Genomic DNA, 121897 nt, shown 5'->3' with positions numbered 1-121897 from the left:
TCCCTTAAAACTGAGGAACTGATTTTTACCAGCAATTTCTCCAACTTCCATACCACCACTGGTGCTCATTGGCATGTGTGATTCATCTTTCTACCCTCCAATCGAAGAAAGGAATAAACAAAATCCATTAACATTCCTGGCACTTTCTCCTCACGAGTGATTGACCCTGACTTGGAATTTCCACCCTTTCACTCATCTCCACAGACCACCATGCCCGGTAATACTTGGCAGTGTAGGCCTTACACTTTACTTTATTGTCGATGCTGCATTATCCAACTTACTACGGACATTATCTAACAGCAGCACAGCACAAGTAAGCCAATAACTCATTATCAACATACATTCTCATTCCATCAACATCATTTAGGCTTTTGTCTCTCACACTTCGTTCCAGAGTTGCGTCATGCTAGTTAGCTCGTAGGTTTTTTTTCAAGTTCCCCTCTTGCGAAACAAGTAATTTATGAATGAACGCACTGTCCTGGATGATGATCATAACACGTAATGGTCACATAAACGATGATTTAACCCTTTCCGATATTCCCAATAAAAGAATGTGAAATTGCACAACATTATTTTATATTGTTCGTTCACTTTTTTTTTCGATTCAAATAAATTTAGGGAATTTCAACCCTTTATTACATATATAAGATTAGTTCGTACAATGAGAATTCCAAACACAACTATTCAGCTATACGCAGAATACTACTCTCACAAGAAATTAACCTTTGAGATGGAAAGCGAGGCATGTTTTGGGAAAAATCGAAACTAATAAAATCCCCAATGGTTTCACACCCCAATTGAATTAAACATGGAAAACGATTATTTTTCAAAAAAATTGAATTACTAAGCGGGATAAGGTGAAAAATATTGTGAGGGATTAGTTCAAAACTGAGACCAAGTATTTGTACATATTTGCAAAAATTGTCATAAAAAGAAGTACAATAATCTGGTTCATTCTTTAGGAGAATGTTGAAAACATTTTTACGTGCAAAGTTACAAAAATACGAGTCGCTCGAATTTAGGACTTTGCATGCAAATACAACACGAAAAGTTGTCATCTGGATAAACGGATGACGCACACCAATCCCCCCATTTGCAAGAGGCAAATAGAGTAGATGGCGTCCCACCCAACGTTTTGATCCTCTCCAGAGAAAGTTTTCAATTAAGATAGTAATTTCTGTTATAAAAGTTTCCGGGGGGTCAAGAACCTTGAGTACATACCACAGTATTGGGAGAAGGTACGTATTCAAAATTTTAGCCCTCGAAAAAAAACTAACTGCGCAAGTTTTACTGTTATAAAAAGATAACTTCCTACAAAATTTTTCAAACAATAAGGTAAAATTTTGTTCCATGAAACTTGTATTCCCAAAAAATATACCCAGAATTTTTAACCCATCCTTTCTGGTGGAGAAATTGGTCTCTACCCAAGTAGTCCCCCCTAAGAAAAGTAATTCTGACTTACTACTGTTTAGCTTAGAAGCTGAGAATTGAGAGAAGTAGCTATACTCGTTAATTACAATTTGGACTTGTTCCTGACTTGAAAGTAGGGCAGTCGTATCATCCGCGTAGGCAGACAGGTACTTATCAGGTACCCTTGGCCATGCGGCTGGCCCAGACGCCAGGAGACGGCTGTTCAGCTTAAAAAGAAATGGTTCAATTACGAGTACGTACAAGACTGAAGCAATCGGATCTCCCTGTTTTAGACCAACTTTTAGGGGAATCTTTCTAGTAAAAGTGTTACCGACAACAACCGAGATAGAAAAGTCGGTATGCAAGAGTTTAATGTATTTAATAAAATTTGGAGGAAACCCATATTTCTCAAGTATTTTTATCAAATACTCAGAAGACACCCGGTCAAAAGCTGCCTCTTGATCGAGTGAAAAGAGAGCCCCCACCAGCTCATTTGACTGAAAGGCATCACGCATGAAAGTAAGGTTGTCATAAATTGAACGACCCTTAATTCCACACGTTTGCCATGGACCCACCAGTAAGGGTAAAATAGGAAGTAGTCGGGATTTTAAAACGTTGGATAATATTTTGTAGTCCCAGTTAGTCAAGGAAATCGTCCTAAAGTTGGAGAGATCATCCACAGACCCTTTTTTATGAATTAGGCTTGAAATAGCGGTGCGCATGCATAGGGGGAATCTACCACTATTTAAGGAGAATTGTGCAACATTCTCTAAAATAATGGAGAATTGGTCCGAAAATTTCTTGTAAAATTCATGTGTAAGTCCGTCAAGTCCAGGTGCCTTGTCATTTTGTAGCTTGGAAATGCACGCCGCAATTTCTGTGGAACTAATCTTTGCAGCAAGATGCTCTGATTGCTCCCCAGGTACAGTTGGAATTCCTTGCATAAAATTATCGAAGTTGGTAAAGTCCACTGCCTTATATTGAAATTTAGTTTCAAAGAAGTCAGTAATTAAGGACACTTTACTTTCATGGGACATATAAGAAAACGAATTAGAAATTGATACAGGATTATCACGACAATTTATTTTCTTCTTCGGGTAATCCTGACAAACTAAAAAATTAGAAAAAGTATTATCTAAACTATCTATGAAAATTTTAAAAATATCAGCGTTACTAAGATGTTGACTAGAACTAACGAGTTGAATATCCTTTTGTACTTTTTTTACTACATATTTGAATCTACGTTTAAGCGAAATGCCAAACTCCATTGAAACCTGAACTATCTTATTTTTTAAAAAGGTATAACTTTCCTCAGAGTAATCGGATTTTAAAATAAAGTCATTGAGTAAAAAGGAAATTGAAAAATTAAAATCATCAATGTTTAAAAGGTGGTTCGGAAAAATCCATATATTTTTAAAATCAAACGAATGGTCAAATTTGAGAAAGATACTAAAAATCACGTGATCACTAATGAAAGGAAACATTTGACATTTTACAACATTAGGAAACTGACTAGCATTAAGGTAAATTCTATCTAATCTTGCCTCCGAATTGTTTTTTAATTTACTAAAATACGTCATATCACAACCAAAAGGGTTAAGATGACGATACGCATCTGAAAGATTAAAATTTTGGCATATTTTTGAAAATTCTATCACTATCCCTTTGCGACGCTCAACTGATCGTAAACGGTCTAGCGACTCATTGAGAACAAAATTCCAATCACCAGCAAGAAAAACATTATCTTGACTAGGACAAGTACATATGGAAGACTTTAAGATACGCTAATACGCGGTGTTCGTTCACTGACTTCTCATTTTTTGGATTAGTGTTATTAATCGTGTACTGGACTCGTGATATTTATTTGTCCTGAACCCTTACCCACAAGGACAGCATGATAGGAGAATAGCCCAAATATCCCATCCTGCAAGTATTACTGTCGTGTTCCGTCCGTTTGTGTAGCTTTGAACCACCACAGGCTGCACTGGGGACGAAAAATGTAAATAATGTCACACCACAAAGGAAGGACGAGGAATAAAGGGTTTCGAGGTCTCTGGCTGGAGACACCGGAATTTGAAATAATTCGAATCGTGGAATGAATTACTTTAGCCTCACTGGGTAAGAATAGTAGAGAACAAATTGCGGTCAGGATTTTCATTGAAACTCAAATTTTTTCTTCTTGCCCACGCCGGATTTCTCATTCTTTTTAGGCAGAGAGTGGAAATGAAAAAAAGAAGCCCCACTGGGCACACCACAACCAACAACCCTTTTCCACTATAAAGCTACACTCTGCAATTACTAAACTTGTCCAACGAATAATAATACCAAAAATGTGCACTTGTAAAACTTGACGAATCTTATTAAAGCATAATTATATTAAACGTTCCGGTTTACCACGCCAAAAGCTGTTACAAAGTTACACAAATTGGAGATGATCCAATAAATCCAGTGAATGTCATTTTGAAGGGCAAAAATGAAATACAAGTTCTCTTAAGCTTCTTTATCTTTTTGCATAAATTACCAGTAAAAGAACCATACAAAATAATTACATAATCATCTAATATGCAAAAAGGTCCTGCAAAAAAATCTCAAGTTTCTTAATTTCAAATCAGCTCAAAAGTATGAACATTCCAAGTGTAAACATTGCAAGAACAATTTCTGCGAATATTTGTCTAATACTTTTCATATAAGAAAAAGAAAACCCTTGAAAAAATACCTCACATTTCCAACTTCAAAGTGAAAGTTGACCAGCTTTCTAGTCCAAAATGTCCAAATGTGAAAGTGGAAATGCACTCCGTACTCGACTTGAGCTTCTCCTCGCGACATCTTTTCACAAAGTGGAGACCGACACTTTTATACGCGGCAAGTGGCCAAAGGACGTTGGTGGGTTCACAGCAAAAACAACAAACAGAAAACAGTTGACCTGGAAATTCAGTGATTCGCTCTTCTCATCTTCAAAAGTCGGGATCTTTTTCTTCGAAAATACGTTCCCATCAGTAAATTTGAAAGTGATTAATTAATTAAAGTGTAAAAATTAACCGTGGAGTTTGTTTTAAAACCAACGTGATAAAAGATACAGCGTAGTGAGAAGTTGTAAAAATAAGAAATTGTAATAATTTTGAGTTATCGAATTGACCGACATCATGGAGGATGGTAGTGGTGGTGGAGGAGGAGGACAACAATACATTGGAGTTTGGATCCCCCAAGAAGATCAGGCTGTGTCGAATGGTAAAAAAAATTCTATGATAATTAAATAAGAGTGAAGAGTATTTAGCACAGTTTGATAAGTATTTATTATTTTTTAATTCCTAGACAAGTCAACGGTATTGATGACACCGCAATGCTTGAAAGATCTGGCAGGGATTTTGAAACGAAATCCTCGCGCACGTTTCTTGAAATTTTCATCGGAAGCAGAGGCCTGGACGTCGGTAGATGAAAATAATATCAATTTTTCTACTCCACCCCCTTGCACAGCAAAATTGGACGGTCCAGACCATTCTGAAGGTCGAAGTGAGTTGGAACAGGCGAAAAAACGCAAAGGTGATAAAAATGATAGATAGTAAAATTTATTCGTTTATTCATGAGTTCAATTCGATGTTGTATTTCATTTGCCCTGTTATATTATATATATTATAGGACGGATGTCACTTCCTGCAATGAACAGCGTTACCAAGCTATGTGTCGATTTGTCAAAGAAATTAGTAATAGAAGAAAAGGACACTCGATTTCCTACCCCAAAAATTCAAGAACTGACCGCAATGGCGAGGGAAATTAATGCACAAAATAATGATGCTGTGAAGGCTCGTGTGAAGGCTAATCCCAAAATATTGATCAATGATTGTGATCGTCCTACAACCGTTCAAGAAGGTTGTCGCTACAACGCGCTTCATGTCGCGGCCAAATGTGATAACGATAAAATTATATCGTACATTCTTGATAAAGTTGGGAGTGTCAAATTTATGTCGTGGTTATACCCCAACAAGAGTGGGGAAGCTATTGGGTGAGAGATGTGAAAGTATTTAATACAGTTAATTTAATTACATTTATAATAATTAGCTAATGCATTTAAAATTGTTATCACGCACACAGGGAACTAGTTCGATACGCAACAGATGCATACTTGAACGCACCGGACAAGATGTCATATGAAACTCCTTTGCATTTTGCTTCAAAATTTCTTTGTGTGAAAGCAGTCGAAATGTTACTTCAGCATCCTTGGTGTAATGTGAACTCTGTAAATTGTTTTAACCAAACTGCCCTAGATGTGAGATTTATATATTTCTAATAATTTAAATTACCAGTTTATCTTTGTATCCTAGAAACTTCAACTATGTTTTTATTATTCCTTTCATTTTTGTTTGTTGTATAGATCGTAGGAACCCGAGCAGATTCCAAATCCAAAGATTATACAGCTAAAAAGGAGCATACAATCAAACTCTTAACAAGCTTTTACATTGTACCTGTCTGGAGAGATCCTGGTTGCATGCGAATGCCTCAAATTGGACCTGTTGCCCATATTCGTCAGCTTGGAAATCGAATTCCAAAGTGTTTAATGAAGAGCTATCCGGACTTTGATGTATGTATGCTTTCAGTAACTCGTCACAATGATATATGTATATATTGATTACATGTGTGTATCTATGTATTATATTTTTAGATATCTTTGCTTGGCCCCGGTCACAAAGATCAAATTCCAGAAGTTAAGATATCACTCAACTCTTCAGTGCGGCTATTTGAGGAAAGCAATAACTGGAAAATCGAAGGTTTTGCTGGACCAACTACTAAAGAAGCTGCAAATGACCTTTTCACCTTACTTAAACAGGGTAGAAACGGGTTTCTCAACGATAGTGCAAACTTTTTGACTAGTAGCCCGACCGGAAATGGTGGTGGTGGTGATTTGACCCCTAAGACCCCTCCTCGGACTCCCCGTAAAAATCTCTCACTTGGAAATTCTCACACGCGCTCTCCTTTGCTTAAGTACTATGTCCCCGGTACTCCTCCGCGATCACCAGGAATTTCCTCTCCCTCAATGGGAGAAGCCATTAACCGGAGGGTTAAAGATGTTGAGAAAGGCCTTGAAAGATTCGCCATGAAATTATCATATGCTTGTAACATTGAATGGAGAGAAAACTGGAAGTGTCTGGGTTTTTTTGGAGACATTTTGAATGATGATGGGCTGTCTAAATTTAACGATTTGTTAGGCTTACAAGATTTCTGTTCCATAAATCGCTCGTATAGCTTTGTAAGTTTATGTTTTACCTATGTTTAGAATATTTCCAATTTTTTAGTGCCTTTTGTATTACTCATTATTATATAACAATTTCAGCAAGAAGATTACTATCTCGGGGGTAATAGTAACGGCGATCAATCTGTGATTCTGGGTCTTAGTGACTTATCATCTAATTCTGAAGAACTGAGCTTCAATTCAGCAAATAGCCGCAAATCTTCATCATCGTCAAACTCTTCATTCCATAGCGCTGAAACCTTCTTGAGTGATGATGATGATGCCTTCCTTGAGTGTTTGGATAAGCAGTTATATATTGATGGGTAAGTATATCTTTTATAAATTAAGAAACCTTAACTGCTCGTTTTTATCCCATAGCTTATTTATTGACTAAATTAATAAATTACTGTTCGTTTTCTTACAGAAGTACACCCGGGAAGGAGGACTTCCATTTGTTTGATGCTCTAAAAGATTATGAGGACATGATATCAAGCGAACGATTTCCGTATGTTTTCCAATGGATCAACTCAATGAAGTCGTCTGGATTCTCCAATTACGAGGAGAAAAAGTATGTCACCTTTAACTGGTGATGTAAAATAGCAACAAGACGCATTAGTTATACCCCTTTTATTTTTCAGAACCTTTGATATTGGTCGTGGAAAGAGGCATCGTGATTTTCTTTACGTGCCTAATTATCAATCCACTCCTAAGCGATTGAATTTCAACGACTCCCGTCCAATGAACAATGGCAGCCCAGATATTTTAAACTTTTAATCTCGAAACATATGAATGATAATACTAATTTAGTTCTATTTTACTTATCGGTTGAAATTATACATCTGCGAAGAAGGAACCTTTTAGGTTTTTAAGAGTATTACTCTGCTGAGGTGCTATCTGATTTTACCTCTAATTGTCTGGCTTCCATTAATAAATTATTGTCGCATCCAAAGTCCAGTATAAAGTTGATTGTCAGTACAAATCCGAGTCATGTGATGATGTGCTGTAATAATCGCCATGTTATCAATCCACTTACATAATAACCAAAAAGACTGTCGTACCAAGTGCCTTATTGTGTTAAATACATACATATATCACGATTTTACGCTACTCGTCAATATTAATATTTTATCTTGAACTTAGGCGCATTTAATCCGTCTCTCAACTACCAAATAAATTACTCTAGACTTTGTTGTTTAATTAAAATTAAATAATAAAGTTTAATATTTGTTAAATATGTATTGAAAATTTATGAAAATATAAATGAATAAATCACCACTAATCATAACCGATGAAGAAGCGTGATCTAAGTTAACTAGTTACTCTGCGCAAGTTTGCAATTCGAGCTGGTAAAGAAAGTCACATTAACTATTTAGTTCACGAAATAATTCAATTATTCGATAGTAATTCCGACTCGACTAACTACTCAAAGTTTCTAATTTAATTAGGCCTATGACGTCTTTAATAGTCATTTGTACAGTCAGTTTTCCCTCGATTTCCTTATACATATCTTGCAACTCTAAATAGTGACTCTGTTACCATTTTACGAATTATATTAAATTAAGACATTTTGCATTTCTCGACTCTCGCCCACTTCCTACTTATCTTTTCATTAAGAAATTAACCATCGACGTGCATGCAAAATGATGAAAAAGTAGTGAAAAAAAGTAGGTGGATCACACGCATACTTTGAACGCTAAAGTTTACGAGCAATAATTCTAATTGGTAAATAAAATCCACATTCCAAACTTGATCTGAACCTGACTCAGCATCGTCATTCCCAGGAGTTGGAAAATTTGGCATTGAGTTATTAAATGAGGAAGAGACAATTAATGCTACATCAGTTTTGTTTTTACAACGCGTACTTATCATCCTGGTCTTGATCCTCTCCTGCCTGGTCTGTACGTAACTACGTACGTATTTACATGGTGCAATAAGGGCATGATGATGTACACATTATGTGGAAGTAATTGGGCAAATAAAGAGCGATCAAATCGTTTCTTTCACACACGCTGCTGACCTTTAATGGACTTCTCACCATGACCCTGAGATCTGTATTCACTGCGCCAAGTAATCATATACTCACTCAATAGTGATAACAATGGCCACGACTAACTACGTATTAAATACTTGCTGAGACTACGTGATGTTGTCTTTAGTTTACTTACACACACCTTCACTCATTTGTACATATGAGCTATTTATCAACCACTTCTGAGGTTTTATCCAGTCATGGCGTTTTAATGGAACGAAGGCGAGGAAGTCTGAGTCCAAGTTGATGGATGTATTTAAAACAATTATGAGTCGTCTTTGTTAAAATAGGCGAAGCTTGTATGACGAAATATGTCCATACACGCCTAGGATGCAATACTTTTATTATTAGGTTTTATTTCTTGATGCTTAAAATTTCTTTACAATTTCTTCCTTCAACCATGTCATCCGAGAATTCTTCTTTAAAATAAATCATTTCCTTGCTAAATGTGAATCTGTATATTGAATTGTTACCACAAAATATTTTCCGTACTCACCACACTGTTAATGGAATACGTCAGTTTTGGAATTGGAGATCAAAGTGCACGATTTGCATTATTCACATCATGTGTGTAACACAGGGGAGGATATCGCAATAAATTTTAGATGTATGCACCTAAGTTTCCCAACTTTAATCATTTTCCTGGTCTTTTACACAATTTACCTTGATTAAAAATTATTCCTCCCATGAATAAATCTAATTAAGACATGATGCAGGACAAAGTGTGAATGAATAAATTAAGAATACTTTATAAATCACGCACTCTTATTGCTTCCTCCTTTCTTCCTCTCAATCGTGGCGTGTTGGTGATCTTTCATGCCGTATTTGTTTCACGAGTTCAATCAATAATCCTTAGTAGTAGTCGACATTTGAGGAGAATTTATTATTTAGGCCCATGTGGGAGTTGGTGGGATGACTTTCATAAATATCTAATACTGCTAGGCTTAGAATTCCTGTGCCCTTTGTCACTTATTCTTTTCATCCTTGCTGTTTTTATCATCCGAGGTCGTCCCTGTCATATCCATTATAAAATGCATTATAAAATGTGCAATTGTACGAGCAAGAAAATGAACAAAGAATTTGTAGCTGTAGAATTGCATAGTGGTCCTTTGACAATTGAATCACTGTTCTCTACTCGATCGCTCACCCTTCAATCACAGTCTCCACCTCCATCAGTATCATGATTCTTAGTTCCATGCTTAAGTTTTGCAATTAATTACGTCCACATTTGATAAATTTTTGATACGAAAAGAAAGTAATGATTTTTATTTACCAATGTTATGTAAATTTGATTAATCAAAACATGATAATTATTTGACTCCAGTTTGTCGTTAATGTCTGGGTTTTAAACGTTGGCCATACTGTCTGAGAATTTTTTATCCTACTAAAAATATGAATCTAGCCAATTGTTAAATTGAAGTATTAGAATATGATATTTAATTTGAAGTACTCAAAATAACCTTAATTGATAATTTTTCTAAGCTTTATGCCAATTGCTTATCCTACTCAACTCCCTGTGACACTTTGACATCTTCTACGTCAACGTTGTCCGTCTAAAAGTTCTCTCAGGATTAGTAAGTCGTAGTTCTGCCTTTATTAAAGCAATCGACGCCCATAACTTGCTCAGAGCTAGGAGTAGTCCTTCCGAATATTCCTTCAAACATGGATCGTCTGTAAAAATTGAATTATTATTTATTTATATTATGCATATTAAACATATTTTAAGTGATAAGTATTTTACATTAAGTAATTCCAACTAAAAATGATTACCAGATACAGTATCCGCGTAAAGGCGGTCTAATTTTTCATAGCGATCTTCCAAGTTGTCTAACATCAACTCCAATGACCGATTTCCTAATTACATAAAATGATCATTGTAATTATAACTGGTCACATGGAGAAATCATGAAAAGTAGGAAGTAATACAAAGTATCATATACATTTTTAAATATGTTGGAAGAAATTTTATATATTGTAAATAAATATGATATATACTCAAAAATATATACTCGTATTACATTAAATTTGATAATATTGATATACACGATAAGAGAATGGTTAAAAATTACCTTCCGTATTCGACATTGCAAGATGACCCACGGTCTGCACGTAGTAAATTTAGTTAGTAATTATTATAAATTTGGACGAAAGTAAGTAAAACTGCAGAAAGAGAAGCTAGTTCAGTTGAGATTTATTATCTGAGAATTTGCATAGATATTTAGATCTTCTCATTTAGCCTACATATTTTGCAACAGATTGTGCATGCTTGGGTTTCATAAATATGAAAGTCTAGTATGAAAGTCGAGTATCGAAATTGCATTTGATATTTTATTTAATAATTTTAAGAGACTTACTAAGCTGGACCGTGTGTTGATAACGCACATCTTTTTTTGTTTAGAGAATTGGTTGTATGTTTAATAAGAAATAATTCTTGGGTGTGTGATATGGATGAAAACTGGTGAATATTACCTTGAGCAAAGGATTCTTTTTATTTCAAGAAAAATTTTACACCATCGTTACACTAAATACTATTCTTAGAAATAATATAAATACTCATATGCCCTTAAGGCTACTTGAATATACTGAAATAGATTTCCCTTACTAATCCTTTTCTCACATTTTTTCCGTTCGACACAAACATTTCCATAGTTGAACAAAAAAGGTCCGTTGACCCTTCAGTTTAAATATAGATCAAAGTCAAGCATATCTGACTCAAATACAAGAACTATAACCCTACAAATCTATTGAGGGGTTTGTCTTTGTATAAATAATAGTGATAGTTATTATTGACAATGTATTGGATAGTATCATGGTTCCATGATTAAATTTTGCAATTAATTATGTCCACACTTGATTGACACGTAGCTTTAGCTATGCATGTAGAAAATTGAGATTGGTAGAGTCAATTGCATGCTTTAAGCTCATATGCTACGGGTATTTGAACCATATTTGGAATCGAATATGGTGATTTATTAGCTTTTTAACATGCAAATCGCATTAACGAAATATGTATGTTGTATTTCCGATGTGAGAACAAACGCAGTTTGAGAAGCAATAACATAACCAACCAACACCACCAAGAGGGGAGAATAATCTGTATTCTTCATCAATTAAATTCCACTGTGTCTCTGAATTATTTATTGCTTCAAAGCAGTCAAGATTCTCCAAGATTTATTGGATTCTCCACGCACACTCACTGCATTATTGCATATATTCAACAATTAGGCTCAAGTGTTGTGTTTCTATCTCCACTCGAGCAGATCCGCTTAATTCTTTGAAGCCATAAAACAAGTGTCCTCAGGCGTGTATTACAAATATAATCAGATCAACAATATGTACTCTCGCATGTGCAGTGTTTTGTTCGCTGTTGGACATGCAATAAGTCAAATTCGCCGGAAGGATTACTTCTACTATGAACTAACACTTGAGATGAGAGCATACTAATAATAGCACACTTGAATTTTTTTAGGGGACGATGGCACAATTGACTTGAGAGTTAGATTGATACAATGCTTACTAAGATTTTAGTTGAGCCTGCTCATTTATTTGTTTCATCCTTCCTCCATTATTTCTCGTTGACATTGGCATTGAATGGAGATTGAATAATCCAAAATATTATTACAGCTCTGAGGAAGCAATCATCAAATTAATTCAAATTAAGCATAACTGGTAATTGACATAATAATCTCGTAATAATGTCTCAATGAATGTCCGCATTCATCGTCCATCTGTACCGCAATTTATCAATCGTCATCATTTTGTCCAACCATTGTCGTCATACTCTAATAAATGTTAAAATATGCATGCATGCGAAAAATGGCAAGAGTTAAGGTTAAGGTAGGAGGAATTTTAATTGAATATTAAATTATACAATATGGCACTATAGTAATTCATCAGTAGGGAGTCTGTGTAAGGGAAACTGCGAATATTACAATTGGAAATTAATTGAAAATTGTGACGAGGCAATGTTATTGCTGCACTTTCAAATAAATTTGTCAGACCTGTATTGCAATACAATGTGGAGTAATTGTGGAGTAAATTCATGAGAGCGTGAAATCCATGATTGATCGAAAGGTTCAATGTTAAGTTCACTTGCGTGAAATTTCAATTTTTGACGTTATCCCAAAACTGATACTTTTTATTCAATGCAATATTCCTTGATTGATTGATGCATTTTCGATTGTGTGCAAATTTTCGGAATAAATTGCATGCGTTCTTCATTCATGGAATACACATGCATAAAATGCATCGATTCATGCTTAATATTCATGAATTGTATGCGTAAACAATGCTTTTATTCCAAACAAATCCCGGGTTAACTGTTTCATTTGATCTAAAAATAAATCAATGCTTAGTTCAAATAGTATTTATTTATACAACCGCATTTAAATCACAATGCAATCGTGGAATGATTGCGATTCATCAATTATATTCGCTTATTGTGGGAGAGGAGTATTCCAGCAGACATTTGACAAGTCCCTCTACTACACGCCACCCGTATGTATTTATAGGAATTATGTATACTTAACATGGTTATTGATCTGTGTCTAAATTGTATTCAAAATTATTCAAACGGAAAGAAATTAGTAAACTTGAAATTTATTCTATTGTCTGCAACGATGAGATCTCACCTGCACGGGATCTAATTCACTGTCTGCGTACAAATGACATCACGGGTTCATATTTTTTATAACTGAGCCCATTAGTCAAAGGCAATCCATCACCCAACTGGCAATTCCAGAGTCTGCAAAGGCATCCAACTCCCAACTCCTGCGAGATTCATTTTACTTCCATGCAAAACATAGTTTCTTCTCACTGGTGTACAATATTTCTGACTCCAAAATTCCACTCCATCCATGGTCTCATCAAGAGACGACGACGAAAAGGAAGGCATACATAATGTTACTGCCTTTCAATTTGCTATAAATTGATTCATTTGCTCTTGCATTGCATCACTATACGCTGCACTCTGCATGGAAATGGCATTCGTTTTCATTATGCACTGCTATACTTGTAATTCCATTTCATGCGTACTTCATTTGAGCAGAATGCGATACAGTTAATTCATTCAACGCCAATTTGCAATTCATTTCACGTTCTGCTGTTCACTCACATTGGCTGGAGGATCAAATCTGGAATGGAACTTCACAATACGTGCTAAATTGTGTGGGATCAACAACCTGAACCTACTTATTAAGTTGCATTTTGGAATTTCAAATACAGTGCAAATCATATTGGTGCAAATTTTGCCCATACAAAATTGTCGAATAATTCAATTTAAGTTATTTAATACAAAATTAAGGCTGCGTTAATATTACTGGAGAAAAACTTAGTAGAGAGATGAAAGGATAGAAAAAAACGCGGAAGTGTGTTGTTTCTTCACTTCTAGAGCAGTGATACCTAAAATATTACGCTGGCTGGTTAGAGATGATTGCAAACATCTGTATCGTTAAGCAGTTAACAAAAAATAGACGTATGCATAATATTCCCAAAGTTATACGAGAGACAAACACATCGCAAGCGTTTACTATGATCATGCAGGTAATCAGAAGACGGTGATGCTGCGTAGGTTATTATTTATTCATCATCATCTTCCTCGCATGGCACAATGCACCACACGCCTCCCATTGTTATTTCTTATTATTCCATGCACAAAATTTATTTTTAGAGGTCAAATTTGACTGGATCTTATCAAACATTAATTACAAGCATAATGAATGCAAGTAATGGCTGAATAGATTTATTTAAAATTAGAGCTGTTCTAATTCACGATATAAAATATGCGTACGTGTGCCGTTGAGCAAACTTGAAACTGAAAGTAGGTGCATATGTAATTGTCATCGTGTGACACGACTTCTGGTAATTTTCTGAGAGTTGTTAACTCCATTTTTATCTATATGAATGACCCAGCAGATATTATAAGAAATCCGATCTGCTTCTTTATCGTCCAAGAGGAATCGCATCATAATCTCGTGAAGGACACAAATCTTCATGATGGTTGGTGGCGAACGTGTCATCCTCGTCGTATCATTTTCATTCCGACACGATTGCAGTTTGGTCCAGATAAATTTATTTATTTTTCTTCTGCAACTTATCCTCGTCTCATGTTCTTGCCTTGCATCGGTCTGCTGGAGACTGCTGAGGACGAGGCAGGCAAGCGACAATCCCACAATTGCAAAGATGATGAGAGGACAAAACGCTTTTGTTCAGTGGTTGGATTACAGTAACAGCCAGTCGGCTTTTTCTTCGCCCACCAGCAGCAGCAGAAGCAGAAGTGGTTTCCACTTTCCCCATTCATTAACCTCTTCTCTGCTCAAATAATGATGTCGTCCAACTATACCGCAATTAATTGGATGGATGGATATATGTATTTCTCTTTTGCTCTCTGATTATGTCATTTTGTCAAATAGTGAAGGTCCCGCTGGGGGCTTTTATGGCGGAAAATGATGGCAAATTTAGATTTTCTTACAGCGGAGTGCATAAAAGTTTAATTTCTTATTTTAACATCTTTATAACGGAGACGATTCCAGTTCAGTGTGGGCAGCAGGGTTGCAGGCAGCTTTCTATCAATTTGTTGTGTCATGCGGTCTTCTTGGCGAGAAGAACAAATGGACGTCGTTAGTGTGTAATAACATCGTTGGGCAAAATCTCCAGGGGTGGCCTAGCCCAGCCTGGCCGACCTGTTCTTGTTTTTGTCTCTGAATATACATCATCTACTGCTCGAGAGTTTGCTAATTACCAGATTACCACCATATCAGCAAGTTATAAGGAATAGGGGAGGAATTAGAGCAGACATGCTTGCTTTGCAGAAATGACGAAGAGGCCAAAAAAATAGTTGCACTCCCATCTCGTCCTACGTACACATGCTACATACGTAGTACGTACCATTGCTAATGTGAATAGAAATTTGACAGGGACAAGATGCCTAAAGTGAAGATCAATACTGTACGGAAACACGATACGAAATGGCTGTGATGACATTTAAACTCTTTAATTTTGTCACATCCACGAAAATCAATATTTGAGATAGATCCCCGTAAAGTACATACAATAAACCATGAAATATGAGCGCTCCAATGACTTTTACAGTAAATAAGTATTGAAATTCTATTAATGCCTTACAGTCTGAACTTCCTGGGGACTGTTTTCTAGCAAAATGAAAGAGATAAAGGATGTGGAAATCAAATTTCGCACAGCTGCAACTGCGGCAAGCAAAATGCATGCGTGTTCATTTCATGATTTTATTTTCGCTTATGCGGGTCGTTTTTGCTAAATGGCTTTTGACTTGACAAAATAGATTTATTGCAATATTTACCTTCACACCTCTCAGTGAATTTGGACGTCATTACTTTTCACTTCCGCAATTACAAAGTGCAATGCATGTATTATGTACTTTATGAGGTGGCCAGACTACTCATTAATAGAGACCAGAGGCGGTTACAACGTGCACAGTTATCTCCCATTTCTTCTGGAACCGCTTGAATGATATAGTCTATTTTTACACTTTATACCGACTCGTATATTCTTGATCCTGGTTTGATATACGAACAGCATTTGGAAAGTCTGGAAGTCTGATATGCCAACGAACTGGCGAAGAACGTATAACCAAAGAATCAGTGGAAAGTAAAACATTAATCACTTTAGTTAATTCATCCATGATTTAAAGTATGGGTTCCATTTCACCAAAGAAGAATGTTATTACTCTGTTATTTGAGATGGGAGTAGAGTTCGAATCTGCCAAATACCCCAGAAGCCATTCACACCTATGTACAATTTCATAAGCATTTTCAGTCCTTTTCACACACAATTTGTGAGAGTCAACTAGAACTCGTCTCAATTGTCAGTCCTTCATAAAATTTTCGGTATCATGTGTCACTTTCTTTCGGTGGAATCCAATATTTTGACGTCATGCTGAAATGTCATGTCCAAATGTCCACACGTCCGAGGGAGACCTTACACCCATGGAAGCCAGCATCATTTTGACTGATGCTGAACTTCACCTACCAAGCAAAGCAAGTCTGAGAGGTACGGAGAGGCATGTATCATCAGCTTTATGCTGCAGTGGGAACGGGTAAGAAGAAAGGGCACGAATGCGAATCTAGTAATGTTGCAAACCAAACCAAGCAAGTTCGTATATAGCGTTTCTGCGATCGATTCTGTGGCCCGAATAACTTGCTGCCTGCCTGGTCTACTACTATTCCAACTCTCTCTTCTACACTTTTGCCAAAGTCAGCAGGAGAGAGTTCACGGCACAAAACGGCACAAAACGCTGGAGTTTCAGCTCAGTTCTGACTTGGCAATGTGTTTTTTCTCGATTCGCACCATTTATCAGTGGAGCTCCCACTTTTCCTACCGAGCCTCCAAAAAACTGTGTCAGAAATCTTGAACTGTGGTGTCCTGCCACCATCATCAACAAAAGCTTAAAGCACACCGTACCTTCAAACCGAGTAACACGGTGAAAATATCAGTGTGAGACATTACTGACGCAATTTGAGAAACCCGTCCCACTCATTATCGGTTTCAAAAAGGAAAGTAATGAGCCCGATTTGAAAAAAAGAGTCACCTTCATCCTCTCGGAGGGAACAACGCTACCGACCGACTATCCTGGTAAGCTTGACTATTGATCAATAAATATTTACTTGACGTGGTAAAAATAAATGGTAAAAGAACTCTTCACCACCACATCGATGAGTCGATGTGGTGATCCGATGAAGTGGGTGTCCCAGTTAATTACAAGAAATGCTCATTTCCTCGCCAGCACACAAAACAGCGAGTGTGTAAACAAAAGTTCTTTTGCCATTGACTTTGTTTGGTGTAACTCAAACCTATTTGCACACTCTTCCTTCTGCCAGTTGGCTCATTATCTGAACTTGAACCGATGAGCATTGCTAAATTAACAGTATTCTTGATGACAATGAGCCCCATTACTCGAGGAGAAAGTATGTATTGAGTGGCACGTATTTATTTTACTCGTTCCCTTTGACGATTTCATCCCGTTTGAGACATTTGAATATTCATAGTCCTCTAAGTACTTGTTGGTCGTAGGGATCATAGCTTTTATCAGTTTCATTATTTTGGACTTGTGTACACATTGCTACCTGATACCTGTCAGGATCCATTCTATTCACCAACTAAATAAGACGATGATCTCAGACAGACACGTCCAGAATGTCGTAACACGTGTGCAGCTAAGATTACAATGTGAAAAAAGATGCAACCAAGATCACTGTCATTGCCACTGGTTTTATTACATCAAGCAGTTATGTAAGTGAGTGAGTGAGTGAGTGAGTGAGTGAGCGAATGTCTCACATTTTACACAACTATGAAGCATTCTAGTTTGACAAAGCAGATGCAAATTTTGAGCTTGGTTGGGAAGATTAGTAGGCAGGATACAGTAGTAGATTTCATTTCATCTCACCTCCACTCGACAGCCAATACTTTTATCGCATTCCACTTGAAAACACAGCAAAACAAAAACAAGATCATCTTCATCTCTCTAAAGCAGATATGCCAACTGCATAAATCTGGTGTCATCCTTTGTTGATGTTTATGTATAATTTGGATTGACACCAAATAATCCTACACATCTTTCTCGGATCCGATTTAGCCGCTCTCGAACATACATTGTTCTCAGATAAGTGGTGCAAATACCGGTCAGGATAATGGGCCCAACCTGACATATTATTTACGGTTAGCTGGTTTATTCTATACAGTTATAAAATAATGAGCATTGCATTTGATAGGTGAAGCTCGTTTCTGTTGGTCTTGGTGAAACGGAGGAGATTTTAAACAAAAGCTTTTACTGATTTGATGATTCCTCATCCATCCGTTCGTCTCCCATCTTCACAATGGTGCTATTGAGAGATATGGTTTACCTTGCCCGGTAACCTTTTCATGTGTACAGATATGTACATATATGTACATACACAATATCATCCCATCATGATAAATATGATGATACCACAACGCTCAGTCAAACACGCAACGATTTAATATTCTGGACAAACATCAATCACAACACGAATTTGCAATAAGACACAAACATGCATACACAAGTTGGGTGTAGTTGTTGCCGTATGATAAATTACAAAAGTACAAAAATCTGGTAGGTACGCGTATGCACATATTAGGAGGAGGTTTCTGGAAAATATGCTCTGTCTGTATGTATTGAAAGGTAGAATCAAATGTATTGGATCGTAATTATCCCGTGCCTCGGTGGTTGTCATAATTTTCAGTCAAATTTGTGTATAACTAGACTCGTCGGCACACTCTAATAAATTAGTGCCTGAGGAAAGGTTTTAGTCTCAAAGTTTCATTTGCTCCCTCCGACTCCATCGTATTTGAGTCTGCATGGTGGCTAAAGTTTGGTTGAGCTGTGTAGTTATGAAAAGGAGCCAAGTTTATGATGCGAAAAGAACAAGAAGCCAGAGAAGAAGAAGACGAAACTCAATTCCAGACGAAATTTGAAGCAGTCTCATTAAGTTTTCTTGAATAAGGCGACGACTTTGTCTGCTGCTGTTATATAGATTAAGTAAGTTGCGACAAAAAACTTGTGTAGGCTTAAATTCTTTGCTAACTTTATTAAAGTCTGATAGGCTTAAAAAATTAGATTAATTTAATTGATGTATTGTAATATGTAAATTGTGCTGTGAGGATATAATAGGAAAAGTGAAAGGATAAGGGCTCACTTGTAGTATTTGGAGGGGTCCGGATTAGGCCTTTTTTGTCAACGTTTCGACCTCAAAGGGTCTTCTTCAGGACGACGAAGAGGATTGCTTCACATGGTGGTTTGTGGGTAAATGGGGAAAAAAAGAAGGAAAAGAATGAAAAAGTAAAAAAGTATTGTAAGATAGGAGGAAACAACCGTTAAGCGCGTAACGGTTTAGGCTCAGGTACCTCGGGGTCGCCCAGACGCCCGTCGGCAATGCAAACCGCCTTGAGGGTGAAAGAGAAGACTTAAAATTATTTTGGAAGAAAGGAAAAATTAACATTTAAGCCAGGGGGCTTATTAGATTTGAACAGGAAAATAATCTTATTTTCTAAATTTAATCTACTGTTTTCATCGACCGGGGCGTGTAATAATGCAGTAATTTGGATATCATTAGTATTATGGTTTAAAACGAAATGATCAGAGACAGTAGTGTGAGAATCATTACGAATAGATAATAAATGTTCACGAAATCGATCCGAAAGTTTACGACTAGTTTGGCCAATATAAATAGTGTCTGTACATTTTTTGCACGTAATGGCGTAAATTAAGCACGAGCTAACACATGAAAAAGTCGTGTTGATTTTAAAACTGAAATTATTACATTTTAAGATGGGTTGTTGAGTTACAAAGTTACAAGTTTTGCAGCGAGGTCTGAGACAGGGGAAGGTACCAAACTTGGATACCGCATTGGAAGTGGGGTCAGCAATTGGTTTTAATTGAGTTCGGACTAAAAGTTGTTTCAAATTTGGGGCACGGCGATAGCCATACACTGGTTTGTCGAGAAAAGTGGTATTTTTTTTGAGAATTGATTTAAATAAAAATTTAGTTTTATTAATGACGGGATTTACTAAAGGAGAATAACCAACTACAAGGGGCAAAACATTATTTTGGGATTTAACCTTTTGGACAAGTAAAGAAATTCTAGAGATTTCTTTGACTTTACTAAGGGCCTTAAGTAAAAGATTATGTGGATAACCGCGTTTTTGAAAAAAGTGGCACATGGTGGCACTTTGGGAGATAAAATCATCATGATCACTACAAATGCGCTTAAGGCGTAAAAATTCGGAATATGGGATGCTATCAAGCATATGTTTTGGGTGGCAAGAGTCGTATGGAAGGTAAGAATGGGAATCGGTAGGCTTGTAGTAAATTGTGGTACGAAAATGGTCATTGAGAAAAGAAACTTCGACATCAAGAAAAGGCACCGAATTAACGGGATATGGCATTCAAAAAAATGTCAATATTTTCACGAGAGTCAAGGAACAACATAAAAATATCGTCTATAAAGCGTTTATATAGACGGGGTAAGGGGCCAGTATAACTATAAAAAATAATTTTTCTTGGTAAGCAAGAAAGGAACACGCGTAGCTTGGACCGGCTCGAGTACCCATTGCAACACCGGAAATTTGGGAATAAAACTCGGAATTAAAATGGAAGATAGGATGACAGTATATAGCTGATTGACATCGGAAGTGACGAGGAAGATAGGGTTATTAGATGGACTAGTCAAAACAAAATCATTCAGGCAAATTAAAAAATCTGTTGTGTCTTTTAGATAAGAAGGGGTTACGGATACTAAAGGCTGTAGGACTGAGTCGACAAAAGCTGAGATAAGGGATGTGGGACACGAAACTGTGGAAACAATTGGACGACCAGGGTTATCCGGTTTGTGAATTTTAGGTTGTAGATAGAATTGAGAACATCTAGATTTCTCAATTAAACGCTGGGCAAAAACTGGGAGATCACCACTACCAATGAAATTGTTAATCGTTGTGGAGACTAATTTTTGGTAAGAAGGGGTAGGATCATGGTCTAGTTTCAGATAAAATTGAGGGTTATTCAGTTGCGAGAGTGCTTCTGAGACATAAAGGTCACATATCATATTTTTGTAACGTAAACAAGAGGAAAGAAATTTTATGTGAGAAGATAATCGACATTTCTTGAGAAGGAAATTAAAATAGACTTTGGCTAAATTAATGATAGAATGTGGGTAACAATTAATTGAGAGACAGAATTGTCTAAAAATGGAGGACGAGTTGGCCATTGTTCGCAAATTTTGGAAAAAAGGATGCACAGACAAGGGGATATATAATATGTAAATTGTGCTGTGAGGATATAATAGGAAAAGTGAAAGGATAAGGGCTCACTTGTAGTATTTGGAGGGATCCGGATTAGGCCTTTTTTGTCAACGTTTCGACCTCAAAGGGTCTTCTTCAGGACGACGAAGAGGATTGCTTCACATGGTGGTTTGTGGGTAAATGGGGAAAAAAAGAAGGAAAAGAATGAAAAAGTAAAAAAGTATTGTAAGATAGGAGGAAACAACCGTTAAGCGCGTAACGGTTGTTTCCTCCTATGAACTTGTTCTTACCCTTAATGCCTTCCATTTTAATTCCGAGTTTTATTCCCAAATTTCCGGTGTTGCAATGGGTACTCGAGCCGGTCCAAGCTACGCGTGTTCCTTTCTTGCTTACCAAGAAAAATTATTTTTTATAGTTATACTGGCCCCTTACCCCGTCTATATAAACGCTTTATAGACGATATTTTTATGTTGTTCCTTGACTCTCGTGAAAATATTGACATTTTTTTGAATGCCATATCCCGTTAATTCGGTGCCTTTTCTTGATGTCGAAGTTTCTTTTCTCAATGACCATTTTCGTACCACAATTTACTACAAGCCTACCGATTCCCATTCTTACCTTCCATACGACTCTTGCCACCCAAAACATATGCTTGATAGCATCCCATATTCCCAATTTTTACGCCTTAAGCGCATTTGTAGTGATCATGATGATTTTATCTCCCAAAGTGCCACCATGTGCCACTTTTTTCAAAAACGCGGTTATCCACATAATCTTTTACTTAAGGCCCTTAGTAAAGTCAAAGAAATCTCTAGAATTTCTTTACTTGTCCAAAAGGTTAAATCCCAAAATAATGTTTTGCCCCTTGTAGTTGGTTATTCTCCTTTAGTAAATCCCGTCATTAATAAAACTAAATTTTTATTTAAATCAATTCTCAAAAAAAATACCACTTTTCTCGACAAACCAGTGTATGGCTATCGCCGTGCCCCAAATTTGAAACAACTTTTAGTCCGAACTCAATTAAAACCAATTGCTGACCCCACTTCCAATGCGGTATCCAAGTTTGGTACCTTCCCCTGTCTCAGACCTCGCTGCAAAACTTGTAACTTTGTAACTCAACAACCCATCTTAAAATGTAATAATTTCAGTTTTAAAATCAACACGACTTTTTCATGTGTTAGCTCGTGCTTAATTTACGCCATTACGTGCAAAAAATGTACAGACACTATTTATATTGGCCAAACTAGTCGTAAACTTTCGGATCGATTTCGTGAACATTTATTATCTATTCGTAATGATTCTCACACTACTGTCTCTGATCATTTCGTTTTAAACCATAATACTAATGATATCCAAATTACTGCATTATTACACGCCCCGGTCGATGAAAACAGTAGATTAAATTTAGAAAATAAGATTATTTTCCTGTTCAAATCTAATAAGCCCCCTGGCTTAAATGTTAATTTTTCCTTTCTTCCAAAATAATTTTAAGTCTTCTCTTTCACCCTCAAGGCGGTTTGCATTGCCGACGGGCGTCTGGGCGACCCCGAGGTACCTGAGCCTAAACCGTTACGCGCTTAACGGTTGTTTCCTCCTATCTTACAATACTTTTTTACTTTTTCATTCTTTTCCTTCTTTTTTTCCCCATTTACCCACAAACCACCATGTGAAGCAATCCTCTTCGTCGTCCTGAAGAAGACCCTTTGAGGTCGAAACGTTGACAAAAAAGGCCTAATCCGGACCCCTCCAAATACTACAAGTGAGCCCTTATCCTTTCACTTTTCCTATTAATTGATGTATTGGATAATCTCACGAATCTATAAAGCGATCCTTGTACTGCAAGAGAATGGTAACTTGAGAATATGAGCTGATTTCTAGTAGAATTTCGGTTTTAAAAACAACTCTGTCCTTCGTGCTGGAGGACGTGCTCTATTTGACGTGAGTGGAGCATGTTCCAGCGGTGACAGATTGTATCAGATCTGGTCATATCATACGGACGACGCGAGTGATATCGTAAATCTATTTTGGTTCTGTTTGTGTGATAAGTTAAGTTCACGACGTATTATTTTGTGGCGAATCGCCATGAATTTCTAGAACAAGCATTTGCATATTGAATGAGGCAGGAGTTGTGTTCCTTGTGCGTGGAGTGCTATGGGAGCGTAAACCTCATTCTCGTACATATACATCTACGATACGATACATAATATGCAGTCCTCTGCTGCTGCATGGACGACGAAACAAGCTTGGAAACAAGAACTTAAAGCGCAAGGAACTCAAAAGTTGCAATGTGCCACATGTATTATGGAATGGCATAGGTTTGCCATTTTACTTTGCAACCAACCGGCCTCTGGACTACCAATGCTACGCCGTGTGTAGCATTGAATTGCAAATCTCCTCTACGAGCAAACCGATCTATTCATCAATTTTTTGCTGGTTCGATTTCCACTGTTTTCCACTCAAGCCAAATAACCAGCTCTCCACCAACGCTGACTTGACTACATGGGAAGGTAACTCAAGTTAACAAAAAGGCAAACTAGTGTTTCTCCATTCCACATTACATATTTAATCACAAGTCGGCTAGAATGGGTGCATACGTAACTAGAATTCTGCTATACGTGATAGTTGTTCACACTGTCGTTGTAGTATTGCTGGTTGTTGTTGCTTATCCACAATTCAACCCTTTATGACCAATCCTGTCCAGCCAGTCAGTTCAGTTTACATTCTCATGCGAGAAGGAACTGCAGAACCAAGCAACCAAGGTAGAGACCAACCAAATCACTTAATTCCTTTGTTTTGCTGGAAAGAAACTCGACTCGAAAGCAGTTGTTGTGTTTTTGGCTCGCCCATCATTACATGCATACGTACAACACATAATCTTACTGCAGCTTAATTGGTTACGTAAAGAGACCAAGTTGAGGAGAAGGAGAAGAAGTTGTAACAAGTATTTACATACATATGTACATACATACACTGCATTTAATAACGTGATCAACAGTCTGCATGCCCATTACAAAATTCACACACATCTTGGCTTTTTGCCTCCTGGACACCAAGTACTTTTGTGGTGTATGCATTTTTTAAAATCTAAAAGTGAGCTTGCAATGTAACAGTGACACGTGACAGAAAGAAGGAGAAAAACCTGTTATTAGTTATCGCAGTGTTTGTGCTAAAATTTGAGAAAAGAGTTAAATTCATATAAAAATATTTGAACATTTTACTCAAACCGTAAAAAACACACGAAGACAACACGAGGAAACCGAATTGAGGTTGCAGTGTCGTGTTGCTCCGGCAGAATTTAGGTCTTCTTAATAACAAGTAATTGGTTATTGATGGCACTTTAGTTGAGCTTTAATTGGATGATAAATCCTCTGAAATTCATGGACCAAGATCTGCTCAACATTAGACGGCGCAGTTCTACTAATAAATAGCGTACGTACAAGTACAATAACAATGATCAAATTGCAATTCAACAGTACACATCCCTGCTCCAGCGTGTACACACGCACTGTGTTGTGATCATCATAAAGGAACAACATAAACATTTATAAAAAAGCAAACTGCAAACTCCGTACATTCAAAAGCACGAGTAGGTATTAGTACATCTTCGTACTAATAGATAATCCTTCCTGTTCCAAATTTTGGCCTGAAATTAGTGCAGCGTCACAGTTTTGTATTTCCTCTTCCATCCATACAATTACCAATTGAATGCGTCGTGCGTCGTTTCTCTTTTAATTTCATCAATGCGTGAAAGTTAATAATAAAACGTGTTTAATGTGCATGTTTACATGTATTCAATTCTGCTTGTTAGGTTGTGACATTACATGGACCCAGCCCGCAGTTGATAAGATGATCTTTAACCCAGAAATTTTTAACTGGGTGATAAACTGAGCGAAATTGGAATAAACAAACAGACACATGTCTGCCTGACTAGATGCAAATATAAGCTTCCTCTTCTCCTAAGCCCACTATACCGCATCCCATAAAGGGAGAATCCCTGCGTTTTTGCAAAAAGTTCAAATAGTTCAAACCAGAGTTGAAAAATTGTGGGGCGATATATAACACTAAACGCCACGCCCGTCATCCCGAGAGGAAGCTTGCAACTTACTGTGCACATAAAAAAAGTCCAGGCGCAGTATCCACCCGTGAGTAAAAAAAATTCATATCATCTGCAATATTTTGTTTACGAGTTGATGGGTTCATGTAATTGACGCTGTCTGTCTGTCTTACTTCTCCGGCCCGAAACTTTTCATCTAAATGCGAATCAATATAATATTATGGTGAGAGAGTGAGTGAGTGAGAGCCTACTGGGCATTGTGACCCATCATGATTCTCTTATTTTTATTCGTTTTCACTCCCAAACTCCGTATCCACTAATGCGATTAGATATCAATTTAATCATGGGAATTGTGGTGTTTATAATTTGAGCAAGTCGGTTGTTTGTGGCGTTGTTTTCCGTTTTACGATTAATTTCTATTATCCAGAATCTCTGTATTGTAATTCTCGTCTGGCAATAACATGCTCTCGAAATTGATTGCATGAACAAAACTAATATGCTTTACTCGTAAGATTGAGTTTGTAAAGCGGAGCAACTGCTTGTGAAGTATTTGTAATGGAACAGAATCTGGTTCCTTGAAATGGTTTCAATGAATTAAACCACTTTTTCTTGGTGACAATGAGAGAATCATCTCATCGTTACGCTCAAATGAATTTACAGATTACTAATTAATTCCAGAGACAAGTCCAATTAGTGGAATAATGGAAATGGGATGAATTGCATTCTCAGTAATTTTGGGGCATATTTTGAGGATCAATTTAGTTTACTGAGCGATAAAGTTTGGCAAAATTATTATGACAATTTACAAATTGATGTATGTATGTACATAAATAATTTAAATAAACATAAATAAACATAAACATAACATAAATAATACTTGGAGAATGTAATTATTTTTAATAGTCAAAATAACAACTTTTTCGATCAGATCGGATTACGAAATATGTATTCCAAACTTTTCGGTGGAAATATAAGCCTCGTTAAAAACGTAATCCTAGCCAAAGATTATTTTATGTAGACACAATTTTTGTGACGGTATCATTTCCCTCATCAACGTGTTATCTATTAATACCTCTGAAAAGCGACATGCGCCGAGTTTTAGTGAAATTAATTTGGAGCAAGTGGTTATATGCAGACGATGAAGTTTGGAACAAGGTTTAATCAAACATTTGCTATGTTTAGCTGTTTTTAGGCCTCAAGACTGCAACATAATACGCCGTAATTGTTTTACTTTCCATATTCTAAACAATGGCCTGAGAAATTCAGCAAGTTTCCATTTTCGCTTCTAGTAAGTACGACATGAAATACTTAGTGTTATTTCATTTCTAATGAAATTTTGTTGCAGCAATATTACTGCTCAGGGCCTCTTTTCGAAACGGGCATATAATAAAATGAAATGAAATTACAAATGCACAATATACGATGTAATACTTCTCCAAACAAATGTCTGATTTGCTCACTAGTTTCTGCCCTCATCACTTGACGAGGGATACGACGGGCAGAGAGCTATAAAAAGCAGTTTCCCTAATTGCAGATATCATCATAGCTTTTTGTGGTTACTGCAAACAATCTGCAAGCTATTGGAATTGGTCATGTTTTTACAAGGACATCATCGTTGTCTACTTGAACATGAACCTGAAGAGAAATGAAAATTAAGCAAACTATGTAACTCTTGTTGTATTTCACGAGCGTGCAGCTATGATGATGTTCCTCCCAGGAGGTTCTGTGTAGTGCATATCTCGTGCTTACGTATTCGCATATATGTCTACCTGTGTATTAGCAATTTTCCTCGCGTGCACATTCTGGTTAACTGGGGTACCACACTGGAACCAATTCAATCTCATGTATGTCTATTACTCAGATAAAGTGCACTTTGTGCAATCAAATCAAATGAAAACAGAAAGAGGTTACGTACAAAGTTGGACTACTTGGACCACTATATTCCTCCTCAATCCATTAAAATAAAACAATCTGGTTAATTTTGTCACGACGTTATGATGAGGATTCGTTTTGGAGTGGGAGGTTTGCTAAATAACATGGCTTGTTTCATTTACTGACAAGGAGATTCAATTAAATGAACCACAAATGTTTACCGACTTCATAACTTGATGGATCTTGAGTGGTGTCTCGAACACGACACGTTATTTAGCTGTGTCACGTAGACAAAACCAGTAATTAACTGGATATATAAATGCAATCCCACTTGGATTTCCAGTTGACATGCAAAGTTTCTCTCAAGTTGCTGGAGCAATACTTTCCCTGAAAGTAACAGCCTTGGTTTGATGAACAATTTTAATGTCAGTTGAAGTGCTGGAGTCGGCTGCTGGCGTTTGAGTTTTATTTATTTGTATACTGCACAGAAAAGTCAAAAGTTATTTACTTCGTATAAAAGTAGAGGAAAAAATTTAGAACAATTGTGCAGCTCACGACTTTTGGTAGGCCAGAAAAGCAATTGTAAATATAAATACGTACTAATTTGTTTATGAGCATCAGGCAATAAATTGTGACATTTTGTCATTTTGTGGGACAGCCATTTTGCTGGTCATGATGATTGCATTATGTGAAATACAGTACTTGAGTTTGGAATAGTAGTGGTTTTGGAAATTATTTTTGATGGTATTCCATTCAATACTTTTGGAATGACACGTAATTTGCACATGCCCGTTCTAAATATGTAGAATGATCACAGGTTAATCATTTGTACCTACATACAAAAGTTTTACCTTTATTATTTATTTTTAAACATGCATCTTTAAATACAATTAGATGCATTTTTGATGGACTGGTATTCCGCAGCAGATACTTGAAGTTAACATTATGAGAATTGAACACGCATATATCTAGATATCCCATTTACCAATTTAACTCATTTTTTTGCAGTATAATTTGTGGTCAGATGGCTTCTAATGTATGTATCAGTTCCGTCGAATTTAGTTTTCAGTTGTTAGCACAGCTAAGATTCGCTTTGTACATTTCTGCGGTCTCTTTGACTTCCGCTACTCAAGGTAAAGCCAAAAGTAGCTTTAAATCTGCAAAATTTACTGAATCTAGCTCTCAGGATGAGAGAGTAGAACCATCAATTACTTAACATCATCTCGTCGCGTCGTCGTCACTATAGATTTTTCTATTCCCAAAAAGTATTTGTTTTTCAGTTTGACGTCTTCTAACTTATTCACTTTTATGGACCTCCTATGAAAATGTAATTATAATGAAATGAAATAAATACTCAAATACGATGCCAATTTACGTAGGGTTGCCATCCGATCGGATAGGATAGGATAGGATAAAAATAATTTTTATCCGATCGGATAAGTCCACTCTTCGGATAATCCGAGTCGGATAATTTCAGAAATATTATTCTATCCGATATCCGTCGGATATCCGACGGATAGGATAGGATAATCAAATTAATTAGCAAAACAAATACAAAAATTTCAAATAGTATCAACAATTGTCGGGTATTCAATTTACATAAGCTCTTAAAATTATGTCAAGTGCACTGAGCACAGACTGAACTACTAAGGGAGTTGCAGGAATTAGAAGTGATACATATGTATATATTTGACAAACGTCTTTCTATAAGTCTCCACTTTTCTTTATTAGTTTGAATAAGTATGATACGCAGTATGTAGTCAGTTCAATTTATCGTAATGTCAATATTCAAATTAATTACTTTAAAGCACCCGCAGAAATAGATTGATTCTCTAAACAATGGGACAATAACTTTATAAGTATATTACCACAAAGGGAACCGTTTTGTGTCTGGCATGGTAATAATTTTACATCTGCTAACTTTACTAAGATTTGTCTGGAATTACTAATATATATCCATGGATGAAAATGAAATACAATTGGAGATAGAATATTTACTTTACTCTCGCACATACAACGTGTCCAAATTACACTTAACTCGTCATTTTTAAATTATCCGATATCCGTCGGATATCCGACGGACAACATCAGATAATCCGAGTCGGATAATTTGAAAAAATTATCCTATCCGACGGATATCCGAATCGTATTTTTCCTTATCCTATCCGACATTATCCGATCCTATCCGATCGGATAGGATAATCTCGGATAAAAACGGCAACCCTAAATTTACGATAATCCGTGAATAAATTGCTATGTTGAATGTATCGAATTATTAGAACTTCAAGATTTTAGTAATATGCTCAAACTGATGAGGCGACTTTTAGAAGAACAAATTGTCAAACTTTTTCATAGTTCTGAATCTTTTGAGATACACTAACGAGTTCGTATATTTTAAAACTTTTGGTTTTAGAAACATCTCAATTAACGTTAATTGAAGGAAATATCTTGAAGAAGAACAGGTTACACACACATCTCGATTTTTTTTGCAATTTACTTGCTGTAGCACAGCGGATTATATTCAGTATCGACCGTGATGTGTGTGCCTTTATCTGCTTATTTCTTCCTTCCCATAGTTTGCAAGTTGAGGAACCTACCTGAATAAGTACTTTGTATACCAGGAAAATCACTCTGTTGGATAATAGTAATAACAAGAGTTGAAGAGCTCTCAAAGTCCTTGTGAGCTAACCGCAGTTGGAGCAGAATAAGTCGAATACCGTGAAAGCGAATGGAAGAAAAAGCTTTGAGTAATTCTCAGGAGTTGAATGTAAGCGTGCTCAGCAATAAAATTATGAAACCTTTTTTAAACCCAACGAAACATTTCCTTCGTACGTAACGAGAGAAAGTGTAGAATTTCTTGCCGCATTGTGCTCAATGTAAAGTATATTTGTTCTGGGATTGAATGTCAAATTAATATTTGAAAAATAATAGTCTTCGTAGGCTTAAGGTGCCTAATTCAACGGCAACGTTAAACTTTTTCAAGAAATGTTAAAGGAGATAAAACTCCAAACTTTGTGTAAATGGTTGGGTTGCAATGCTATCTGATGCTGTGATACTCGTTGACCTTTGATAAATGCGAAATTGCTTGAGTTTTGCATTATTACGCAAATATTTGACAAACTTTTGGCAAAAACAGTATTTACTGTAAATTTGATTAGCATCAGGGCAAGGGAAAATTTTAACCTTGTTTCTCCACCGGCTTAAAATTTCTGCAAATATGATTTTAGGGGAACAGCTTTTATGAAGTAATTTTGCTTAACCAAATAAATTTAATGGATGAAAGCATTTTTGTCTGCAATAAACGAGAGGGAACAAGACAATCAAGTAGCGTGACTTGACTTGCCGTCATTTACGGGATCGATACCCACCACTTCTCGCATTATGTTATACGTACGTATACTTCTTGTCGCATGGAGGAAAGTACATATTGCTTTGACTTGACTAGTTAATAGTCACTTTAGCTGCCGTAGGTAGTTTGGGTCTGTTGACTTGGTCATAAATCCATCCAGGGTTGGCCTGGCTGCTATTTATTTGATGCCGAATTCCAACAGTGGCACTAGATTAGGCATTAATGGTTCATGCGTGTGTTTGCTTTGCTGAAGGAGTCAGTTACATTAACGGCTATAACAATTCCACTATCGTTTGGCTGGCTAGATTTACTATTATACTTACATTTGGCAATTTTTTTGCATAACCGACTGAAAACCGAGCAGAATCCAGTAATAACTGCAGCAAACGGGCCACTTCAGACGCTATCGGTCTCGCTCCAGTCGCAAAAGAGGAATAAAGACAGGATTGTAATAAATCGAGACTGATCAAATCTAGAATCTCGCACATTATTGAAAATAAATTTTGTTGGTTCGTTGGTAGTTAAGTAAGTGGATATGACTCTTATTCCCATAAAAGCATTCTACCCCTCAGTCAGTTGTTATTCGCGTCATCTTGGCTATTTTTTGTACACAACCACATCCTGGTACAAATGACCTTTGGAGGATGAGTGAATAAACGAAAGAGTTTAATGACAAACAGTTCACTCATTTTCTCCTAATTGAAACTGGAAACTTTATGGCTTCACTCTGACGAAGAAAATTATGGACAATTTTACATATCTTACGAAATCGAGAAAAGTAGTCATATAAATTATCGCAACGGGTGAGAAGTGAGAATTTGAAAGGAGGAAGGTTGTTGTTTGCAAATTTTGTATGTCTAGCTATTCTTGCACCAAAATCAAGTCGTTGTTTAATAAGTGCTTAGGTATCTTGTCGCCACTTTACTCAGGTGGTGGTCCATGTCTTTGAAATTCACAATTACAGACTAAAGAGCTCACCATGGTGCATAATGGACTTTTGCAAATCCGGACGACCGGAAGACTCCAAAGGCTTTCACTCCTTTACTTTTACTTAGTTTGTATCCTCACATTGTCAAATGTGAGTCTCACATCGTCAGCTCAAAGTCCTTTTCTTGGTTGATACTGCCATGCATTATTGTCCAAATCACTGCGGGTTTATGTAAAAAGATGAAGAAACGCCTAATTGTGCAGAGGCTACCAAAGCAGACCTAATGACTGCGAGAAGACTCACGTGAAGAAAATTGCTCAGAGGTTTGCAATCACTGGTGTTGACACAACTCTTATTCTACAAGATTGAAATCTTACGAGATGAAAGACGTTGTTGGCAGGTAGTTGTGAGGAAATGTCAACATTCAGCGTTTTCCGGCTGTTCGGATGTATGTATGTATAATAAAAATAAAAAAGGACATGTGCCATATGACGATCATAAATTTTTATGAGTTGTCGAATGTGTGCGAAATTTGCACTATTGTATTCGCAGCGACTCAGCGTAGCATAAACCTTAGGGCAGCTTCCTGGATAAGAGAAAGCACAGATATTCCTTAATCGGCAGCCTTGGTCTCATCTTTACCATAGTAGAGAAACGGTAATAGTTGTGCAGCAACTTTGCCAGTTAAGGCAATCAGAGCACAATCGTGTCACTAACCTCTTCCAGTTTCATGATTTTCATCAAACGATTTCCGTGGTGGTCCAAACTGTGTAATTTTTAGGTTGTTTTAGGATGCAATGACCCAATAAATTTGGGAAATAAATGAATGAGTAATCAAACGAACGATGATTATGTAGCAACTGTTGGATTTCGAAACATTAATTTAATAGTTTTAGTTAGTTTTTATCAGGATGAAATATTTTGGGCTTATTATAGTTTATTCTGCTCCACCGGCGGCTACAAGGACTCATTTCTAATCTTTAATCACATCCAAGGCCCATTCATCGGATTTCCTGGTTTTCGGGTGTTCTGTTCCCTATTCAGTGTGGAATCCAACACTAGTAGATACTTACATGCCTTTTGAATTCTGCTGCTTTGATTTTGTCATTAATGTCTATTCTCGTTTTCCAATTTGAGACCTTTTCATTTCTTTGCAATCAGAATCATACATGCATCGACAACTTTTTATTATCTGATGTCCATGTGGGTCGAGGTAAGATTGCGTAGGTTGCTTTCTCCAAGACCTGATTATTGAAGCTATGGAAGCGGAATCAGTACATTTCTTGTACATAAAACTGACAATTTCATCCACATAGTAAAGTTATTGAATTTTTGGTCGAATAGCTTTTCGAAACCTCAAATCGATTCGGTTCTTATTTAGTAAAATGTGTGCAATAAACAACCTCCAGATATTTCTGGGAAACAATGAGTACCTCGTGGAATATAATACCTTACCCACTTTTAATCCCAGTATGTACATATCTATCCATATAATGTTTGTCATGAGGTCACAACGTGACTTGGGGAGATTCTTCGTCAAAAAGCCTTTTTGCAATGTGATGGACACAATAATAATGGGAGGATTACGTATGAATTGCTGACAAAAGTGTCCTGACGACACTCCACTTAATCTTGTTTAAGCAGATTTATCTGTGTGGACATGGACACTGATCTCTTTTCCCGAAACAATTTTAGTTTACTTTTGTACACATTTCTTGATCTTTTTAGGTGATTGCTGTAGAATGTAAATCCTCGTGGAATGCTTCTGAATTGTGTTGTTCGTGCCTAGCGATACAAGTTTATACATATTTATTCCCTGTTGTTGCATAACTCGTGGGAATGTTTTAGCACTTTAAATAAAGAAATTTCACATGGATTTAACTGGCCATGGTTACTTCGAACAACCGATGTTTCCAGTCTAGTTAGTGGGGAATGATTTCACACAAACATTCGGCATCCATGCAGAAATGTACGTACTTGGAACAGTCGAGCCAGTGCAATTGATTGTGTAATGATGTAAAGAAAGGGATCGTTGCCAGCAATGTCATCAACAAAACAAATGGGGTGGACAAATTCAATACCAGCAGGTGACCGTACATCGTTCTTTGTACATGTAATAACTAACCCGAACCAAACAGGTCAAAGACATTCGATCAAATTGTTACATATATTCTCCTGGAACAGGTTGAGTTGCAGAGAGTCCATTATTTTCCTATATTTTGTGTTCTGCATGGAATTTTCACAATCTAAGAAAGAGTAAAGATAGTAGAAAGAAGGGAATAAGAAAGGAGTAAGAACAACATCAGGGGAAACACATTTACGTCATGTGGACTTGTTCTCACAATTTTTTTAACCTGATATTTTATGGCACTCGTGGCAGTGGTGGTCATCTATCCGAAGGAAACGAGGAATACCATCTTCCAGGATGATACTTATGTAGCTGTAGGAAAACCTTACTGTTGGTTATATCCAAACGTTTGTAAATAGTGAAATATTGTGACTTGTAAGGGCCAGTTATGTATAGGAAAACAAGTCGTCATATTGGCTGGCATTATATAATAATGATAATAAAATATGTATGATACTGATCTTATCTCGCTGTATGCGGTACAAAAATGCGTGTTACATAAAATAGCTAAAAATAACATTTATTCATTAAGTAAGCAACATACCTGGGTTTGACATCTCTAAGCAATGGTTTCATAACGATTACATATGCATAAAAATTCTAAATTTTATACCTGATGAACAAATGTCGAGTTTACTCAAAAGCGAGGAATATTTCCCAATAATTAGATATTTCATTACCTGGAAATTTTCGTAAGAAGCTTATGTTATTAAGTACTCGATATAAATACCGATATAAATAGACATTCATCCATAATTCCCGACGCAGCTTCCAGTTTCATCGAGTCCTGTTGAAATTTCACATGGAACATGCTGCGCTCAAGGGCGGAGGACATTGCTAAAAAGTTCTCATAACGGACTTTATGATTTGCTCACTCAATGAAAGTGAGTGCCAGCACAGCAGGCGTGAATTTTGCCATGCTCATGTTGCGCAATCAAAATTAAGGAATTACTGAAGCCAGTCACCTTTTGATTTGCAAACTTATGTCAACGGTGGTTATTACATTCGCATGCACCGCAAATGTCTGTAAGTCGCGTTTGACGTGGTTTGGACTGATGCTGAGTATACTTCAAAGAAAGTTTAAGCTTGACGATGTGATAAGCGCATTGTGATTAGGTGGTAATAGAACCCGTGGTGGTAATTAAGTTCGAATGCTGTTCATTCGATCGACAAATTATCTTTTGCGGTTTTGTTAGTCTATGCCATTTGACTGTTGTGGGTCAGAAAGCAAATTCGGGCTCTTGAATTGCGCAATTGGTCGAGTGTGGTCGGATATCAGGACTTCTATAGTATACATTTTACCCACGTATCAAAACACGGGCATTGCCTCACCTTTCTTCTCTCTTACTCAATAATATCCATCTACTTTGCTTTGATTATAAGTATATATACTTGAATGTCTTTTGACACTGGGGTTTAAGTTTACGTCAGTAAGTACTATTCCACAATTTGCATATAGTTGAACGCTTCCATATTTGTCCATTAAATTTGCTCATTCCACTCATTGTAAATACTCACTCACAATTAGTGGGAGCTTATTAGCTTGCACTTACTTGTGCATATCCTTATCGCGTCCTTGAACGAAAGCTTTCTTGGACATAACATTCACACTGATTATTTGAGTGACATGAAAAAATAATGAGCTGTTTGCATTTCAAATAAAAAAACCTCCAGTGTGCAGTACTCATTTAGCCCGAGTCAGGGACATGGTCCGCCTCTAAATTTTTGTCCGAATTGACGAAACTATTACCACCACGAATTTCACTTCAGAAACTTTGATTGCCAACAATTAGCAATCTGTGTGCCAAATTTCTAGGACTATTTTGAAATTTTAGTGCAAGATACCCTATCCATCTACATGACCCCCACCGGTCAACCACTTGACCAATTTCGCTCATCTACAAACTCGTTGCCTAACTTTGTTCAATATGCGTATGGTAAAAATTTCAGTCCATCAGTTCAGCGGTTTTGCCCCTATCGAGTTCACAGACGGATGGACATGACGGTTCCATAAGGCTTTACTCGGGCTAAAAACCTGCAAAAACAGTATATGTATACTTGCACAGAACTGGTTACGTGTTGTGCATGTCCATTGAATTAACAAGCTTTCATTATTTGCAGTTCTAGTCGGGTTACGTGGTCCATAAAGAGCACAGCTCTCTTTGACGTGTTCATCCCACAATAAAAGTGAAAGTCAAATGAACCAAAGGATACTAATCAATTCATGAAATATGATATTAGCAGACGACTCGTATTATATTATTTCATATTTAGTAATGAATTTGCAATTCGTACCACATCCTCTGCAGTGTGGTCTCCTGAGGGAACCAGTATAATCCAGTAATTATCCAGCTTAAAACATGCATTGCACATGTTTCATTGTTAAAATGTGAGTTGTCTATATTCGTAGTTTCCGAATTTGCTCAGTGGAAAATTGTGTTGCATTAAAAATGGACTAAACATTGTATTTCTGCTTTGTTCATTACTAAAGAATTTGTCACGAGCCACATTTTGCTCGATTGTAAGTCATCACTTGAATTTCATAAATCAAATTACGTATCAGGGTTGATCATGACTTTATTCATTGCAACAAATTTATATTTTATGAGTTATTAAAAACATCTGAGTAGGTAACAATCGTACACATGTACATGTTTGGATGAATTAATTTGCAATAAAAAATGTATCCATTAAATAACATATACAGAATGCTATTTAAAGTAATAAAGGTTTATGCTGAGAACATTATACAATTATTGTAACGCAACAACACACGTCCTGTCAAAACAACGCATTGATTTACTAATCCCACTCCATTTACTTGTTCTGTACTAGATTTTGGTCACCAACGCCTGAACCAGCAACCAAGAAACATAACGGACTTAGTTTCCTCTTTCTGGAACGAGTTCTGAAACCGTGGTCACCTGCGCAAGAAGATTTTCAGGTAGTGCCAATTTCATTCCACTCGGGATTTTCTTGCTGAATACACACACACACAAGCTAAACCCCAACGACTACAGCTTCGAAACGGAGCGAAGCATCAAACAAACAAAGTTCACAGTTTCGGAGCAACTCTTATCCCCTTACTTGCTCATCTTTCAAACTTATGCGATCAGTCCCAAGTTGACAAGCGGATCAGCATCACGAAGTCTCCTGAAGTCACGCCGTTGTCCTGAGAATCTTTCACTCCGAATCACTATAAACTGATTGATATTGAGTGGTGGTGTTACCCTCAGTTGTGAAATCCCAGTGATTCGAAGTTCAAATTTTGAACTATAACTAAGAGAATAAACTTCAAGTATTTCAAACATACTCGAGCTCCCCAGTTCAATCAAATACCATGAAATTCTCCTCTCAACTTTTCCAATATTCGTATCCAGTAATTCTCATCGGCAGCTCTGGGGATTCCATTGCTTGAGACGCCTGGCAAATCAGAGACCAAATATCACCTGAAATACATATATCTGAAGTCAAGTATTACTTCGTGTGACCTTCATCATTAAATCCTTTATCCGCGCCCAGTATCAAGATGGAAGTTACTCAAAAGATATTGAAAACAGTCATTATTTTGTTTATGTTGCAACACGATGTGGAATCTGTTGTAGCGTCCGAGTGGTCGTTGGCAGGTCCGGCGGATGAGTATGTGATGGCCGTGATAAATATTACCTATATTAATCCTTTAACTGGAAAGCAGAAGCACCCAGAGTATCAAGGAGCTGAGGTTAGTGATTGCATTTTCATGAAAAATTTTACGGGTATAATCTCACTCTAATATATTTCGCAATTATTGCTTTCTTTTAGATCGGAAAGTTTGGAATGGGGAAAGTCGGTCCGGCCGTTGGCACTGTGGTGCATGTGAGATCTAGACGGACTGCGGATGGCAAAGTCAACCACTACGGATGTGAGCCTTTAGATGGTCCTTTTCCAGATCGACCATGGATCGCTCTGATAAAGAGGGGAAAGTAAGACTCGGTCTTTGATCATCTTTTTGCTAGTTATCTTCCGTGTCTCTTGTGTGCAATGAATTTTTTATTAAATAATTACAGTTGTAACTTTGACCGAAAATTAGAAAATGCTCAAGCTCGCAACGCTGTTGCAATGGTAAGAATTTTTTCACATCTTGTGACTTGCAGAAAAAATGCAATTTAATTTATGAACGTGTATTTTGCAAATAGCTTGTCTACGATCTTGAGGATAGAGACACATTAGAGAAAATGGGTTTGAGCAACTGCAGAAATTGTAAGTTTTTTCGCCGGGGTTGATTTTCTTTGATTTGATTTTTATGGCTCCATAAAAAAACTCCATAATACCACTCTTGAAAATTTCAGGCAGTATTCCTGGAGTTTTTACCTACAAGAGAATTGGAGAGGAAATCGCAAATGTCAGTGACAGCGGAATCCTGGTGGAGATGATTATTACCGTCGGAGAAACCTGTACTCGTCCTTATAGCGGTATTAATCGGTAAGTAAAGTAATCCGGTGAAATTTGCCGAAATGTCATCCTCCCATTTCCCCCCTGGTCCATGATGAGCATAATAAATTACAAGGGAAACTTGTACCATCCAAGAAATCACAGCTACAATAACTTCAAAACTTCTTACGTTCATGATTTCAGAGTTATCAGAATTTATCAACTTTTTTTCCTATCACACAATGATGAATAAGTGATTAGACGGGGCACACACCTAAAGTGGACCACTTGATGGTTTTCTACCTAGCAAGTGCTGAATCTTGCTTTCTCGGAACAGAGCAGAGATGTGAGAATAAGTTGAAAAGTTAGGTTACCTTGTTTCACCACAAGTTATTATTTAGCTGACACAACTTTCCTCCATTTCTCAAAGTTTATTTATTACCCAATTCTTCAAGTTTCACCGTATGTAATGTATAAACAAACAAGCAGCCAAATAAGGGTTGTTAATTTCCTTTTTAGAATTATGAAATTATGTCCCTAGGCAAATTTAGATGGTTTCTGCTTCCAGGACTTGTTTGCTAACTACTTACTCTCCACAAAAAGTTATATAAAAAAAATCATTGTTTCTTTAAACTTTAGTTTACATAGTGGTGTAACGCTATCGCAATCATAATAATAATTAAACATTTGCACTCATTCTCTGCACCAAAATTTATTACTTGCTAAACAAGATTGATCTATGTACATCCTTATTAAACCGATTTAATTGTGGGAAGTCGTGGGAAGTGAGTGTTCCTGAGCAAGGACTGACCTAGACCTCTAGAGATTACAAAAGATGATACGTGTCTGTAAAACGCAAATAACAATTCGGATGCGGTTTTCCTTGACTCATGGGTTCTTTTATGTTGATTGTTAGGAAATAAAACTCGTTATATCGTAATATTGGTGAAAGAATTCGTTCCTCCAATGATAATAATTCATCCTTAAATTTATCTCTTTATGCATCAAAGCCTGGGCAATAGTTGATCTTTTCGCTGGAAGATTAGTGATTTTGTGCTACAAGGCATTCCATCATTTCAGAGAACATTTCATTGATTCCCATGAATCTCGAGTTTTTTGCTTCTACTTGTGCACAATTGTGTGTCTCGCCCGATTGGGGAAAGAATAAACGATACAAATTTCTGCAGTTTATTATCCTTTGTTCGAAAATTCGCTTTTAAGTTCAACAAATTTGATTGTTCTTTTCTCCCATGATTTTAACTTCCCAATAATAACTTGATTTGCAGAAACACGCACTAAACTTCTCAGACAGCACTTCAAAGTGTCCTATTAATTAGGCTCATTCTACTGTAAAACAATGCATTCTATTAATACCGACTCACTTTTCATCGCTTCTTACAATTTGCTTAGCATTGATCATACCCCACAATATTTATGGACATCCCTTGGTCCTTTGTGCTGCTATGCTGCAGTGCAGTAGTAAAATATAGTCATAAAGTCAACCCGACTCCCAAAAGTCCAGTATATACTTTGCCAAAACGCATGCCTTACATAACCACCAGCACAGTCTGACCTGTTCGGGTTGCAGTAGTCGCAGCTTACATATTATTATTGCTCACTGACGGGTGTCGTGTCGTCCTTTGTCATCTCTTCCATTATGATTGCTTGGAAATACAAATTGTGACACGAAACCAGTCCCGACTTGTGCGGATGGAAGAGTATATTACGGCCTAAATTCTTTGTTATTTGATGTACGTTTTAATAGCAAGTTGAAACCGAAGAACGCACGTAGTAATATTGCCACCGGTTGTGCACGTTGTGGTCTGACCCGGTTTCTTCCCCTCTCCATATGTTGTTTGCTTCCTGCTCCTCCTGCTATACCCACACACATAAATTTAATTGTGCGACATGAGTCAAAGTCAACACCATAATCATCAACAACACCAAAAAGTGTGTTATATGCCTCACATGGAGAAAGATGTTGATGATCCTCTGCATATATTCGTCATCGGATCGGTTTGTTTTGGATACCAACCAACTTTAGTTTAGTTTGTGAGTGGCAAGTCTCACTCACACGCTCAGTCTGGTGAAAGCAACTTACTCGTGTGGTGGTCATGCTGCCCTTTTCCCTGTAGTCAATAGTTACAGTAGTCAGTCAGTCAGTCAGGTGGATTTTCAGATAATATTCTCTTGCCATCGATTGATTTGGTCGTGAGAATTGTCGACTTACTTACTCCACCGGTGTAACTGCTCTAACATGGCCAGGGGGTGTAGTGGTGGGGCCGGAAATGAGGGGTTTTACCACCCAGGACACGGTCGTTGGACGTTTCGCTGTAAAAATGTGAAAGTTCCACGAGGGTTTAGTAAATGCAATAATTGCATCAGCAACGGCTCAGAACTGTCGACATGTACTTATGGCACTAACGGGGATGGAACATGTGCCTTGAGTGGGCTTAGCGAGTCAGTCTCAGAAAATCCGTTTTATTTACTGTGTTACATGACACACATGAAGGAAATCTCATTAATTTGAACTTTGTTTAATTTCAGTACATCCGTTCTCTTTGTGTCAATCTCCTTCATCGTTCTGATGATCATTTCGCTCGCGTGGCTAGTCTTTTACTATGTGCAACGGTTCCGATATTTGCATGCGAAGGATCGCCTCGCTGTAAGTTATCCTTTTTTTATTTTTTACCCTATCGATTTTTTAACGTGTTGACTGGGATGGTGTGTTACTACTTTATGTATAATTTACCTTTGCAGCAACGCTTGTGCAATGCGGCGAAGAAGGCTTTAGCGAAAATTCCTACAAGAAACGTAAAACTCACGGACAAGGTCAGTTTGATTACGAGCATAGTTTCTACGTGCGAAATCATATAAGAGCTACCAAATCAATACTTATTATGTCGTTCTGAATGGCTGGTTCCTTGTTGTAGGAAATTGCTGGCGAGGCAGAATGTTGTGCTGTGTGTATTGAATTTTACGCGTCTGGTGATGTGCTAAGAACTCTTCCGTGCCGGTATGGAAAATAAATAATAAGCACCGTGTTGCGATTACGATGTTGATAAAGGTAATGAAACGTTATATAAATTATTGTAGACATGAATTCCACAAAGGCTGTGTCGACCCTTGGTTGCTAGAACATCGTACGTGTCCTATGTGCAAGATGGACATTCTCAAATATTATGGTTTTATTGTAAGCTTGGACTTATCGTGTGTTTGATGTTTATATATTGACAAATAGGATATGTAACTGGACAACTTTTGTACTTTAGTTCACGGGAAGTCAAGAATCCATTCTTCATTTAGACCTTGAAGATGGCAATCTTAATTCGTCGGATTCTCGCGACACGGACACGCCAACTCATAACCATCAAACTCATCAAGTTCGTTACGCCGAGCCGGCTGATACTCGAAACATGAGTGATAATCCACAGTCATCAAACTCGTCGTGCCCTAGTCGTCAGCAGCAACAGAACCAAACAGGTGATGCGGCTATTAGAAAACCTTCCTTGATTTCTTTGGTAAGTGTACATGCATACATAAATATACAAAAAAGCTCATTGGAAACAGACCATATTTTTCTTGCTTATTTCAAATTCTACATTTTAATTAAAGACGGTCGTAGCTACCGAGTGCGACGGACCAATCTCCCCGATCTCTGGGAAAAGCGGGTATGCATATGACTGCAAATGCAGATGTTTGTGCGACAAAGCAACATCCACAAGGCTTTCCGATGTTCAGCACCCGGTATGTTACGTTCATGAAGAAGCTGAAATCGAAAGCCACCACAGTTTGGAAGATTCTTCTTCAGAAATGAGTGGAGTAGCTGCTTCCCACCAACCCCTCATTCACAGAGAAGACTCAGGTCTTGCTCATCAAATTAATGCAAATCCTCATCACCAAGTCGATTCAAACTACAAGTCTCTGTCAACAAACAGTGGGGAAGAATTGCATCATCCAGACTTTATTGCTGCCGACTCTCAAAATTCTGCAAGCCCGGATGAAATGACCACCCCTCCTCCAACCGCTACGCCATAGTACCTAATTAATCAGACGGCGATACTCATCAGTAGAGTTGATTGAGTTATCGACATAACAAAAAAATCCAAGTATATGCATAGTTTAGTCACCACCTGTTAATTATTTTTCCCAGCTAGTTTTGTAATTCGTGGTACATGCTATTTTAAATTTTCTGTTAAAAGTTGTACACGCTACCTGAGAGTCGCTAGAAAAAGTCATAAATATCTAAACTTTACAAATCATTATTGATTCACAAGTTTTAAATACTAGAGCTTGATGTTACACACGAATTTTCGTTAAATGAGTCATTTTCGCTGTAATATAAATGTTGTTATCATCATAATCATAATCATTATCAACGTAATGTCTTATATATCGTACATATATATTTAAATATTTAACGTAAATTTAGAAAAGTCAATTTTTACACGTACGCAATTAACAATATTAATTTCGTCGTAAAAAAAATCATTATTTGTACATATGTAGTTGCTCGTCAACCTTAAAATCATCAAATATTGCTGTGATGTTAAATTTCAGAGTGAGGCTTCATTCGCAGTGAATAACAAAGTATCCGCAACATAACCCATCTAAATGTTTTAAGCAGCTATTATATTAGTCAATATTAATTATGATTTTCTCTCAATAGAGTACTTATTACAACAAAAGCATACATGTGTAGAGCACCTTTTCTCCCGTAATTTCAATCTTCAGTCTAAATGTAGCCGTAGCGTGTATCCGAAATCCGAATGGGTTTTTGTACTGTTTAACAACTTAAAATCTTTTAGCATTCCAAGAAATGAAGGAACGCTAACCGATTCAGTTTTACAAATTTTGCAGTGAAACTTGCTCAAATTCCGGAAGATGCACACTGGATACAGTACACGCATGGATCGTTTATCATTTTTATTATTACTACTACACTATTGTTATTATTTCTCAATTTTTTGTACGCTTATTTTGTTATTGAGTTGATCTAACCTTTAAAATATCGATATATTTTACTTTGTCTGCGAATTATTATTTGCAAATGCGCATATATCTAAATACTACATTCCAGTTTTATTATTTTGCTACAGCCTTTTACAATTTGTTCTGAATGTGTTTGATTTAAAATTCAAATTGAAACTGTCCAGCTTTTTCTCACCTAACTTATATGTGTGCCTATCAGAGATGTCTTTTAGATTATCGAATCAATAGCCTATATATCTATATATGTATCTATATATCAACATAGCAAATCGTGGCCATATTTAAAACTCTGTTAATTCTCTTCATGATTAAATGAGTGTTATGCGAAATGAAAAAAAATGATCATTGGTTATATATTTATGAAATGATGTTGTTTAGCTAGTCAAGATTGACAGTTGTGTAACTTTTACGTTAACTGTTTGCAAATTACAATGCAAATAAAACCATTTATGGGACTCTTAATGCTTGTTGTCTATGCTGATTGCACAAATACAATAAGAATGGATGTTATATTTTCAAAACTAGTGACTCTTTTTCAACAAAAATTCGAGGACGACGACAAATTCTTATTAGTTGTTATAATTTTGTTATATTTGGAATTAAATAAATACATGCGCTAAGATAGTGAGTATTTACTACGTCTACTTCTGCTGCTGCTTATTGTTGGTGAAAGCATTTTGAAGGAGTGAAGAAATTAAGGATTGCTCAAGCTGCTTCCGAACAGCTTCGTTTGCAGCGTCTGAAGAAGTCGTGACAGGTTTGGCATTGGCATTAGGAAGAATTTGGGCAAGGAACGTGTTGGAGGAGTCGGGTCCTCTGGCCAAATTTCGATTTCTGTTGGCGTTGCCACCACTGAGTTGGTTCAGCATTCCTCCGAAAAGTCCACCCAAAGATGCCAAAAGGTTTCCTGGATTAAGGTCGTCGGACTGTGGAGGCTTGGCTACGACTGGCTGGAAAAATCTCACGGATCGATTCTGCTCAACGAGGAGAGTGTGTAAAAAAATTAGTGAGTTAATTAAATAGTTAAGCCCATATCCAAAACCAAAAATCTTAAATCCATTTATTAAATGTAGTGTGAGTTAGTAGTCATTACGGTGTCTATAGTAAGATGTGATAGTGTTTAGTTGCAGGTGATTAAGCTGAATTTTTTTTAGCCAAAAATTTGTAAGCAAAAATTCAAAAATCGTAGCTAGAAACAAAACAAAAAGCAAGCCAATTATAATAAACGATTAACAAGTAGAGTTTTTTTTTCATTTCGCAACGCACATTCGTTTATTTCTCTTATCTTATTTATAATTATCATAATCTCAAGTCCATTATATAAAGCAGATCATATATCACATTACGACGACGACGCAAGCAAAAGTCAGTTCCTTACCATTTATGTCCTTACCATAACGTCTCTTCTCGTGATAATTACGAAATCCGCATAATTATCGGAGCAATTCGTACATTTGGGTAACAACTAGACTATGTGTTTAGTCTAGGCTTAATTTCTCGTAAAAAAACTGTATATTATCGTAAACAGTGTTTACTAAACACTGGGCGAGTGTTATCATAACGTAATTAGAAATTATGCGTCACATTTTCAGAAATATATTGTCGTAGGATAAAACACAGCATTTTAAGTTATATGATAAAATAAATTTCTTAACAATAATATTTACAAACATAAATTGCACAGAATTGCATCACATTTAAGACAAAACAACACAACAATTATTGAGGCGAGAAGCAGTCGATGAAAAATATTTCTCGTCAATTATTTTCATAGTCGTCATATCTGTCACAAATTCACTATTATCCACTGTAAGTCCAAGTTGCAAGTTTCGTCTGTCAAGTTATTACGGTCAACTCGTATTAATACTATTATGGTTTACACGTTTTTGCTTACTAATCCTAATTGTAAGTATGTATGTCATGTCATTTTTTGACATTTAATTGCAAAATTGACAGTGTTCAAGAAATAAAGCTATCCAAGAAGAAGTGTCAAGTATTTCGTAAAATACCACGCGACACGGTACAAATAATTAATCTTACTGCTCATACAAAAATGTCGAAATATAGTATATTGGAGAATTACATGTAACAAGTAAAGTACTCCGTCTTGTCGTTTCTTTTAGTCGCTTCACTAAATAACGTAAAAAGCATGACTATCCATCAGATTAGTAAGTCGTATCATTCCAAAGTTTTGGTAGCTAATCGTCATAAATTTGCATTCAAGTAGTCACGCGTTTGTTGCTAGTAAACGTTCAGTAATTTATGGAGTAGCAGTTTTAGCTGAAGTGGAAACACCTACAGGCGTGGAGCCAGAAGCGGCGGTGTCATCTTTCGCAGGGGCTGGGGTCGAAGCTGCAATTGTTATTCTAAAATTGGGCTCCGAAGCACTCGGATATCCTCCTGAGCCAGAGTGGGAGGAGGAAGATGACTGTGGCAGGTTGAAAAGGGCAGCCAATGGGTTTCCCCCAGAGGAACCACCACCAAAGTTGAGAAGCGGTCTGCCCCCAGTGAACGGGGAGAGGAGACCGTTCAACAAGTTCAGCTTGGTGTTGATGGCCGTTTGTGCAAACTGGAAATGATTTGAGAGCTGGTTACAAAAAAATAAGTGGCGACGAATCCATAATAATTCTGTAAGTACGACCGGATGTTGAGGGTTAGGAGGATACAAGACGGCTTGAGGACGGACTTGAGGAGGAATATCTGGACTGGATGGATAGCGGATGCATTGAGGAATAAGGTTGTTAAAGGATTATGATCATGGTGGAAAGTTAGTAAGGTTATTTGTGGTAGTAGGTTTTATTACAGGATTTGGCTAGGTTATAGGACTTAGCAAGCAGGACATGTTATTATTATTGCATCACTTAATCAGTTCAAGGAGTTCATATAATGTAGGAATTATGGATATTATATGAAGTTGGAAAAGGTAAAAGGTAGAAACATCAGTCACTTATTGCATGACAAACTTAAAATTCAAACCAATTTAAAATACGGATAATATCAAATTTAATTAATACTGTACATTGCCAACTCCTCCCAAGACCGATGCTGGTCCAGAGCCATCCAAACCTCGACCACCGCCACCCGTCAATGCACTAAAGTTCAGGGCGTTGGGTCCATTAAACAAGGCGGAGAAGGTGTTGGTGATCGTTTGGGCCAACTGACTCGCAAAGTTCACGGCAGACTGTAAAAATTAAAATCAGTCAGATTCTAGATAGACGACTTTAAGGAAAAGAAATGAGTTTAGCATTTTTACATCATGTGTGGCATTTACAATGTTTTACGCATTTTAGAGTATTTACAAATGTTCATGTACGTCATAGATTAACAGCGTCTGTTGTGGGAAGGAATTGGCGTTACCCGGCTCAAGGTATGTACGTTCGTAGTAAAGGTCGAATTTTTTCCTGCATCAGATTTCTACAACTTTTGACGAAGATTTTTTTTTCAGAAGCGATATTGTTATGTTCAAATACGTGTAAAGTCAACCTTCAGAGTACAGTGTCACCCGACTGGAGGAACGAATACGAAATTTGTATAAAAATGAAAGCTCAGAGTTACAGCAATTTCAACTATTTCCAATTCTAACAATAAGTAATGTCCAAAACCAGGAAAATAACAGTAATTAAGAAAAGTAAATACAGTTTATAAATATTGAGCGACTTGTTTAAAGATTAGAATTGAATACAACAGTCAAATTGTAGAATCCCTACGGAAGCTCGTTAACTTACTGTTTTTCGTCTCCATCAGTACTTGTCGTCATCCATTTTGTCTTCAGTTTCCGTACACATTTTGTCTAGTCCACGTGTCAACGGGGTATGACCGTCATCTTCCTTGTTGGCGTTTGTCGCCCCATGCGATGTATGAACATGAAAGCTTTGTTCATTGTCTCGTCTTGAGCATGCTACCAATTTTGTAAGTAATTGGTTGTCGCGTAAGTAGATCGAAAATATTTTGTGATTGCCAAGGGAATTATTATAAATGTCCTCATTTTCTGGTTTTCTATAAGACCAGTGAAGTTGCGGGTGAAAGTCCTAACTGCAAACAGCCATTCGTCGATTTATGTATATATGTAGATGCACTTGTAGAAATACAATATGCAAATATGTAAATTTCTGTCGCTCTGTGCTGTCTAGTTATTACTCGATGAAAAATAGGTTCACTATTTTCACTGTCTAACTTGACCAGATAATTGTTAAACATTATTCTCGTGTTAAATTGATTAGTGTTTTTCCAGCAGCCCTATTTGTTACAGCATGTTGTATTAGTTTTGCAGCCCAATTTTCCAGCAGATTCGACGTCATGAAACGAACCTCGTAAACACCTTGAAAGCCTTGGGAGATGGATCCTACACTAATTCGTAATGATTTGGTGCCTGCCTTTAAAATCCGCCCTCCAGAATCTACTGCTTTTGAGGCTACTTGGGTGGTGGCGTTGAAGATTATTGGAACATTATCAGAGACCAAGCGTGTGCCGCCCTAATAAATAATTCATGAACATGACCCATTCTTCGTACTCGTAAGAGCACCCTCCACAAAAACCGTAAATTGTTAAAATACAGATGGAATTAGTTTTTGTAAATTGTGATCATGACCACTCTATGCATGAATTTGTACAATTTCAGTCCTGAAACCGAGTAAGAGTCAGTAAATGTTTCAACAATTCAACATATTCATACTTTTATTTATTGTCACCAGTCGGTCATTTTAAATATCAGTATTTAATTAATTAGTACAAGTCAGCTAAATATCAGTTAGGTCTACATTTTTCATGTCTATTATTACGTTAAGTGTCAAATTACAAATTAATATCATGCACACACACACAAAACGTCTTTCGAGAATTATAAAGGTTTCAATGCCTCTTTTTCATTTTGATACACGTCTTTCGTAATTTTGTAATTTCAGAGTTCATGTTTTAAAATGTCGTCATTCGTAAAAGTACAAAAGTTAATAATTAAATCTATAATATCTCGTTGTACGTACACATAAATTTCGCCTTATTCTTAGTCTAGTCGTCCTGGGGTTTTTGTCATAAAAATATACTGCTACCAGGTATCTATCTATTTAACGGTACAAATATCGTCATAATTAACAATTCACACTACACAACTATTCCCCAATGGTTATCATAATAATAATAGCCCTTAATTATTAGTGACTATTGAACACATTCACTCGTCACCCATGCCGAACATATATTAAAATAACCTCAGTCGTTGAAAAAACCATGCACCCAAAAAACTGAGAAACTCACTAACTACAAAAAAATTGAGCAATTAGCGCACCATGTATCCAGCTCGTTCTAAAAAAACTATTTTCAAATTGAAATCTCAGCTCCACAACAATAAAGAAATTGATCTGGAGATCGATAATTTAATAAAATTATTACGACGACAAACTTCCTGACGATAAAAGTGGTCAAAATCTACGTCATAATATTTTCTTCATTTCAAAAACAAGTTTCGTAGTAAGTCTCAAAATCTCAGAAGCATTCACCACTTAATAATTTTCATTTCTAATTAGTTCATCGTCAATTTGTTTCAAATATTCCTCATCCACTCACGCACTTTCTACCATAATTACTACTGTCGTCTGTATCCACGTATTGACTGACTGACTGAGAAGTTGCCATCCTGAATCTAAATATTCATCCACCATCTAAACTACCTAAGTAATCGTACTACAAACTAATGTAAAATAGTTCTCTACACCTCTCTGAGTTCCATATCGTAATCTATTGTAATTGAGTTGTAGCTTAAGGTTGTCTTGTAACAGTGTTGTCAAGAAACTTAGGCGTAACCCCCAGTCGCCGTGCCTCCACCATGACCACCTGCATTTCCAAGCGCGTTGTTCGCAGTGGCAGCGAAACCTCCTATAGAGTTTGCTACCGCGGCACCAACCTGAGTTCACGATTTGTTAGTTTGGGTCAAGAAAGGTGTCAATCTCATACATAATCCGTGATTTCATAAAGCATTTCCAAAAATATATGTATTTATGAATATATTGCCATCATATTAGCTAACCTGAGTTACGGCTCCAAAGATTCTGGCCTTGGCGGCAAGGACATCACCAGCCGTCCGAGTTACGGATGCCAAAACTGGAGGAGCGGACTGTACAACGGCACCAACGATTTGACCCTTGGCGTTCAAAAGGCTCAATAAGGTGGAAACAGTTCCCTGGAAGATTTCAGCAGAATTTTTAGTTAGTCGTAATTGATGCCGACAAGTTTATTCACTCACTTGAAGAATGTTGGCAGCAACTCCAACCAAACTGTTGAGCAACTGAGTTCCAAAGTTGACAGTGTTGGCAGCAGCTTGAGAAAAGACATTGATAAAGTTGTTTGGAGTTTCAGCCACGGTGTTGGGTCCCTAAAAAGATGAGCCTCGATTAAAATCTGGTGCATCTGGAAGATGCAAATTGATTATCAAATATCCTTTACGCACATAAGATGAGCTTGGATATCCACTGAATCCCGAGGCGGATGACCCTCTCTCGTTCCTCTGAACGGCTTCATTCGTGGAAGAAGCGTCGGCCTGGAGGGAAGAGGGTACTGCACCAGTCAGCCCCTTCAACAAGGTTGTCTTCGTGTCAACGATGGACTTTGTGCCCTGAGTTAAAGTGCTAGCAACTCCCTGTTTCCAAATACAAATTTAATTAGCCAAACGAACATCTCTTAACAATTTCTTAAGAACTATGCAGCCAAGGTAAAAATATGATGGTTTCAAACGTCCTCCATTTCATTTTCATATTGACAAAAGTTTGCAAAATCTGATATCTTCCGTAATGATGACATATTAATTTGACGACATCACATAAGATGACTTTTCATAGAAATTCATGAAAACATAATTGCCAGTTCAGAATATAATGTCCTCCAGTCCGTTCCGTTAATTGAGTGTGTGACTCGTGTGCAGAGTCGCAAAGTGCTGGTTGTCAAACGTTCGTAAATGTGGAAATGTGCTACTTTGAGAAATCGTGTTAGACGAATCACGTCAGTTCGTAAATGAGTACTTAATTTTGTAAAATGTACTTACGTAAAATAGTTTTGTGCTATTACTACTACTACAATTGCAAATAATTGATGACTACTAAAAGCCACGCAGCGAGGGACGTTACACAGTCACACAAATACAAACTAACTAAAAAAATCCACAACGGATCATGTACTACGGACAAAACATTAATAAAAAAAGCACACTAAAAATACTCTACAAAATTGATTTGTTTGTGGGTACAATTCGCGTGCAAATAACCTGCAAGACAATACAATTGGGTGCTAAGTGCTCACATTTGCAATACGAATAGCTTTTCTTGCGCCAGTTTCCGCAGTTTCTGCAGCGGTTTCCGCAATTCCAGTGACGATTCGAGCCCCCGTGCCCAGCGCCTGTTCCGCAGCGACATCCACACCTTCCAGAATTTGAATGGCAGAGTTGCCCAAATTTTTGAAACCGGTTCCAAGTTGTTGAGAAACTTCCTTTATATTTATAGGCAAATATTAAAACTACGTCTACTTTACCACTAGCAGTCGTCTTCGTATTTTACCGTCGTGAGCAGGTCAATAAATATGGTCGGAGTACATAAATAATAAATGGATGAAGCAATACATAGGCAAATAAATACAATAATATTACCAACCAGACCGTAATGGACACTAAAATACCGTCATTTCTGTGCTCCACCCACATTGGTTGAGGTCACTGATGGGTCGTTGAAGTAATACGTACATACATAAGTATCACTTATTTTCAACTAAATTGAAAATCTGAAAATCATTTAACTCACTCGCACACGTTGAGGAAGGCTACTCGTTTTGCTAGTTATACATAAATACTTGGTTAGTGGCGATTGCTTTGCTTGTTAATTTATTCTCGATTTGGTAAATTCGCAATTGTTTCCAATTTTGTAATGCTGCATGGGAAACGTTTGTCATAATCATTTCAAGGATGAGATTCAAACCCAGTAATTGTTTGTTTAAAGAGATATGCTTGGCATTGACTTTTGTTTTACAATAAGAAACGACACGTTTTTTTAGAGCTTTTGCTCGCTTTTTTCACTCTACGGTCTCTCCTCCTACTACCAGTGGTCTGACTTTAATATATTTTTTAAATACAATGAAAAGGCCATTAAGCGGGGTAGGAAAGCGATAAGTAAGCATAAAGCTAGCGAACCATGTGCCAACCAACATGGACAGGGAGTCAAACGTCACACCGTCATTCACAACAAGAATCATTAAGAGCATAAATATCTCATCACACTATTTATAAAAATGTCTGTAATTTCACACCACCACAACCTCCACAATCCCTTATGCTTCGACACAAGATTCTGCAACAAGTCGTATTCACAAAGCGAGCTATAAATAGAATTGCATGCAATTCTTGAAATTGCAAAGATCTTATTTATAATCTTGTGTAATGGAGAAGTCATAAGGGGATTGTGGTATTAAATAAATGCAAATACAGGTGCAATCATCAACAAGTAGTAAGTTTAAACTCCTCTCGAGTCCGATGAGGTCGTGGTTGTCCGAAATCGTCAATCAAAAAGTCGAGTATCGTTTTTGAGTAATGTGACCACCTCTAATGCTTTGGTAATTCTTTGCATGGGTGGCTCTTCGTCCGTGGGCACATATTTTCCAGAGTCCGAGGCAATACTTCGTACAACCTTGGATTGGATACTTTCGGATCCTTGGAGAGGGTCATCTTGATCTTGGTAGTACACCTGAGAAGGGCGAAGAAAATGTTTCGTAAATTTATCACTTGTTCGGTTTTTAGTCAGTTTTAAAGTATTTTATTTTCGTGGGGTCAACGTCGTCATTTTACTTGATAACGTCAATTGTCAACCAGTCGGAGGAATTCTGTTGGATTTTATGTAAATTAATCTAAATGAGTTCATTATCTTGGCAATAATGAAGATGTGTGTAATCCAAACCATAATAAATCTAGTAATTTTCATGTAAATGCATAAAGTTGCAATGGCTAATCCAGGTAGTCCATATGCAGTAGGCTTATGTAAAAATGAGTAAAATAGTACTTTAAGATATCTAAGTCTCGTTCTACTTTTTTTGCCCTCAACTCTTGTTCCACTAGTTAACAAAATTAGATGTTAATGCACATAATCTAGTTGAGTTTGTGCAATGATAAGGGCGCACTACGAAGGCGGAGAAAATTCAAGGCAATGTAAATCAAAATGATTCCTCAATTAATGATTTGTTCATCAAAATTTTAGTTCAAGATTGTTCACACAACTCTCGTTGGGTAAATTAACCAGCGTCTTTGTAAACATTGCATTATATAATGATAAAGCCCAGTGCTATGCTTCGTATAATAATTTATACTTATTTTAACGCATAAAATTACCATTTTCCACACAGAAGGAGCATCGTTTCGTGTAAGTACAGCATACATAATACATATGCACATATGTGTACCTACATATATTGCATGCACTACAAGTTCGCAGCTGAAAGTGCAAGTAACCCACGAAATGCCACATTTTCCAAGTAGAATTATGTACAGCGTCTGTGTCAGAGCACGCTATAATTATGTTGCATTGAGATTTACACAATTATTCAACTTGCTTCTTTTTTCATACGTACGGTTGCATTTTCATCCTTCCCTATCCACTCATTATTCAATTACTTCATACGTATGCAAAAATCAAAAGTTTTCATAAAAGGACTCAATAAAAAGTTCCTTCACTTAAAACAAGTTCGCATATCGTGTGACTTCGTATCGAAAATTGTCGCTCTAGTGTGAACCAGGTTACTCTATTAAGTTCTAGTTTATGTAATACAAGCTCAGCCCCGTGATGATGAATGACGAATTCTGAGAAAAAGTTCTCTGTTGGTTTTTTTAGATAATTGATGCCCTGCTGCTGTCACTTGTCCTTTCCGTCACAAAAGGTGCACAGTACAGTGTTTAGGCTGTAAAGTGCGATGCAACTTTAATTGCAGAAGTGTATTGAAGTGCATATATGTACATGTACGTACATGTAGGTACTCCTACATATGTAGCATAAGGGTTCTATTCATTTCATAAATAGGAGCATTATCACACGTTTTCAATCAACCACACAAAAAACAAAGGATTTGGAAACACAGGTTTGATGAAACCATTTGCGGTGAATTAGCTCTTGTCGTTGGGCATAATTTGTAAACACTAATTTGATTCAGTGTCTAGGTCTTGAGAGATCCCAGATCCCAGCCCAATTAATGGTGATTATGTGTGTAAAGGCAGAAATATGCATAAAAGGGTTGAGTGAGACAGTTGATGACTTTTCTAACAGAAAAACATGTCCATGGCCAATATCATTGCAACATTTCTGAACGATGTTGTTTTATTGGGTTAAGAATGTTCAATCCTTTCGCCGCTCGTTACGCGGATAACAATGTTATTGGCTCATCTCAAAGAATGATATGCCTTCTGGCTAATTTGATTTACAAAAATCATGCTTAATTGACATATTTTTCGAGTGAGGGCTGGGCTCGACTAACACATGATGCCTGGAAGCCAAGTTTAAACGTAATTAAAAAGTGTACCCATGTTGTCGGGTACCTATTGCATTGCACAAATTATGAGATTCGGTAAATCCTACAAATTGTGAGCAACAAAACATGTACATAAGAGTTAGATCCACAAAACTGCAGGTCGTGAGTGTGTCTCATTTCACGACGAGTCGTCAGAGACATCGGCTATGTATCCATATATCCAATGATACTACGAAACGGGCTACGTGAGCACATCAATTGATGCGAAAGTGGTCAATCTTGATCTCATATTCATAACGCTATAGATTCTCAGTACGCACTCAACATTCAAATTTCGTATTGAAAGTTACGCAATTCCGTCGTCACTGTGTTATGTCATAAACAAAGAGTAACTGACTCGCGTTATTCAGGCACTATTTAGCAAACTAACCACCCATGCAGCATATTGTGGTGGTGTGTGCTCTGGTCAAGTAGATATTTAATGAGCAAACGTATATAGTATGAGAAGATATCTTAGGCGTGGTCCTGTAGTACATTATCTATCTTTCGGCATCACATCGACACATTTTTTTGCTTTAAAGGGTATTGTCTCTTGTATCATCAAAATGCAGCCAATTGATAAAAAGTGACTTAATTCGGTCAAATAAAAAATAACTCAGTTCAACACTGAGAAAACGACCCTGATTTTGGGGCTGACTCTCTTAAATACTTGAGCCTTCAATTTAAATAGGCAACAATACGTATGCAAACAATGATGGTATCAACTTTTACTAGAATCAGAGATTGGCCAAATTTCATCGACTAAATTTATCGAGTCATTCCAATGATTGGAGAAATTAGACAAAAGAACAGTGTTACGTTACTTGTCGAGTTATTACAAAACACTCAAGGAAGCCATAGTGCTTGGGAATTTAATCCACTCTATTTTTTAATTATGAAGCTTTCTACATTTTCGCCACTGTTCGAGAATGTGTGAACTACTCAATTGACTGAATTGCTTATGGTTTTATAATATGAACACATAAGCTAATTGTCTTACAAGCCAGACTCTTTATCATCCCAAATTTGAAGGTTGGCTATAAAATGATGAGCATATCCCATTCATGCAAATGACTATTTTGTCATTTTTTCCCTGATCGTTTGAAAAACTCGAGGCGACCTTGTCATTACACTGTTATTCAGCAATTAAAGTAGCTCATTGTACCAGTGTAACATTTCCTAATGCTGACAAGAGTCTGAAAAAGCGGGGGTGGGCGTTGGGTTTCTTTGTGATAAAACGTAAAGTATTTAAATTACGCTCGGATAATTGCGACTCGATAAAGAAAAACTATTCTCTGGTGAGAAATATTGTATTAATACATACGTAAATCACCACATCATGCCATGTGCGTAATTATACAGTAAATAGTTGGGTCATCGCGTATAATTGAAGTAATCAACCTCATTAGTATCAAAGACTAGATATTTACTTGGCCAGCACAAGAACAAAAATTTGCCAGACAATTGTCATCTTCAATCCTGATGATTATAGGAATCCAAGAAAATTAGTATTAACACGCTAACTACTTATCAACCAGGCGAGCAAAATTATTCTGCACAAAATTTGTACAAATTTCACCAATTTTTTTTTCAAATGGGACGGGACATCTTAATTTGTCTTGGACGAAATTCTCCAAACTGTCGCAACACGCGGAACAAAAAACTCTCAGTCCTTCTAATTCTGCTCATGAATGAAAAAGTCAACCCTTCGAGCAACAAGATGAAGAAGAAGATGCTCAAATTGCTCACTAGTTTACCTGTCCCCATGCATCAAGTTGTGCAATCCTTCTTCACTAACATGTACTCACAAATAAGGTGGCTGACTAAGTGTTGTATTAATTACCATTCAGATAAAATTCAAATCCACACGACAAAACTTCATGCTTCATGGACTCACGAGGATCTATTCTCCCCTGCCAATTGAATATTTAGCAAACGTGCTGGCTGCTAAATAAATGAATTGCTATCAACTCAAGAAATGCAGTCATGTAGGCAAACCTATAAATGTTATCGTAATTTTCTCAGCCCAACGACTATCAAATTCCTATTTGAGAATGCAGGTCAACTTTGTTTCCATTCAGGCAATAAACACAACACACTACAAATTTGGCACTTTACTCTCGTTTCCTGTTGTGGTGCAAACTAATCATCCAACAAGTTGCTCCATGTATTTATAGTTTTCGATATTTCTATAATTGCTCGCATTGATCTGATTCACAATAAAAAAAACATGTTTTATTGCTACCTGCACACGCATCGTACATATTTAAATTGCACATTTAGGTTCGAATTAAACTCAATCTGGGTTGATCAGAAATAATTCGTATTACTTGTAACGCTTTAATTCATGAGGAAAACCAAAATTAGGAAAAATATGTTTCACGCTCCGTCAAATCTATGCGTATTACAAAGAAATGTCGTAAAACTATGTTTTTCTCATTTCGTGACAGATTTTACATGTTGACAGAATAATTGCCAATAGCTTAATTGTTATATTATTGTGCGTAAGGTTGGATAAATGATGCAACCGTTTGTATGATATCGAGGAATGATAACTTCTCCTTGTGTTACGTAATGCATTAAATATGAGCATTATGGGAGTCAACTTATCATCTGGCTAAGATGACTTTCCTACATGTAACTTCAACTCTGTGTTGAAGTTTCTTGAGCCAAAATTATTATCTAATTATTCTTATGAACTATAACGAATGAATGTTGTGCGTTTTCAATAGTTGCAGTAAATTGGAGCTGTTGTGGTGATATTATTGTCATTGCACCGACAATACACACATTTTATTACTCACAATGCTTATATCCGTATCCGACGTAAAATTCCCAACAGTGACTCATTAATCGTTATCACTTGTCTAAATTCACTGTTCCTTATCGTATGATAGCTTGGAACAGCTTATACGCAATGCATATCTATCTATACGATGACTTCAGTCTTAACTTAACGTGATGAAGGTGATGTGAGTGAGTTGTGTTCATAATCTTTTTTTTTTCAAAGAATATAGTGACGCTCAACGTAGGTTAGTTCCGCTTCTGTAGTAATTTTAATAAAATGTGTACGATTGTGAGCGTTGCAAAATTGTATAATACTCGCCCATGTCTCGGTCATAACGTACCGCAATTTGAGGCTTTGCCAAACGTCTGAGTGAACTAAATTTTTAAAGTTTGAATACTGACAAACCCCATTCAACGTTTGAAACAATGATAAACTTGGCGAAAGTGATAATTCAGCGAGCATAAAGTGTGCTGTGTGTGAATCTATTTATGCGAATTTGAGCATGAAGAGCACTCCATAAAATAAAACAACACACCTACTGACACTTTGATAGTGCTCAGATGTACAACAGCCGTATGTACGTACAAGTGCATTCGAATGTGGTGGCATTACATGCACTGGTTACACCTCATGACATATGTATGAATACACACATGCAGTTGTGTACCCATAAGAAAAGAGCTTGTCTCTTATATTGTGTGAGTAAGCCAACCTGGCTTAAATAAGATATTAATTATTGCAACTTAAAAAACATCAATAATCCACGTGTACATATTGTCTTGTCTCATGGATGCTTGGTTTAGTTGTTCAAACTGGGCTCAGGAAGTAGGAAGTCTAATCATAGAAATAGCACTGAATGACCATTCCAATCTTATGGTGCAGGTGCAAAAATGATCAAAAAACCTACTGCCATAGTAAATATGTATGTGTAAGTGAGTTCAACCACGATTTTATGCATTAACAAGCAAAAAATTCCACTTTGTTGGGATTACATAAACAAGATTGGATTCATTTCTGCGCTCTTGTGTACAAAAATAAATACCTACCGAACTGAAAATTTTGGCGTTGGTACATCCTTCATAATAAGGTTGATGCATATGCACTAATTTGTATAAGAAGGCATGTTTACACATGAAACCTTCTGCTCTTTTTAGTAACATTCCTCAATTTGATCTCATTTTTTTATTGACCAATCCATGTCAGTATTTAGTGCACTTGTAACAATAAAAAAATGATTACCAAGTAAATTATTATTAGCCGCGTATTACTTATTTGTTATGGTCAGGATTCACCAGACCATGGATGATTGAGAGATATGCACTTGTCCCGTGTGCTAATTACATTATTGCGAATAACGCAATATTTGCTACAAATTTTATAATTTGATCTTATAATTTAAGCTAATTTGTGAATCAAATGCGTAATTTTGATTGAATAATAACAATTCATTTTTCTATCGGAATATGAATATCGTATGTTTACACATCGGAAACCGGAACCGGACTTACGGAAGATTCCTTAGCTTCATCCGACGATTTGACAGCTGCCGTGGAAGATGTGTCCTCAGGAACTGGAAGTGCAGTGCTGACCGCAATGACAAGAGCTAAGGATACGATACTTAAGTACTTCATTCTGAAATTGAGATTAATCAACATAAATTAATTGCAATTTGTTATTGTTACTTATTTTAATGAGAGTAAAGTGTGTGCTAATTTATGTTACCAATTAGTTATCCAAATCATTTAGTAATGAGAAGGATAATTTATCAAGACCTATGTCGAACTTGAGTGGACTACTTTGCCTCCATTAATAAAATCTGACCCAACCTTTACTAATACATGCATTTTCCCCATAAATCAAACAATTGCGTATGATGATTGCCAGTCAAAGATTAAGTTCTAATTTACCAGAAGAGTGATCATAACTTTGTTAAAGTTTGCATCATTCCAATCACTCACTCATTGTATAAGTAAATTGCCAAGTTTTTATCGTTTAAACAACTGCAGAGTGTGACCAAGGAATTTTTTAAGCAACAGGTTCAGTTACATTGTCCGTTAAGTGGTTTTTAAATAAGTTGTGTATTAAGTGGCACAAAAACTAATAGATTCAAGCTTTCCTATACATTTTTCTATACATGGCTTGATTGTCGTTTGAAAAATAGGAAAGAAAATTCATGGATAGTGAACAAGATAAGCGTGGCATAAAAAAAAACATTTGGCTGACGCACAATAATTCCGTCTGGATGTGGTCAATTTATATTTTACTGTAATTATAACAATCAACTAAATGATTTTCCTCAAATCTACACAAGCTAAAATAATAAGAATGGGGAAAATCCAGGTAGTTTATTCCTAAAGTAAGTCAAAAGCAAGGTACCTGCTACAAGGTAATTTTATCATCACTGCGATGATGATTGAGTCGAAATTTGAAAAGAACAATTCCAATTGTTATGTTTTTATCAGCAGAATGACTCTAAATCTCAAAATTTACGAATGAATTGCCAATAAGTTTTCCTGCATTACAAAGGTTGAAGAATTTTTTAACAATTAGAATTAAGCATTCTAATACATGTAATTGTTTGTTTTGTAAAGTCATCACAGGTTTGCACCTTCAAAAATAAATGTTTACGATTTTTTAAACCAGCTTGACTGGTGGGATGCAAGTTAAAAAAATCCGAAAACAAATGCAGGTCTTATTATGTATAAGTCCTTCAATCTTTATAGCGATAAAAAATTATGACCCAAATTTGCGCATCCTCAGTCGGTCAAATTGCAATTATTTAAAATTGGAATATGCATCATTTGAAACTCTTTCATGGGCCTTTACCTCTTGTAAAGTTCATAGGTAATCATTAGCAATAATTAAAAATTGAACTTTTTACAACTTCGCTGGTCTACGCGAACTTAATCTGGCAATTCTACACACGAGTGCTACGTGGACGATGCATGTACGTAAATAAATATATGCAATATTAATAATCACGACGTAATATTATGTGACTGCAGTGACTACTGAAGTCACACTTGATTATGCAATTCATCACATGCACCTGCGCGTAATATTCGCCAAATGATGCTTGCAAATATTTACTATTCTACCTTCCTTTTGTGAAGCATGTGGACTGTGCGATTTTTGCCATTGTGTGCAAATGCAGCGATTCTTGTACATATGCATAACTTTATTCTGTCCACTTCGACAATGCACATGTCTACGTGAATGTCTAAGTACTACTGCATAACTGCCTACATAAATATGTTGTACCTTATCGGTGCATGTTAAGTGTACATCAGCCTGTGTGCATATAATGATGGTTAGTTACACGAAAGTAAGAGGATGACTGATATGATTAAACTGGCCTATGAACTTCATTTACCTACATCAAACGCCACATAAATATGCCGATGACATAAAAATGGAAATTGGGTAAGGAACTCAATAACAATGAGAGAGCGTGCGTTAGGTTGGTGAATTCTTCTTCAAGAAATAACTACCTTTGAAGGCACCCCTTTTCAATTCGTGTCACAATAATATGTAGGTTTGAGCCTAAATATTTCACCAGTCTGGCCAATTATAAGTTTCGTTTCCCAATTAAATCCTCCTTCATTGGCGAGCTAAGTGCGGTTTAAAAATTGCAAAGTGATTTGCTCAAGCGTCGTTCGGGTATTGTACGTAAGGCACTCGTTACATCATCGTATTTGATAATTCGAATTTAATTACGGTTTGCCGGCTAGCCCAGAGACATTCTGGTTAATAATTATTTAACCATTTTTCTACAGAGCTACGTAATGGCTAGATAACAATTTACTTAATTCGGCATAGTTCCTGAAGGTTAGATTTCATTTCACTTTCGATCCAATTTAACATTAGAGATTGAATGAATGGTCAAATGTCAAGTTGGAGATGAATTTTCAATGTAAAGTGCACCACTATTTTTTCACCTAAAATGAGGCATCAGCGAGAGATAAAAAACGATATTTTGGGCTAAGGTAATGAGCTTTAATGGTCGAATTGAAATTGAGAGTGAGATGGACTGGTTTTTGCAGTCGATCCGGTTAACACAACTAAAAGTTACCAGCAGAACTACTACACAAGAAGTGCTTTAGATATCTGTAGTTGACAGGCTGCAATAGAAAGGGAAATTAATTGCGTGCAATTTTTTAGGTACTTGATGCAACAGGTTAAAAACTTGAAGAAGAATACTGACAGGACATATTCATATTTATTAATATTTCATAAAACGTTTATGAAATTATGAAAATTACAAATGATGAATATTAAAAAGGGACAATGTATTTATTTTTAAAGGGTTTTCCCTAATCTTTTGTAGTTTTTATAAGATAAGTTTATGAAAAAAGTCCCACTACACATTTCCGTACAAAACACCCCATAGCCTAAAAATCCATAGATGAGCATCGCAAGAAGTAAAAAAAGGCACCCATCAATAATGGTTATTCATGAACGTTTTAAATCTGGGTTGCATAATGCTGATTCGCAAACTTTGAACGTCCTTGGGACCGACAACGCTCATCTTCAGTATCGAAACTTGTTGATTGCTACCCCAGCCAACCAGTCACACAAGACGCATGAATAATGTCCAAGAAGTTGCACAAACTGTAAAACATTTCTCAATACTCGACATTTGCTTAGTTAGTCACCCTGATTGAGAGTATGGATCCTATTTACCAACTGGCACGTCGTACAATTACGACCGTTAGTCGTTCTAAGCAAATCAATCGTCCACTTAATTGATCACACAATTAATTTCTATGCTTTCACAAATAGAAAGAACTAAAATATTGTATGCAAACTTATCGTTGCCTTAATAAATGCACGCTGTCTCTCGTTCTCAAAATTTCGCTTGTCACATTCCCAATATTCGCTCACTTTAACTTTAGCAGATTACTTAAAAAATTAGAAAAACCTCTAAAAATGTGCTTACATGAATTTTTATAGAATTTGTTATCGTTTCCTTCCAATGAAATCCGATTAATCAATCCAACTTCCGGTATCAACACTGAACAAAAATCACGGACAATTTTTCATGAAAAAGCCAAACGGATGAAGAACAAAGACAACTCTATTGACGGCACCACTCGACAGACAAAAGTGAACTGAACGAAGGGCTTGCTCGCAGTTAGGAAGAAATGTGTGCAAAGGAAAGTAAAAGTTTGCAATGCAAAATCCTACGTGGCACGAAGTGGTGAAGGAAGGGGCATGAAGACGCCAACATAAGCAACATAAGCTCAACGCAATCGTCGTAATATCGGACAAGGAGTGATGCAGGTGATGATGAATGAGTCGCTACCTTGCAATACTTAAGGCTCCGCTCTGTGTCATAGGCTACACAGCGAAATAAATGACATGACCATTTTACCTGCGTATGCACATTTGAGCAAAGTTTTACTAAACGCAGCAAGTGATGCGATATGTGTATGTACATATTGCACTTGTGAGAACAGTAATTAGACTGAGTTCACCTGTGGGTGAGGGATCGGTAAGGTTTTTAACAATTGAAACGTTCAATTTATGAGTTTGTGCAAGATACATATTTTGTCAGATCCCAATAATAAATAATATGTATGCTGAGTTTGGGTTTTCTTTTGTGTTGGCTAATGCGTTTATGATGCCAACAACATCCGGTCCTCAATAACTTGTTAAATTTCTGAGTTTGAGTTTTTGACGGTGTCGAAGTATTTTTTGATGTCAATTTTAACAAGTTTAAATCAGAAAGATTTCCAAACCGTGGCATAATTTAAGTATTACATATGCTGACATAATCCTGATTTAACTTTATGAAAAAATGACGAAAAACTCGCAGCTCTTTGCAATTTCTGGTCGTAGTTTTGTGGTAATAAGTCAACAAATCGTAAAACTAATGAATTTTATAACTATACTTGAAGTGAGTTAGTTATGTGCTGTGCGAATGGAGCTAAACTCACGAGAAACCCTAGTCTCAGCACAAGGTACTTCAGGAGGCCGTAGGTTTAAGCTCCACCCGCACAGTACATAACTCGTTCACTTTATGTATAGAACAATAAGGAATTAAAATAGCTACATGTGCTTCATTTTTAATAACTTACGTGATTAGTTTATTGCAAAAAATATTTATTTTTCGCACACTTGGGCACACCACCTAAGGTATAATTAATAGTACTTCGATCCACTTTAACATGGAAGTATCCCTTCACGTTAGGTTGGATGTGTTATCGTGTTCCTTAATGTAAAACCAAGTGTGTTGGTTATCGAGGATAATCCAAGGCGTGCAATAATTATATCAGTTCCTGGATGTCAGAACAATTATTCTCGATTTCTTGTGAGAACGTTAACTGCAATTTATGTAGAAACGAATTTTTGCAGACGAAAATGCTGAAAAGTTTGGAAACCCCAAATGACGAGATCCGTTGACGCACGGCGAAACTCGTCTTCAGAAATAAAGACCAAACTGAGGTTCCAACTGCATTTAAACCATTTGCTACCATTTTTAAAGATTATGTACATGCAATTTCGAGATGTACCCTGAGCAAGAGAAGATGGGAGACTTGGCAAATATGACTTTATATTAGGTAGGAGAGAAAAAGTGGTGCAAAAAGCCGAGATTTGTCATGCCTTTCGTTCAATTAAATTTTACCCATGTCACCCTAGATAAATAGGAAAACAATGATAAATTCAATTTCCTGGAGGGATTTAAAATCTAAATTAGACCAATAAAATGTTTACATAATATGAGAACGTCTCTTATTTACAATAGTATACACAATTTTAATGCATTCCCCTATTCACTATCGATCTCATCGTCAGTTGAGTTGCTGTCCCTATTATTTATTAGGCAATTTTGAGATGAGAAATTGATGTAGATTTTCCTTACTTCAAAAATGCCCTAAAATTCTATATTATGATCATGTCGGCTGCTGAATACGCCAATGTAAATAATGTATGTGTAAGAAGTTTAAAGTTGTAGATCACGTAAAACATTAGTATGCTTATTAAGTAGCAGGATTTGCAACACTATGAATTTTTTGTGTCCCTACCACTTTGATTGCATCCATCTGAAAAGTCAATAAGTCACTACCTAGAATTATTACATATTCAGATAAAATTGAATCAGAGACGATATTATGCAACGTATCCCAAATTTGGGCTAAGGTTTACTTTTAAATGGCATCTTCACCCGCATAGCACATCTAAGAGATTACTTGATTAAGTGGATTTTCAAAGATAATACAGCCTTTGGTGTGTGTGGGGCCTTTTCTGAAAGTCATCGCATGACTTAATCTAGGTAACTCTGCATAGCCGTGTATTAGAGTCAAACCCCTTACGATACGAAATCAGGCTTAAATTTACTGATGCTCGTTTTAAGGAATTAAAGACACGCGAAGGGTGCATTTTTACACGTACGATAATGCAAGAGAACCCTTCAATTTCTCATTGTTGTATTCAATTTACCAATTTTTAATTTTGTACTTTTCGAGGTATGGGTTTATCCCGTTTTTATTTTCCCACAATATTATTTCAGCCTTACATATACTGCAAAGTTAGTGACTTTTATGTGCATTTGTGTATTCGTATCGTAATAAAAGGGAAGGAGAAGAAGATTACTTGAAGTAGACTAAGACAATTTCATTTGGGAAACAGTGGCAAGGTGAAATGTGATTATGATTGATTAGTTATTTATTTTCAGGATAGGTATCATCAGGGCTAAATTAATTTCCAATTTGTTCAAGTTCTTCAAACTTTTAATGAAATATGTAGATGAATTTCTTAATTTTGGTTTTTATTAATTCGAAATGCATCTTCAATTGGAGACAAAACATGTGCATTAGGACATAAGTAAGATCTCAAAAGAAGAGTGCACTAGAAATTCGTCTTATTATCAATCATTCCAAAACACTGATTTTTTGTGTACAAAAAGCTGTCTGTGTCAGAGGAATTATGATCATTATAAGTGCATATCTATTCGAATTTTCATTCTCGCCATTGCCTGCAAAAAACTAAACATTTTGTACTATTTTGTGTAGATTCCAAAGATGCGGCTTTTTTTCTATATGTTCATTGACCACAAAAAATGTCATCTAGTTACATAACGCAACAAAGATTTAATTTTCAAGTTTTTTCCTGCCTTGTAAAACAACTGCTCTTGCACTGCAACAGCGTTACAAGGTGTGCACCACCAATTGGATAAGACACTAGGTAGCTGTTATCACTAATTTGAATGAAATGAGAGCGTCACGAAACGCAATGATTTTTGACGATGCTTAGAATTGATATGCAAATTAAAATTCTGGTTCAACTTGCAGTGCAAGCAAACATTTTTGATACAAACATGCAAACACATAGAATCGCGTGCAACCCATAAACTAAATTTTATGTTTAAATATTTTACGAGCTCGGGATGTTATCTCTTGTAAAATGGTGTGATTGAGATTGTAATTTTATTGCTAAAAACGGCACTCGACGTAATAATGACCCCACACACTGCACCACAGATAAGTATATCTGAATCCTGATGACTATGTAAAGTAAAAGTGGAAATGGTCAGATAAAGTGGAAATAATTACAGAATCCTGAAATAATAATTACCAATAAGCATGCATTGATTTGTGATCATGTCGTTTCTTTTTTGTAATTTGAATTGAACTATAAAAAACGTCGCGTTTTATTTTAATGCATACGCGAATTTAGAAATTTCAATCTATATGTGAGGAAAATATTTGTAATTATATCAATAAAGACGTTTAACCGGATCTAAACTTATCGGTGGTATAATCTCATCCGTACTGTACAAACTCGTTTGATATTTATTGATCTACTATTTTTTTAGAGTCGAAAATACTTTGTAACGCCAATAACCCTTTTTTATTTTAAATCTGAAACACCTGCGACTCTTGAAAATAAAAAGTTTAGTAAAAGTTTCAAACATGTTTTCAGTAATAAGCTTCAAGTGTTTTTGTAATTTACAAATATTAATCGTTACGCGTTAATCCAATTATTATCTATTTACTTAAATTTACATAGGTTCGCACTGAAAACATTATGTATATACACCAATTATATAAATCAAAATGTCAAGCGGGTTAATTATCTTTGCTGAACTCATGTCTTGTGATTAATTGTTGTTGCACAGAGAGATGACCACCACTTAAACATAAAAGGTTTCTTTTTCTCCATCACGTTTTCAAGTTTTTTGTGCCAATTTTCTTTTCTGAATATTTCAAAGCTATCTATGCAGCCACAGAGAATTCCAATGAATGAGTGCTTTAACCTTTGAACTACATTGTTATTGTTATGAGCCAGTCACCGCATTCATCGCAATCTTTGAAATTTTTCTAAACAACCACCGGCAATGATCCCAGAGGATAATTGATAATGGGGGAAAAATTTGAGTGGGTGTCATGCAGGTCCGACAGGATGTACCATTTTAGAAGTTGTACTATAGAAAAAAATCGATGAACTTATCGAAAAAAGAAACGCTACGACTCACGAATATTGATTGAGGTACATACATCATCCCATAATCGCTTGGCTTTTTCCAAAGTTCATGTTCATTGTCAGACACACACGACAATGAAATGAAACTAATGAGTGTGAAAATCATAGATTGTTCATTTATTATGTAAAAACAAAATCGAAAGTTCAATTTTGGCGATCTGGTCAACTACATGAAAAGATGGAGGTGTTTGTACGTCTGGTGTGGTAGAGGTGGTCTCTTACCACAGATTTAAGTTGCAGGCCGCACTACTTTGTTGTACAGAAATTATTTACGATCCAGTATGTAAATGATTCAAGGTAGTTTTTGCTTCCTTCCTGAAATATCGAAAAGAAAGCGGCGGCGATGACGAACATTAATGAAGTTGTTGATCATATTAGTTGATCTTGATTGCCAATGATGGCTGCATAACAATGAACTTGCTTCACTTCCGGTCTCGATAACCTGATCGGTGGTCGGTTTGTATTTCATATTTTGAAGTTAAGTTATGCCATTAGTTGGAATTTACTCATGACAGTGATTTCTTTGAATCTATCTTCAACAGCATCCGTGTGGTCAGTCACTGGTTTCCGATACATAATTCCGGCATTTAAATTGCTAAGTTTAAATTTACTCTGCTAACCTATTTATTTTTTATGCCTTGTCCTCTTACCCTTGGAATATTCTTTCCGGTTTTCACGGTCTAATAAATTGCACGGTCAAAGAATAAAACCACATTTTGAAAAATAAATCATATGTGATTGACGCATTGCTTAATTTTCTCCACTTAAAATATAGTGCTAATTGTGTAATCGCGTAAAAAGAAAGTAAATCCAATCTTCCACTTACGATGCTCCTCTCACCCACATGCCTGCTGACATCCTGATGCGAATAATAAGAGAAACGCATAATTCTTGAAATCACCCAAAAACTTGGCAATCATAATCAAACTCAGTCAGGAATTTTTTCATTTATGTACATACATATATATTCTGCTTACTATGCGATGGTGTCAGGTGATACTCTCGGATTTCTATCAAGCCAATTTTACTTAATTTTATTACTGCAAAAAATAGGAAGAAATTAGTTTTACTTTTTCCAGAATCCGCAGGAGGAATTTTCTAGTTCTTCATGTTAATGACACTGATCTTTAAAGGCTATATTGTTTTTAATTTGAAAAATTTATGATCCCCAGGGTCTCAAATTACAGCCTTTCTTAATTTTGAAAAATGACAATCTTGATTTTAAAAATTTTGAAAATATAACCTCGGGGTAAGAGCGTTATTTTAGAAAACGCGAAAATATGGGTCATTTTACTTGTGTTTCTGAGAAAATCAAAGTATACCACTTGACACCATCGCTTTGCTAGTATCATGAAAAAGCATGACAGATAATGGTTTCTTTTCAAAGTCTCAAAGACCAATATTATTTGTAACTCAAGCATGAACAGAAGGGGAAGAAGTTCATCTCATTGTCTAATGAAGTATTTGTACAAAATATATGTACTACCGACCGACCTGCAAAACTACTTTCACGTCACATGACTTTTTATGTACTTCAATTTTGGAAATAGTGCCTCATAAAATAAACATGTTCAAAAACTATGTAAGGGAAGTAATTGTCTTTTATTTAGATATGTTCATACACAAGTTCAATGTTTGATGTGTGCAATTAAATTTTGTGACTTTGTGTAAATGAACATAGATTCTTTAATGAGACACTTTGTTCGAATTTTAGCCACCATTGTGAGACAGGATATTGATTAATTGTTGTTCTTGGCAATGAGTCCTGCATTTGATCCCTCCCATCCACCCATCTCACAAATGTATATCCTATTCTCTGAAGAGATCGAATGTCAAGGATGTGAAACTTTTTGTAAGTACTTAAATATGTAACTCCAACCACTACAAATAAAATTTTCTGTGATATTTTATAACTGCAATCTATGCACTCTTTACTTTTGAAGAGATTCTCCACTTTTTGACTGAATTAGACAAAAAATCATTCCTTAAACAATACAGTCTTTTTGCTAGATACGTATGCACACTCCTCTTTGTAAATAAATAAACGTAATATGCAGCCGATGTCATTATCATCTTCATGAAAATGCCACGTGATTTCACCCATAAGGTTCATGACCGTATTGTTGAAACCACTAATTGTTTTTGTTACATATTCTACAAAATATGACAAAATATGGCAACCAACAAATTTCTCAATTCATATTATAACCATTCAATTAGCCAAATAATTCCCTCGTGCTTTTCTCTTCTGCAAAAATATTCTAACCCAACAACAATTCAAAATATTCGATGCCGCATATTTATTTTGCATATTTATTTAACACGTGCCACGTTAGTCAACTATTTCTTGATAATAATTAGATGACAATTGCAGTCATTTACATTAGTGTGATGCGTATTCATCAAAATCGAATAAAGATTACTTCCTGCTCGTCAGTCATATTTTGAGAAGAGTTGACCGTAGTATTATTATTAGTGCGAATAATAATTATTTTTCATACAATAGTCGCATGTAGTACACGAACATACATCGATGCCAAGCATTTGTAACAATTGTTTCAATCACAAAATTTACGTCAATTCGCAGATAGTTCATTCATGTCATGTTCAATTAATAGTCAATTCTGACCATTTAAGCCCAAATCATTTTTGGCAATATGTTTCATCCATTCATTTTTATAAACAAGCATAAGTAATACACAATACCACCAAATTGTACCATTTTTTCTACTGATTCTTACGAAATGTCCGCCGTGCTTTACGTGGATGTTATTAGCAAAGGCAACAGCTTTGCTTATGTAGTTACTACTATTACGACTGCTCTACTACACACATTCGTCTGTCAGTGATAAGTGCGAATTTGTTGGATTTACCAATTTTTAGTTGCTGGCATAATGCTCGCAGTATTATCTAACTGCCCAACTCATTCCTGCCTGAGAAACATATTGCGAGCAATTTGAACTAAATAAGGAAATGTTGAGCATTAACATAATTAAGCACCGTATGAAATCAAAAACGAAAGCGGAAGATGCGAATCGAGATCACAAATTCACAAAAAGTGGTTCATTTCATCGCAAAGACGGCGTTGTTGGTTCTGTGGTTAATAATTCTGACTCGTCTGAAGATTCTCGGCCTAAGTCTGATTTATCATGACGATGAAATGACGACGGCCTTAAAATCTTGGCTTATGTATTTGTGAGCAGCAGAAATATTGCATCACGGCAATAGCAAATATGACTCATACATATGTACGAGTGAGTGAACAATTCATTCTCATTCAATACTCTATTCGTCTCATGTAGCAAGAGATTTTCACGATGATCAGTTCCAACGAAGTATCGACATTTTTTTTATAAAATTGATCAATTATTCCGAAAGAGCTAAAAGAAAATGCAATCATCTACAATTTCGAATTGATTAAATTAAAATCAATTTTTAATGTACTTCGTCCTAACTAATCCTAAGATAATTGCCTCGTTTTTTAACTTTGGAGAATCTGTTATAATTTTGCTCATCCCCAATTTAATAGAAAATCGATTTTCACTGTAGAATATGATTTTACGTGCGACAAGTTTTTTGCTTGTTACAGCATCTTCAATTTTCAACAAAAATTCAGAATAGAGTTCGAAACGTGTTCAATAATTTGAATGGTTTTTAATACTTTGCTGGTGTAACAATTAATAATAAATTACATATATATGATGACAAATTTAACGTAACATTGCCCAGATCTAAGATGCGAGTTAATTACATAATACGTAAGTACATATATAGCTGAGAATAAGTATACGGGTTATACGGCATACACAATATTATGGCACATTCGGGAAGTATATTGGAAAGAACGAGATTTCATATTTCAGATTCAGACGTAACTGTGGTTTACAGATCATTAATATCACTTGCAATTGAGGGTACACATATTTAAGGCTATATGTTTACATGTTCTGTTAAAGTATGTATTATAAGCACAATAGCACTGATAAACTTTGGTAACGGTTCGGTGTGAATGAGTAGAACGTCGGGTTGACAAATCGTACATAATTAATTAACATTAATTCGAATATGTATTATGGAAAAGACGGCACTTTTGCCAACTATGCGACATATCAGTAATTTGCTAAGAAAATTAATAGCTTGATGAAAATTTAACAAGAAACATTCACAATTTAACGAACAGGCATCATAAATTGATAACATCAGATTCCTGGTAATACATACTCGTCTACCTCACAAATAAATAATAGGAATGTAGTAAACGAAACATCGCAAATATCGATATCGGAGACATTAGAAAGAGAGGCGGAAGTATATGGCTAAACAACTAATAGTGTATTATTATGATTGAACATTATCGACATATGTCTGATATAGCTGCCATCCGTCGTTTTCCATATATAATCTACTAAATATTTGATACAAAGAACATGCGTCAAGAATTTAGCTAACGAACGCTATACATGAATCGAGGAAAGCTCAATATATATAAGTCTGGCATTTGTACAGTAATCATGAACATTTTCAATAAGTGGAGGTTTTGTATATCGATTATCGATTCAGCCTATGCACAAACCTGGAGCAGCATACATGTAAATGAACAGGCTGATGATAATATTAATAACGGTACGTATGGCACTTGGGTTGTGTTTTAATGAAGTTTTTTTTGGGATTTACTTTGATCGTCTGGCAAGCTCATATGAGTATGTCTTGTAGCTTGAAGGGTTTTTTTCTTCTTTGGCATGATAGAAAAGAAGTGTAGAGGCAATAATTCCATACAACTAAAAAAATTAGGAATACAATTATTATTCGTTTTGTCAAGAAACTAAATTCTAATATAAAAAGTACCTGCAAAAACACGAGGGTGACTATAGCACTTGCTAAATAATGCAGTTTTTCCATCATCACCAATTGAAGGCTTCCGAGACATCCCTGTCTATTCCATAGATTTGGATCTAGAACTTGACCACAGCCTGAAACAAAGTCATGTCATATATTATACTCTATTATTATGAAATTTACCACAATTTTATTTTATACCAGTTTATTACCAGTCATGTTTGCGCTTTCAATGCAACAGCTATCGGGCACCCATTTCTCGGCTGGCCATGCATCAATTTCAAACCAATCAGAGAATCCGTCCACCCCACAGCAACCAAACTGCAACATCATTATTGTCAATGGAATAATTCTTATAAATTGAAAACGTCCAATTTAAATTTGCAAAACCAATCGGCAATTACCATTTGATGCATAACTTCCCAGGTCCTTGCTACTTCGGTATTTGGGCGATATTCTTGCCGAATGTACTGCATCAGCTCTTCTCTCAAAGTTCGGCTCATCGGTTGGCGATACACAATTGCGAATACTGATACGAGAAATTGCAGAGATAATATCACGGCCACGCAGATCAAATACTGCAAACCATTACAAACACAATTATTACAATTTAACCAAACTTCTAACAACGAATGGAAAAACCATTGTCCAACTAACCGTCACGAGGAGGCATTTCCCATTAATACAGGCACCAAAACATCCCAGAAAACTGACAAATGACACCAGCGTTCCCAAACAAATGAGAACAATGCTCAATCCCTTGAATTCTCTGTTATTCGGAAGGATTGTCTCCTCCGTGGCGACGTTTTCCAAAACATCCAGGCTCGAACTTTCCACATGACTTGCAAAAAACAGCAGTAAACCAATCGCCAGCATTGCAACACCTGCCAGCTGCAAAAAAATAATTATTAAACTTTTGATATCTACAATTCCTACTAATTTTTTACACCACCACAACATTCAACTTACCAACGTGATGAGATTAAACGCCACCAGTGTAACTCGAACACAAGCAATTCCCCCCGTCGACTTGGTGGTGGAGGTGGACTTTGCCATTTTTCTAGCCCTAACCTTGGATAATAATACAACTACCTGGAAACTCCCCCAAGGAATAAATAGTTAATTAATTCCAGGCAATTTTAAGTAACAACAACAAACACTCCCCAATCTAACAAGCTACCAAGAACTGAACTATGGACGATATATTTCCTCGTATCATATGATTCGTGTGCTGCTGCTGGTCGCACCACTCACTCGCAGCTCATGCCAGCCGAGATTTTGATCTCACTTCTCACGTTGCCCAATGATCTCTTCTTCCCAGCAAACTTGCCACGACACGTCACAACTTCTCTCGTTTTAGGTAATAGGTAACTTATTAACATAGAGAAATCCTCTCTGAAGGCCCGATTTCCTCGTATCTCACTCACTCGTCCCGCAGTCGTATCGCTCTTTTTTAGTCGTAGTTAGTAGCTGATGGTGTGTTCGGGTATTACTTACTCACCTGCTGCTACTCCTGAGAGCTGCCTGTATCATCATCATAAATATTACTCGTTTTTTTGGACATCCAAAACTTTGATGTCCTGTCCTCGTCTTCTCCTGTAATGTTCAAGTGAATCCTGCGCACGTGACCCAGTTCTATCATCCTTGCAAACTTGTTAAGCCAAACAAGGGTCCTTATTAGTAATCCCCTCCATCAGAGTGTGTGGAAGTGGTGGAGGGACAAGTTGGCCTGGCGGTTGTTAAAAATACGCAACAAATATGGGCAAGAACACCGCGACGTTACGAGTCCTCAGCGATGCGCAATTGAGGCGATTAAAACAGCACAAATATTCCGCTACGAGCGTCAGCCTCCTCGACCCCGTCCTTCAATGTTGGTGGAACTGGCTGGTCACACAGGTTCCTGTCTGGCTGGCCCCCAATCTTATCACGTCCCTTGGTCTACTCGTCAACATTCTGAGTAGCGTGATCCTTATATATTACAGCCCTGACTGCAAACAACCGGTGAGTAGGTTTTGTTTCCTATGGGGGGCATGTATTTAGTAAAATTTTTTATTGTTAATGATGACTCATGGATTTTTTGTCTAAAATTCTTATTAGGTGCCTAGTTGGGCCTGCTATCTGTGCGCTCTGGGACTATTTATCTACCAAAGTTTGGATGCTATTGATGGAAAGCAGGCACGAAGGACGAATACGTCGTCACCGTTGGGGGAATTATTTGACCATGGTTGTGACTCTATATCGACGGGTGAGTAGTGGAGCAGATGTTGTAATAATGGAGATGAAATTTAAAAGACTTAATTACCCATTACATAAGTTTGACATCTGGTTTTGGAATTTTTTCTTTGTACAGTGTTCGTGTCGCTAGCGGTATGTGTGTCCTGTCAGTTGGGGACGGCACCAAACTTAATGTTTCTACAGTGCTTCAGTGCAATCACACTGTTCTATTGCGCCCATTGGCAAACATATGTTTCAGGTAAGGAAATTATAAAAACCATTGTGACGGGTTGTTTTATATATACGGTTATTAAAGTGTTGCGAAATTTAATGAATTAATGCTAAATTTCGAGTTGTAGAAATTATGAGATCAAATTGTATGATTTTTTTATCCATCTTCCAGAAGACATTTAATAGCTGTAAGCTTGGTTAACAAAATAAAACTGTACAGTTTAAAAAAATCACTGTTTCACAACACTTTAGTAATTAATGAGAGGATGGAACGAAGCCAAAAACTGTAACTACATAATGTTTTATGTGTAGGAACGTTGCGATTCGGATTAATTGACGTAACAGAGGCACAATTTGGAATTATACTAGTGCATATTGTATCAGGATATTTTGGTGTTGACTTTTGGACGAAATCGGTAATTATTATTAATGCACCGGATGTTGATGTTATGATATGTAATATGATGCAGAAGGAACAATGCAAACGTTGTATGTTTTGATTTAATTTGTTCAAACAGTTATTCGGTGACATTGCTGTGCCACGGTACAGTGTATACTTAGCCCTTGCCCTGTCAGGAGGACTACGTGCTCTGGTTTGGGACTTCAAAACCATATTGTATGGGGGTGCGGGGAAGAACGGCTCGTCAGTTGCTGTACGTTGACGACGGAAATTTTATCAAAAATAATACTTATTTTTTATGATAATAACAATACTAACGACGAATCGTAATTTTCCAGGGCACTAGTGTTCTTTCTCCAGCAATCCCATTTAGTCTTGTTCTCGTCCCTGCGATAATGATTGCAGGTAACAGCAAGGAAGATCTCTATGGGCATCATCCTGCTATATATATTCTCACCTTTGGCTTAATCGCGGCTAAAGTGACCAATCGTTTAGTTGTAAGTCTGAAATACCGCTATGTTACATACCAAGTTCAGATGTTGCTGGTTTTTTAACTGAGAAAATTTGTGTCCTTTATGCAGGTTGCGCATATGACAAAGAGCGAAATGGATTATTTAGATTCTGCATTATTAGGACCGTTTCTTCTCTTCATGAACCAATATTTTAATTATTTGGTTGGTGAAAAGTATCTACTTGTTTTTAGCCTGGTAAGTTGTGTGCTAGTAATTGAATTGTATTCTAATTAAAATTCTACAATATCCTAAGAATTTTGCTTGCATGATTGTAGATATGGGCCATATTCGACTTATGGAGATATTGCAGTAGAGTGTGCCAAGAAATATGTGACTCGTTGAATATTTATCTTTTCAAGATACCACAGACAACCGACATCCAAGGAAGATGAAATAAAATTTATATCGCAAACTTATCTCCTGTTTTTTGGTAATTTTATTACCCACAAAATTTGTTCTGAGGGATCTTTAACAAAGTTGATAAGATTAAACTTATATATGCGAAGAAATTCTCTTTTGATGTTTCATGTGATATACTCTTGAATGTTATTGTATTTTGTAAAACGATAAGTAAGGCCAACATGATGTTCACGAGTCAAAATTAAGTGGAAGCCGCCTGACATTTTATTTCTATAGCTTTAATGTAGGAAAGAAGAAAACAGAAGCGCGTTCTTAACATTGCTTGGTACATGGTAAAAGTCAAATGAATTTTTTCTCTGAAATCAATGCAACAACACGCGTGCAACTGATGGATGATGAAAGCTAGATTTATAATATATACATATATATAACATAATATAATACATGATGAAAAATAAAAAATAGAACAAGTTCCACCAAGAAAATACTTGCTTACTCACGAGTACTTATTTACTCATAGCCGAGAAGACAGTTTGATTGATGTCATATTATCATCCTAAATCATAATAATCATGCACATTTTCAGTGCTTTCCCTTTTATTACAGCCTGTCACACTACCGGTGGGAGTATTAGTATCATGTGATGTCCATAAATTAACGGTAAAACGCATAATGACAAACATTTCATCTCATTGTACTCTCCAGAGTTCGTAAGTATGTATTTAGCGTATCTAGTGATGTGACCGTACGTATGTATTTATGTCTCACTTTATTTGCACTGTGTGCAAATATCCATGTAATGCAGCTCTCATTTCAGGCCCGCATTAATCCAATCTGTCATCCGAGTTGAGCTCTACTACACCAACACACTGCTCCCACACTCTTATTTTATTAATGTTGCAACTGTATAAACAATTAGAAACAGCATGCATTCTATTAGCACCATTAATGGGAGAAGCCTTTTGGATGGCCGAGTATCATATAATACTCAGGGGACTAAAATAGCATGAAATTTCTCACTTACTTTTCTAACTCGCACATAAAATGTTGTTTCAGCGTGGAGTCAGACTGGGTTGGTGGGTGGGGACATTTTCGTCGTCGTCGTCGTGGTGGCCGTCTCCTTCTCGTCGTTTGGATGATGGAAGCTCGTCATCAACATCATGCAACCTTAAAAAGACCATTACGACCTGGCACTTGAATGGAATGTAGTAATAATGCTATAGAAGTAAGTAACACTGCAAAGAGGTCTCTCTCTCTTTCTGAGAGAGAGAGCTCTGCAAAACGGTTGCTGCTGCTGGCCCACTTTTCCTGAATCGATTTGCTGCCCAACCTTGGAGAGTTGGTTATATATGGATAGATGAATAGCGCTTTTGCAGTTTCTGGTCGTACATTGTATATTAGGAGAACACGACCAGTTTTGTACTTAGTGTGTGTTTGTGTCGTCGTCGTCGTGAGAATATGTTGGCGTATAACATAACCAAGTAAATACCACCACCACCACCAGGACCGGATGGATTTTATACATTGAACAGCCACAACTTTCCTCTTGGTTTGCATTCCATGAAAAATGTAGTAGATACACAAAGTTTCATGCTGGATGGATGGATGTGATGTGATGCAACGTTCATGAATGTGGTGGTTGTCGTCGTTGTCGTCTGATTAAAACTTTGTGCATTATTCTGTAACCTGCTTTACTACGTATTCTTCCTTCATCAAGCATTTGCATGAACACTTTTACTCCTCTCTACTATCCTATTCACTATTCGTGGTGGTATGGTGTAGTTTGTGGCTGGTAGAGTTTCCTCCTCGTCGCAAGTATGTAAGTAACAGGCAGCATGGAATCGTGGTCTCTGACTTGATATTTGGTCTGCACGGAATAAAATAGCTTGGGTTTGTCTACGAACAGCGACTTTCCCCATCACCATCATCATCATTTCCCCAACCAGACCTTAACCAGGCTCCAGCATAGGAAGAAGAAGAGAAAGAATGGGCCATGCAAGGATCTTCCTCCTCACCCAAGCAAATAGGTAGCAGCCACAGATTCAGTGTGGCCCCATACACCAGCACTTTTGCCATCACGAAATAACGTGGACTCGTGTACACTGCTATTAGGCACGGACGGACGGAGGGAGAAAGCTCACAAGAACAGACACACTGCTCTGCTGGGTTTTGGGCTGGGCTGGCAGGGTTGGACTCTCACTCGCTCGCTTTCTCTCTTCTTCCGCACTCACCACTCGTCCACTTTCTCCCTCTCTGGCAGTTTGGATTTGGGCTCCATCCAGCCACCACCACTCACAAACTACCAGCAGTGTAAGTCTCTAAAACACATAGTAGTCCTAGTCCATAGTCGTGTAGTGAAAGACGAGAAGTCGCAGTTTATTTTTGAGCTGTGTTGCTAGTTATTGCACCAAGTGTGGCACAAGGGGTATTGACAGGATCGATTTTATTTTCCCTATTTTTATTCCCTCCCTTCCTCTCGGAATAATTTCTGGGCTAAAATTAATTTTTTTTTGTGAAAATGGAGCGAAGTCAGGAAGTCCACTGTGGTGAGCAGATTTGATTTGAACTCCTCCTACTCAGATTTGACTTTTTGCACGCATTCTCATTGATTATCCGTGTCCCAGCAATGTTCTATTATTACTTGTAATAAATTGGAGTAGGAGGAAGGCTATTCAGCTGTGGAGTCTGGCTGATAAAACCTCTTTTCACAGAAGAGAAAGAGAGTAGGTAGCAGGGCTGTAGGTGTCATACAAATGTGGATGGATGCATTAAGGGGAAAGTCATAAATAATTAGACGGGTCGTTTTATGTGGCTCGGATTTGTAAAGGAAAAGAGGAAAGTCAAAATAATAAAACGTGATCAAATGTATCCCTCTAATAGATCAGACGATCAACGAATCTGATACCAAACAAACAAGCCATCCATGGCTGTGCTGCAGCAGTTTCTATCACGAAAAGTAACCAAACCAAGTCAATTTCACAACACTTGGACGAGGAGGAAGCTGCTGCCGTGTGCGTCATTTCATCACCACTTGCTGGTTCTTCTTCCATGTGGGTAAGTACTTATCACCAACCTGTATTTCCTACCTATATAAATACATCCGCAGACTTTATGCAAATAGAATATGCATGCAAGTATACACACGACGATATCTGTTAGCATTCGCATCTGCAGAGGGACACTTTATGCAAATCATGTTATGATTCAATAACCGCTTGGTTAAAATGTGGAAATAATAATTCCTTCTGAAATCGTAAGCTCCCTGTGGCGAAAATGTAGCAAAACAACAAAAGGAGAAAGGTTTCCTCAGTAGGCGTCGTATCGAGGAGTGAGTGTAAGTACTTTTGAGCAAAGAAGCTTATCTGATACTTGAGGAGTTTTATACGAGCCTGCACATATATTATTATTAGACCAGTCGACGAGTGTAGGTGGCAAGACTTGTTAGTTGGTCCTGCTTCTTATTCTCATTGGAATAGGAGCCAGCGTCTCATCTTTCAAACCACTCCGAGACGCTGAATTGGCAATACGGGTTGTTTCTTCGAGACCATCTCTCTGCTCCTGGTTGATAGTAATGATGCATGACTCATAGCACGGTTACATCATCTTCTGACCAAAATATTTGTCGTCTGTAATCCGAAATTCTGGAAATCACAGCAGTACAGTAAACATGTGTAGACTCGGTATCAGACTGAAAACACGTATGACAACAATTGCATTAGGAGCATCACATGAGTTTTTGAGGAAGATGAGCCTTTTTCATTATTACGAAATACGACATACTCTCTCCGGGTCGTTAGTCGTTCCTCATATTCTGACTGAGACTGCCTAAGCCAGCTTTCTCTTAGCAGCACAAGTAGCGGCGTAAGAATAAAAGTTAAGCGGATTAAATTAATGAAAGATCAAAGTAAATTCAAGTGCTTTGATGAAGTTTCAAAGGGAAAGTAATTATAATGGATGGATGGATGGTTCAAGTCGGCAGGCAAATCAGACTTTCTTCAAATCATTTCAAACTCACAGTGCTCACTCGTTCATTCAATCCGGGATCCAAGTTTTTAAGACTTGGCGACCACACTCCTTTCACTCCTCGTGTGTACCACCATGAATCCTTTTTTTGGTTCGTGGTTGCCGTAATGGTGGTGATGCTGGTATTCGACGTGGCATAACGACTTTCACTCACACACCACTACTTGCACATTTCTGAATCAATAATAACAGTGCGCAGCGTTAAAATAAATGGGAATTGGCTTCCATTATGCAATGATAGAATATTTTTGTGCTATATCGCGGAATGGATATCGAGCGAGTCTGACCACCACCCCATCAATTACTCTCTTATTAATTTTTACTTGGGTGCTGAATGTTAAAAACCGTGGTTTCTTCGAGCAAAGAAGGATTTCCTTCAAAGGTCTCTCTGGCTGCTTCAAGTCCAAGATTACGTGTTGGTTGATCCGATTTCATGTTATAAATTAAGCTTTACCAAAAAACACCGTGTCCCTAATCTCCCTACAAGGTTGAAAGAAGCGGATAAATGGAAAGTAGAAATTTGGGAATGTTATGTGTCGCTGCGTTTGATTAGAAATTTGAACAGTACAACTTTCGAAACTATGTATGTATGTACAAGTCTTCTTCATGAATAAGTATGCACGTTGGTGAAGTCGGGCTTAGATATTATGTTTATTCGAATCCACGAGTCGTAATGTCAGCAAGGAGGTGGTGGAAAAGCAATAAAGGTGGTATTTTACCAACAATTTGCAAAACTTATGATTCCCCCATGGCTAGGATTGGGTTGCTTGCGCTGGATATATTTTTTGCAATTTGGTCTTGCTCCATGACTTTGCAAAGGGCGTTTAGTTTGTGAGTCTGACTCGCGTTATTAAACTTTTCCAGTCCCAATTGTTATACCAAACCGACAAATCTCATCCTTTTGCTTGTGCTCCTTTTACTGAACAAAAGTTTTGAAAACTTTGCCAAGTTTGAGCGTGACGGAGAAAAACGAAAGTCATGTTCTAAGTTCACGAGGCAGGTCCACATGATCAAGCAGTGAGTTTATCATTATTTCTCAATATACATGCTTATGCAACAATACGTCCATATACTTACACGACAATGTATACGTGCATAGTTTGAATTTCTGCAAGAGACAGACTCATCAGTTCAAATAAGTTCTAGATAAACAGGCAAAGAAAACACAGCACACAAGTTTTTACATGTTTTCTTAACTTTTAATCATCCCAATTTTTTATATTCTCGTCCTTGGTACATGGCCTGGCGAAATGTAATTAACAGTAATTTAGTCAGATATGCGTCATTGCTTGTGCATTCGTATTCATATCGTATCAACCCACGCTGCTGCTGCTGGTGCTCATCACCAGTATCACCACTAAGCGTCCTGTAATTACACGACACCCCAGAGTTTCCATTCGAAATACTTTAATTCGAACGCATACTCTGTCTTTCCCGTTCCCTTTCTCAAACAAATATCTAAATGGAACGTTCTTGAGTCGTAAACGTTGTTGAGAGGAGATAGGATTGGCAATTGAGTGGTAGCATTCAATTCAAGAATCGTGGATGTAGTGGAAGAAAGCGAGAAGAGAGAAATGAGAGCTCTTGGCTGTTGTGTATTGATCTGATGCGCGAAATCCTATGCCAGGACATATCTTCTTCTTATTCTGCTTGCCTTAAGAGAAAAGGCTTCGCTCTCCAATGATTCTAGTTCTGTGTGCCATATTATGCCCTCCTTCCTGCCTTTTCATAGATATATCGCTGCCTTCATACGATGTGTCTGTTCTTCCACTTGGGGAATTCAATTTAGTTAAACTTTCTCTTTTCCTCCTCCTGCTACCTACATACCTTTCCTCCTTCGACAAATGCCAAAAAAATAACGTTGGGAGGCCTTTATACGTACGTATGTATGTATCATACGTTAGCTCAAAACCAATGACATATTTTCTAGTTAGGAGGAGGGACTCAGAACTTATCACCCACCGACTTTGCTGCCCTTTCGATATGTTGTACATGGTTGTATTATAAGTGAGTGTACTAAAAACCCCATGGCCTCATCTTCCCCCATTACACCTAGAAAAACACGAATAAGGCCCTATTTTTCCTTTATGAAAAATCCTATTTTCGTTTGATTTTGAATTTTTTGCATCACTGTAGTCCAAGATAATTGCTTTTTCATGTTCAGTATGTATTAAACTCAATTTTTGTAAATTTCTGTGTTTTCGGAGACAGTCAGAAAACTAAAAAATATTGAAAATTTATGAAAAATTGAGTTTGATATGGAATATAGTAAAACAACTATTTAGGAGTAGAATGGTGCAAGAATTTTAAAAATCTGAGACAAAATTGGATTTTTTAATGAATTTTTGAATCTTACGACTTTTTATTTTCGCCACTTTGAGTGGGTGTGGCGGGCTCAAGTGGGGTCAAACCACTTGGGGATTCGAGTAGACTCATCGGGTACTGCAGCATAGGGCACCAAAATCGTTTGGTGAAAAGTTCAGAGTCCTCTCCTCCAGGAAGGTCTTTCTCTCTCCCTTCATTTTGCATTCAAATCCCAGTCGTTCATTACTAAATAATATAGTTCGTTAGTTAATAGAGGAGAATGTACAAAAGCCACAACTTTGTTTTACCTTCTCCTCCCTGTATTGGCATCGGAGTTATATTGTAACTTTAGGTTAAACTCCCTCCACATTCGTTATTGAAATGTCAGCACGGATGATGATGATGATGCTGTTTGACGTTGAACATTGCATTGACGCATTTATTTGCTTAATATACAACATTGAGCAGAAGCCATTGGCAGGCAGCGGCAGCAACGGCGTCCAGGGTGATAATCTGCTAGGTGAAGGAAGCAAAGAAAGTGAGAGCACCGCCAGACGACCGACCTGCGTTTATATAAAAACTAATTTTATCATCCTTCGTCAAACGCGACATGATTGTAAAGCAAATTCATCAGCACTCACACAGCAAATTCTGCGAACATCGTCGTTGTTAATGCGTTATGTAAGTTACATGAAGTGATGAAAATTTTTGATTGAGTTGAGCAAACTATTTTGAGTCCATATTTGATAACATGCAATATTGAGGAATAAAATTTAATTCCCTTCACCAACATCGAAGAGTGGGCTGTAAGTGGATGGTGGATACATGTGGGTGTGGGTTGAGATTTTGAGATGATGAGGTTTGACTTGGAGTGGCAGTGATGATGGCGATGATGAGAGTGATGGTTGTATGGCTTGCCTTGCTTTTGTGCACAGTAGTGACTTTCACTTTGAATCATAACAGCCTTTCACTCGAAGCAGTCACTCGTTCCGAGTTAATTTTGGCTTGAAAAACCTGAAAAGTTCCAAATGTATAGATATATTTATTTATACATAAATATTTATATATAGATATTGCACACATCATATCACTTCAGTTCATCATAATTTATCCTTTTTTTCTTGACTTGACCCGAATCGCATGTAAAACCAGAGTTGCAAATAAAACGGGTGACGTATGTAAATATGTAAATGAATTAATCCGTGGCTGGCTTCTGATTTCTAGGGAAGCGGAGAGATGCACGAGAAGGATGACACTGCGAGGCGCAAACAATGAGTGAAAAGTTTCTGTGTCCACGATTAGCGGACTACTTGGTGATTGTGGGGAGCCGGAGTCCACATCACTCAGCAATCCAACCTCCAGAACTACTCCGACGATACCCACTAGACGATCACAAGGTAAGTAAAAAGAGTTTTGATTTTGGTTTCCCCATGCGAAATTCTCCTTCTATGAACTCTTCCCAAGAGACATCAGAAGTCACAAGCAGTACTTTCCTTTAATGTGCTCCATAAGTAATTGGCTCTCGACTATTAATAGGATTTCCCTCTGCCAATTGATGTGGTCTTCTTTTGTCAACCTGAAGGTAGGTGATGTCACGGTACATAAAACATGTTGAGAGCTTCCACGATTCTAAGAAATTTTCATGTTGAAGGCTGTGTTTCTGCCGGACCTAAACGACCTGCTCTGCGTGATGCTGTCTCCTTCGTCTTCACGTTGACAGATAAAGATTCAGGTGGGTGATTCTTGTACCTATTATTGGCACTTGGTTGTATAAGTAGAATATGTAGCTTGCATAAGTTGTGGAGTACAATAGAGCAGCAAATCGTTAGCAGAGTAGGTGGCTGGCTGGTGCAGAAAGAAGGTGCGCCACGAACGAAGGGATCAATTTTGTTTTGCGTCTGGATTTTGATTACAACAGAGGAAATGAATCCCATCATCATGCATCATGGTTGAATACTCAAACGTATAAATCATGGCATAATTGAGTTATGGGTTTTCGGGATTTGTGTAATATGCAACCCATTGTGGTAGGAGTACCTTCCTACCCGAACACATATCTACTTACTCAGCTGGGCTCACATGCCTTGCCACGACCTGGGAGTTGGTTGGGAGGGAAAAGCATTAAATTTGTCATTTTATCCGCTTTCACTTTCTCGCTTTCCCTCCCTCTCCCTCTCTCTGTGACACCAAAAGTGTATGTGTGGTAGACCATGAGCAAGAGAACTTTACATAATTCAGAGTTCATAGTCGTATCAATATCGTTACAACCACGACAAATGCGTATGAACTACCGGGTTTTGTCGTTCTATAGAATATGTCGTATTTGAGAGATAACAAATTTCTGATGTGATTCATATTCCCGTTTTTATTCCGATGGTGAAGCTTATTAAATTTCCTGGTCTGTCTGTAATCACACAGGGAAAACGAGATATGGGGTTTGCCTCAATTTCTACCGTCGAACGGAACGCACATCTCCTCCAGGAACGAGCAGGCGGAAGGACTCTGAAGGAAATCCAACAATCAGAAGGCAGTCGTGGAGAAAGTCTTTGGAGAAAAGCTCAGACTCTGCCTTCTCCAGGTGAGAGATAGCCTGAAAATCCCCGATGTAGCCTCTGGGGTATTTTGCACTATCATGTGCGCGTGGTGCACGATATATTTCAATTATAACCAGGCTTCTGTATCCTGTGACTAATTACCTGTTAGCCCAACAAGCCATGTTTTTACGATGAGCAGAGTCAGCAGGGCTTATGTATCTACATATGTAGCACGTAAATCATTCCTCCCTGTTTGTGCTGCATTATGAGCCGGGTGGCTTGCTAAAAATGCATTCAAGGATTTATAGGTCAAAGTTTTTTGCAGTAAAAATGTACGCTCATTTAAAATTATTACTCAAAAAGTTTCTGCTTAAGATGCTAATTGCACGAATCCCCTTAACGCCTAGATAATTAATTTTAATTTTCCCCACTAAAATGGTTAATGGCTGAAACGAACGTTAAAGTGCTCGCGGGCAGAGGAAGCTCTTTGCATAATGGGAAAATTTGATTAATTTTCAAAACTGATACATAGTGATCACCGAAGCGGAGTTGCTCCCAGCGATTCGGAACGTGAAGGTCCAAGTCGGAGAGATTCCGATGCCACCACCACGAGCAGCACCACCACGACCACTCAATTTCACCCCACCAACCCCTTTCTCACGGAGCCAGTCACACCCTCGCCTCGCCTGGGGGTGCCCTACGAGTCGGAGAGTGGAGGCTCCAAATCGCCCTCGCCTGCGCCGCCGAGGACGGCGACGAGGAGGAAGCAGCGGAGTAAAAACCACACCTTGACATCCCTCTGCCTCCTCTCCCATCATCCCTTCTTCTCCTCGTTTCGACAGTGCCTCACACTTCTGAAAAAATTAATCGATGCATGCAACGACAATACTGCACCTCAGAGGGTCGGAGCCTCCAAGCAAACGACACGGTGAGCAAGAGCGAGATAAATTTAATGGACTTTCTTATCATGAACTATGTATGCACGTATGTGTCAGGGTTAGAGATTCATGCCATGAAAGTGCACTAGTCGTATATCGTGGCAGTGATTAAAATGGAATGGATGCCGTAATGGCGGACATTATACCGAGTTGGTTGGTAGGAACAGCAGCAAATATCGAAAGCGCGCATGCATGCATGAATTCAGATAACTGTTGCTGTTGCTTGGATGTTGATGGCAAGAGTGAACCGTCGACATTGGTGGAAGCTCTAATGAAGCAATAAATAAGGAAAAGTGGGTTATTAACTTTCCAGGGACAGTTTATGGAGCGTTCTGACGGGGAGAAACACAGATCTCGGCTCCTCCATCGTGGCTCATGACGTACGAGAGATAGAAACATGGATCCTCCGCCTTCTGAGCTGTCCCGTTCCTGTCCCTGGTAGTACAAGAGTTGAGGTAAGATTGCGAAAAAAGAGAGGAGCAGAAAGAAAGTAAGCAGCAATCCCAGAGAAAGTAGTTTAACTTGACTCGGACCGTTTTATCACACACCAAGTCGGATAAAATCTCTATAAACACTGAAAAGCAAGCGACACTCGAACGTAACGCGCGCGTCTCTGTCACTTCATCTCTGAATGCTTTCTCTTCTTGAATTACAGTTGGAAGTCTTGCCACCTGAACTACATCCACCTTTAGTGTTCGCCTTGCCTGACAAAACTCGTTTCAGTTTAACAGACTTTCCATTACACCTGCCGTTAGAACTTCTTGGGGTGAGCTTTTTCAAACAATTTCTGCATACATGGATGCAATTAGTTAATGCACAGCAATAACGATAATACGAATTTACAACTATGTATGTGTCTTCTCAACCTTACACTGTCACGCATGACACAAATTCGTAGATAGCTACATGCATATTAGCATAAGTAATCGTGTTTTTTATTTCTTAGGTGGACTCTTGTCTCCAAGTCCTGACGCTCATTTTCCTCGAATGCAAAGTACACACAAATAACAAGTCTTTTTTATTGTCTCAACCTCAAACACAACATGTCTGAGTTTGATTCTCTCTCTTCTCTGGATGATGTTTTTTCTTCTTTTTTTCCTGACTTTGTTAGGTTGTGATACAATCCCGGGACTACAGCGCCCTTTCCATGTCCGTGCTCGCCCTAGTCACGATGCTCTACCCGTGCGAGTACATGTTCCCTGTAATTCCCCTCCTCCCGACCTGTATGAGTTGTGCCGAACAACTCCTGCTGGCACCGACGCCCTTCATTATCGGCATCCCGGCTAGCTTCTTGCCTTACAAAAAACATTTCCGGTAAAATTCAATTATTTTTCTGACGAGATTTTTGTTCTGTTTAATGAACCAGTTTCTTCCGCCGAGTTGCTCATGGAAAAAATATTACATGTACACATCTTGTTTGTTTGGTTTGTCAATTCCTTTTTCAATTATCTCGTCCTTGTGCAGACTTCCAGAAGATATTTGGCTCGTCGACCTGGACGCCAATAAAATATCCGGTCCCAAAAGCGTAGAGCGAGATAGCTGTGATTTCATCCCTGCTCTTCCTGAACCTGAATGTTCCGTTCTGAGAAATCACCTCAAGCAGGTAAGGTCGGCTTTTGTCTTCCACGTGAAATGACAAAGAGAAAACGTAATCCTCTCCTCTTTTTTTGTGTCTCATTTAATTACAAATTGTGAAAAACAAGAGTGTGTCCAAAAAAGTTGGACGAATCCTTTTCCTTTCAATTCTCTTTGCAAGTTTTCCCAGTGTGTTTCCTATTTCTTACGTGAACGTATATGTACCATGCCCTGGAATGATATGATACATTTCGTCATTTTCTTAACATTTTGTATCACAAGAATCCTTGCACTTACTTTTCTCTATTCTTCTCAACAAAACACCACCGTGTGGAGCACTCACAATCCACATCCTTCTCTCACACCACTACTTTCACCTACTTTCACCAAGCAATGTTTAACCTTAACCGACTCTTTTTTATAATTTAATCCTTCATAGAACTTAAAAAATAAAATTTTGGAAACAAAATAAACATTCAGTTACACAATAAGTCAAAATTCTGTAATGACTATTAATCCGTAAATGGATTCTGTACCTACTTAGACTGCATTCGTGTTTCTGTTGTCAATGTGTACCTAATTTGTGTGTTTCCTATTGTTTTCTCCCTCTGTCGTCAATTAGGCCATGGGGCGCATGGATTTGCAGGTCAGTTTTTCATCGCCTTCGACCACGCAGGAATTTGGTGTTAAGGACAGTGTTCGTAAAAAGACTTGTCTCTACTATTTCGATTAGATTTTGCCCATTTGCACCTTTAGCGTGTTCATTTTTATAAGCATATTAGAAAAGACTTTCAGATTTAGACATTTGTTAGCAATTTGTACTTACTTGCAATAATTATTAGGTGAGCAGATGCGGCAGTTTAACCACTTTTAAATATTTGAAATTAGTGCTGATTTCTCTCGCAGTAAATAATAGCGATGCTGTAATCTATTTTCTCACTTGTATTGTACACAGTTTTTAAATTGCACTGCATGGAATTAACCTCACCAAAAAAAATCGAAACAAAATAGCCACCTTTTAGTTTTCAAACCTTAAGCTTATAAGTAAATGCACAGCACATTTGTATTTGTGCCGTTCTTTCTTGGCCTCACTTTCTATCTACATGTTTGTAACTCGTATGTAACTCTAAGGCACATGTAATTGCTGTCCTGTTCTCTCTCTCTTTTCACTGCTCTCGTTTCAATGTGGAATGTTTGTTCAAGGTGTTTTTGCACACACACATACACGAAATGTGCTATGTGATGAAGGCTTTGCTTGGCTTTTCCAATGATGAACTAACTTTAACTGGATAAAGGCGGCTCGCAAATTGCATTGTTCTTCTGGGATTCCCACAGGCCCTGACAAGTATGGCATCTGCACCATTTCCAGAACTCACGTCTCACCCATCAAGTGACACTGATATTGACCGTAGCACTCAAGGGCACCCACAAAAGGCCACCCACACGGCCGCATCCAATATCACTAGTACCTCTTCTTCTTCGGTAATGGTTCCTTCTCCCTCAAAGGCAAAGCAGCAAGCAGCACAAAAAGAGCCCTTGCCACCCCTTCCTCTTCACCAAGGAGGAGGAGGACCGCAACCCCCTTTGAAGAGTCCTTCAAAAAAATCATCTCCTGGCGGCTCAAGTACCACACCCACAAATGTCAACGTGCCTCCTCATCCTCATACAAGTGGTCAACAACAACATCAACAGCAACCACGCCCCTCAAATGCATCCACATTCAACCCACTTATTTATGGGAATGATGTCGACTCTGTGGATGTCGCCACGCGAATCGCAATGGTACAATGTTCCTCCAACTATTAATTTAATGACTTCCTACACACACACACATGTGCCATACTTACAATTAGTGTATAAAACGGTATTGTGTTTTGCGTGTGTGCAGGTCCGATTCTTTAACTCTGCCAACATACTGGCCAATTTTAACGAGCACACGAGAACACTGAGGCTGTACCCGAGACCCGTTGTGGCATTCCAGATTACCAGTTTCCTTCGATCTCGTTCACACAATCCTTCCCAATTTCTATGCAGATTTGCTCGAACTCAGGTAAGTCATAAAATTCCAATGCGCGTTCCCCCTTTCAATCAGAGTTACATGTCACGTTATTTGGATGAATGTGTGACACAGGCTGTCGAGTACTTGGCAGAATGGAGTCTGGCTCCAACAAATTTGGCATTCCTACGTGTGCAAACGGGTGTTTACGACCCGACAATTATCGGGGACAAAGCCAAATGGTTTGCTCACACCCTTCAACCCATCACGTTCAATATTCATGTCGATGTACCAGGATTGTGTTCAGTGCTATCAGGCGCACATCAAGTTTCTGCAGTTCCCACAGGTGCAGTTCACCTTTTGTAGCAAGTTCATTTGCTAAGTTTTAGCTCATCTCATAAATTTCTTGTTTCCTGTCTGAATGTCACTGTCACATTTCTACTTTTTTTTCTATCCGCCACGACTTTTATAGATGAAAGTGGATCTGACTCAGAAGGGGCTGCCGATTCCGGGGATAGCACCTCAAGTTATTCCTCTCTTTCTGATTTCGTCTCTGAACTCGCATCCTCAGATCTTTCAGCTTCTCGAGGGATTGCTATTGCTGCACGAAGGAAATCACATCAAAAACACCAGCCAACTACAGCAGAAGAAGAGTACGAGGTGGAAGAAGATTATCCGTCGCAACCACAAAGACATGAAGTATTTAGCAGAAATATTACCCAGCTTTGCAGTAGCTTGGACTTGTCCACCGTATACAATCCACCATCGTCCCTTCTCTTGCCGGGTGTGCAAGATCCCAGCCAAGCACGAAAAGCATCCATCTCAGGGTTAGAACAACATTAATATTTTAATAGATGGATGTCTGTCTGTCGGCTTTTTACTGAAAAAATACGTTTCCTTCTCTATTTCCCAACAAATAGTTCTGGCAGCGGGACTGAATCGGAGTCCAGTGTGAGTTCTGGGGATGACACTCCAAACTCTAAAAGACGCGAATCTAGAGAAAGCAGGAAGAGCTCGGCTGGGACATCTTCCCAGCCGGAGGGAGGTGCAGGAGGGGTTGAAGATGACAATGTGCCTCGTCAACAGAAAGGTGGTTCACCTGCTGCGTCTACACCCGTGCCAAGCAAAGAACCAATTATGCGTCAGGGGAGTTTTGGTTCGGGATCAGGCTCAATTTTGGGACATATTGCGTCTCATGCGAAAGAGTTGGTGAAGGAAACAAAGAGACAAAGCAGCCAGGAAGGGCTGTTATCACAAGTCGACAAGGTAATAAATCGAAATTAACAGCAGTTTGTGTAGCACATTCAGAGTCGTACACACATGCATTATTCCTTTCACAAGAGTCTTTATTATTCACTTTGTTTTTGAATATACAGTTGAAAACTAAAACGAAGGAGAAACTCACTGAAGTGAAACACGGATCTTTGGGATCCTCTGGGGATGAATCTAGTTTCTTATCCCCGCTAGAACACGTACGCCTTTCTCCATTATATTTATCACCACCACCAGCAACCCCATGCATGCATGTTGTGTTGGAAAATAGATTTGGATTTCCAGGCAGATGATATGTAAGCGAAGTGAAGTAACGTGATATTAAAGTATTCATATTTGTAATTCAGCTCACGAGCCAAGCCAAGAGGAAGGCTGGAGAGGCTGGAAAATCGGTCCAGGCATCTTTGAGCAAAACATCTCTAGATGAATTTACTACGGCAGGAAAAAGTACGTGGGACGATATCACAAAATCTGCCAAAAAAGGATTACTCAAGGTTTGTAATCAATCATTATAAACTAACAGGACTTGCGAAATGAATATAATCAGAATAAAAATCATCATAATGAAAGGATTGTACATCTGCCAAGTCTCTGTTTCAAATTCCAAATAATTTACGACTTTTTTCATGTTTCCAGTCCTTGGGAGAATCTACAGAGTCCAAGGAACCACCAGAGCTGACAAGGAAACAATCTTTGGAGAGGAGAGATTCAACGTCTTCAACGTCTTCAATTGCTTCTCGAATGCTCGTACCACAAATAAAAGGGGATGTTGGACGAAATACGAGTCGAGACTTTTTTGCAAATATGAGCACAGAGCTCAATGGCTTGGCTACTCAGACTACATCCATGTTCTCTGACTTTTTTGGAGGTGAGTTACTAAATCCTTCGGTAAGATTGATGGTGGATGGTGTGAAGCATGCTTTGAATTTGAAAGTGGTAGTAGCACTTTGGATGAGCACTTAAACTTGAGGTGAATAAGTAACTAGCGTTAGTGTTGCATACACGTGCACGTTCTGAATTAGGTGAATTTTAAGTCTGATGGATGCTCGAGGGATATAAAAGAAACGAACCTTTATTTTTTCCTTGCAGGTGGACAACCTGGGGGACAACCGCAGAGAAGCAGTATATCTGCATGTCCCAGTCCCAATCGAGCTGGAAGTCCGGCCCCCTCATTGGCAGGAAGTACGAGCAGTTTACCCACGGCAGTTTTAAGCTCGAGTCAACGAGAAAGTACTGCAAATCAGCACCATGGCCCCTTTCCGACAGGAAGAAAAGGACTTGTGGAGCGTTCCTCTCTCATCAGACACACCACATCTCATCTTCACCCTAAAAAACCAAAGACTGACTTTAAAATGATTCAAAAATTATCTGGAAGTCAGGCTGCAACAAATAGCACAAGTGCAGAAAATCAAGCGTTTATGTATGAGGTACGAGAAAGGGTCCATAAATATGTCACTAATTTTGACAATTGCGCACACCTAAAGTAAATATTAATCTTCTACAGGTTGCCAATCAAGTGCTCAACGGGGAAGGCGTCGGATGGCTTAGAGTGGGCAGACTAAAGAAACTATTTGAAGACGAAGGTTACCGTGTTGTGGCAGTGGCCAAGATCAATAAAACGCTTGACAGAAAAATTGGGTATGCCAATTTTGTGTATTGTTTTTATAACGTCAAATGAGTGCTGAACTTTTGTATAATGTTTTAAAATCTGAAGTCTATCGAATAATTGATAGACAAAGTTTTTCCAATCTAGTCTTTCATTTCAATTTTGGTATCTCTACCTCTATTCCACAATATATTACACAATAAGCACTCTGGCTGACTGACATTTTTTAGCTTTCTCTTATTGATGACCATTTCCCTTTGTTTTTCAGACCAGACGATCATATCGATGATGTTGTAAGTTTCTGAGAATTTAAAACAAGATGCCAACTAATGGAAATAAATGACCATTATTTTTGTTACTTATTTTCAGTGCGTATCAAAACCTGTATGGAAAGGAATGATCAAATTACTTCAACTTCTAGTAGGGGGTTTGGAATTTAGTTATGCAAATCGTGGAATCGGTGGGATGGCCTCTGCTTTCCAGGTAAATCAAATTTCGCATACAAGTTTTAGACTTGCATTTGCAATTCATACAAATAAAATCCATTCTCTTCTCAACTTTGTGCAGATCTTGGAAATTGCCCACACGCACTACTGGACTAAAGACATTGCGGACATAGCTGCGGAAAGTGGTTCTCATTATTCACAATACTTGGACCCCAACGTTCTATCTCCAGGAGTTTTGTCTATGCAAGGTTCTCCAATTTCTTCAGAGCAGGCATCCCCAGAACCATCACGGAGACCATCGGCACAAGTTGCTGAACCCATGGGTACTAAATACTTATCTAAATACGTATAAACAAAGGCATTCGTACGCTTCGTTACTGTATTCATGCCCAATAATTCCGTTGTTAATTTTAGATCCCAATATTGAACAACATCATGGAGTTGGACCTGGGCCTAACACTACCGACGTCTTTCGAGATATTTTCCAGAGCAAGAAGCAGTCTTTAATGTCACGCCTAAGTTCATCCGAATGTCATGTAATTCAATAACATGAATATATTTTTACCCAGCCGAGGAGGTTAAATCACGATACAACTTTGTAAATGCGCAGATTGAAGGTGTTCAACATCCTGTAGCAACCGCTGGAAGTGGACCTCAACACTCTGGTAGTGTCGTGGTAAACCCAGTGATGAACCCCTCGTGGTCACAAATAGGTGCTGGCAGCCTAAGTAAGCCACGATTGACAAGCCGACTTTCTCAAATGTCGTTGAGATCAACCGTGTCAGATACGGAACTGGAGCAGGTATGTGTACCGAGGTCATGCTATTTTACACAAATGGATTCTCCTTGCTAACAGGAAGTTTTAATTTGGCCAGGGCTCTGGTCGAGGTAAAAGGAGTCCTAGTGTTTGGTCGAGTAAATCAGCACTAGCAGCTGGACTGCGGTATCATGCTGGTTCATTGATTCCAACCGGAAGTTCTCCCACCAGTCCTGAGAATGGCCGCATGTACTTATTTGAAGGATTAGTGCGAGAAAGATCAAGTCTATGGGATCAGATGCAATTTTGGGAAGACGCTTTTCTTGATGCTGTTGCTCAAGAACGGGAAATGGTAGGAATGGACCAAGGGCCGAGGGAGATGATGGAACGATATAAATCTCTGAGTGACAGTGAAAAAAAGAGATTGGAACACGAGGAAGACAGACTTTTAGCAACACAGCTCTACAATCTCGTATCATTCATGCTCATGATGGATCTGAACAGAGTGGAACTGAAGCAAAAAGTAAGAAGGCTCTTGGGCAAAAGGTAAGAAAATAATAAACTCGTACTACGTAGATTAGACGTTTAGCTTATTTGAGTTTATTAAGTTTGTAACAACAATACAAATAGACTATATAGTTCATTCTTAAAACAGCAACAAATTATCACTCTTCAACAGGCATATTAAATTGTGCTCCAGTTAGGTTAACATGGTCAATGTTCTTTTGAGGCATATTCTTATGTTTGAGGGCAGCGTTGAGCAGATCTTTCAATTCTTGGTTGTACTTTTAGACAAAGTACTTTGAGTCTCCAGTAGCAAGAACCTTCACAGCATCAAAATATAGTCTTGCAAACCATTTGAGCTGACACGCCACAATGAGTGAAACTCCGTAGACTCCAAGAGGGAATGCAAGGTCGGGACGCATCTCATGACCTTTGGCTCGTTCTGCTCTGGCTGATCCACACATTTCAACCCAACTTTCATTCTGGGGCTCGTCTGCATTGTCTCCTTGGTTTGCAATCTTTTCACATGCTCTGACTATGTCATCCCATAACTTACGAGCCACTTCTTTGATATCACCAAATTTAGTGAAACAAATACTGATATCCACCAACTTCCCATTCTTATCCACCCATGGGATGACATAGAGTTGATAGGTGCACCCGTATTTAACTAGAAAATCATGTCACATATTAAGTTAGAGTTTCATTTTATATATAGCAACAATGCAAAATACCTGTAATATATTCCGGCTGAAATAGCTTCATGTCGATCTTACGCTTTGATGGAGAGAGAAATACAAGTTTTCCAGTAGGTGTGACATGGCGAAGACTTGCATGTTTGTGAACATTGCGGTTCCTGCTGAACAACATGAGACACGTCGGGCAAGTATATTTGAGATCTGCAATATAAAAGATGTGAAATAAAGTTCAAGTCTTATATATATAATAATTAATAATAATTATAATTTACCAAAATGTTTGGAAATAACATGCCTTTTCATGTTAGCGTGATCTTTCCATGGTGTAAGTGGGCACTTTTTGCAGCAAAACAACTTTATCTTCAAATGTTTTGCAAGAACATGTCTCTTTGCATGGTCCATCCTAGCAAAAGTTGTTTTACAGGGTTGCAGAGGGCATTTTAATTTGACATTGGAGTTTTTCCGAGCCTTAGACTGTTTCTCTAAATTTGCCACTGCATTAATGTATTCCTGATTATCGGTGGGAGGAGGTAGTGTTACAAAATAATCATTGATGCTCATTTCAGAAACAACGTCGGTGGCATCCTTCGCATTTTTATACTAAAATTGCAGACAATCTTTTAAGCATATGTACATACTTTTATATTTCTATGCAATTTAACCTCATTCATAAATGTCTCCACATGTGCAATTCCAATCAATCTATAACCTCCTTTGATATTATCCATTCGTGTTTGTAGTTTTTTAACAGCAGAATCAACCTGATCCAGTTTCCAGTCTCTTAAATCCACCTGCTAAATTCATAATAATATTGTAAGTAGTGCCTGTCAATCATTTTGGTTGTAAACAAACCTCATCATCTATATTTTCATCTGGATCTTCCAAGTTATCATCATCGTCATCGTCAGTACTTTCACCAACGGAATTGTTATCATCATCGTCATCATGGTCACCAAACGCGCCTCTCAATTCCCTCTTTGCTGCAGCGGAACTCGTCCCACCTCCGATTTGCAAGGATCGGGTCACCCTTCGTGGTGTTGACTCTGTTTCGTAACCTAATTGTGCATGAAAATGAGATGATCATCAGTTTTGTTAACTTTCTCCAAAATCATGCAAAAACGGGCAACCAACCAGAAGAATTGAACTCTTTTGATGATGACAGCCTGGCTCGCTTTGTGGGGGTGTCATAATTGTCACTGCTATCATGATCAGTCTCATCGTCAGACCCACTTTCCCTTTTGATAAGTTTAGGTGGCATTATATTCTGTAGAGTTGATTATTAAATTAGTGATGATATGATGAATGATAATAACATAATCATACTTACAGTTTCCAAATTGATCAATACACGTAAACTGTCACCGGTTTACTAAAAACTAAAATTAGATTGGATTTGAACAATCCACGTAACAAACTAAAAGTAACACTACTCACTAAAACTAGACTAATTCTACGTAAGCTTGTATTGTCGGAAACTAAGCATATGAAACTATTATTATTATTATTCACCCTTTGAGTTTTTTTAAATTGAAGAAATCTACGCTCAGAACAAAACAAGTTGTAAAAGAGGAGGGAAGAGATTAGGAATATTCCTTGACTTTGATTTTGAACATACTGACCATCACCAAGTTGTATAACAAATTCGAGAGTCCATCAGTACGATACGCAGGTAGGAGGAGAGGCTGCATCTCTGTAATGCGAGCTCATTTGGTTACAATTCATTAAAATATTGGTCATTTCACTAAACATCTCATAATTTAGATCAATATGCCATATGTAATGCTCTGACTTAATCTTTGATTTGATTTTATAAAGTCACATGGGGCTTGTCTACAGCCAGGAAATTAACCAGTTGCTAGAACAAGTGAACCACTTGGTGAGTTTATCTGACTACCGTTCTTCCACTGCTTTTTTCCTCAGCTTTCGTAACTCTGTCACTTTTTTTGCAAATAATTGTTCTTCTTCTATTTTCCTAATTCAGAGAGGAAATGCCGTTGATTTGAAACCTGGTAAGAACGACAATTTTTATGTACCAACCCCCGTTAGTTAATACAATTTATTATTTAATTAGGAATAAATATTTAAATGTTGTAATGTTTTGCGGAGGAGGTAAGAACAAGAAGATGAGAATTTTATGTTTCATTTTACATGTTTAATTCAGCTGGCTCAAGATTGACACACCGACAAACATTCGCAGTTCACGCCGGAGCAGAACCAATTGGTGATCTCCTCTTCATGGAAGTCCGTGACGACGGTCTGGTTCTGAGGAATGTTGCTGGAGCCATCGTTGAACGGTATGTCAATGTCCAGGCATGCGGATCAGAGTTGTGAAGAGATGTTCCCAGTAAATATAGCATGCTCACCATGCATGAAAATCATTTATGATCAATTCCCCAGTTGAATAAATAGTATACAGTTTATTAACCAGTACATAAAGCGTAATACTTACGATCTATGTACGTATTAAGCATATCCTTTAATATTGCACAGATGGTGGTGGGAGAGGTTGGTGAACATGACGTACAGCCCGAAAACAAAAGTACTCTGCCTGTGGCGCCGAAATGGAGGTCAAACCCAACTGCACAAGTACCACTCCCGAAAATGTCGTCAGCTTTACCAAGCAATTAAGGAAGCCATGGAACGAGCCGCTGCCCGGGGAAATTCCCCCCTCCCAGGCACCGACCTTGGTGGGGAGTTTCCCGTCGAAGACATGAAAACTGGACAGGGTGGTCTTCTCCAAGTCTGCATGGAGGGTGTCGGACTATTATTCGCCAACAGCAAGGTCAGTTTGTTGATCATGCTAATATTTCCGTCGCCATCATGTTTTCAAAAATTTCGTCAAGTTTTATGTAAATTTTCAATCATCAAGTTTTCATGTTGTTCATGTCATGTCTTCCATCCATCCATTTATTCATCATCACGGACTTCATCAACCTTCGCACACAATGAGTTTACTCCTCCCTTTTTTTAGTACTCTTTAACCGTCACATTACTAATTATCTGTCAATGTTCCTATTCTTAATATACGTACGTATGTATGTACCAGCAAGAAAGCCTTTATTGTAGTTGTGAGTAGGACTTACAGTACATCCTCCACGGGCGACTTCACATTATGAACAGTCAGCCCGTAAGTTTTTGATAACGAGTACTTTCCAAGTCCGCGTCTTCGAAAGAAAAAAACCGTCTCATCATCTAGCTCTTGACATACGTGACGTACTTTGTGTACGAGGTTACACAGCGAATGAGTTTTATTTGACTCAACCACGCAGTTGGTTTCCCCGAATTAAAGACAATGAGGCAAGTTATGTAGGCCACAGTACAGTGTAAATGTCAGCCACGGAATGTGATAGCAAACTGTGATGACAGTTAGTTATTGGCGATGGTGTTGACGGAAAAGCCGACTAAAATAAACAGTAGCTCTTATGTGGGGCGGATCAATTTCAATTTTCTCGTTGAAATAGACAGGTGTACGTTCTAATGGATTAATACTCACGTCATCGAAAGCCATTGTGAAATGAAATGAAGGCAGCTCTCAACAGTCAGTTATTCAACAGCACAGTGTCATTCCAATGACCAATTGACTTTCTATTTTTGGCCACAGGCAGACAATAGCTACGTAGGTGACTTATGTGAATATGAGGTAACATATGCCTGCGTGTACCTTCATTTTCTCATTTTTAACTCATTTCGTCTCTTCTACAACGTACTAAACGGAGTGCACGAATGACACGTGCAATTTATTATTCATGCAATAAAAGACGTCAGAAAAGTTAAATTGAGTTACTTAAAATAGGTTACGCATTTAAGGAAACGACGTCAATGAAACGAAAGGCGTAGTAGTAAGTAAAGTATACTTTGGATTTCGCTTCAAACTTTTTTAAAAAATTGCAGAAACAAAAATATCGTGTCAACATATGACGAGAGCTAAAATAACACCTTGTTGTCTTTAATTGGTGGAGGTGGGCGGTTATGTTTGCGGTATATCGCGTGATTGGGTCAAGAAATTTATTTTGCTGTTCTAAAATGAAGGACCTATCTCAAACTTTCCTATTGCTGTTGTTTTCTTTTTATCTCTATATTTGTCTCTCTCTCTGTGTCTCTCTCTTTCTCTCTCTCTCTCTCTCTATTGGCGTATTTTTATACTTTTTTACTGTTTTACTGGCCATCAAGGAATGCCAACATGCTTTGTTCTCTCTCTTTTCTCTTCACATTTATCTTTCTATACCGTTTTACGTACTTTCCCTATTCTTTATTAAATATGTGTGTCAACTCGGTATGATATGCGCCGGCCTTGTCAGTTTACTTTATTCTTATTTTATTTGTCTTCTCCTTCACCACTCTGTTCGTACATATTACTCACATATTATTCCTTTAAATATATTACGCACTTTCTCTTTTTTAATTACCTTTCGTGTGTTATATTGTAAATTTCTTTGTTCATGGTTTGTATTTTTATTATAAATACTGAAATTGAAGCTTACGAGGAGATTAGTTGAAAAGTACTTAAAAAATCAAGTTTGGCTAAGGTCGCATTGACAAATAGATCATTTTGCTCCTTATTTCTTTACCTTAAATTCACAATCCAGTTTGATAAATGTGTAAATATGTTGGGAGCTTTAATACGTATTCATTCATTCATGCATGACTTTGTATTACCGTCATTGTTTTAATCTGTCTGAGCAGATAATGATATAATTTTGTAGTTTATTTGATTACCTTATTTATCTAGTGCTCCCAAATAACTTGTTTTCCACTTATTATTTAGTTTCTATTATTAAATTTACTTTTATCCCCGTGGGCGTTCGAGAATGTGGGAGAGTTATTTGTTTTGGCAATTTTGTACCGGGACTGAATCGACGCGAAAAGCCAGAGTCATTTTATAACTCGGAAACTATAAGTGATCCCTTCTGAATACATGGTACTTCATAATTCAAAGCCAAACTTTAAGTATTTTTGCAACTTTGCGCTCTGATAATTCTACATTTACGCAATAGTATTTTCTTGCTATGATCTTTGTCATTGCGAGCTTTTCCAAACTTTACAAAAATACTTAAATTCACACAGTTGATAGTAAGAAGCCGTGCATAGCAATATTTTTCAATGCATGGTTTTTGGGTCAGCAGTCTCGGATTCATTTACGATATGAGAACATAATATTCTTCAAGGTGTCATGCTTTCCTGTCATTCAAATTCTGATAAGTCTCCTCATCAACAGTTGACAGCTTGAACAGATTTACACTTTTCTGGCTTCTCATCTCTCATACTCTCTCTCTCCCAAATTAGTATTGCTAAGTCACGTACGATACTGGTAGGCCTTAGGTGAAAGTATTTGAGCCCCCTTCATACCCTTTAATTTCCCTAAAGAAACAATTGCTCGTCATGGTTTCGTATTACAGATTGGCAAAGTTTAAACAAATAAGGACTTGCAATGTAGAGGAAGATTTTACCAGCAGTTACAATTTTTTCTTAATATATAATTGTTTCCCAATTCATGACTCATTCTCAATTTGCCTCTCTTTACATAACTCTTTATCCGACATATTACGACTTCATTGGGGAATCTTGTTAGGATATACTCTGCATACTTGAATAGGTGTCTCTACTACTTACATACTTTGAAGTAGCGTACGAAGAAAATCATACCATTTCGTCATAGTAAGTACATACATATTAACATATAAGACAAATGCTTATACGAAAATGTACGAAACCAGTCTGACCTTTGATTTCATAACCTATGACGTACAATAGATGTCCACAAGATAATACTTACTATCTCCGAGTGTGTGAATGTCAAAAAATTAATTCTAACGTATGCATTAAACTGTTTGGGAGTCCTTTTTAACGCCTTTCTCCAATTTTATCTCTCTGTGTATGTAACAATCTTCCAACCCCAGGTTAACAATTACTCTGCCACTCTGCCCATACCATGTTTCATCAACTCCTCCCGGCTGTATTATGTAATTTGCAGTGCAGGTAACCAGTTAAGCTGCCAAGGAATGATGGTAATGACAGGAAAATGTATGGTGGACTCGTGCTTTTCAGTGGGAATCATTTAAATTACTGTGTGTTCTTTCTCTCTATTTCTCTATCTCTTTGTCTTTCCGACCTCTTTCTCTCAATTATTACCTCATTTAAATAACCTCGAAGTAACCTCGAGTGCCAAATGACGATGAGATGACGTAACAACAAATAGTTGCTATCCCGCAGTGAGTATTCAATTTAGTACCAGAGTTTTCTGTCTCCAAAATAACATACCTTTATATTTATGTATTTATCGTTCATCGTTCTTTCATTTGAATGTGGTAGTCGTAGCACTTTCACTCTCTTATTGTCAACTTTAAACTCGTTTCCCCTAAAATTCATCCCCACGCCGTGTTTCATAGCCTCAGTCAGTACGATGTATTCTGCACTGTTGCTATATAATTTTACTTCAATCACCATCAGTTATCATCCGTCATCTCTCTCTCTCTCTCTGTCTCCTTTTGTTTCAAATCTATGGTTGTTCTTAACCCTGTCATGCTGTGGTTGTTTGTAGTAACCCATGTTTCAAACTCGTGAGTAATAGGATTTTCATAATCTTGAACGTATTTTAATTTGTTAGTTAATTAATTAATTAATTTGTGAGTATGTAATTTCTAACTTCCTACACACCTCCTTCCGTATCTTGGTTTATTCCCTTTTATCTTTGGGTAACATACTTGAGCATTTGTGTCAGTGCATTAGTGAAGCTTATTCTCATCCATCGCTAAACGTACTTGTTTAGTAAATATATTCTGTAGGTTAATTTCATCAAGACCAATTTTAGAACAAGGTCATTGGAGGGTAATCGTATTGCATTTGCATACGAATAATAAATAAACACTGCGTCGAGGCTGGGTGTCATTAATTAACTTTCTCTTGACAATATCATTTCAAACTTTCATTACTTTCAATTTACCTTATTTGTTTTAATTGCATTCTATTATTACGTAGTCTTAGTTGTCTTAACATTATAATTATCAATATTATTATTAATTAACAGTCAATGATATGATGGACGGTCGTGTCTGTCAGGAATATTTGTCAAGGTTGTTAGATTCTGTAGCTATGTATATCCCACCAATCAATTAAACAACTAGGCGACTGTTGTGGTTTATTTTTAATTTGCGAGTAGAAACAGTGAAACTTAATCTTCAATTTCACTCATTCTTTGTTTCACCAGGAAGTTTGGAGATGGTCCTTCTGCATGAATTCTGAAATGTTTTTCATAACAATTTCAAATGTCTGTGATGCAAAAAAGAAAGAATAATCATGTGAAACGCAGGTGATAAATCAATGATGTAAAATTATTCAGAGAATTTTTTATACTGAATCAATCGACCATTTCAATCGACACACTCTTCCCGAGTAATGAGCGATTTAAGGTCTGTCAACATACTTTCATTCTCCTCTTATGTCTCACGAAAGGAGTGATTAAGAAAATAGTATAATATTTTACAATTGGAAAAGATACAAGTCCACTTAATTGCTTCTCTCCAAGTGCGATGTGTGGTAAGACGACGACGACGACAAGTGAACAGTGTGTGGTGTCAACATGCGTTGCTTGTAATGATTGGCTAACAGTATTCATCATGATCAAAATGAGCGATGTTGTTGTGTTGATGATGATTCTAGACCAAAAAGTACTAACGAAGGGCCTTTCTCTGTTTTATTCTTGTTTTTCGATCATCCATCCGGCTTTTCTTCGTGCTACGGTACCGATCCGATCGCGGATGGCTGGTGTTCCACCCCAATCCCATCCAATTACAGGATTTCGAGGTATTTAAGCCTCCCATATCAATTAAATTTTAACTAATCACTACATTAATACAACTTCACATCATTGTCCAGTAGTCAATATATTTGTAGCTCTATATATATAGTCAAGAGTAGACTAGTATTTGTACACCCACCCAACCACTCACCTACACGTGACCACTCATCCCTTCCCACAACACCACCCCACACACTCATCCGTAATAAACAAGAAACCCACCAATTACTTAGTTGTCGAGTTTGTGTGGAATTAGAGGGAGCTTGATTATCAGCACACACCCGACATACTTACGCCTTACTTACTTACGTAGGAGCAGAGATACACACATTTGAACTCACCACTCAGGTCAGGGACTTGTTTGCAGGTGTCGTTATTAATTGTTGGTAGCTGGTAATTAGTAAGAAGCAAAAAGTGATCCGTCCAACACAACACCATGCCACGGACAGCCACAATAAGCACTTACGACTACTTTCACTCCTCTCTCTCTCTCTTTCTCTCGCTGCTCCTTTAGTTACGTGTTAATTACTAGTTCGTGTTGTCATTGTCTGAACTCATCAAAGTAGTAGTTCGATGGGTGTAATCATTCATGTAGTAGTTTATAGTCGAGTCATCCTCTAATCATTATTACTCTCCCTTCTTATTTTGCATTACAAGCTCCTTTTCCTCACTACTCGTCCCCTTCTTCTTCTTCTCGTCAGGGTGTTTGTGTCACTTTCTCTCCAAAAGTGTCTGACTTTGCCTCATTTCCTTTGTATATGATCTCCAGTTATTTTCTAGGTTGATTTTTATACTATATGTCAAACACGTGTTTTTTGCAATCTTTTGTTTGCTCCATTTTTACAAGAAGTGTTAGTAGTTGTCCTTCATTATTGTGTTTTACTTGGATACACAGTTAACTACATAATGGATTTTAGATGGTATGGTCTTTGTTTTACTGTAGAGTAGAGGCGAACTGACCTTTAGAGCACACATCTTTATCTCTATTTAGTACTTTTGTAACAGGTTTTTTATTACGCACACTAAAAAAATACACACAACTAACAAATGACATTATTCTCGTAATCTCGACACACTCATGATGAAACCACATAACAGTGAGGACACCAATGCTTTCTATAATTGTAGTATGTACATATCTGACACATTAATTTCCTGCCATTGTGTTCTATCAGCGATGATGGGAATTATATATTAGGTCCAGCAACCACTTCCCCAGTACTCATCAGCATTATAGTAAATGCTTGCATAGAAAAATATATTTTGCCTGTTCCATCATTTAGTAAATAATACCCGAAAATTCATGCAAGTCACCAAGATACTTCAATGTCCAGGTGATTTTTGGTTATTCCACTATCTGTGATTTGCTCTCTGTCTCTGTCTCTCTCTGTCTATCTCTCTTTCAAGGTTTGGTGAAATACGTAATATTTTTGCATCACGAATGACCCGTTCAGTGATAAAGTCAATTTTTTGATACCTTTCCCAGTGTATCCCGAATGGAAATTGCTTTTATCATTGCATTGCAATTATGCAGAATCTGCAACCAACCACCACTAATTACTACAGTATTTAGTGTTTATAATATTACTGCAAGCATTTATTACCAATAAATATATGTATTTACAAGATGATTTTTCCGTCAAGATTTCCATAAATGAAAAATACTAAATAATTTCGTCCAGAACTTGTATTGACCCAGCCAACCAACCTACCAACCCAATGTATGAAGCATTTATATTGACTGTAGTATGCATTATTAAACCGAATTAATTATTAATACTCGAACCGCTCCGCAATGGAATAACATCAGAATTTGTGCTGATGGCCATCTCTTCTTACTCGTTAGCAGTGTTGTTAATCAGTTATTTATGGTTTTATTGACTTAGAATATTTAACCTCCTTAATTTGTCCGGCTGTAAGCAACTAGAAATTATCATTATTAAAGTTTTTGGACGTATCATAGATTTCCAAATTTTTGTGCCGATTTATTTCTACTTCGTTTTCTTTACGTTCTTATTAAACCTTTGAGTTTGATTCTTAGTTGAATTGTTTTATTGGTTTAATTCTACTGTGTTAAATTTCTCGCCACACCACCAGCCAGCCAGCCTATATGAGAACCTACCTTATAATTGACGCAAAAATGTGAAAAAGAATTTTGACATAGATTTAGCGAAAAAAAAGTCTGTCTCCGCCCGTTATTAGAGTAGCAAAGTATTTCCACTTTTTGGCCACCATTTATTCTCTCTCTCTCTCCTTCCGTCTAATCCGACCTACTCTGACCTGGAAAATTATTTGCACGACTCTTTTTACGTTACTGTTGACCGACTCCCATTATTGTCATCATCATCACGGTCCTATCTCTTATTTCTTATTTCTTCCTCCTCCTCTCCACCTCTTGTAACTTTACATTTTTTGATTGTAACCGTTTTTGCATCCTCGTGGTTGGCAATATTTCACTGACAGTGTGAAATGACGCTTGTGTGGCATGAGAATTACCTCCTGTCGTATTCTGATGGCTTACAACTTTGGGTAGAAATAAATTGCGAATCGCTTGCTTTTATCTGCTCTTGGCTTGTGCTGCGAGCAAAAACAAAGCTGCTATACTCCTGCATATTACTTACTTAAACTCCGTGTGTGCGTGCAATACTGCCTGCTGCTGCCTATTTCAAGTAAATGGACTTGCGAGAAAAACTGTGTTCTAAAAAGCGTAAATTGTAAATATGTGCTCTTGATGGCAAAGGTAGCAGCTCACCGTTTTATGCTGATAGTCAATAATAATAATAATAATAATACGACCACCTTGCGATGATGATGGTTTTTCTCACCTGACAGGAATTGCTGTCTTGTGATGACTACCTTTAGAATTTGAAACTGCTCAATTCATAACGTGAGAAGGTTTCGGCTCGTACGTAAATAAATATGTGGTAACGTAGTCGTGGAAGAACAAGCTGATACGGCTTAACCTCAACGTTGTTGTAGTTTTAGTGTTATGGCGTAGCAATATTTTACGCTGTAATGCTTTAAAATGAGTCAAGCCAGATGAAGATAGGTGTGCCTGCGTAGATTACTCTGTACCTCCCACCACCTACAAATCGTGTAGTAGTACTTTGTGCTTATGCCGTAGAGTGTAAAAGTAGTAGTTCAGTTATTTGCTACCCAGATGAAACTTGCAACATTTCCCTCATGACAGCTTCTTGACGTAGATTGAGTGTGAAACATTCACTAGATTGCTTTCTCTTCTATTACAACATCGTCTCTTCACCACTATCATCATCACTTGTCTAACATGGTGTTTTGTGATCAAAGATCTGAAGAATCAGCATTTCACGCCAAGAATGAACATTTGCTAATTCTCTCGTCCTTTCATTAGGCTACATACGAAAGTAATTTCATTACTGAGGAATTTTTGCCTTCTTGGACGCATTAAAACGATAGGAGATCAGTGTCACCTGTATTAATTTTATCTTTATACTAGCACAAAATACACATCTTTATTAGTACTATCTATACGACTGGGTGGTTGAATCATAGGTAACCTACGTAATAAATCTCCCATTGCCTAATCCTCACTAATTACTTAAGCCAACAACAATGCCGTAGTTATTTTAGTATTAGCCAGTGTTAGATCTGGAGAAACCAACATCATCATAGACCCCTTTAGCACATACACATTCACCAGTTGTTCACTTTCCGCTGTTTTTAGAGGTGGAAACTAATTTAATTTACGTTTCTCACATACAGTTCTTTGTTCGACTTGACCATATTCGGAAATGTTTCACACAGAAGGGAGGAATCTTTGTCCTTGAAGAATTCAGTACGTTTCGAGTTTTCATATAACCATAAAAAATTTGTAGATAAGTTTCTATGATGTCTTTTTGTATGCAATTCTACGCGAGGCATGCATTACTTTCATACATGATGATTCAAACTTTCTCAATTTGTCAGATCCCAAGACCAGACAAGTGATCCAGAGAAAGTACAAGTCCGCGTTGGTAAGTATTATGTATTTGAGAACACATTTTAGTATTTAGTAGAGTTGTGAATATTTAAATATTGTTGTCATTAGTTTACGCATCATTTGTGTGAATTTGTTTATTTATTTATTTAAAAATTGTGTACTATATTATTTGAAAAACCTTCAATAATTTCTTCACTTCACGTCAGAAACTTGACACTGTGTCGTATTTGTTTAGGCTGCAGAGGAAATTGCTTTACAGATTCATCGCATGTTTACAATCAATATGACACTTATCATGATTCAAAAACCAGATGGAGGAAATTACCCCACTCTTATTGTGTAGGACATCACCGCACTGTCCTCCATTATTATTTGTGTTCGTAATTTATTATTTATTTGATTTACTTCCTCTTACTCGCTACTTATTTATTTATGTATGCATTTTTTACAATTAAGCCGTCTACGTGTTGGCTTCTGCCTGAATTTTGTGATTTCTTAAGTGCATATAAAACTAACTCGCAACCGATTTTGAAATTGTACTCTGTTTTCGAACACAGGCCGAGAATATTTGCTACTCTGTGCTGTGCGTGTTTTCCTACGTGGCGGCGGGTCACGAGCAGAAGAAAGTGATTTCATCCAAGGGAGGTGCTGTCACACCCACGTCGACAGTTTCTGCTCCAGCGATGACCATGTCGTCAGAATCGTCCCCACTCCCGTCATCTTCTGCTGGGGTTGAACATTCAGTTTCACCACCGTAATCCTTACACGGCAGGATCAATTCAAGTAATTCATTTTACAACAAAATATGTATATACGAGAAACACATTTCACAAGAGAAAGTGTATTTAGAGGAGAACAATGTGCATGGTAATTGTCAAACTGAAAAATCCACCTGATAAATCTGTCTATACATTTCAAATTAATAGTCTGGGATTGAAAAAAAATTAAGGTTTTAAAATCCAAAATTACATTACACTATATCCTAATTATTTTGATTGTCACAAACAGGTTTAGAAGTCTAATGATTTAAATAAATTTCCAAGTAAACACGAAAATCTGGCAAGTCTTCACACGAAGATTATATATCAACTTATTGATATCAATATTAAATAGTACCGTACAATCATTACCTAGTACAAAATGACAAAATTGTTTGTGGTAATCAGCAGCCTACTGGCTTTAGTAGTAGGAGAAGGGCGTCAAAAATACACAATTCAATTACTTATGATAGATGTGAAATTCCTAAAAATCTCAATGTATAATGTATGTAAGAAGAGAGAATATTGCAGCGAATTAATTTCTACTGTTGCTGTCGTTATCTGAACAAGTGTGGTGGTGAGGGAATGAGGTCTATGTAATAGTTAAAAAATCAATGAACAAACAAAATCCACACAATATTGCCAAAGATTTTGGAGATTGAGTGGCGTATGTATTCAGCAGTTGTTATTGGGCGATAGATTTATAATTCATATATTTATTCTCAGGGCAAGAAGAAATAAATATGCAACCTGAGATATAAATACCTGTTATCTGAAGGTAATTTATAGGGCGTGACACACATTTGGTGCGAACCGTTGTCCCGTTTTTAATTATACTTGGTAATAATTAAAGAACCATATACTGTCATATTGCACACATACACCTTATCTGCGACTAAATAGTACCCGTATACTGCTGCCTACTTATGCATAAACTAGCCGAAACCAACAGCAAGCATACATAAATCTTGTTGATTATTTAACTTGAGTTGTGCAAACAATAAACGATAGCAATATTGAATGAGTAAAATATCAGTTTTAGTAAACGACATTTATTTTATTGCTATAATTAGCTAGAGAGATGATTAATATGGTACGTAAATTACTACTAAATACTAATAAAAGGTACTACGACAACTATTACTTATTGTGACTTCAGTGGCAGTTGAGCAGTTAATAATTAGTTTTAAAGATCAAATAATTATAAATATGTCGTTATGTATGCGTTGTTGATGTCGTTTTTATGGTATTGTAGTGAGTAGTTGATAAAATGCAAGGTTTTGTAATATTTTGGTTTAAATACGTATATATGTACTTGTTTCCGAGAATTTTATATGTGTATTACTTGCAAAATATATACTAATTGGAAGAGTTGTGTTTGACGGGTACAATATCAGATGGGATAAAACCAGTGATGTATGAATAATTATTGTTATGTCGCATATTGTTGGGAAGATACAAATATTAGAAAATTAAACTTACGGGTGCAAATTAAATCCACCTTAATAAAGAGAATGTTTAAATAAAAAGATTCAATTTGGTCGTCTCATTTTTTTCATGCAATTTTATGTCATCAACGGGCATTAATATATTACAAATTTGTGCGTGAAATTTATAGAATTTTAAGAATTTAGAATAACATTTTCTTCCATTTTGCTTTACATAATTCGCTTATGGATCGCTAGACGTTCTTAGTGAGTAGAAGCCTCGTGCCCTGAAAAGCAAGGTCATATTGTAACAAATCTCATTTATGCATGTAGAATCAAGCTTCTTACGTTGGTGGACAATTTTCGCCAAGTTGAACTACATCAGTTGGACAATTATCCAAACAAACTTGCAGGTCTACCCCTTTGAGTGGACTTATCAGTCCGGTTACTGCATCTGCGTTGATGCATTTACAGGACGGGAAATTTCTCGTAATGGATGCAGCATAAAGTTTTACAGCGAATTGATGACTGCATGAATTCAACGTTGGCACTGTGAAAAACAATTTCATGATTTTTATCATTGTTATAAATATTTAAGAGAGTTGTTCGCATACATCCTTGTAAAAAGTCGCAGCCTGGTTGATTAACTCCGCCATTTGGAAAGAAATCAACGTCTCCGTCCATGGCGACGTCTCCCAGCTCGCCCATGCAGGTATGAATGACATCGACAAAGTCTGCATTTCCCCTGTGAATCTTGGGGAATGGAAATCTGGGAAGGAGAAATAATGGTCCGGCTGGATCTAGCCCCGTAATTCGTGCCAATTTTTTCCCATTTGTTAAGCTCTGGTAATTGCGGCCCGTATTTCCAGAAACGTGCGCTCCTAAACTGTGCCCCACTAGGTGGACGGTGGATGGGTCCACGCCAAGGAATTTAATGAACTCGGCCGTACGGTTGGCAACGATTGGGATGTTTGTGGAGACAACTGTCTTGTAAATTTCAAATTGTTCGATAAGATTGTCAAAATGTACATTTCCGGAAAGAAGACCCCAATCAACCACGATGAAGTTGTAGTTCAATGGCGAGTTGAGGTAAGCTGAATGAATGAGAGTGGTAAAAAGACCATTAGTATTAGTATTTATAATGTAATTATCAATGCTATGCGTGACCAAATTATTTACCTGGAAGCACAACTCTGTCCAAATGAACTGTTCTGTTGTCAGTGAATCCATGGATAAGAAGTACCGTTTTTAGGGCAGAATTGTTAAAGGAAGAGTTAATCACACTCCTTCGATTATTGAAGACAAGTTCTTGCTCATATTGTGGATCTCTAAAAATAATTATTAAGTCAATTATTATCGTGTACGCTAAGTATAAAGAGGAATTAGAAATTATTATGAAATTACGCGTTTTTTGGGTATAGGTAGAATTTGATATCGTCTGGATTACTCGAGAGTGGATAATCTGGACTCAAAATAGCGTCCTCTTCCTCATTGAGGATCGGAAGATCAAATCCATGAGCAAGGCTGCACAAAATAGCAAATAAAATAAAATTTAAAAATCTCGAGGGAACATTATCTAGCCCCATTTTCGTCAGTTTTTAAAATTCTCTAAGAATTTTTCTCCCTTGTTTCAATAAACTGGATTCAGCCCACTACTACTCGATTGCAACTTCAAGCAAATGCCAACAATGCAAATTGTCTCACAGCAATTTATATGCAATCTCTCAAGTTCATTACCGAATTAATGTTATCAGTTATTTAAATTAAGAAATAACTACGAGTTGAAAGTCCAAGCGTAATAAATTATTTGCATGCATACAAAGTTGCTCACAAACATGCATCGGACAGCCCCGTGGAATTCATATCTCGCTTTTTGCATGATAATTATACCATATTTAATTAATATGCTATAATACATAATATGCTATCTGTAGTACCCAAAAGTATCGTCCGAATTGTGTTGACAGTTCTCATGTGGTTTATAATCCATATTTGGTGTTTTATTACATCATGTCCTAACCTATCCTAACATAAATAGCTGTTGACAGCGATGTGTCACTCACGGCTGTGTCATGTTAAGCGGTGCAGATTTTGATTCAAGATAAATTGCATTTTTAAGAATTCCCAGCATAAATTAATCGTACAAACGAGTATTATTTTGATAGGAAGGTTATATTATAATTTTTAGAATATAGGTAATTATTTATGTTGCAATAGTGCTGATTTGAGATTCAGATGATGTGTTTTCTGGAAAAATCAAAATTCCTTTGTTCTATTCTCATGCATGATAACGCATGTTGGGGTAGGACCATTTTGTTACCATGCAGGCAACTGCATGTTTTGCAAGTGTTGTTATTGTAGTCCAAGTTGGCCATGAACTTGTGCAGATCAATGTCATATTGTGAGTTTCATGGTACACAAAAGTCATCAATTTTAATTTGCCACAATATCATATTTTAATTTAAGTGCCAAGGTTATGGCGTCAATTGCTCTAAAATTTCCATGCGTTCATTTTCAGCGATTTTTATCAAGACTTTAATATTCATCCATTAGCTGACGCGTGTTCCAGTTTAAGCCGTTCCCCTGAGAATTCTATGAATATTTCTATTCATCTGAAAGTAGTCTAACTATTAACTTGCATTATATATGACAGAGTAATTTACTCCTCGCCCACATGGGAGGAAGTCAACGAAGAGTAATTAAAGTGACCATTGGTCAACAGGAAATAATATGATTCCCAAATGCTGACTGGCGTAAATGAGAGACTAATTGGAGAGAGTGAGAGAATGCACCCCACGCTACTGTACTTTGAAAGCATTTATTATATATTTCTCCCAACGAGGAATAAATAAATATGTACAAACTTCATATGGTGTAAATTCGGAGGAGGCAAAAGCAGCAGCAGGGTCAAGCAAATCTCGTTAATGGATTAACGGAATACCTCCAAAGACTAATGACTATTAGAGAAAGGGAAGCAGGGCCACTACATGGTCGCAGGAAGACCAAGACATTGTGAGAGGGTTGGTTAAAGGTGGTGGTGGTGGGTGGGGGAGTTTAGTTAGTTGGTTGGCAATAATAAATCCTTAAGTATTTTGAAAGCTCAGACTAATTTGTAGTTCCCAGTGGATCCCTATTGCAACCACAGGCAGGCTGAGTGAACGGAAACTTTCCAAATTATTTGCCATCTCACTCACCAACCGAACCAACTTTGCACAAAGCCAGGAAGAACACAACAGAAAAACATTTCTATTCCGGCTCCAGTTCCTCCTTTCTTTGGAAATAAATTGTAGATTCGTGTGGCAAGGAGGAAGCTATGTTTCAAACTATGTATTCACATCCCTGGGGTGTGAAGATGATGACGAGTCTGTCAGAAATTCAGGTAGAATTTCAAGGGCAGTAAAAAAAGTCTGAATGGTTTTTAAAAGAAAGAATGTAACAAGTGCCACATGCACTTATCACATCCATTAGTTGATAAGACTAGTGTTTAAAACTAACTTTTATTTGAATTACAACATCACTCAAGTATAATTTCGAATCGCTAAAAAAAAGTTGGTTATGGAATGAGTCAGTCAATCATTCGGATACATTTCATTGGTTTCTACTGTATTTAAGAAAAACGGGACTTGTGCTCATCGATAAGCCCAAATTTCCACCGTTGTTGGAAGAATAATCACGTCACTCAAGGCTTGTTTGTCGATGCGGAGAGTATAGTTGTCCATCATTATGGACATTTTGTATTCTTGTGGAGATGGATGGGTGGGAAAGCAATAAAGTAATTGAATATCATGTTTTCTCGTCCAGTCATTCCCCTTCTATTTGTATTCCTCCTTGTTAATGTGAACTGACAGAGCACAGTAGTGGGATAATTTCTTATCCACGGTTCATTACTCCAGTTCAAAACCTTTCAAATCTAGTTGTGCTCAAAATACAATATTTCTTGAATCTCTTCATCAGAAAAATAACCTTCTCCCTCGATGATGTAAAAAACCACAGATATTTCTGAATTAAATTACCTATTCGAAGTTCTGAGGCTGAACTACTTTAGTTAGAACATTTCGATTTTGCATTTTCATTGCGTATCGGCAGAGGCACAAAAGGTAGATGTTGGATTCATATCATTCAGATTATTCAAAATCCCTAACCACTTCAATAATAATTTCAGACGAATAATTAAGTATTTTTATGGTACCCTTTAATTCTAGGAACTAATTATTGAAACTGGATAGACGGATTTAGGCTTGCATGACCTCAAAGACCTCATACGACTATATTCAAAATTTGGAACCAGAATTTAAAAGCTATCCAGAGTTATTAAATAAACCGTCGCAAACGCGCATACGGAAGTAGCTTCAGACTACTTCACTCCAAGCACTCCCACGACATCGCGGGAACACTTGATTTTACTGTATTTCATCTATACATTCAATTTTTTCAAAAATCTCATTTTGCCCCGACCACACCCCCTAGTGACGAGGGGGTGTGGCACAACTCGGGAGCACTTTATTCTACTGTATTTCATCTATGCATTCAATTTTTTCAAAAATCTCATTTTGCCCCGACCACACCCCCTGGCGCCCGGGGGTGTGGCACAACGGGGGAACTCAAAATTTCACTCCATTTCATCCATAGATTCAATTGCACTAAAAATCTCATTATGCCCCGACCACACCCCCTGGCGACCAGGGGTGTGGTCCGGTTGCACCCAAAAGTTGATAGGATCCTCCCCCTGGGGTATTATGTATGATGGCGAAAACCGATTTCGATTATCTTTATCCGTTCTCCCGTTATCCTGCTGACAGACAGACGGACAGACAGACAGACAGACAGACAGACAGACAGACAGACAGACAAAGTCTTCACATAAAGTAGCTGAAGCTACTTAATAACGCAATTGTTCAAGCTTAAATCGTTCAGTTTCAGTATTTCTATAAACTAGAAAATAAGCTACATTAAATGGACCGATTTTTCGGTGATGGTCATCTCGATCGGACACAATAATACGTAAAAGTATATTCTGGTCTTCTGGCAAGCGTGCATGTACGCACGTTGATGGACACGAACAAAGGATGGAGGAATAATATTCGAATGTGCGAGTGGTGGATAAAGGAGAGAGAGCCAACTCTCTCTCTTCTCGTATGGAAGAGATTGGAAGAAAGTCTGGAGGTTCTTTATTCAGCTGAAAATAAGGGATATCCTATTCAATTAGATCATTATTCAAAGTCACATCTATTCAATGTAATCTCCCACCGTCGTCTCCCGTCTCTGCCTCTATCTTTCATAACCGAGAATTGTGGATGTGCTGGAGCTCTCCAACGCACTCTAGAATTTATGGCTATAATTTTGGACAATTCTAGCGTAAACTTTACCAGGGGATTCCAGGCTAGTCAGATAGCTCAAAAAATCGAAATCGGAAAAAAACAAAATTTGTGGAAATTATCGAACAAATTTTTAAATTGCTTTGCACATCCCAAATACAATTTTAATCTATATAATCATTTTTTTTACTTATTAAATATGATTTCTGTTTCACCTAAGAAAAATTGCGAAACTTTGTCAAGTTTTCGAAAATATGCGCAACTGGAATTTTTTAAACTATAATCTAGATTATTTTCTTAAATTTTTGAGTTATCAGGAATCCCCGGGTGAAGTTTACATAAGGATTGGCCAAAATTATATCCATAAATTCTACAGTGCAACGCTAGTTTTTGGGCCAGGCAGCAGCAGAACGAAGTCTATACATACATATGTATACACACGTTCGTCCTGCTTTCTCCGAGTCTCGTAATACATAAAATATAAGATGAAGGTTTCTGGATTTGAGAGAAATTTCTAAAGTACGTTACTTCCGGCTTATTGTTACCCTGAAATAACTTCCTCCCGGGAATTATTTTACTTTGGTTTAAAAGGGTGTGATTTCATTGTGATATCCTTGTTTGGAACATTGCATTCATAAATTGACCATTCTAGTTTAGCACGAGGACATAGTTCACAGAGTTTAAACCAGTAATTTAGGGCTGCAGATTATTATTCTGATAATTATGATACATTCACAACAAAAGGGGAGAACAGCTTGAGACATTGTTACTTTTTGTATAACGACCAGTTCATATTATTTATTGAGCTGTTTATGAAATATGAATTATTATTAGCATAATTAGTATTTATGTAATATCCATTTATAAATACAAGGTTACTTGCAATTATGTGCTTTTAAATGCATTTAGGTATCGCAGTCTGTTGCAGCATTCTCATATTTGTGCATGCATGTGCATATCGATATCCGTTTCACACCTCACCCTCCATGTTACGGATGCATTATTCGTCTTACTCCTCGCAGCCTTGTCAAGACCGTTCACTGCTACGTACGTTCTGACAAAGGAAAATTCCCCAAAACTCGGCTCTCCCAAATCCAGCCAAGTACCCGTCCATCCATCTTCGAGATCTTCTTAGTTTTCTCTTCATCTTCAAAATACATTCGATCCAATCCAGTCATCATCTATCCATCCTTCCATCTCTCATAATATGCCAACCACTCCAACCCATCCACTCCATTTTCCTCATATTATTGAAATATTACAGTCAGGATTTACACGTTTGTCTTCACACAGACAAAAAAAACTTTGAGATGGATTGCACGGGAAGAGAATAAAAGAGCAAATTAAATAAATTGCTAGAACCAAGCACAAACAAATGTATTTTCTCCCTTTCTCATTCGATTACTGTTTAAAAATAGTGATTTTTTCTTTACAAAGTCAGAGCAACAGATGAAGAAACCACTTCATTAGAAACGAATCCAAAGTTATTTTTAGCCACCCATGCCAAATTATTTTATTTTCGCATTCATGTAATCCCACACAGGAAGAAGGAGTGAAAGTGCACGTGCAGTACACGCAACAAATGTTTGGTCATCAGACACAGCATCAAAGAAATGGCGTGGCTACCTACTTTATGTACGGCGATGGTTGTTAAGTTGGGATGACTGAGGAGCTGTGTCTGGTAATACGAGTGCCGATAAAACTTCTCGTTGCCATGCACTTTTCATCCTCTTCTCATCCTTTTCCTCTTTATTCCAGGCAGGCAGGAGGAGCAGAGGGAGCATTATTATTATTATTGAACCTCTTATTATTATACAGTTATCTTTTAAGTAATAAGTCGTCTCAAAGAAGAGGACTGAGGCAAATCTCTCTCCGGCCAGAACTCCTTTTCCTTCTCTCTGATGTCGTCGGCGTGGACTTTCTCTGTTCAGTTCTCATCCGTTCACTCGTTAGAATTATGAAAGGAATCGGAGGAAATGTCGCTCTTTCCCGTAATCATTCTTCGAGTTCCTTCCTCTCTCTCTCTTCAACGGACTGTATAAAACCTCCAGCTCGAAACTTACTTGTCCATAAACTTGCGTCATATCGGCTACAGCTGCAACTAATAATAATAATGCAGCCAAATATGTATGTATATGAGATATGAGCGTCATTTCATGTGGTGCAATTTGCCTCTGCAATAAACTATGTAGACGACCATCTCGTTTTAAAAAGAGATAAATTACGAACGTCAAAAGTGTAAAGTTTAATAATAACAATTATAAAGAACATACATCAAATCAGACCTGGACACAATTTTCCTGATTTTTAGGTTCTATCAACAACTTTGGCAATATATTATTTTATGGATGAGAACTGGTCGTGAATTGTGATGCTGTGTAGTAAAGTATACTAATTTTGTTACGAGGATCCTGACGTATTTCCAAAAAAATACGTCCAGTTTCAGCCCCACTTTCAACGCCACGATGAGAAGTCGTAACTTGCAAAAATCTCTTTGCTTCAAGTTGTATTTCCGAGATTTTGATTGCCAACTCGAATTGCTGGAAGAATTGTAATAAGCTTCTCCCTTGTGATGACGGGAGAGGCAAAAGCAATATATACGGGTGTAAATTGGGTAATTCCGTACTTTGCTGTTTCGAACCTGTTCCATCTTTCATCACCTGTCTCCGAGAGACAGCAACGTCCAGCAGGAGCAGCCTTTGGTTCTTTGGAGGATGAGAGCTCAAGTGCATCAACAATTCTCTCCAAAATCCTGTACACTCTTCTTCTCCATAGAAATTTTTGTGTTCCTGGGAGTGAGGATTACTCGACGGTAATATAAAGTCCACATGATAGCAGGAGTCGTGGTACTAGTAGCCATCCATTATTATTGCACTTTCCTCCCCCACTCACCCATAGGACGGATAATATTACCACATAGTCAGCCAGCTCAAAGTGCACCAGCTTGATAACCACCAACAGTTGAGAGAGCCGAATTGTGCGTGGAGGAGAGAGTGCTGGTGACAAAAGGCAATTGCTATTTGAAATTCAAAGTCAAATATTTCAGCCGGAGGAGGAAAACTGTTGTGTGATTCATTCATCTATCCTCAGTTTCAAAGACTTTGACCTCTCCGTCATTTATTGTGTGATATGACTTGTGTGAGCAGCTCAACTTGAACCGCAGAAGCAGAGTCCCTTCATCATCCCTCCTCACAACACGACCTGTCTCTCCGTCGTCCGTATCATGGCTTCGTGGTGCATTTGACGCGAAGGGGAAGTGCTCACATTTTCAGCTACTAATTTTGCATTTACATATAATACCCTCCCATTACGACCATGATCCCTCTTCCTTCATCTCTTCTAATAAGCTCAACACAACCAAAGTTTCTTGTTACCACGAACGATGTTATGGTGCGTAGACACATTTCTCTCCTGTGTATGGAAATAAGGCTTGCTTGATTTGGCTTCCCTCTCTGCCTGGCACCCTCCCCCCGACAGTTATATCTTCTTCTTCACCAGCACAAACTATCGGATTCCTCTTCCCTTCAGTCTTTTCTTAACTTGGTGTGGATCTCGACTAAAAGCGGGTTTAATAACTGCTGATTTGTGTACCGTTTTCTTCCAGGGATGGCTTCATCTTATTGCAGAAAAGGATGTGGAGCTAATAATGAGATTATATTAAAAGAGAGATGATGAAATCTGCTCATCTCGGCGCAGCCAAGGAAATTTATTACGTGCAAAGGGTATCCTCATCTTCAATCAATTTTTAACATTTCATTACTTCCAAAAACGTTATGTGTGGGATGATGGTTCACTCTTTGGTTATGGTGTCGTAGGCCTCGTCGCCGGCTTCGTTGGTGTAAACGTAACAAAAAGAGGGCAGATGTAATCAGAAGGAAAGCATAGAGTTGCTGCGTTGTAACATTTATTCAGTTTGTCGAACCGTAGCATGCCAAACCATTATTACTTCTGTCATCCTCTTCGACTTCAACGGCAGCAAGCAGACGTGGAAGAAGCAGCATTTCTCTCTTTCTTCCGCCCTCCTCAAAAGTATATCAATTTAATGCGATAGAAAGCTCATGCTACGTCATGCATGAAAGGGTATCAAACAAAAGAAGTTTTTGAGTCAAACAACTGAAAACTCATTTTATATCTGGGAGAAATACTCGTAAATGTCGAGCTTGTATTTCTTGCCCTTTCGCCCAGGAAACGGGAGATAAGGAGAAAACATCTGTCTACCTGTTCAAAGGTCTGTCTTATGTCGGTTGGTCCGTCGTCGAGAGAGAGAGAAAACAGCAGAAGGAAAGGGAGAGAGAGAGAGTCGCTCTCCTGCCCTTAGTTACTCTTCCACCGTCGTCTCATCTTTCTCTCTCTCCCTCTCAAGATAATCAAATCGATAGCGTTGCTTGGCTAACATACTGTACAATCCCACCTTCGTCTTCCTCTACTCAACAACTCTGGCAGAAGTGAATCGTACGGAAAGGTGCAATAACCATAGAGAATTGAAGAACCCGTACATATGTACATACCTCCATCCCAACGCTCGTTTGACGCTATTACAGGTAGCTATGGAGCAGGGACACCTTCTAAATTCCTCCTTTCCCCTTGCTTTCCTAACATTTCAGAGCTGAAAGGTCGCAATCGTCACTATTAGCTGAGCCATGACGGTTCAAAAGAAATGTGATTTTCACCAATTTGTAGCATTTTCAACTGATTTGAAAACCTGAGCCTCGAGGACAATATGATACGAAGAATGCAAAAGAATTTCTTTAATGGAGGAGAAGAAAGAAAGACAGATCAGATATGATCCGATAGTCACACACACACACACGCACACATGGATTTTTACGTGTTCTATCGTTCAAACTTGTTACGACCTTCTGTGCGATCAGAAATAAATTGAATCAAATGCAACTCAGAGATCATAGGATCTCCATATTTCCCCTATTTTAATGGTAGATTGGACAGAGTACGCACTTCTTTTTGTAGACTTTATTACATACATTTTGCAAACTCTTATGTGCATCATTGAGACTTTTGGAAATAAAGTTCATTTTCTTAATAATAAGGATTTCATATTGAGCTAACCGAATTGGTATGAATTTTTATACATATATTTGCCTTCTTCCATTCCTTATGCCAACGTATTATTATTATTATTATCATCGTCGTCCTTGCTTTAGGAGAATGCAAAGGAGAAAGTTGTGCAAAGTGTAACTTTTGGCTGCCCGTTTGTTTGCCGGATCGTGGTTTGTGTGTAGTACGGAGGTGTCGCCTTGGTTTGGTAAATGAGCTGGTGGAGAGGAAGAGTGACTTTTTGGAAACGGTTGATGCTACCCCGAATGGAGATTCCTTCGCTTTTCTTTCCCATTTTTATGGTACCGATCGGACTCTCAAGTAAGTGGAACAAGTTGAGTTCAAATGCTCAAAGTTGTTTTATGTCCGGACGTTTCCTAAAAGTGAAAGTTGTTGAAGTTTGATCTTTGATCTGGGTCGTCCAAGTTCAAAAGTTGCAATTGTATAAAGCTCGGGAAGGGAAATGTTGATATTATGCTAGTAATCTTCTGCCAATGGACACGTACTCATAATATTTTGATCTTTGAACACTATGTAAATATGTATAAAAGCTGCACCGTTTTTCAGAATTTTTCCCTCTGCAACACTCCTTTCCCTTTGTTAAATTTTGCAATTAGGTAATCTTAACAAAATATTAGATCACAGGGTAGCAGATTAGATTACACTACACAATGTATGTGCACACTTCAAAGTTTTCAAATTACAAAAGGCTTCTGTGGTGGAGGTTAAAATCAAAGTTGTAAAAAGAAGTGTAGGCGATCCAACAATGGAGAAACTTAAGCATTTTGTATAAGAGAAGCTCAAGACAGTAAGAAGAACTTTGTTATTCAGTATCACGTACGAGCCAACTTGCATGCAGGCAGGTGGTTTAGGTACTTTTGTTAAATGGCACTTCTCCCTTGTCGTTTTACGTGGCGTTGTAGCAGTAATATCCTCGAGTCGTATCACACCACGCCAATGTATCACCATCGCCAGACGGTAGACATTGATTCTAGACTGGGCGGTGGTGGGGGGGGGAAGGAGGGGAGGTTGGGCCCCTCGACATAAATAATAAAACTCAAGAGCAAAGGACGATTGCATAATCCTGGTTGAGAACATATGGAGCCTACGTCATTCCAAAATTTGGCTAACCATGTAATACTTTTCTTGTTTGTCTTGCTTTTTTTAGAAATACAAACTGGTCACACATTGATTGGTTCAAATCCAATAGAATTGCAGTTTTTTTCCTCCTTGTACAAAGGTGTTGTCATAGGGAAAAGGTTTTCCAATCACCCAGGTTCCATCCAACTTTGAGAGCGGAGATAGCCATATCTTGGCTCTTGACGCGCACTAAAAGTAAGACGTCGATGGAAAATTTAGTCGTCCGTGTCTGCCTCATGGATAACTTGGATCACTCACCAAGTTGCCATCGAAATTGCAGAAGCCGGATTCTCCAGCTACGGCTTCTCCTCTCCGCCTCTCGAGCTATCGACATGACATAGACCACCTCAGAACAAATACCAACTTTACTTTTCTCGCTTACCTTTCGACTTTCACTTTTAGTGTGAAAGCTTTCTTAATAGCTCGCCCAGCCCTTGTTTCCCTCGAAAGTGTAGGGATAAAAATAATTTTACCCATTTTAACTTTTTGTGATTTGACTGCATAAATTCCTTCCCATCCAGGTTGGTTGTTCCACGTCTCAAACCGCAGAACTGCAAATAGGAATAATAACCAAGATTCGGGACTAGAAAAGTTGAAAATTCACAAACTTCTGCTAGAGGCTAACTTATGAGGGAGGAACCCATACGTAGCGGCATTATTACGCCTCATGGCTCTACATACGATATATGCAAGCAAGTTGCAGATTTTCATGTTTTCTGCGGTTTTCATGAAAGGTGTTATAAATGAGAGTTGCTTCTACGTGTTCTACTTTTGTTGGTGCTTGTGCAGTCGTCGTTGGAGAAGGGAGGGAGCACAGGCAAGGATATTAAGTTGTTGGGAAGTACGAGAGAAGACTTTCTCTCGGGGTCAGAAATGGTTGTGTTGGTTGGGCTGAACACTAACAGGCTGCGAGTATTAATTTGTGCTGTGGTGATTGAGGTTTAGTTGTTAGCTAATGTGAATGTCATAATTATAAAGTTTTGCCAACCCACAATTCTAAGGTAGAATCCATACTTGCGTCGAGTTACGACATGTGCATGTACATCTGTATTCACTGAAATGAGTTGAATGCAGAATTGAAACAATTAAATTTGCACCCAAAATCAATGTTGGTTAACAAAGACCAGACGCATTCAAGTTTTCGAGTCTGCTTGCATGTCTACAAATAAGCCAAGACAAGTTATAATCCCGTATTTATGAATGACTCCCCTCTGGCACAAAAATTATTTAATTCTCCTCTCTTTGCGACATTTGGTCTTTGATGATGTACTCGAGTCAGGCACAAATAAAAGGATTTGAACTGCAGTAAATCTGAAATTTGGTCATTCACTATGCATCTGTGCGTGTGTGGAGGAAAAGTGAAACCCGAAGCGCACCATTAACAATTAGAGGACATAAATTGGTAGCTCTGGTTTTGCCTCCATGTGAATCATCATGAATGAATAAAAGGATTATTGCATTATACGGCGTGGTTAATGTTGCTAATTAAAACTCGAGATATTTACAAGCAACTGAGAGAAAGGAAGGAAGGAAGGGGGAGAGTTAGTTCTTGGCTGGTCGACTGGTGCAGGAAGGTATAATGGCAGTTAATATAAAAGGGAGTGAATTGGGGACTTGCTCGTTTTCAGGCAAAGTGAGTCAAATCATTAATTTGACACAGGGTAGTCAGCCGGTTATAAATTAGATACATATATTACAATTAGACTGTTGCTGATTCCCTCATCTTCTATTGTGCAGTGGAAATAATGGCATGGCTTCTACACACACCAACCACCATCATCCTTGCACCAAATCAGCGTACTCATCGCTCTTGGGCAGCAGCAGCGAGGGATCATCAACTAGTCAACCAACCAACTTTCACCAACTCGTATAATGCACGCTTCAATAATTCTTACAACAAGTTGGAGCATCGCACCAGTCCTCGTTCGTTCGTTCGTTACGTAATTGTCAAAATTGGACGAGTTCAATTCTACACGGACTTAACTGATTTATATAATTCAAGAAGACGAACAAATCACTTTTGCACCAAGTCGTAATAAAGTTGTTTGGAAATCAGAGCACCACTAACCGATAATTTATTGATGGCTACTTACGCACGAAATGCATTATTCTCATCACAACCATTGCCAAACCGGAGGAGGAGGACAGTCATCTGGAAGACAAACAATTCCGTAACCTTGGTCTCAACTTTCCACTTCTTGCTTGTACGGATACTATTTCGACGGGAGAAAGTGGAGGAAACAAGCAGCAAAAGCAATCTGTGATGGAAAGGATGATAAAACTTGGCTGGTGTCGCGACCTCTTAAACAATAGTCGCCCTTCCTCCATCATAGATAGCTGCATCACCTTATTGTCTCCATTTTACTGACGACGAGATCTTATCTCGTGGTTGACTGGGTTAATCAGCTTTAGAGATTTTGCAAGCATTTATGTACGTATCTATAGGAAACTTTACTTGCTATATACGCATCTCTTTGACATTATGGGATACAATTACGAAGGTTTATGTAACAAGAATTATTTTTCGAATCGCATTACGCTATTTATGTAACAACAACGCTTCTAAAGTCTGAGTGACCAACAATAGCTTCTAGACTAACGAATGTCGTGTATTATTTATGGTTTGGGGCAAATATGAAGTCATTTTATATTTACGTAGTCTCACGTAACGAAACCCAAATTAATGTTGTACTATGCACTACTACTCCATCTCAACAAAGTGCTTAAGAGTCTCCCGGATTGAAATCTACACAAGAGATTATTGCTGTTTGTTTATATAAATGCAGGCAATTCCATTGTCTCTAATCTCCTGTCTCTCCAGTTACTTAGTTGTGGTTTCCCATGCTCATTATTTCTCCTCTGATGTAGTTCAACCCGGTTCGTTCGTTGTATGTACACGTTGAACTGCATCCAGCAAGTCACAGCCAAATTAAATGCTGGACTGGTGGCATTGACAGTGATAAAGCTATACACGTACTCTGTTCACTACGGTGCATATTAGAATAGTGTCTTTGCTACCCGTGGGTTGAATTGTTGTTTGCAGTGGAATTTCGTCGAATAGCCAGACTTACAAGGATGCAGTGGAATGTGCTGCAAAAACTGCAAGAAAAATTTAGTACTTCCGCTTTGATGCTCTTTCAACAACCATAAGTTATACGATGTAGGGAGACTTGCAGACACGAGATATTGATGGTAAACACTCTCTGAAACCTTCTCGGTCCCTTTTACGCCGGTTTGCTAGACGACCAGGTCACCACTACGGC

General features: G+C 37.5%; 8 protein-coding genes and 2 long non-coding RNA genes across 26 annotated transcripts; 4 read left to right on the top strand and 6 right to left on the bottom strand.

Moving 5' to 3' along the window:
- Positions 1-4275: 4275 nt before the first annotated feature.
- Positions 4276-7924, top strand: LOC110851424. Its single transcript, XM_022099193.2, has 9 exons — positions 4276-4638; positions 4723-4950; positions 5047-5410; positions 5500-5674; positions 5780-5986; positions 6068-6652; positions 6737-6957; positions 7059-7202; positions 7273-7924. Exons 1-9 carry the CDS (start codon positions 4554-4556, stop codon positions 7406-7408), a joined length of 2145 nt encoding a protein of 714 aa, XP_021954885.1. The 5' UTR covers positions 4276-4553; the 3' UTR covers positions 7409-7924.
- An 8975-nt stretch (positions 7925-16899) lies between these two features.
- LOC110851493 (protein goliath) lies at positions 16900-43647 on the top strand. Of its 6 annotated transcripts, none has more exons than XM_022099290.2 (12): positions 16900-17270; positions 36619-37504; positions 37585-37745; positions 37830-37884; positions 37959-38022; positions 38112-38244; positions 40741-40858; positions 40954-41025; positions 41127-41209; positions 41290-41386; positions 41466-41714; positions 41809-43647. In XM_022099290.2, exons 2-12 carry the CDS (start codon positions 37313-37315, stop codon positions 42229-42231), a joined length of 1647 nt encoding a protein of 548 aa, XP_021954982.1. In that variant the 5' UTR covers positions 16900-17270; positions 36619-37312; the 3' UTR covers positions 42232-43647. The 6 variants fall into 6 exon arrangements, with proteins under 6 accessions (XP_021954982.1, XP_035709183.1, XP_021954983.1 ...); XM_035853290.1 differs by lacking the exon at positions 16900-17270 and adding an exon at positions 19176-19194; XM_022099291.2 differs by lacking the exon at positions 16900-17270 and adding an exon at positions 23801-23959.
- On the bottom strand, positions 27417-28053 carry LOC118436107. The gene is made up of 2 exons (XR_004835206.1): positions 27604-28053; positions 27417-27533 (listed from the first exon to the last, which is right to left on the bottom strand). It is a non-coding gene; the product is annotated as an uncharacterized LOC118436107 (long non-coding RNA).
- Positions 43648-43751: 104 nt separating the features above from the next.
- On the bottom strand, positions 43752-61621 carry LOC110851492. Of its 2 annotated transcripts, XM_022099286.2 has the most exons (10): positions 61434-61620; positions 58003-58126; positions 51756-51899; positions 50470-50655; positions 49625-49813; positions 49421-49549; positions 49205-49357; positions 46205-46366; positions 45485-45754; positions 43752-44159 (listed from the first exon to the last, which is right to left on the bottom strand). In XM_022099286.2, exons 2-10 carry the CDS (start codon positions 58123-58125, stop codon positions 43827-43829), a joined length of 1689 nt encoding a protein of 562 aa, XP_021954978.1. In that variant the 5' UTR covers position 58126; positions 61434-61620; the 3' UTR covers positions 43752-43826. The 2 variants fall into 2 exon arrangements, with proteins under 2 accessions (XP_021954978.1, XP_021954979.1); XM_022099287.2 differs by lacking the exons at positions 50470-50655; positions 51756-51899 and having other exon boundaries at positions 61434-61621.
- A 7988-nt stretch (positions 61622-69609) lies between these two features.
- Positions 69610-72065, bottom strand: LOC110850763 (tetraspanin-9). Its single transcript, XM_022098309.2, has 6 exons — positions 71786-72065; positions 71474-71707; positions 71221-71394; positions 71029-71137; positions 70826-70950; positions 69610-70758 (listed from the first exon to the last, which is right to left on the bottom strand). Exons 1-6 carry the CDS (start codon positions 71870-71872, stop codon positions 70651-70653), a joined length of 837 nt encoding a protein of 278 aa, XP_021954001.1. The 5' UTR covers positions 71873-72065; the 3' UTR covers positions 69610-70650.
- A 232-nt stretch (positions 72066-72297) lies between these two features.
- Positions 72298-75018, top strand: LOC110850762 (cholinephosphotransferase 1). Its single transcript, XM_022098308.2, has 8 exons — positions 72298-72817; positions 72914-73061; positions 73167-73289; positions 73574-73677; positions 73780-73914; positions 74000-74158; positions 74243-74368; positions 74449-75018. The coding sequence occupies exons 1-8, from the start codon at positions 72575-72577 to the stop codon at positions 74563-74565; spliced, it is 1155 nt and encodes a 384-aa protein (XP_021954000.1). The 5' UTR covers positions 72298-72574; the 3' UTR covers positions 74566-75018.
- On the bottom strand, positions 74666-76009 carry LOC118436023. The gene is made up of 2 exons (XR_004835133.1): positions 75558-76009; positions 74666-75436 (listed from the first exon to the last, which is right to left on the bottom strand). It is a non-coding gene; the product is annotated as an uncharacterized LOC118436023 (long non-coding RNA).
- Positions 76010-76330: 321 nt separating this feature from the next.
- On the top strand, positions 76331-107228 carry LOC110851134 (MAP kinase-activating death domain protein). Of its 10 annotated transcripts, XM_035853243.1 has the most exons (38): positions 76340-76843; positions 77414-77587; positions 82085-82257; positions 82397-82442; positions 82512-82592; positions 83279-83438; positions 83927-84322; positions 84646-84787; positions 84988-85098; positions 85279-85326; positions 85444-85646; positions 85797-85935; positions 86530-86604; positions 87243-87689; positions 87796-87957; positions 88039-88249; positions 88376-88730; positions 88824-89169; positions 89280-89375; positions 89523-89669; positions 89812-90043; positions 90265-90602; positions 90680-90813; positions 91050-91074; positions 91151-91264; positions 91349-91550; positions 91642-91763; positions 91838-92029; positions 92103-92530; positions 95002-95062; positions 95168-95195; positions 95348-95480; positions 95677-95968; positions 100978-100986; positions 104723-104795; positions 104927-104973; positions 105175-105315; positions 105497-105637. In XM_035853243.1, exons 3-37 carry the CDS (start codon positions 82132-82134, stop codon positions 105280-105282), a joined length of 5829 nt encoding a protein of 1942 aa, XP_035709136.1. In that variant the 5' UTR covers positions 76340-76843; positions 77414-77587; positions 82085-82131; the 3' UTR covers positions 105283-105315; positions 105497-105637. The 10 variants fall into 10 exon arrangements, with proteins under 10 accessions (XP_035709140.1, XP_035709136.1, XP_035709137.1 ...); XM_035853244.1 differs by lacking the exon at positions 100978-100986; XM_035853239.1 differs by lacking the exon at positions 105175-105315 and having other exon boundaries at positions 76353-76843; positions 105497-107228.
- Positions 92562-94655, bottom strand: LOC110851135. 2 transcript variants are annotated; one of them, XM_022098781.2, is made up of 7 exons: positions 94514-94655; positions 94318-94450; positions 94039-94241; positions 93849-93980; positions 93459-93786; positions 93223-93387; positions 92562-93158 (listed from the first exon to the last, which is right to left on the bottom strand). In XM_022098781.2, exons 2-7 carry the CDS (start codon positions 94442-94444, stop codon positions 92773-92775), a joined length of 1341 nt encoding a protein of 446 aa, XP_021954473.1. In that variant the 5' UTR covers positions 94445-94450; positions 94514-94655; the 3' UTR covers positions 92562-92772. The 2 variants fall into 2 exon arrangements, with proteins under 2 accessions (XP_021954473.1, XP_021954474.1); XM_022098782.2 differs by having other exon boundaries at positions 93849-93977.
- Positions 107229-107243: 15 nt separating the features above from the next.
- LOC110851136 (phospholipase A1 VesT1.02) lies at positions 107244-108809 on the bottom strand. Its single transcript, XM_022098783.2, has 5 exons — positions 108529-108809; positions 108304-108452; positions 107739-108218; positions 107473-107674; positions 107244-107411 (listed from the first exon to the last, which is right to left on the bottom strand). The coding sequence occupies exons 1-5, from the start codon at positions 108708-108710 to the stop codon at positions 107369-107371; spliced, it is 1056 nt and encodes a 351-aa protein (XP_021954475.1). The 5' UTR covers positions 108711-108809; the 3' UTR covers positions 107244-107368.
- Positions 108810-121897: the final 13088 nt, after the last annotated feature.

The sequence above is a fragment of the Folsomia candida genome, unplaced genomic scaffold, assembly GCF_002217175.1.
Source record: "Folsomia candida strain VU population unplaced genomic scaffold, ASM221717v1 Fcan01_Sc006, whole genome shotgun sequence".
Taxonomy (NCBI): Eukaryota; Metazoa; Arthropoda; class Collembola; order Entomobryomorpha; family Isotomidae; genus Folsomia; species Folsomia candida.
The sequence above is the reverse complement of the archived record's forward strand: the minus strand, read 5'-3'. Positions and strand labels throughout refer to the sequence as shown.

Coding starts and splice junctions, on each gene's coding strand:
- LOC110851424 (XM_022099193.2), top strand. CDS start 4,554: ATGGAGGATGGTAGTGGTGGTGGAGGAGGAGGACAACAATACATTGGA. Junction 4,639..4,722: donor AGATCAGGCTGTGTCGAATG/GTAAAAAAAATT, acceptor TTTAATTCCTAG/ACAAGTCAACGGTATTGATG. Junction 5,411..5,499: donor AAGAGTGGGGAAGCTATTGG/GTGAGAGATGTG, acceptor TCACGCACACAG/GGAACTAGTTCGATACGCAA.
- LOC110851493 (XM_022099290.2), top strand. CDS start 37,313: ATGGAAGTTACTCAAAAGATATTGAAAACAGTCATTATTTTGTTTATG. Junction 37,885..37,958: donor CTCGCAACGCTGTTGCAATG/GTAAGAATTTTT, acceptor TTTTGCAAATAG/CTTGTCTACGATCTTGAGGA. Junction 41,210..41,289: donor CTAAGAACTCTTCCGTGCCG/GTATGGAAAATA, acceptor AAATTATTGTAG/ACATGAATTCCACAAAGGCT.
- LOC110850763 (XM_022098309.2), bottom strand. CDS start 71,872: ATGGCAAAGTCCACCTCCACCACCAAGTCGACGGGGGGAATTGCTTGT. Junction 71,708..71,785: donor CGTTTAATCTCATCACGTTG/GTAAGTTGAATG, acceptor ATTTTTTTGCAG/CTGGCAGGTGTTGCAATGCT. Junction 71,138..71,220: donor GGGAAGTTATGCATCAAATG/GTAATTGCCGAT, acceptor ATGATGTTGCAG/TTTGGTTGCTGTGGGGTGGA.
- LOC110851135 (XM_022098781.2), bottom strand. CDS start 94,444: ATGCCACCTAAACTTATCAAAAGGGAAAGTGGGTCTGACGATGAGACT. Junction 94,242..94,317: donor AAAAGAGTTCAATTCTTCTG/GTTGGTTGCCCG, acceptor ATGCACAATTAG/GTTACGAAACAGAGTCAACA. Junction 93,159..93,222: donor TCAGCCGGAATATATTACAG/GTATTTTGCATT, acceptor ATGATTTTCTAG/TTAAATACGGGTGCACCTAT.
- LOC110851134 (XM_035853239.1), top strand. CDS start 82,132: ATGAGTGAAAAGTTTCTGTGTCCACGATTAGCGGACTACTTGGTGATT. Junction 85,936..86,529: donor TGAGAAATCACCTCAAGCAG/GTAAGGTCGGCT, acceptor GTCGTCAATTAG/GCCATGGGGCGCATGGATTT. Junction 91,764..91,837: donor TAAGTTCATCCGAATGTCAT/GTAATTCAATAA, acceptor GTAAATGCGCAG/ATTGAAGGTGTTCAACATCC.
- LOC110851492 (XM_022099286.2), bottom strand. CDS start 58,125: ATGAAGTACTTAAGTATCGTATCCTTAGCTCTTGTCATTGCGGTCAGC. Junction 49,550..49,624: donor GATATCCAAGCTCATCTTAT/GTGCGTAAAGGA, acceptor TCATCTTTTTAG/GGACCCAACACCGTGGCTGA. Junction 49,358..49,420: donor TTGCTGCCAACATTCTTCAA/GTGAGTGAATAA, acceptor GAAATCTTCCAG/GGAACTGTTTCCACCTTATT.
- LOC110850762 (XM_022098308.2), top strand. CDS start 72,575: ATGGGCAAGAACACCGCGACGTTACGAGTCCTCAGCGATGCGCAATTG. Junction 73,678..73,779: donor TTGACTTTTGGACGAAATCG/GTAATTATTATT, acceptor TTGTTCAAACAG/TTATTCGGTGACATTGCTGT. Junction 73,915..73,999: donor AGAACGGCTCGTCAGTTGCT/GTACGTTGACGA, acceptor GTAATTTTCCAG/GGCACTAGTGTTCTTTCTCC.
- LOC110851136 (XM_022098783.2), bottom strand. CDS start 108,710: ATGGGGCTAGATAATGTTCCCTCGAGATTTTTAAATTTTATTTTATTT. Junction 108,453..108,528: donor TACCTATACCCAAAAAACGC/GTAATTTCATAA, acceptor AATTATTTTTAG/AGATCCACAATATGAGCAAG. Junction 107,412..107,472: donor GGCGAAAATTGTCCACCAAC/GTAAGAAGCTTG, acceptor CTTGCTTTTCAG/GGCACGAGGCTTCTACTCAC.